Source organism: Ischnura elegans, chromosome X (assembly GCF_921293095.1).
Source record: "Ischnura elegans chromosome X, ioIscEleg1.1, whole genome shotgun sequence".
NCBI classification, from domain to species: Eukaryota; Metazoa; Arthropoda; class Insecta; order Odonata; family Coenagrionidae; genus Ischnura; species Ischnura elegans.
Window position 1 is genome coordinate 80,529,415 of NC_060259.1, and position 120,161 is coordinate 80,649,575.

The 120,161-nt window shown below is 36.7% G+C and overlaps 1 protein-coding gene across 1 annotated transcript; it reads left to right on the forward strand.

Moving 5' to 3' along the window:
• Window positions 1-29,210: 29,210 nt before the first annotated feature.
• On the forward strand, window positions 29,211-114,531 carry LOC124171191. Its single transcript, XM_046550329.1, has 4 exons — window positions 29,211-29,624; window positions 56,190-56,308; window positions 106,490-106,583; window positions 112,441-114,531. Exons 1-4 carry the CDS (start codon window positions 29,211-29,213, stop codon window positions 112,579-112,581), a joined length of 768 nt encoding a protein of 255 aa, XP_046406285.1. The 3' UTR covers window positions 112,582-114,531.
• Window positions 114,532-120,161: the final 5,630 nt, after the last annotated feature.

Here is a 120,161-nt window from a genome sequence, read left to right on the forward strand (position 1 = left end):
GGGCTAGGTGCCTTATATAATAATCTTTAGTAATCCTTAATCCCATTTAGTGCAGCGAGCTGATGTATTGGCTTTTGCCACTCTGGCGAAAAGCGAGGCGGGCTGATATGTCGGCCCTTATGTAGTACATTATTTAATTTTCCATAACTTGTTAAATTGATGTATTTTATTTCACAATCCGTAAAAATATTTTGTCAATATTAATCAGTTTAGCCTCAATAATACCTAGCATTTACAAATGAAATTTGGATAGTAAATGGATGTTTTCCACAGAATTTTTATTAAAACACTTCTATGGTTAGTTCCAACACTTCTAGTTAATGCCTTCTGTGGTAGGTGAGTTAGGACAACTCTACTAGGTTACCTTCTGGGTAAATATTACCCGGAACCACCTGAAGTTGAGGTTAACTGTCAAAACCATGACAGTATTTTAATAAAAATTCTAAGGAAAAACACACTTTAATTTTATTCATCCAAAATGTTCAGAAAATTCCATAAAATATAACCAGAAACCACCAAATTTGTAAATTAGTTGATGGACCCTATTCCGCTAAGCTTAAGAGTCTATCACTCATAGGTTTCCATATTGCCATGAAGAATCTAAAAAAATGAGAAGTAATAAAAAGTAAACAATAAACTGATGTTTTAGGACCTAAGGGATTGAATCGAAGCCAGGTTGTATAAGAGCCCCTAATGGAATTCAAGCATCTACAGTGCAGCCTATGACTATCTATCATTGTCACAATATACCATTATTATAGCTGACTGAATTTATTGAAATGGTTAACTACACAATGTCCTCTTTATGCTCAAATCAGTGGCGGATACAGAAAAAACTCAAGGGGGGGGTGCAACATATCTTGAGTTGTCTTTACTTTTATCGTAATAAAAGATGATCAAGTCAGAGGCAAAGTATATTAAAATTTTATTTAAAGTGATTATAAACATGTAAAAGACAATGCCATCTTATGATATAAAAAAGTTACAATTGTGGTTTTGCAAAGTTCGGTAATACAGGCGGACCCGCAAGGGGGGGGCGTGCGCCCCCTGCGCCCCCCATCTGTATCCGCCACTGGCTCAAATTGCATAAATAATGACAGCTGTTGGATGCACATAAAACGTGTCTTTAAAAGGACATATTCAGGATTGAATGTGAACAACACTAGGAAAGATGGATAAAATTTAGCAGCAGATATAATTTTAAGACTTATGTACATAATGATGGTTTACAGTTTTGTCTAATAATTTTATCTGCGTTTCTTTAACTAATAGGACTGTATTTAAAGGGAAATGGGTGACTTAAGACCATGTCTAATATTACCTAATATGTGCCCCAATCGTGGCCATGGAATTTAAACAATGCCTTGCTGACTAATGATGAACATTACAGCAACACTTCCTTAATGTTCTTTGTGATGACAAGAAAAACAATACGGTGGTTTCCTATTATTTTTTTATTGCCTAAATCAAAAGATTATTACTCCTTGACTACGTATTTCACGCTTTTAGATTTTTAAATTACGATATCTATTTTCCGCAATTAAATGAAAAGTGAAAATTTTCAAGCACATGAAAACACATCGGCTAAGTATGAATGCTGGGAAAAGCCCCTGTGACATCATTCTGGCTCTGGCTGCCAATGTGTGAGGCCACCTTGGTGTGAGGCTATGAGCGCCGCTACCATGCAGGCTGCTAGCAGGTAGCAGAGTACCTACCCTGCTAGCAGGTAGCGCTTGGCTTAAATAAGGATTATTAATACCCTATCAAATCAAGGAAACTTTCTGACCATAGGCAGTTTTAATAGGTGATTATTAAGGGATGTTGCCCTGAGCTCTGTGCCTCATGCACTCAAATCATCTTAGATTGGTAATCTCAGTTGATGTAAAACTCCTGACTACTGGTATAGCATCTAGGTCCCTGTGACATCACCGGGAGCGGTATCACATGGGCACCAATCAGGCCATTTTCAAATGCGGTTAAAATTGACCATTATTATTCGTCTAAACTGGGATTTCTAAAATCAAATAATTTGTATATTATGAATACACTAATGTTGGGTAACGAATCGCAATCAATGCCTTTCGTTTTCTTTGATGAAGGAAACTACCCTATTGCTATGGTGACCATTGTTATCAACATTACTGAGGAGAGCAACCCTCTGAGGCAACAAGAACAACCTTTTGTTGCTATGAAGGCAAATATGCTCAGTGGTGGGACCTACCCCTGCTGGGAATGAGGATTTGGCTGAGCTTCAACTATCCATCGAAAAGGAGAAGAAAGACCAAGAGGATAAAAGATAATTGAAAGGAACAGATATTTCTTCCATAATTTGTATTTTAGATATATTTTCTTTGGTTTTATCCCATTCTTTTGCTATATCTCTAAGTTCACTCTATTGAAAAACTGATTATTTTGACATGGGGATGGGATGAAAAGGGAGGATGGAGGAGGAGATAGGAAAGAAAGACCAAGGAAGTATGGAGGGACAGTCTAAGGAAGTGATCGATGGGTTATGCAACGAAATCTTAACTGAGCAATCAATGATTGAGGCTCCACTGTCTTCTCCGCACTAATGACAGCTGTGGCCCATCATTTGTGATGAGAGAGGTCCTATGGTGAGCAGAGCTCTTCTTTGTGGAATTAAGAGGAACTCTCACGTACTTTAAGATATACACCCTATAATTATCATTTTTGGCTGGCCAGCCTAATGAATTTGCTGCCAGCTCTGGAAATTGTGCATATGTATTTATAATTATAAAGTTCAATCAATTGTTCATAGGATATTATGTTTTGGAAAATTTTTGGAGAGTGATTATGATGCTAAAAATATTTTACATAATGTCCTTACAAACTCTTCAGTGCCTCCGAATTGAATCACCCTAGGGATTTAAATACCTACAATAAAAGCATTATATAAGAATGGGATAGCAAGGATGCATATGCTGCATCGAACACATTCAAGAGATTAAAATGAATTTTTGTTCCACTCCCCTTTATCATCGATAATCTTCCCTTCTCCCAAAAGATCCTGTTCTACATGTTAACAGCCATGTTTTCCTAGCCAGCATTACATTGACACCCTGATCCCAACCCCACATCCTACCTCCATTAAAACTCTGCCCCTAGTCCCAAATTTTGGTATATAAGTGTTTGCCACTTTCTGTTTTGACTCTGAAAATGCCTGTGAAGTAGATGAAACCCAGGCTGGTTGATTTAATTTTACTGTAGTAAACATGAAAAGTATTTTTATTTAATTTTTCATGGTAACTACCCTCTATGGGGATAATGGTTTGCCTCTGTGGTGATGGTAACTATGTGAGGCAAGAAGACCATAGGTTTACAGTGAAGACAGCTATGCTCTGTGATGATGAGAGCTACTCTTACCAAGGGGACAGAAGGAATGGGAGATAACAAATTCAAACCCCCCAAAAAGGTGCTATTTGACTCAAAACTTTTGTTTGCATCGGTGTCAAGTTTCTTCTCCATTTTCTTCACCTACTGATAGCTGATATTTATTTTTCTCAGTTTATATACATTCCTCACTTCATGTCTAGTTTGGTTCCTTGAGGTTTTATATTTATTTTGAATGCCATTCATGGGCATAAAAGTTCCCCTGGCAGTGGCCTACCTAAATTACATAAATAATTCATATGGTTTTTACTTTTCTCTTCATTTGACTAAGATTATCGGATAGGATGAAATATATTTTAATTTCATTTGGCTATTGTATGCGTAGAAATAGCATATACAGTTGAATCCTGATTAAACGTTATTATCAGGGGGGACAAAATTTAAAACACTAAATAGGTTAAAACACCAAATGAGGACCTGCCATTTTTTCAGGTTTTAGGGTCTGTAATGATTGGAATGGGTTTTTACGAATAAAAAATATTGTTTTGAGTGACTAAAAGGTGCTGCATGCAGCAAAAAATTCATTGATTAAATGTTCTCTGCCTAATGAAGGTTGGATAACACTTTTCAGGAATCAGCTAAAAAATGGGTAGCAAAAATAAGTAATGAGAGGATGACAATTGTTTTAATGAAATATTTTAAGAAAATATTAATATACATCAACTTAAAAGTATTCCCTCACGGAATATTATTATGGACATTAGTGATTCCTTTTTTACGCATATTTCAGTAGTCTTGATGAAATTTTAAAATTTTTTCTGTAAAAGTGACATGTAGGTAGGCACAATCGTCATTGCATCAATAAAGATGAGTCTAATGAGGGGACAGCAGAAGATCGCTAATCCCGAATTCTAAACTACCGAATATCTAGTAAAAGGGAGGTTTTCTAGAATTTTGCCAACTTAACGTTTTCTGTTGCCTCGGCGAAACGAGGGATTTATGAGCCTTTAAAAAGCCTCCAGTGCGCACATTTTGGATTTCGAGGTCATCCAAAAAAGGAGAATCTTATTTCTGGTATGCGTACAAGTCGATGGTGATTCAATTCAATGATAACACCAGATTCGTTGTCATATATCCGCGGCCTCATGCAGGTCGAATGGAGCCGGGAGAAGTTGTTTACGCGGAGCGCTGATCACCTTGACTCCGACTCACCTTGTTTCTCGGCAGCTTTTAATAAAATTTGGTTGGAACTTGAATAACGATTAGCCAAACTCTGTTAAGTGAAAAGGTTTAATCTTCAACAGAACTGGATTTCATATGAAAAATTGGCAGTACCTCAGGAGTTTGGCAATTTCGTCCGAGTTATGATGTCGAAGTCAACCACCAAGGGATTCCTGCTGAATTTTCGTAATTTTCCGCGCACATCTATTTTACCGTGATTATGCGGTGATTTTTTTTCCAGCATGAACAATTTATTTAGAGTCATGGATCGTGATAGTTCGTCAAAACTCCGATTGTCATTCTCTTTTGACATAAAATAGCACCACATAAATATCTTTGAATCGACAGCGATATCAACCAGCCGCATGTCGGTAAATGGGCTCCGGGATATCTAAATTTCGATGTAGAATAATGTTGTTCGGTAGGGTAAGAATGCTCTCACTCACGATCATGACAGGGGAAACACTTCCTCGGCTCTTTCGCTGTTCCTCCGTGGAAACTGACCTTGGAATGGATTATAGAAAGAATCTTCTAGTGAACTGTGCAATGATATTGGGCCTCCTCTTTTGAAAAGAGAAAGTAGCCGACTGCAAATATATTGGGCTAACAATGGACTGCTCGTAGAGAGTAGAGTTGAAAGGGGCATAAGCCATCAAGTGAAAACATTACGAGAAAACCGTCATTGTAACGGCCCTCGGAGAATAACTCGTGTCATCAGTCGTCACGTGTCATCGAAGTAAAGTTCAAGAAGTGAAGAATATGGTAGTTAGAGGTTATTGAGGGATGACTTAGCTCCATTAGATCGGGCCTGATACAAAAAGTGCCTGGTGTTTGGATCAGAAGGGGAGCGAAACATTACGAAAAGACAAATCGCCCAGCTTGCGAGTTGAAGGTCCCAGCGCTGCATTCGCGGAAGAAAGCAGTTGAGGAAGTGTTCCTCGGTAGATTCTATCGACTCTTGGTAAACTTTAATGAGACTCTTCTTGTTGATGAGCAGAAATTAGAAGATTTGGATAATCATTTGCTTGAACCGTCCTGAAAAAAACGTTAAATCGGGGAAAAAATCTTGTGCAGGAAAAATTTGTACGACCATAAATGCGGAAAAACGCAAAATGCGGAAACACTAAATACGGATATTGTTTACATTGTCCTAGTAGGGAATGAATCGGGACACCAAAAAATAAACGGTAAATGCGGAAAAACGTGAAATGCGAAGACGTTAAATCCGGATCCGACTGTACGTGAGAGGGGAGGGGTTTGTAGCTTCTGACATCCTGGTGGTAGGATTATGGAAGAAGAGCAAAAAATATATATTAGTGCTCTTTCCCTCTTGAAAACAAGTCCTTATCAACCCTTTCATTACGTAGGCTGGCGTTTGTTGCATTTTTCGCATATCTTGATACATGGCACTAGATCTTAGGAAAGCCAAAAGTGAATGATTTTATTGCTGCAGTTGGGGAAATTTTTCCCCTGGAATGTATTGCAAAGTCCAGGACTTGTTCACAAGGGACTATGTTTGCCTCAACCCAGACTGAGCAGGAGTCTAATCATGATAGTTTAGCCCAGCCCCAACAATTGCATGAAAGAAGGCTGTTGGCACTGCAAGGAAATAAGGAAGTACTGTTAGCTCAGACACATTTAATGTTGCAACTATGCAATAAAGTAATCAGCTTAACTTTTAAATACATAGCCTCTTTCACTTCATCTGTGACAGTCACATACTCTGTTTTACTACTGTCATACTCGTGAAAGATAGGGGAGCACTATCGTGCTCCTCCTGCAATGTCACTCTTAGATGCTGATAGTTCACTAATCATTCAATAGTCAATATTCATTTAATTTTAACATTAAATATTTTCTTTACATTATGAAAATTAACTCATATCACCAAAATTTGTCAAATAATGCATTAAAAAGGTGAAACCACGTATAGTAGAGAATTCTTAAAGTTTTTGAATATATACCTTTAGTTGTTTTTGAGACCTAATTTTTTTCCTAACCTACTGCAAAATCAGTAAAAATGCCACGGCACTTTCAGCATAGTACCTAGAAAATCTGTTGGCACTCAAAGGTTTCAGAGCAGTCTACTGCAGATGCCGGGTTTCTTTCTACCCTTCCTCCCCTACTATTGCCTCATGGGACAAGTGAGCTCACCTGCCCGTGGCCTCCTCCAAATACTGTTACATTACGATAGCTGGGTAACGTACGTGTAGCATAGAAAGCTCGAATACAATTACGCGAGGTAGACGACACTGCAGTACACGTTGAAATTGTGGGTGGCATAATCACTAGGAAGTAACAAATAGAATGGCCAAGTAGTGTATTGGCAACGAAATCTTCGCCCCTTTCCCCGCTCTGTTCGAAGACTGTCTATTGATTTAAGAGGGCACAGTCAATGGAGGCAGTGGTATCGGAGAGGCTGTTCATCATCTTCCTCTCACTTTATAGAACGTCCTCGGGACAAGCCAAAGGGCTCTCGAAGGAAAAGATCGTACCTAAGGGAGATGGGAATTCCCAAGATGAATTTCCAGCAATGCAGTGAAAACCTTCGTATTCACTTGGTTAGGTGTTCTTTTTGTTGGGAATGTACTGCATAATACACCATCCACCTATCCGGGCTGTAATATGATATGTTACCAGATATCAGCATCCTTCAAACCACGGGAGATTTATTCTGTATTTGACACGCACTCCATATTACACGAAGAGTAACTTGCCGACTAAAATTTTAACTTCGAGAAACTTTGATAGGCTTGCTAGTTACGAACACGCATCCCTTCCCCTCTTACGGCCTTTTTCGGTCACGCATCACACGTTGGAATCTTGTTCTATCATCCTGAAATTTTCAAGGTACATAAAGTTTACCCATGTCAACAAAGCCGGTAGCTGGAATTTGAAAATTTCACCGTGGTATTTTCTTTGGTGTTTTTTACAACCAATTTTCTTAACTTGCTTCGTCTGTTTATATATGTCTCATCGATGTAATCATGTAAATGATTTTTAACTCATTTGGCATTGTCACAGTTGGAATTTTCAGTACGCATCGGAATGAGTTGTTAATGTATTCATACACTATTCATAGGTTTCAGAGGTAGTATAATCCACCTTTTTCTATAAATAACATTTTATTAATCGTTCAGCTTCAGGGCAATAGTGATTTATTTCTTCCAGTCTACAATATGAGTCATCTGGCTGAACGATTTGCGCGTTTGCCTAACGGCCAGAAGGTTATATGTTCGTATACTAGAAAAGTCGACTGTTTTCCATATATATATTTAAATTGACAAGTTGACTTTTCGCGTCCTCCAACGATATAGTTATTCTTTGCTATTTTTCACTTTATAAGAGGAAGTTTGTTGTACCCTTATATGCCCCACTTTAATTAAATAAAATTGTATAAATAATTTTTAAATGGATTACAAAATAAATTTGAAATTCAAATTAATATTCTAGCTAAAAAATATAAAAATAAAAAAAAGAATATTTAAAAAGCACTCCTTCTAAAAACAATATAAAATGAACTAAAAAGTAAAAAATAAGCATTTCATCACCCGGAGAATTAAACGTGGGTGCCAATAATTCCTCACCTAACAGGCGCTTCTACACTTATTTCTAAAAAAAACTAATTAGCACCCACGCTTTATATTCTCCAAGGGATAAAAAGCAATTTTTTTAGTAAATTTTATACTGTTTTTTTAGAAAGAGCGTGTTTTTTAACCACTTTTATTTTATTTTTATTTCATAATTCAGCTCTGTATTAGTTACTGTTAAAAGCATGTGTTCTACATACTCAGGAAATTTCAAGTTGATTGCTAAAGTTTTAAGGGAGTAATACGTCACCAAGAACAAATAATACGGCCCATCAAGACGGAGCTATGTGACGGGTCTGTGTGTTCTCCATTGCAACATGCCAACTCGAGTCCTGGTCAAAGAGAATGATTTATTCCTCTGCTGGATTGAGTCCTTCAGTAACTTTGCGGGGGACCTAGTGAAGGCCTGCCGAAGAGTTGTCGTTGGCTGTTTCAAAAATCTATCAAAAAGCGAGCACTTAACTTCGTTAGGTATTCGGTTTAAGTCTTGGCTCTGCAGCCCAAGGCACATAGTCGTATTCGCTTTTGGCATAATATTTACGGCGTTCCTCCATCTGATCATATTGAAGCAATCGGTTATCGCATTTCATCAAGTATCGCCAAAAAAAAGAAGACTCACTGTATAGCTTTAATGTTCGAGAAACGCAGAGAAATGGGCCCACATGAAGGAAAATAATTCTAATAAAATTAATCGTTTCAGAAATAGCTTTGAGGAAATTTTGAACATTCGTGCTGGGATACATTAACTTGCCACAGATTAAATTGACTATGCCATAAAAGGGTGAAACGCTTAGCCGAGTTTAGAATAGAATTTCTGTGAAAATTACAAAGTTTTGATAATTCTACCAAATTTACTTGTACATGTATGTACTTTCCGAGATTACCTCCGGCAACAAAAGTGTCCTGGTCTAAATTTAGATCGCTGAAAAATCAACGACTAGGAGCATCCGACAGCGATAAAAGATAGAAAGAAACTTTCGTTCTGTTATTTGTACGATATTAAATTCAGCCAATTTAAATGTGATATAGTGGAAGTTCGATATAGTGAAATAAGATGTGATTCCACTTTTCCACAAATATTTTTATGCATACGACGCCTTTCAGTTCACGGATCTGATACAAAAACATGATGGATCTGACTGCCAAAACACGTTCTACTCGTTAAAATAGCTATGGAAAAGTGCAATTACCTTTTATTTTAACTTACGACACCATTCCACGAAGGCATGTTAGCTCATCGTCCTTTGAAACTCTTCGGCGTGACGATAGGATGAATGTGAAAATGTGTACTGTGAGCAACCAGCGTAGCAACGCATAATAAAATGCTCGAAGGAACAAAAATATCGTATTTTTTCCTCAAAACCGAAATAGACCAGAGGTATAAAGGCCTGCAGAGAAAATGTACTGTGAAAAAACTGCTGGCCTTGACCTCTAACTAGGATCCCCAAGTTTTATCCCCCTGAGTGAATAAATCGATGAAACTGGAGAGGGTGTCCAGGGATTTCTAACGGACGTGGAGGAATAGATGATGTAGTGCTACTGGGTGTATTACAACACAAGAGAGTGTATTCGTACAAACGGCGCCGCAGTTCCGAGATCGCACTCAATAAGCACATATATCGGAGTATTCAGGCCTGTCCACGACTAAGTGAGTGAGTGGCAGAGTTCCATCTGGGTCTGTGATGTTTCGGTTCATGGCCAATAGCATAGCCCTGTACAGGACTTGTTTTAGAAGCCTTTTATAATCATCTGGCCTACTATTCCTGCGTAAATGACTCCTTAACCCATTTACGGCCAAATTTGCGAGCACGCAACATTATGAAGAAGTACGCGAAGAAATACAAATTAATTGTTTCAAATGAATTTTATTCGTTACTCATTCTCTTTTTTTCGATAAATATAGGTTTAAACTGATTTTTGGTGAGATAATAATGATTTTTTATAAGTATTTCAATATTTAAAAAAATACTCAAAATGTGTAAATTATCAAGTCATCTGATACGCAAGATAAATATGTTTTCATAAGAGTTACCTTTTTATTCCATTTTAATTCACTTTATTAAGTGTTTTATTCGTCCATGCATGCATCACTATTTAATTTAAAAGATATGACAGCTTATATTCCGTCTGGAAGTCAACAATAAGCGAAAATCGGATTGGGAACATTATGTTGCGTTTTCGCAACTTGGCCGAATTCGGTATTCTATGTTAAATAATGCAACCCGCATATATAGTGTCAGATATAATCCTACGCCTTTTTATGCCGCGTATTTATCAGATATCGTCATATTTCATAATAAAAAATCGTAGACGTTAGGTATGTGTCCAGTGTGATGTAGCATTATTTAACCTAAATCCATTATAAAAGAGAAATGCATTACGATTTAAAAGAAATGAGTCAAAGCGAATTTTTTCTCAGAAGAGCATGTATTTAATGGTTTTAAAATGACGTATTTGTCGCTAAAATTGAACTACAACAAATAATGACTACTTATGAAATACATGAAAAAAATTTGGGCGCAATGGAACACAAAACTTTGCACATTCATATTTATTTTGAAAATGAGGTTGTAAACGTAAATATAGATGTCGACATTGATGGAACCTTAATACAGGACAACACATCAGGTGTAGTGAATTATGGTGGTCCTCTTTCAAAACGCCCATGAAAAGATATAAGTGCTTTTTATAAAACTCATCCTTAAAAAGCAGAGTTGTCTTCTAAGAGGAGGAAGGACTTAAATTTTGCATTAACATTTTCCCCTAATTCATTACAGTTGGAATTTCCGGGAAAAAATCAAAAACAAATTCAGTGAATTCTCGCAAATTTAAAAATTTCACACGTATTTTAATGAATATGTGCTAGAAAAATTATTTCTTTCTCAAATAAATATTCTGTTGACCACAATGGGCATAGTTTTCGTCTGTCAATAATAGATGTCAGGAACGTTCTGTTATTTTATTGTATCAGGTTATCACCAACTTCCACAACGAGATATTGGTTGAAAGACGACGATAAAGGTGTGTATTTGGTTCAAAAATCATTAAGGCGAAACAGATTTAGAGCAGTGAAACAAAATCTACACTTTTTATACAATTCCTGTCTGGGCAAAATTGGCAGATTTGTAAATTATGACCTCTTATTGACAAATTGAATAAGAAAATTGTGCAATCCGAATATTGGCCCATAATTTGTCAATTGATAAAAAATGGTACGTTATTTTGGTCGCCACTGTATAAAATTGTTATTTAAACACAAGTATTTTAGACTTGGCTTTAAACTTTGGTGCTTTTTTTCTTCAACTGGGTTTAGGGTTCAACCATGTGGTGGGCGAAAGGAAATGACTTCAATCGACAGTTAGGCTTGGGAGCAAGTGTTATTCCGGAATTGCTCATGGTTAGAGATGCGGGGAAATCGCAAATGCGATAAATGCGATATAGATGCGATGTGCGCAAATAAATGCGAAATAGATGCAATGACTGGACTTTCATGACATTTTTACGAAAATGTGCCTTTTAGACGACCAAATTCGTACATTTTGTGCCGAGCGCAGTTTAAATGCTCCGCCGACACTCACCGCTGAAAGCATGTGAGCGACTGGCCAGCTGCTAGTTGGCTGAGACTACGTGGCCGCGAACAAAGCTAACCAAGTCAAGCGAATAACTTGTACTCGGCTGCTGGTGCACTTTTCAACTCCGCTATTGGTGGCCAAAAGTTGCAAGTAGGCCTCTATTGTAGTTAGAAATACTTATTAAGTTATGCAACATATACTCCTGAATTGTGTGCACTTATATTTCAGGCAGATGAACAAGACGCCTTAGCTTTAGAATCAAAGCTACCAGCCTTCCGAGACGTTGGGCCTGACTGCTACAAAAATGGCTACATATATTTTCATCGGCAGCTAATAGAAAGGTTGAGAGAGAATCCTGGTAGTTTATGCGATGTTAATCAAATATTTTTTGCCATCTGCCAGGAAAAACCTGATTTTGGAAATGCTGCACTCCACACTATCTGGGCACCAGTGTGCAGCGTGGATGCCAAGAGGTTTTTCAGCCACTACAATTTAGTTGTGACTGACAAACTCAACCGGCTGAAAGAAGGAAGTGTTGAAACTTGTTCCATGTTGATGTTCAACTAGTATGAATGATATTCTGGCTCCCAGTCTCATATTTAATTATTTACTGTGCGTCTTATTCCATAATTTATTATTGTTCTACAACATAATTATTTAAAATATTCTGTATTTTGTCATATAACTGTGTTTCGCTACATTTTAACGTCATCTACCTCATTATGAAAATAAAAAATAGACGCTACCAAATGCGATAAACTATTATTGAAAGTGCGATAAAATGAAAATGAAAGTGGGATTTTCACGTATCTCTGCTCATGGTTATCCCTGAACGCTATAAAGATCGTATGTTATTCAATTACTTCTTTTCATCGTGCAGACTATTTTTTGTTGAAATAAAAAGAACTAAGGGGATTAAGATAGTGGCATAAAAAGGCGTAGGATTATATCTGACAGAAAATACGGCACATTCCTGGGAACCAGAAAAATATGGACATGCGGGTTGCATAACAGCAAATAGATACCGAATTCAGCCAAAGCTCTGAAACGCAACATTGATTTTTTAGCATAAACAAATCTTGTTTAAGGCCAATATTTTTAATTTACGTTATTTTCATGTTTTTAGGTAAATTGGCATGAAAACTTTAAAAATGTATTTCTTTACTAGGCCATTAATGGGTAGATTAGGCATTGTGGTGTCGTTATACACAATAGGGAAGTTTCCTACATCAAAGAAAACGAAAGGCATAGATTGCGATTCGTTACCCACCATTAGTGTATTCATAATATATGGCTGGAAAGTTTCCTTCGTTTGATAGGGTACATATTAGTAATCCTTATTTAAGCCAAGCGCTACCTGCTAGCAGGGTACTCTGCTACCTGCTAGCAGCCTGGATCGTAGCGGCGCTCATAGCCTCGCACTAAGGTCATCTCACACCGCGACAGCGGGAACCAATATAACTTAATTCAGTATTAACAAAAATTTACGAAACGTATCATCGAAAAACGCGCGTGTACGTTACGTACCTCAAAAAATCTTTATCAGAAGTTCTATTTGTCGTTCAGCATGGCGTCTGGATTTAGCTAACTTATTAATGGTGGAGAATAAAAATAGCTGTATTTTGCGAACACTATCATAATATCCAATGATAGATGAAATTATATTTGAGCGGTAGTAAATAAATAATATAAAATAAAATGATATGGAATTAATAATTAAATTAATTAAGTTAAATATAAATAATAAAAAAATAATAAGATAAAATTTCGAGGCTCAATATGATTACAATAATCTAATTTTTAATATACCTTTCATCGTCATCAGAGCCAGATATACCAGCACCAGAAAAAATTCGCCCGGGGAACCAATCTATTTTTCATCTGTCGATCAAAATATTTTCATTTTATTATTTTCAAAGGATAAAAATAACAAAACACAAATCGTATTGATCATCTGGTTTCATTAATAAAAATGAGCATTTTTGAAAGGAGAATTTAAGAAATCGCAATGGCAAATATTTTCATACCTTCAAAATCAATTATTGACGACTTAGTATTAAACATATACAGAATTGAAATGAACAAATATTAATTTTTTTATCACGCATTCACATCTGAGAAACAAAATCACCTACCGATGAAACTATTGCCACGTTTTACAGAAATTACTATGTCTTATTCTCCAATTTTTTCGGCGTGGGTACCAGGCTACCCGGGTATTTTAAGATAGGTATATATGTAAGAAAATCCGGGTATACACACACGGCTTAGCAGACCAATACGAATAAATGAAACCACACTCCTTTCGTTGAATGCAACTATGCGCTTATTTATATTTCGCCCTCCATTTTTTTCTTTCAATCTTCACACATTGCTTTCCATGTGTTCTTGTAAGTTCTCATAAGTACTTTCTGTACTGACGGAGTAGCGTAAATCAATAGGATGCATTCCCGTTTCAGTTCTTCCATTTCACCTTCAAGAGTTGTTAGACATTACAGACTGTCATAGATATCTTCATTCGGTAATTTGATTGCTTCTCAAAAGTAGTTATGGGAATGGAATGAATGTACCCACAATCGGTGGAATTATGCATGCTAGTGCATTATACGGCAATATTTTTACTAAGGTGGATTAAGTGCAAGAAAATACTTAAAATACCCCAAGAAAAGCTTTTTCTATTACCTCGTTAGGGTGATGATGAATAAATGCTCTCAAGGTATGCATGCTATTTTCCTTATTATGAGCAAAAAGTATTCGAAAAGGGAATAAAATCGAAATAACTAGATGGCGTAAATACAGCTGCAAAGAAATTCTTACTGCCGAAAAAGATAAGAAAAATTAATAAATATACATATAATACACCCAATTGAAGTATTATCGACAAAGAGATGATATACATTTATTTTGTTAGACGATTTACCATCCAATAACAAGTAGCCGAATGCTGAGAGACATCGAAAAAAACATAACTGCATTCATAAATAATGCTTAATAATATGACACATGACCATTTAGAACAAGTAAAATGAATCATAGAAGAAAAACGTATTAATAAAATGCTTTATGCTCACTAATTTCTTCTTAGCATTTCTCACTTTATTAGCTCCTTAATGAGTAATTTAGTTCACTATTAACAGTTTTCCATCCCTGGTTTCGTTGGAGTAGCGATATCTAAAATAACTTGAGCAGTCTGCGCAACTATTCCGGTCTAAATGACGCCTTAAGTCAGGGACCTCCAAACTACGACCCGCGGGCTGTATCCGGCCCGACACATAACATCATCCGGCCCGCCAAAAAAATCCCTGTGTGGTTACTTACAATTCTGACAATCGACTCATCTAATCTGGAACCTGATTTTAATGACATTTTGAAGTCGAAACGACGGTATCATTCATAGCGCTAATTTGTTTGTAAAAAATTACAGACAGGAATCCTTGATTTTTTCCAACAAGATATTTTTTAATTTTTCTACTTTTATACTCCAATTTTTTGAGGAAATCAAATTAATGGCATTACTTTGTTTTTTTTTATATTTTTTATTCCTTCGGCTCGAATAAATGTGGGAAATACATTAAGTGATTATTACATTAAAAAGGTATGAGACCCCTGGGTTAAGGAGACATTTTTGGTGCCGTTAGTCACAATTTATTATTTCCAATATGTACACAGACTTCATAGGAAGTATAATTCAACAAACATTATTTAATCGTAGCATCAGATGGTGGGGCATAAACCATGATTTTATATTTCTGGCCATGATCGAATCAAAAGAATCCGTTCAACATAATTGAGTTCAATAGTAACAAAAATGTAAGCAACGTCTCGTCGAGAAATGCACGTGTACATTTGTAGTGGGAAATAACTTCTACGCTCTCTCTTCAGTTGCGTTGGAAGCACACCTCAGAATTAAAACATTTTTTGTTGCTAGAAAGTTAAACAAGTGCATTATATAAATATATCATGCAGTAGGTTGCATAAAATTCTTCAATTTCATACAAATTTTCCAGAAGTTGGTTACAGTTAAGATCGCTGAAGGAAAAATCATTTAATTTAAAGAAAATATTGATCAGGAGTCACTTCAAATATTACTACACTCTATATAAAGTACGAATTTCCTTCGAGAGTATTTTATCGCTAATATAAGTCCAAAACATTATGATGCAACCAATTTTTGCTGAATTTCTTAAGAAAGTAACGTAATCAGGTACGTTGTAAGAACGTTTGGTTATTTTTAAGCCTAAGAAACTGAGCAATTAAAGATATCTAAGAGAAATCGCACTCTCGTCTTTAGTGATGTATGCAGGTAAATAAGCCACGTTTGAAGTCTTTAACTTAAAGGTCCCGCTGGCGGTCACTGTACTAGGACACTAGGCCAATTACACTCGGTAATTTTGACTATTTTCATTTGATATTTATGATTTAGACATCAATTTGATTTCATTCATCGGTAGCGGAAACAGACGTCTTTGATTCTAAGAAAACTTACAATGTCTAAAACGGAAAATTTTTAGGAGAATGCATTTAAATAGTCATAATGCTCAAAATGTTATTTTCAATCACATCACCACGTATCTGTTTGTTTCTTGCATTTGAGCGGTGAAAAGTATTCCAAGCTTCATCATGAAAAATAGCGCAAGTGGTATAGGAACAATAAAATTAGAAATGGGAATATGTCGTGTTTCCTAAATATTCAGTACTTCAGTAAACTATATCTCATGCATAGTTATTAACAAGACACCAGAACATTCACCATATTTATGCTATATAATTGCATGCATAAGTAGACTGTACCTTATTTTCTATGTTAGGAAGTTGCGAAGTTAAGTTTGAAGTTTTCGATATTTTGCATTGCCTTGTGATCAATATTTCCCCCTTCGATATGTGTTGCTTAGTAGTATTTGACTCGTTAAAAGTTCGTTTTTGTTCTTGGAAAAGGAAGTTTTATTCAACGATTTATTTTACCGCCTTTATCACAAAATGGATCTTTTTACGGCTATATATACTGCTTAGTGAAGCTTTTATTTACCATAATCTAGGAGCCCTAGTTATAGCTAATATCTACGTTACTATTTAAATGCCTTCAAATCTGAATTGCTCGCGATATCTTAGCTTAACACCCGATGCCTCTAATTAACGAGACACGTAATATTCCATTTCATAATGAATATTAATGCTTCAAAATGGAATATTCTCGGTGTACCGTTACCCACAACTCCATTCCCTCTTGTATCATGATATTTATGTTAGGTAATTGGAACAATAAAATACAGAAAATGGTGGATTAAACCATAATATCTGATAATTTATCGAAGGAAAAGTAATGTTCTGTTCAAAGCTATTAAAACTCAGGACGAAATTCACGTTATAAATCACAGTTCACAGTCTTCAAAGCAGCGTTAATTGGGAAAAGAAGTGGGAGCACGTTAAGTTTAGGTAAATTGTGACAAGACACTATAATCATACATGCATTTTGTCTATGAAAGTGTGGTTTATCAAAAAGTGTATCCCGAAATATGTGCTTAAAATGTTTTTAGGCATAAAATCCAACGGAGTTGGTATCCAGCGACAATAAATGCAGTGAAAAAGGGTCGGGACTCTTGGGAACATTTTCTATGGAGATCGGTAGGATTAAACATAAAATTCTGAAAAAGTAACCCAGAATAAAATGAATTCATAAATTCTGCGGAGGGCTTCTGGGATCCGCAGCGCGAATAATATTCACATAGATCACTAGAGAGATTGATTCGAAAGGAGGAAATGGGAAACGCGAGCTGAACGTTAGGGAGGAAGATGTACAGGTAAATCATCGACCACTTGAGACGTGGAACAAAGAGGGCGAGAGAAAATTACATTAGCGAGCCCCACCGCCGTAGATTGCTCCTCTCCAGCTAACGATCTGTGCGGCGAGGATTTTCTTATGGACGCCCTCGAGTAGAGGTAACTCGGGCAATTAAAGGAAACAGATGGTGCTGCGCCATACCTTTACCGCTTTGATGAACAGCCTGCGTGAAAACAAAGGGAAGATTCAAGTGGGAAAATACTTTCAAGAATTTTACCCTAACGAGAATAATAAATCACAGGGGAATTTTCAAGGGTAAAGAGGATGGGTTTTTATGTCAACTTTAGCCACTATAAATTTTCTTGACCCAGTCTATTTAATGGGTAAATCTAACCAGATATAAATTATATGAGATACAATAATTTTTACTTTTACTGTACCATTTTTTAGCCGATAGTATACTTAGTGTGAGAGTATACTTTCTCATGTATCATTTTTGGACCTGGAATTCTCTGGACTAGATAAAATTAAAACTAGTCCAAAGAACTCCATTTTATTATAATCGGTGCGGGAAGCCAAATTTTGATTTTTTGATTGAAAGCTGGTTTGATCGTTTAAAGTTCAAAAATGAGTGGAAAAGTACCATCATCGGCATCGTAGATTACATAATGTCAATGTCAATTACATATTGAAATTGAGAAAAGGGTGAAAAGACATTGGGAGGCACTATGAAGATGCCCTCAGTGAGGCACCGTAACAGGCCACTATAATGACTAATAATAGGCATTTAATTTTATCAATGGCTATGCCTGATAGAAGAAGGCATTCGAATTTGGAGTGTGAATGACGAACTGCGGATCAACTATTGGTTCACAGTAATCTAATTAAGGAGAGAAATCCTAGGATTAGTAACGGAAGTAAAATTACTTTGTTGTGCCAATTGATTAGTTAGCGAATACAAAGTGATATTCGACTTCCTCTAAGAGGCAGAATACTCACGATGGGTCTAAAAAACTTTTATTTGATTCGCAAATCCGTAATTTCCTTACGAGTTAGACTTTTCTCAAAGGTAGTAAGCATCGAGATAAAGAGAATTGTGATGAAAAGTCGGAGTGCAGTGTTACATAGGATACGTGAATCGTAGGGAAATAATTCAGCCTTCACTTGGTAGAATTTGATGCTGGTTAAATAATCAAGGCAAGTAATGTTTCGGGATCGTCTTCATTTTGAATTCACTGACGGCCAAAACTTCTAAAGATTGCAAAATCATTCCTAGGTAATGAAGCCAGTTGGTGAAAACATGGAAAGAGAATGTGCCGCATCAGAAAGTTTAATCCCTCATCGATGACGAAAGAAGTGAGAGTTACTTAAGATGCTTGTTTTCTCATTTTTCCAGTAAGTTTGATCATTGAAAGTTCAAAAAAGAGTGGAAAAGTACCATCATCGGCTTCGTAGAGTTGTCAATTACATATTGAAATTGAGAAAAGGGTGAAAAGACATTGCGAGGCACTATGAAGGTGCCCTCAGTGAGGCACCGTAACAGGCCATTATTATGACTAATAATAAGCATTTAACTTATTTTATTTTTACTTAATTTATTTATTAACACGGAAACTAAGGTGTATGTTAAATCCCTTTTCCATCGCAAAAACATCCCATTGTCTGACTCCGCTCGAATCTTCCTTTGGTTTTCATCCATGCTGTTCATAAAATAAAATCCTAAGATTCAAGTGTGGTGGAGTGGAATTTTTCTATATCGGAATAAATACTTTCAATTTTCCACAATTGTTAATAATTGAATTGGGTCGAATTAGACAGAATTCTTCATCCACCATGATAAACGGTCTATTTAAGAAACCCCAACTAATATTCGTAAAGTACGGCTGTTAGCATCAATATCTGAGCACTAGCTTTCACTTGAACCTACCTTAGCAAGAGGGCATTGCATTTGAAGATATACAATTCAATGCAATTTTCCCTAATTAAATGGGTAAAAAAAGGTTTACAGAAGAATTTTAAGGGAAAAAGACTCCTACCAGAATTTTTCAGCAAACGTTTTGCAATAATGGCAGGTAAACGAGGAAGAAACAGTGAGCGCTATTCATTGAAAATCTCCAAATTGAACTTTTTAATGAGTGCCAGAGATATTAAAATAAAGCAAGTGTTTATGGTGCCAAACCCAAATCGTACCACAATGGTGAGACGTAATTAAATAAACTTAATATAATAAAAAACGTCTTAATCAAGTAAAGAGCGTTTATAAAAGGTATTCATCCATTTTCCGGGAGAGATTTTCCGAAAAAATTTTCCCGGCAAAAACTCAATGAAGCATATTTAATATTCGATTTTAAATTTATTTCATAATTTTCCCGAAACCCAGCGGAAGCTTTTGAAAATATCACAAACGCTAACCGATCGTAAGAAAACATTTTTCTATTTTTGCGTGGGAAGGACATTGAAAGAAAGAGAAAAATGGGTAGGATAACAGGGGCTGGGAAAGCACATCTCAAGTTTCATTTCGGCTCAAGAGAAGATATAAGATTAAAGCACGCCAAGATCATGTTTCAATGGCTGTGTTTTAAGTTCAAAGAAAGCCGTATGCACGGGGATGGAGCTTAATGAAAGTAACTTCGTCCCATAAAAGATGAAACCCCATAGAATATGAAGTGGGCAAACCGAATAGCAAAAAATATTGCAGCTTTTGCTAAGTGGGTGGAGCCATAAACGCCCTTGAGTCGTGAAAAAAATTCCTGAAAAGTTTTACATCTTACACTAAAATATTTTTTAATTTACGATATAAAAGAAAATGATCTAATGACGAAAGTTTGGCGCCGTAGTTATGACACAGAGTTCATAACATTCGCGCCGTTGATAATGAAGCGTGTATGTTCGCAAACGTAAAATATTAATGCATATTTATGACGTTGTTCTTGTTGAAAATACGTAACTTAGATATATTTAGCCAAAAATACTGTCAGAACTGAGGAAGATAAATAATAATGCAAAATAATTCCATCCTGAAGACTATGAATGAGGATAACATTAATGCAACGTAAATATTATGACGATAAATAATAAAACTAGCAAAGGAAAATAACAGCTTGCTGCTTTTGATTTGAAATAGTTAGAAAAATATACTCATTATCTCTTACAAAAATATTATCAATATTAATTTTCTGTATGAATGCGCGTGAAAAAAAAATTTCCGCTAGGAAAATTGAAATAGGTCTACAAATTAATAGAAATAAAATCATAAGACGGTATAATGCTTGTATCATAAATACTTTTGCTTTTAAAAAAGTTATGCTTCTTTGTAATAAGAGAAAAAAATTGAATTCGGGGCTGAATAATAACTGACTACGGATATTTATGACCTTATAAATGAGAAAAACACCCATGATTCAACTGTTCAAAAGGTGTATAACCTCATTATATCCATGAGAATATGAATATCATGTTGAGTGTTACAGCCCCGACAAAAATTAATAGGCTTCAAGACTTTCCATAAGAAGTAGAAGAGGTTTATTTTAATCTCAATGAAAACCTGAACCTTCGTCATTTTAATCAATATTTACAAATTTATGTGTACATTCGCCTGTCGTCAAAACATAAATTAAAGTTTCGGCGAGTTATTTACATTTGACGGATGGTCTTGCGTATTCCAAGAAGAAAGATCTAAAGAAGACAAGGTTTCAATGTGCCTTACGGGCAGAAAGGAAGGGCTTCAGTCCAAAATTGAATTATAAGTAATAAGTAATGCAAGGTGAAAAGTGAAAACATGCGACATTTCAATAGAATTCGGAGTAAACTTTATTGCGTAATGCATGAGTGACATTTTCTAGTTCCAAATGTAAAAGGCAAGAGTAAACAATTAATTGAAATCATTAAATGCATTTAAATGACCAAACCTCAAAATCTTACCATAGTGATTATTGAGTTTAAGTTCAGGTTTTAAAATTGGTATAAATCTTCATTTCTATTATCCAGAAATTTGTACAGTTGATATTTAATTCTTAGTGGAATTATAATGTAAATTTTAAATAAAAAATTTCAGCGTAATTTGCCCTAAAATGAAATTAATTTTAAAAATTTTAAGATAAAAATTGCGTTTTAGGTTTGAAATCACCTCAGGATTAACTTTATGCAAGAAAGGATTGAAGAATTATCTCGATAAAAATGCATAGAAGTAAAAGAAATTTTAATTTTGAATGCAGTTATCTTTTCATTGCCTGAAGGGCCAAGTGGAAAAGACAGTTGTTTTAAAGAATTAGAAAAGAAAGTTTCAAACTCATCCGTCTGTCCCTCCGATGGCCGCCAGCTGCTGGTTCCAGGAGTACACCGCCTTGACGCAGTACCCCAGAACATCACGAGCCCCGCTGTCAAGGATCTCTACAACTGTGGTCCTCTCCTTGGGATGTAGGTTGGCCAACAGGATGCTGAGGACCCGGAGCAGATCGTCCTTTGTCACCAAGGATTCGGCCGCTTCACCTGGGGATGGACGAACAGGGCAAGATATTAGTTGTGTTGTGTTGGCCAGCCCAGTCGGCTCCGCCGTGCGCATAGTGCACCTCGAACCTCCGGCGTGATGCCCTCCTCCGCAGTTGGCGCATTTGAGAGCATCCGCCGTGCAAGCTGCGGAGCAGTGAGACGCTCCGCATCTCGCACAGCGATGATCTCGCCTTCAGCCTTTTGTCGGGAGATCGAAACCCAAGCACCTGCGGTATTGGGCGGGCTGGGAGCGTGGAGGATGGGAGGGTTCGACAATGTATCGTTTCCCGTATAGGTGTAATCACTCGCTGAGCAGCTGCTGGGGTAGGTCGGCGTCACGGGTGACGAATCGCAACAGGGTTGTCGGCTGGCCGTCTCTCCTTGCAATAGGGTGGTTTCGTATTATTTTTTTATTGCCTCAATCGAAAAATTATTAGTCCTGGAGTACGAATTGCACGCTTTTCGATTTTTTAATGACGATATCTATTTTTCGGGGTTAAATGAAAAGTGAACATTTTCAAGCACGCGAAAACGCGACGGCTAAGTATGAATGCTGGGAAAATACCGTGTGACGTCTGGTTCCCGCTGTCCCCGTGTGAGGTGACCTTGGAGCGAGGCTTTAGGCGCTGATACAATGCAGGCTGCTAGCAGGTAGCAGAGTACCCTGCTAGCAGGTAGCGCTTGGCTTAAATAAGGACTATTAATACCCTTTCAAACGAAGGAAACTTTCTGACCTTAGGCAGTTTTAATAGTAGATTATTAAGACATGTTTCCCTGATCTCTGTGCTCATGCATGCATTGGTAATCTCAGACGATGTAAAACTCCTTACTACTCGTAAAGAAACTAGGTCCCTGTGACATCACGTGGAGTGGCATCGGATGGGCGCCAATCTGGTCTTTTTCAAATGCGGTTAAAATTGACCATTTTCATCTGTCTAAACTGGGATTTCTAAAACCAAATAATGTGTATATTATGAATACACTAATGATGGGTAACGAATCGCAATCAATGCCTTTCGTTTTCTTTGATGAAGGAAACTACCCTATTATCCTCGTCACCTTGCATTTGTCACTCCTTAGCAGTCCCAACCCCTCTTGGATCTCTGTTTCCGTAGTGCCGCGGTCGACGTATCGCACCACAACTGAAAAGGAAGCAGACAGTTTCTTATTAGTGGCCGCCGGCTTGGTGGCCGGGCGCCGCACTACTGCGGTGCACGGCCCGCCAAGTCGGTGGTCAAGCTTCATCTTCTCGTCTGCCCTCTCGAACAGATAGCCAAACGACGCTGGGATGGGGAGCCGGTCCTTCCTATCCGCCGAGAAGACAGACACATCTGCAATGGTCCTGAGGGGAGGTAAAGCAAACATTAGACCCTGAAAAAAAAGATTTCTGCGTCACGTTGGCCGGAAGATTGCCAATTAACACCGAAGTGTCCTTGGCGTAGCTCTTCGGCGCTGCGGTGGACCTAGGAGTAGAGATGTGAGGTTGTGGGGTAAGGGATTGGTCAAAGGATAGGGTGGAAAAGGAGCCCGATTCGCATACAGATCCTGCACGGGAGGAGGCTAGGGAAGAGTGAGGGGATGATGGTGCGGCAATGGCCCCCAATGGGACGGAAACGGGGCTGGTGGCAGCGGTGGTGGTTGGCCTGGTGGTGGCGGCAGGAACGAGGTTGGCGGGCTTCTTGCTGACGACTCCGGTCACCACGACTTTCTTCTTCCGTTGGACTTTCATCCATGACACGCCGTGATAAGGGTCCTTAGGCGCCTTATTCCGGTCGTGCCCGAACTACTCATCGTTGCTGTCCTTGGTGGCGTTGGTGTCCTTCCTTCCTTCCTTCTGCTGCTTGGCTGCTCCTCCATATCTCTTTGCTGGTCCACGATTCAATTCAATTAAAAAAGCGTTTATTTCCAATGCTGCCAGTGTACATGGATATTTACATAGTATTGGTAGTTTTTAGACATATTTACAGCATGAACCCCGTTAAAGGACAATTTTCCTCTTCAGGGCTTGTTATAGGTATTTTAAGTTTACAGGTGTTTGTGAGCTTGTAGCAGCAATTGTAATACATATTTATCTGGAACTCTTTTCCTTCGAGATGGCTATTGGTCTGACGTTCGTCCGAGACGTGAGGGAAACCGGCAAAACCCCACGTAGACCGCAGTGTAAAGGATGCTGATGGATTATGTTTCAGAAGAAGTCAAGTGGTGTCTGAAAGGGCCGGTCCACGATTTTTGTCCTCGTTATATAGGGGCCTAGTCCCGCCAGTTGTGGCGGCTGCTCTCTCATTGGTCCGTTTCATTAGTCTCCTTCAATTGGTATCCAAGTGGTAGCCATCGTCCCTATTAAAAGTGTCCGTCCGAGCTATTTCAATTGCTTCTCGGATAAGACTGGGATAATATCTGTCTTCTTTTAATACTATCCTGGATTCGTCAAATTTAATGTCATGTCCCGGGATCCAGGCATGCTCCGGTATGGCCGACAGCTGGAATTACCTATTCTTCGTGGCCCTTCGGTGCTCTTGCATTCGTGCCTCCAGTGAACGACAAGTCTCACCAATATATGTTTTCCCGCAAGAGCAAGGCACCTTGTACACACCTTCAACCGACGAAACAACTGACGCGGTAGCACCGAAAAAATTGAGATTTTGGAACCTCGACACCGCGGAAACCCACGCAGTCACAATGCCGGTAATCATACAAAACATTTCTCTGCCTTATTATCCTGTTAGTTATACAACCAAAACAACAAGGGAACACAACAGTTGCCTTCTCACAAGGCGTTGGTTCTGGTACCTACCACGATTTTAACACTTTGCGTGCCATGGACGTAATATTACGTCCTGCTAATCCTTCTGTGGATTGCCATGGACGTAATATTACGTCTTTCCATTTAATTGGCTTTGTATGCGTGAAGCCGTAATATTCCGCCCGTGGTACTTTTCCAGTTTACTGCTTAGGGGTTCTGTTTTTTTCAAAAATCAACTGCTCGATGGAAAGAGAGCTCACTTTATGTTTACTTAATGATGAAAAGTCCTCTGTAGCTACCGGTATCCTCATCTTAGTCCACTTGGTGTGAAAATTCTTTGGGCCAATGGACCGTTCGTTGAGGGTGCATTGACCCTTTTTTGTCATCCAGGATTTATAATGCTTTGCTTGGAACAATGCTTTTTTATGATTTCAAAGCTTTGAATAGTTCAAATTGAGTGTATTAAAAAATTATTATGCATGTTATGGCGATACATCATATGTTGCTACTTTTTTATTTTTCAAGAACTGTAGGTTTTCATTGTTAAATTATAAATTTAAAAATTAGCAATAAATTCAACTCATTCATAAAGAAGAGCAAAGTCCATTTTTATTGAAATGCACATCGATATAAATATATTTTTGATGCTAATGATTTAAAAAATGTACGAATATAGTAAAAATGGCTGGATTTTTCAGTAGGGCTTTAAATTTAGCAGCCGGCACTCAAAGTGTTAATCTGAATGCTGGCTAAGGTCGGTTGTACCTCATCTACCATCTCCCAAAGGAAGTAGAAACATGTACTCTGTACGTTTCTGATCAAGAAAATTATTTTTATCTTGTGAGTGCTATTTTATTGTAGTTTTCCAAAAATATTTTGTTTGAATGGAACTTGTAAACATACAGTTACACTTTAATTCAATTTATGCGACCACAATATTTTATAAAAATATACTTATATTAAAAATGTCTGATAGAAATAGCTCTGATAAATTTAATTACCCACCCAATTTATTTGCTGTTAATTTTCATCACAACTAAAAGCTACCTCGCCCGTAATGTCGAGAAATTCCTCGTGCCATTCCCTCATCGTCCAATCCACCTTCTCCGTCCACCACTGCACCCAAACCTGATCGCAGGGAATCCATGCTTCAAGAAAAAGTAGAAATTTACTTCTCACCAGGCTGCTCAAAAAGAATCAGTTAGCAAATCATCGAAATTAGAGCACCATATCCTTTTCATTAAACTCTTTTTATACACAAATGCCTCTAACGGCCTGATCACACTGTACATAAACATGTACAAGTTAATGTCTGTTTACATGAATGATTTTTGGACCGAAGCAGAACATTACGAATTCATGAACCAAATTAAAATGGGTTCCATTTGTGCTCATGCGTTTGCACAAGTTGAGTTGATAAGCGGTGCATTTTCTAGTTCATTCACTCGCTCATACATTTAACTTGTATGTGTTAATGTATCGTGTAAGCACACCTTAAAACTTAGGCTTTGCTTAGTGGAAAATCGTAATACCTATAGTTAAAACGTATGATAATGACATAATTTGTAAATAAAATATTTAATAACCATACTGGGGCTTTAGCACCTACTATAAAACTGTAATGCAAATTTTGCAGTCATAATTCCACACTAGGTGTAGACCTAGGAATGGGTAAGGGAGTATTACTGTCAGATAATAGGGAAGATCTATGATTTTCCCCATTTTCAATTTCTTAAAAATTAGATTAAGTGTTTCATTTTCCGGCTACGTAATGCTAGAAAGATGCTTCCAACGAAAAGCCGTCTTTTAAAACTTGTCCTCCCTTCCATCCAATGATTCCCGGAACATGCCAACTGACCTATATCACGAACGATATTCACCCTGCTCTACCCTTTCCCCACTATCTGACGTAGTATCCCCACCGGATTATTCCTGAGTATAAATTGCGGATTTATATTTGAAGATGTCACATCTCACACTAGCTGCTGAAACTATGGGTTATAATTCAATAAAATATTTCGTATCGATAGTGCCTTTTCGGCATCGTAAACCTCTCCTGAGTAAAGACTGCTCTAATTTATGTTTATTGTTAATTGTTTATTTGGTGCTGCCCTTAGGGCCCAGCTTCATCTAATATCTTACTACTGCACCAATTATCTCCCAATCAATAGCTTAAAGTAAAGTAAACGACCCACCTAAATGAGTTCGTGAATTGGTAAAAAATATCGACAATTAAATCGTGAAAAGCATGAATTTCAAACATTGAATTATTTTTTTAATTCGTTATTGCAGTTCACCTAAATGAGTTCGTTGAGAGCAAAAAAGTCTACTTCTCTGGAAAAATAAAAAGGCTCCCTACAAGAATTACAAAAATTAAAATTATTTTCTATCATACTTCATAGCAGTCTTGTCCGTGCTTACCAGTCACGTGTATTATAATATTTTATAGGTCACGAAACTGGAACTAGATCACAGCCGGACGTTACTGCTCCCTGCCGTGCAGTTTGTACCTCTCGACAAACAAATGTAAAGGGGTCATAGGAGAGGTTGCAGTGATTGCTATCCCCCAACTTGTCGCTATACCCCCTTACTCCCATCATAGCGCGTCCCCCTACACATTGTATCCTTGGCGGAAATCGATATTAATTTGTCGTGGTCGGGTGTTACCTAGAATGGTCCACATGGCTCTCCCAAAGGCACCAAAGATACTTCTCGTGCCAACGAAGTAGAATGCCCTGAAGGCTCAGCTTCATCTAAGCGATACTGAGTGCTGTACGGACCCGGAGCGATAGATTGGAGGGAAATTCCCTATCAACTTGTTTATTTTGGTTACACATCACTGGCGTAAAGCTTCATCATTAGGCAATATCATAAGTCAACAATCCTAAGATTGATTTGACGCAGCTTTCCATTCCACTCTCCTATCCGCTAGCCTTTCATATAGACATATTTCTTCTCCTTTACATCCTTAATAACCCGTCCTATATAACTCACTCGGGGCCGTCCCTTGCTCTTCTCCCCTTCCACCTGTATTTCTACGATTGCTTCCATCAGGCCCTCATAATGTGCGTGCTTATATTAATATCAGATAATAGGGAAGATCTATGATTTTCCCTATTTTCAATTTCTTAAAAATTAGATGAAGTGTCCCATTTTCCGGCCACGTAATGCTAGAAAGATGCTTCCAACTAAAAGCCGCCATTGTTATGATATTTTGATATTCGAAAAGTCGCCATATGACTTTTTAATATTTGTGTTACAGACAAAGTGTCTCTTCTCAGTACATTCTCATTGCTAACTCGATCGATCATTTTATATTCATCACTCTTAAGTTAACAACTATGAAGTTTCTGGGTAAGCAGAAAAGACCTGGTTCAACACTTGACTGTATCTAAAATATTGATAAATTAAAAAAGATTTAAAAAAAAGAAACGCCAAAAGGTAAAATTACCAAATTTAAGATATCTACTGTTAAATTCTAATGACGTTTCAGTTTATCTACCCAGAAATTTTCAAGAAAACAGGATAATTTTAAATCGATTAAGCCGCCTTTAAAATAGGCTGATCAAGCAAGAGGCATGCGTATTCATTATTGAGGCCGTAGAGCTCATCTTACCTGTTCTGAGTCTCGCAATGTTTCGCCAGACATTATTTAATATATCAGTGTTTCGTATGCCTTTGACTATCCATATGCTCATTTAGGTACTCAGACTTATGCATGGGTAAAAGGACAGTATTTCCTGAAAAAAATTATATCGGACTGTCTTTGTTAATGTCTACTATGTAAGTTAACGCATCAGGTCGGTAAATAGCCATTAACACCCCAGTATATAAGTGTATTCCTCTGAACACTCGAATAAAAACCAAAAGCAGGTGATAGAACGTTGGAAATAAAAGTTTGCCAAATATCATCAAATACAGACACTCCAGTACCTACTTAAGATTATCTTGTATGCATGCAGAAACTGGAGAGGCAGGACAAAGTAGAGTACAAAAGTATTTGCAGGATTTTCTATTTAGTACTCGAGTACCCAGAGCAATTCATAAGCAAGCAGCAGTGTCTACGCAGAAAGCAGGGTTATATCGTTATTATACTCCTTATAATCGAGTGGCTTTCGTATCCACATTATTTTGGGGGATTATTGCGTACATGCCTGAATATTCACACCCTCGATTGCTACTGACAGATAAGTGGGTGTTCGAGTACGCATACATGCATCTCAGTACCCGTTCAGATAGTCGAGCAACGCCTGGCTACTCATCCACCCGTACTCGAGCGAATTTGGCACACTCCCACCTCGCATATCGCCGGAGTGTGCGTGAAAAGAGGGGCTCCTCTCGCCGACGTCCCAGAGTGCTCTGAAAGCGGCCCCTTTGAATGGACATAGCGCGTTCCCTCGTGGGGGGTGGGGTGCTTGGAAGGGGTCGCGCAGGCGCCGGGGTTGCATGCCGGGAGTTCTCGCGAAATGGCTGGGTCGAGGCGGGGCCGGGCGAGTTGGCTAGCGTCCGTCGAGCAGAGCGGACGTGTGGGTAGCGCGTCGTGCACTCTGCCGTCCGCCGTGGCGAGCGCGGGGGACGGTGTCCGGGGCGGCGGCGCGGTCGCCCGGGGCGGCGAGGCCAAGCCGTCCAGCGGGCCGCACAAGCTGCTCTCGCTGTTGCGGGAGTCGTCGGGGCCGGGACGCCTCGGCGTCGTGGACGTTGAGGGCGCGGTGTCGGCCGTGGAGGCGCCGGGCCGGTCGCCGCCGCAGCGGGGCTGGGGAGACGTGGTCGGGTGCTGCCTGGCCCCCCGGAGGCGGAGGCCGGAGGACGCGCCGCCTCCCGTCCCCACACAAAGCAAGTGCTGCAAGAAGATGCTGAGGCACGGAGGGTCGCCGAGCAAGGTGGGTGTCGGAGGCAGTGCCGGGCCGCCGGTGGGCTTAACGTGGCTTCCCGTGTCAGAATTTCCCCCGTCCCGCTGGGTATTTTATTCATTAAAGGCTTCTCATAATAGAATGCACACCTTCTGCTCAACCGATCTCTTTTGATGACGGATTACTCATTAAAAATTATGCTATCATCTTGAAACTTTCAGAAAATACAAAATAGACAGTTGTCAACATTTTTCTATATATCAAATTTGCTAAATTTGCCTTTAAAATATCTGTTTTCTCATATATGACTTTTTAATATTTGTGTAACAGACAAATGTAGAAAAAGAGTATGCTATGCTTACCCAAAAATGATAAGATGTTAGTGTAAGTTTTAAACGAATAATCTGTCATCAAATAGAACCAGTCAAGAGGTAGGTTTGTGCCCTTTTAAATGGACCCGTCACCTCCGCGTGTCTACTATTTTTCCGCTAATGGTTACTCGTTTAAAATTTCAGCTATCGCTTTGAATTTTGTTGGACACAAATGTTTTAACCCTTTTCAACACTTACCCAATGCTACAGTAAGAGAAATTTATATAAAAAAATAAAGAGGCTTAAGTTTCATGCTTAAGATACAGTTAGAAGTTGAAAAGTACCTGCTGTACTTGCTCTTGAATCTTTCAGGTGGAACTATGCATTTTAAGCAAGAATATGTCACGAATAATTACCGGCAATGAGGAATATCGACACTCTTTTGACTGACAGTATACTAAAACTTCTTACCAACAGCACTTCTGTTATTTCCTAAAAGGTTCCATAAATAACATCAATCGACTATGAGTATTATAGAAAAATTCCACAAAATTAAAGTCAACTGTCTCGTCTGGAATGAGCAGGATTGGCATCCTGGTCATCTTGGTTGAGGAAAATAATTATTTCACCTCTGGAAGATTTGCAATTACGCTGCATTAGCGGATGATTCCATAAAGTAAGCCGCTGTAGGGGAAGTGCCTATTTTACAATAATGTTATTTCACTTATTAATACGGAAAAGTAATTTGTGAACACAATCCACAATCAAGAATTATTAGGCCTGACCGTGCCATGGCTGGGAAAAATCGAATATTTCAAGTCAATGCTTTTGTGGAAATGACAAAAGCAATGACTGTGTTCATTCAACTGTTTACATACGTCCCACCTCCGCTTTTTTTATCCAGGTGTAGGTCCACTCCTAAGGCTGTACGAAAGACTAATCATTCTCTATAGCTATAACATACGGAATATTTATCAGTACTTAAGAATACCTGACCTCTTACATCAGGAAATTTGTGTCCCCATATCGGTCAATTGTCATTTTACAAAACATGGCAACCTCCCAACAGTTTTAAATTTATTTTTACTTTTTACCATTTCATGTGTTCCATTGCAAATCGCGGCAACAAACCAGAAATAATTTAGCCGCAATCATTGTATTTTAGCGTCGAAACGCTTCGAAAATCTTCAAATATTTCATAATTGAATTCTAAAGCTGAACCTGGAGCTGGAGAGTGAAATCACCACGTAGTCAAAATTAATAAAGGGTCACTCTGTAATAGCTTGCGGCCACTATAAATTCTTAAACAAATTAGTTTTTTTTATAGAAAGTCATGCTTGAATTTTAGTACAAGGAAAACTACACTGAGAAAAATGGCAGATTTTTATGGGCGTACACATGATTGCCTCCATTGCTAAAAGGGAAAAATAACTTCTTGATGCAAAATATATGCGATGGTAAGATATTTAAATGTATTATGCCTTACTCCACTTAGATGCGTATAGTAGTGAGTAGTCCGTATTTTTATACAATCACCTACAATTACACGATGAAAATTTTCTTATGGCTTACAGATGCTCAGAGGAAAACCTCAGCTATTGAAATTCCTCATGAATATGCGACAGTTAAAATCAATTATTTGACACCCTATCGGTATGACAATACTGAAAATAATTAGCCTTTTATTTACCAAACATAATCTGTCTCCATGCTTTCCAAGTTTAGCTCCCTCAGGCAAGTATTATGACAACAATTATCCTACTATACAATACGATTGCATACAAAATTAATATTTCAGTCGCTCGGCTATTATCAAGTTCATTCATGAATAATTCGCTGAAATGTGCTGTATATGAATGAAACTGAAAGATTTGAAATGCTTTGATAACCATTTTGGCAACTTTCCAGTTAAGCACTTTCCACTCAAATACGTGCATCAATATCCCTTGAACCCAAAATGTTAAATAATGGAAACCAATTAAAACCTTATCTCAGACAATTAAAAAGCCTTAAAGACATATATTTTCAGATTTTTTTAGTTGAATCTTGTTTTGTGAGTTCTAAATGTTTGACGATAGAAAAGTAACATACAATCAAATAAGGCTGAAATTTTTATGAATATATTTTTAATTAGTCTGTATAGACTTTTATTACTAAATTATAAGAACACGATACCTTTTAATACGATGAAAAGTTTGAATATTTACTTTTTTCTCAACCTATATTACGAGGTCTGCCAGCTGTTAGGGCTCACTGTTCACACCCTAATAGATTCATCTATTAAGCGTGGCGTAACGGTTTTAGTGACACAAAGAATAAAGCTCTCATGAAGAAAACATGACCTAAAAACTGGAATTATATATTTCTCACTCATTACATTTTGCGTTCAAGTGTTTCAAATATATATTTCAAGTTCAAAAATTCTATCAATTACTATCTTTATTCACACAATAATTTTATCGCTGATAAGTATTGCAGATTGTATTGGATTTTCCATTCAGCTAATTTCCTATTATTGTTGAAAATAACTATTGGTTCAACAATAATATGAATTAACATTACTAAGAATGCTAGAAAATAAATTGTTTTATACAGAAATTAATTACCTTAAAATCAAATAGAGAACTAAAATTATGACAGAAGATTAAATATCAAATTGTTTAAAGCAAAAGTCCTTTCAAAATTCATATTTTTTATTCCAATATTCCCAACCGTTATGACTTTGCAATTCAAATATTATAAGAAGTAATTTATAATTCCCTCTTTCCGAAAAATTTCCATAATAATTTGTAGTCTTAATGCCTTTCTTATACAATAGTTGAAATTTACAATAGAACTCTTAAGTTTAATCACAATTAACAATAATTAGTGAGCCGACCTAATTTGAATTTTACTTGGCTGCATATTAGGGGAATATATTTTTTCCTTGTAGCAAAAATGATGCGTTTCTTAATGGCATTAAAATACACTAACTGTTATTCATTGTAATTGCCAATATTGTTTTTCTTTACCTTTGTGTGGTAATGGTGAAGTGGTTTAATAAGTTTTCAAAAACTTTCCATGAAAGCTATATTAAATTGGGCAACTTAAAGCACGTTCATCTAAAGGTCGCAATTAGATTAAAAACCTTACAGAAGAAAACGTTTTTTTAAGGGTTAAATTTTTGATAAATGTTAATTTCATATTGCAGTCAAATGTTTTCGCGATGGGTGCCATACTGCGCATTAAAAGAGCATATTTCATTTGATTTATAGTATTTTATCAATGGTATATATATTTATCTTTTTTATTATTATTTACATCGTTTGTTATTAGTATAACCTAACAATGAGACCTTAATTCTCTGACTTTTTCAGTTGTAGGACAAGCTCCAAAGTTTTCTAATGCGACTGGGTTGCATTATCACTTTTAGCCGCCAATGTGAAATTTTAAGGACTTGGCGCGGATCCTAGTTAAGGCGAGGCCTCTTCATTACCGCAAATTCATGCATATCTGGTGCGGGATCGCAAAAATGCATTCCGCCAATAACAGAGACTTGATGAAAGACATATGCCGTCCGCCACCATTCTCGCGCCGCTGCAGATGAAATTCAGAGCCCAAAATGTTCTCCGACAAAGTTTTAACCAATGAAGTCTGCCAAAAATGAAACGTAAAAAGTTTTTACTCCATTTTTGCATAAATTGCCATTTCTCACAAAACTTTCTTTGATGTTTTCCCAGCAAGAATGTATTCCAGTTTCAGAATTTCCTCTTTTTATAATACTGCCCCATCCCATAAATTTGCAAATGGGTGACTGTAAATGATTCAAAAATATGCCATAAATATGCCTTTACTTCAAATTCAAAGGAAAAAAGCTGAAAAGAAACGGTTTTTATCGGAGAAAATACACAAGGCAGCGTCCGGATTTTTAACAAATAGATTTGCTGATTATACCTTCTAAAATAAAGTATTTGACCTGGAAATCTTTTAAGGATTCCGGTGAAATAAGACCATGGAATCAGTATGAAAATTAAAGTTTGGCTAAATTATGCAAATTGAATTGCTCTCCCCTGGAACGGAGTTTCATAACAAAAACGCGAGAAGTAAATTTTCAGAAAAATACCTTGAAATACGGAGAACACACTTTTCAAGAGTCAAGCTCTAAAGCTGATACTACCTTCAATATATACTCAAATCACTAAAAATTTTGCGATGCAGTGTTTTCGTTTAAATTTTTTGAGCGTTTTAGACATTCTCGTAATTTCCAATGGTAAAAAAATGTCGGTACAAATTCAAAACCAATGCCAAATTTATATATTTTGCAAAGCACAGCCGAATAATATTAAATACCCAAGAAGAATGAAAAAAGCATTTGGTTTAGCACATGCCATGAAAGAATCATTTGGGTTTGCCGGGATTGGAACCCGTATCACCCAATTGCCTGTCAAATATACTAACAGTTATTTGCTTTCTTGCAAGACGAATCTCAGACCGGGAAACCGAACTGGAAGTTGACGTCTCAAGTCCAAAGAGTGGCACAGGAGACGCAAGTCTTGCTAATGACGCCGCTTTTCCAGGAATAAACCCTACTTAGATACCACACTATCGAACATCTGTTTACGCTAGGACTTTCCATGTCACCTCTTGTAAAGTATGGAATCAGTTGTCAGACGGTGTAAAAAGATCTAAAAATGCAAGTCGATTCAAAATGAAATGCAACGAAATATTGCTACACGTGAATTGAATATTTTAAGTTAACTGAATATTATGCTAAATGTAGCAAAATCAAATGTTTTTATAAGTACTCATGCGTTTATCTTGCTGATAATATATATTTTTGTAATTTTTGTCCTATTTTGTCACATATTCATCCCGAGTTCGGATTCCGGCTAAGCCGAATAATTTGTTTATTGCACCGCTGCGCACAAAGTTAATAGTTTAATGCAGTCCTAAAAACTTCTTTATCTTATCCTACGTTCGTAAATGGAATCCATTTTTGAGTTTCAGGTGGAAAAATTGAGAATAAAACCAAAAATACTCTTTTGTATTTTTATAGTGAATTATTCTTTTGTATACTATAAAGTTTTGAACAATGAAAATGTAAATTCCATAGCTCTCTGCAATCGTGCAGTTTGCCACTATCAAATTCCTAAAAATGTAGTGCTATTAGAACTGTTTCAATTTACATTTTGAAATATTCATACTATAAATAAAGGGGTTAGAAGCCAAGGGGTAAAAGTGACTTTTTTTCTTAAGAGAGTTAGGTACAGAAATTCGGCAAAGAAAACAAACGAGATCATCCAGATATTTAGGAGTGTATTTGATTTTCCATTCGATGTCTGTATTCTCTCGTATCCCTTAGCAACCAAGTTTTTGTATATTTTTCCTAACAAAAGAAAAAGAAGAATCAAATCAAACAGATGAGATTAACTAGGTATTTAAGAGTGCATTTGATTTTCCACTCGATGTCAGCACGGTACACACATTACCTCGAATCACTTGCGCAACCTAGTTTTTGTACTATTTCTCCTATTGATTTCTGTACCTAACTCTGTTTAGAAAAAAAAATCACTTGTTCTCCTTGGCTGCCCCCCCCTCTCGTGTATAGTATAAAAATTTCATGATGTAAATTGAAACAGTTTTAATAGCACAACGAAAACATTCGTAGGAAATTAATTCAGGCAAACTGTACGATTGAGGACAGATATGTTTTATATTTGTATTTTTATAAGCGTGAGGCTATACTGAATTTATTCTTAAGCTAATACCTTTTCTCTCCTGGCACTCAAAAATGGCCCCTATAAACGATCGCAGGTCAGGGTAAAGAAGTTTATAGTACTGCAGGAGACAAGTAATTTTGTCTCTCACCCCCTCATGGGATGAAAAAAGTTACGCCCCGCGGAGTGCCTTGTAGGCAGTCATTGAGAGCAGAAGTGGGAGCGACGCATGGACGGAGTGCGTCTCGGACGGTGGCTGGGAAAAGGGATGTTGCCGCACCCTACACGCCGTCCGCCGAGGCACGCCAGCGGGGAAAATTAAATAAGAATCCCGACTCTGTGGAGTGCCCTCGACGAATTTTTTTGTTTGCGAAAGAGTCACGGGAATTAACTATTCTTCCGCGGAGAACATTCTCCCATTTCCCGTAATGAATTCTCATCGCCCCCTCTACATTATCGCACTCAGTTTGATGTGTTTAAATTATCGATAAAAATGTTGAATAAATAGATAACTTTGTTTGGATAAAAACAGTAAATTATACCAAAATTCTCCAAAATTTTCAAGTCCCAATAAATGGTAAGGGAGACTTTTTGGGGCTTGGGGTTGGTTTAAAATATATTCTGAAAGTCAACTTTTTTGTTAATAGCAGAATTACTTGAAATAGAAAAAATGAATAGGATTGTGTATTTAACAATACCCTCCGGGGTGGTTTAAGAAATTCGTTCAACTGCGGAATATATTGACTCTATTGGCACGATGACACAAAGTAACTTTGCACACCATTAATTTCATGGCATGAAATTCATTTGAAAAGTTTTAAGCATTTTTTACAAATGTTCATCAGAGGGAATTATGTTCTGGAGATTTTATCAATTACACAATAACTTACTTATTAACCTAAACAATCAAATTGATGAGTATGTTACGTATTTTGCAATTGAACAATCCACCAGAATATTACCCCGATTCTTACCTGGTGTTCAATGACAATAGCTTCACAAATATTTACGGTTGAAGCTGTAATAATATTAATATCATTATTTCTGGAATAAATTCTGCAAAATTAATTTATCAAAAGCATGGAATGCCGTCTGTTCAATCTAAATTTCTATTACCTGCAAATCATATGATTTACAACAATACTTGACTATTATGTAAATGGCACGTAAATAATGCAAATCAAAAGTAAAATGTTGTAATTTTCAACCTTATTATCAATTTGATAATTAATATTACTAATTAAATGGCTATTGTACTCATTACTTTCAATTTATGATATCTTTTGTGGCCACAATATATCCGTTTTATGCCTGTGTTACTAATTTTGCTTCATAATCTTTTATTGTTCATGATTGAGCCGACCATCCCTTAATTTCAACTCTCTGTGAGACATATCATGCTCTCTCTTGTGGCAGACAAGCTTCGCTTTTTTTATTAGCCTCAGTGCTCCTCGTCTCTCGGCAGCAAAAATTGTTCAAAGGTGGAAGGCAGCTTCACTTCACTTCATCTAATTTCACCGCTAACATTGCGGCGTCAGCTGTCAGCTCATTTCTTTCAAGCGCTTACATTTAGAATGCCTACTCGTTTAATTTTATACTATATTCTGAAGACAAGGGAACATGACACGTGGAGGCCTCTACATCATGTCAACCCTCCGCCACATTCCGTTCTCATCGGGGGGAAACTGTGAGCTTTTATTCAGTGCACTCATTCAACTTCCTTTCCTTTGCCCCATTTAACAACTAATTACAAATATTTTAAATTGGATGCTTTTGTGATCTTCTTTGTTTTAATCCACTACATTCTTTTGTATGTCGCTACCCGAAATAATGCTCCTTGTTTCGAATTGTACGTAAGTAGTCTGAGTAATTGAAGCAATGTGAGCAATCCGTTATACGACAAATGAACCCACAGACTTTTTTTGTAGCAAAGCTGTCTTGTTTAAATAAGTGTATCTGAAAAATGCAGGTTTTGATCTTAAAGTTTATTACAGATTCATTATGCAATTGCTAAATTACTACTGCAATTACTATGATGTAATTATTTTCGTTTTCCTGCATTACACCCAAATTCCGAGACTTTCGCTCACAAAACCATCTCTGGGAATTTTCAACTTTTAATTTACCTTTTCTGTCATTCTAATGGATAATTAGGTGACTAAATTAGTCTATTAATATTCTCTATTGCCTAAGGCAGACGCTAAAACCGGGCAAGGGTAGAAAGGTAGTGCTCATATACATTTCTCCACAGATAATACATTCCTCGTGTCGATAAAGCATACTGCAGACGAGAGCTTGACAATTCCAGCCCGACCGTGTTCTCACCAACGGAACAGTTTTGAGCGACGGAAGTGTATAATTGAAAAGGGTAGAAGGGGAAGTGGCTGCTACCGAAGTTACTAGGTTAGTAATATAGTGATTAGGATAAGGTTAATCTTTGGCTGCCTAAGGGATATCTAAACTATCCTATGTCTCGATATTTGCTTGCGATACAGCTCAAGCACGATTTTAGCTAATTTTTTGCACTCCAACTCAATATCAGTAACTGAACGGTGTGTAATAAAGATTGCAATTACAATAAATAGAATTTTGTAAAAATGTTCAGCCGCCAATCATTGTTAATGCTTCAGAAAATGTATAAAAACTATTAGTACTCTCTGATTCAATTTTTTATCTGACATCATTGCACATACCCAAAGTCATTATAATATTTGCATTAGAAAGCTATGTAGAAATGCTTGCATCTAGGTTTATGGGAGGAAAATGGCGGAAATTATTCCGTGAATTTGATAATTTTCACTGCCCAATTAGTTTCTGGGCAGTGACGTGTCTAAATTCTGTTCCACGATGTAGAGGGGCATAGGCGATTTTGTAATTACTTAAAAACGTACATTAAATCTTGGTTGCCTATGGAGGTGTTCTAGCTGCCCCATGCATTGTAAAATGATTGGAATTCAGCTCAGTGACGTAAATATGTTATTATTGCCCTAAGAAACTGCTCCCAGGACTTCAAATCGTTTAAAACATTAGATGCATTAAGTCATTTACAAGATGTAGAAATATACTGTTTGGAATTGTTGGGATAAATTATCCCACTTAGTGTACTACGTACGGTACGACATTTAGACTAATTTTTCTCTAATTTTTTTCGTCTTAGTCTTCTTTTTATTGAATTAGAGAGCAGTGAAGCCCATACAGCTTTTCTAATGAAGATGGAGCCACAAGGAAATCAAATTCACCTTCCTCATATATGATGACGATATACGTACCCACGGCATATAAAAAATTAGGAAAATAAAACACTATATAGTGTGTTATCCGGCTCTGGCATTCTTTAATACTCAGTGACAAATCACATACCGCAAAAGACTTGAACAGGTAAGCAATCTGACGGTTCTACCAATGAGAACACAGTATAAAATTAATTTAAATATGCAGCACATTATAAATTACAAGATGTGAGAAAATTGGAACTCTTAGGTGCATCTGAAATCCATAGATAAATTATTTTATAATGCGATAGAATGGAAACCTTAACATACTCCAGAAGAAGGGTAGGATTTTGCAGTATTTCGTAGCCTTGAATGTATCTAACCCTTCCGTGACTGTGCGGGGTAACTCAGTCACCCCAAATTATCTTAATGTTGTATAATAATTTATTTTGTCACTTTGATATTTTTGTATTTGAGCTCAACCACTTTGTGATTATTTAGGCAACGAATGATTTTTTTTGCATTTAAACTGTTTTTGAAAACTTCAATTTTTATTTTAACGTAATAACGCCAATAGTCTGCATGATGGCAACTTTTGTACCTAATTGTTTTTTCATAGCATGTTAGTCAATGTACAGTTAATTTAGCAAATATGGAAGATTCCTGCCATTTCACACCAAATCAAAGTAAAAACCTAAATAGAGTTAGATAAAAAGGTGAGCTCTACGGCCTCAAGGTCAACTGGGAAAAGAAAAACTCCACTGGCCGTAAAAGGGCAATATATAAATTATACAAAGCAACATGTTATGTCATAAAAAGAATCGTGGTGTGGAATTACGGGGGAGACTAAAATACAACATATTGTAATGCTTATGGGGTACTTGAGATACCCCTCCCAGTCACTCGCGTAAGTTTTCTAGGCACAGTCACGGAAGGGTTGATGTAATCATCAGATTCTCTTTGCAAGCGTATAGTTGAAGACACCGGACCTTCGTACTTAACCAGAAAATGAAAAAGTGAAAGAAAATTTATACTTTTAACGTTTTTCATGGTAACCTCATTGCTGGTGAGACATTTGATAAAAACATCAACATAGTAAGCAATATGTCTCAAGGTATGAATGCCGCATTTTCCGGGTTTTACCGCGTCGTCGTTTTGATGGAGACAGGTTTCTCCTGCATTCCAGGAAGCGTCTTCAGGTCGAAGTGGTCGAAATCTTCGACCTGAATACGCCTGCTAGGATGCAGGAGAAACTGTTATCTGTATCACAAAGACGACGCGGTGAAACTCGGAAAATGCAGCCTTCATTACCATCGTAACGCAGAAGCCATCTCAAAAATATCAAAGCGTTTTTGGAATTATTTAAGCGGTACTTTCAATTAAGAATTTTTCAATGTTTCCCTACAAATGACATTTTATCTCAAAGTCATTGAGTTTTTAAAAATATCGTTTAAAATGGTGTCATTCGTAATGATTCTCTTAAAATATATAAAAACTCGGTTGTATAAATACAAAAACTGCATGACCTTCATAATATCGCTGTAAAAAAGTGAAATTCGAATGTAATGTGTCAAGTATCGGTATATATGAAAATACACTAAAATTAATCGCTTCCATTTAGCTTGAATTGTTTATACGGATTTAACGTGGCATGATTTACCTCGCTTAAAATATTCCGCTCTAATTACCATCTCTGAATATTAAGTAAATATTTATCGACGATTCAGAGTGCCGTTGAACTTACGTTTTTTCACATCTCCATATATAAATATTGCATCTAGCTCAATCCTTCAAATTTATGTTTATTATTTCTGGAGTAAGCATTCAGAACACGAGGGTTTACTTGGGTTTACAGGTACATCCGAGTAAAACTGTTTCTCTACACCCGAAGATGAATTAAAATGGATAAAAATCGGTCTAACTTGTTATTATCATAGAAATTCGCGTTTTAATCATGATTCAGCTATTCCTTGGTGTTATATATGCACCACAATCTGATAACCAGTGTTGTTCAAATCAAGTGAATGCAATATAAAATTACCTTGTTAATTGATCTCGGTTCAGAGGCTATGATGCGATCGTAGTTCAATAATAAAACATTTTGTATATAAAATATTCCACTGATCATACCAATCAGTTGTTAAGATGAGTACTACGATTAGCATATGCTTCACGATATTGCTTATAAGTTCCTCTAGCTCAATTTGTACGTACACCACGGCGTGCGTGGGTGTAATTACCTATTTTAATGAGAAGCTGATAGCTTCCGATGGTAAATTTATTTCTTATCTATTCGTACTCATTAAATAATCTTTAAAACTCTCATATTACACAGACTCACACGTAATTTAAGTTAAATTTCAGCGCTTTTTAATATTCTGAGATTTTTGAGTCATTATAGGTTGTGTTGTCTCAATTAAAGCATAAAATGGTAACATAATGTAAGACTATTAATTAGCTAAGCTCTCAGTATAGTGTTTCAGTAGTAATTAAAAAAATTGCAGTCTAATTGGTAAACTGGTCTCAAATAGTAGCCTAAAAGATTAAAGAAGATAAACTTAGTAAAATAGTGATAAAGTTCATCTATAATATTGTAAAAATATTGTCCTAGTAGATCATAACAGAGATTGGTTGGCATCTTTATCTAGCAGGTTTATACACCTGATCTATGCGCGATGCCTGCAAATCAACTGCCTATCACTGGCATCAATTAGAGCTGAGAAAATAAAGGTAGCAAATTAATGCGTTCCGAAAGCACGAAATGTAGAATTACATGAAATATTCCGAAAAAAGAGTTCAGGATTATTGAATAATTCCACGGTGTTAGAAGAAAATCTCAATAAAAAACCTTGCTCATAAAATTAAAGGCAAAACTGTATCAACGGTAACCAAGTGTCCTGGTTTCTCCGAAAAAAACTCGCTCGACATATATGCGAGGCAACAGCTTTTCCGCGGAAGAATTTTTTTATTATTTTTTTACCGAATTTGGAAATCCTGTACCCCTAAAATATTTGGCGCGAACTCATTCTCATCAAATTTTACCTGTGCATGAAATAATTTCAGTCTTAAATTTATTGAAATTCCGAATATCCATATTAAAATGAGAAATGGAATTTTACCGGCATTCTCATTTCAAAATGGAAGCTATAATTGCAGATTTCAAAAAACGATGGCTTAATTAAACATTTATTTGACTCCGAATTCATCCTTATGAAATTAAATTAAAAGTCAAATGGCCCCATGACTATTTTATAAGGCATAAGAAAATTTTTAAATAATATTCAGCCCATCAATTTATTTTCACAATGCTATTAGCTAAATGTAATTAAAAATACGTATTGATTTATTTGTGATTCGGAGCAAGTTCCAGTGAAAAAAAACTGTAAATTCTACGTGCCTTGAAAAATAAGGTTTATTTGACAGCCCTTCACTGATGATGGAAACGAAGCACCTAACCTCTAAACATGATCCGAAAGCCACGTTTGTTATTGTGATTTCACACTTAACCTAAATGAAAAATTGTGCGTAGGAGAAACATGCCCAGGAATGGCTACGAGGATCAAGGACCATGCAAGAGCCTCAAAATAGAAACAATTTAACTTGTCAGCCATAGCAGAATGCGTAAGGAGTGAGGTAGGTCATCCGATTGACTTTGAAAGGGCAAAGATATTTTTAAAGGAGAGCCGTTTCTATCCAACGCAGATTAGAGAAGCCTTAGAAATCCACATTATAGAAAACTTGAACGGAAACCACGGCTAAACAATTTGTAACACGTAGAAGAGAGTGCTAGCCAATCAGCTTTCAGTGGAACTACGGAAAGCACTATATACAGCGGCGAAATAAAAAAATGGTCAAAATGGACAAAAAAGTTACCTGTTTGGTAAATAAAAAAGGAATAATAATACCAAAATTTTCCAAAATAAAAAATGTTAACGATTGATAGATTGACTGTTTGCTATTCGTTAACATTATTCGAGTATTTTCTGATTGCTCTAAATCTTGCATTTTCATTTTTTTCCTCACACAAGTACCATTCCACATTGCAAACATTACACATGCGCCATTTTATTAAAATTTCCTTTGCAAACTGGCTGGTTGGGGTGAGTTTGACTCACCGCTACAGCTTAAGAAACGCGTCATCCTGTGAGATTCGAGCTTCTCACCTCCGACCTGAAGATGGAAGCAGGATGGCTTTCGAAACTGTCGTCACTCGCAAGAGACGATCACGGCTGAAGTCAAGGGGACCGCATAGAGGAGGCCCAATTTCATCCCTTAGAAGGCTGATTTCTGTTGTCACTTCGGTCGCATTTTAATCGCCTTTCAAAAATGTACGCGGTGCGGTGATGAGTGCAATGCGATACACTTCTATCCATTATTTCTCACTATAATGTATGCAGTTGCGAGGAATAGCATGGAAAAGTAATGGATTTAATAATTAACATCTACATGAATGTAAATCTTGGTTGACACTCCTAATATTACCAGAATGAACTCGGTATTTCTTGTATGCCAACGACACAAGTGGCTACTTTTGTAAACCCATTTAAATGCGCGGTGCGGTGGTTTAAAACACATTTATTGACCGACTTAGGCATCTTCTTTTGTATTATTCGTGGCTAGAGTACTCGAAAAACTGCACTCATCACGAACATTGCCGCGGAAAACGTCGCAGGAATTTAACCTTTAACCCCTTGCGCAGTAATGACGAGTCTAGCTCGTCATGAACTTTCAACGCCAAACCGCGCCATGACGACTATGTCTCGTCATCCGATTTTCAGAATTTTAGCACTGTTTAGAGGAACAATAATTATTTGAAAGCTTAAAAATGTTAAAATATACATACGTCACACATAAATACAGTAAATTCCGGTTAATTGGGACATATCGGGACTTCTGCACTTTGCCCCAATTAAGCGGCTGCCCCAATTAGGCGAACTATCCTGCATATGGGCATAAACAAACGTTGAAATGATACAAAGAAGACAAAAGAATGTTAATAATGCAATAGGTCATTAAGCTATTTATTTGATTAATAAATCAGCGAGTTTAGTTAATTTATTATTATTTTTAAAAATTAAAACAATTTAGTTAAAAATATTTATCACCGCCTCGGGCGACGCTGAATGAATGTCTTTTACCAAGTCCTTTTAAAGAAAAGTCCTATCCTCTTGCGGATAGCATAACAACAAGAGCTTTCAAAAAAGGGCAAGAATAGGATTATTTGTGAAAAATAAGAGTAAATCAAAGGAGGAAAATTAAAAAAATAGTACTCTGAAATTAAACAATTTTAATTTAGTCGCGAGTATAGAGTCTATGTCGCCGACTTATGGCCCAATAAAGCGGCATGCTGTCCCGGAGATTAAGCGGAGAATACTCTGGGATATTCCTCTATTGGGTTCTGTTCTTCAAGATCTGCCCCAATTAAGCGGCTGCCCCAAGTAACCGGTGGACCCATTAAACGGAATATACTGTAATTCATATTCCATGAAACATGATGCATTGGAAGGATGAAAATGATTTGATGAATGCTGTGTTGTCCATATTTAATAATGACATCTTATTTCACGGTTCTACGTTTATTAGAAATTACAAAATATCATTTCATTACCTAGAATTTAAAAGAGAACCACAGAAGATATAAATAGAGAATAGGAGCACGATATTCGGAAAAATTAGTCGAATTTGAAGAAGTTAATATTGATGGACAAAAGGTATTTATGGAAAAACAGTAACGGTCACATGAATGTAATGAATTAAATCACTAATTAATGTAACCAATATGCGCCGATCCACCGCGATCCGCGATAACTCAACTAAGGAATGTCAACTCCTAGGATCGTGAGTGCCTCGCCGCCAGCTCTAAAGTTTGCGTTCCGGGGCTGGTGAGGTGCGCGTATCAATATGAGCACACCTCGTCGACAATCAATGAATAACTGAACGCCCACTCTGCTCCTACGGGTTGGAGGAGGAAAATAAACGTCATCAAGAATTCATGTGACAGCATTAGCACTTTCAAATTCAAAGGAGTTCGAGCATAATGCAACAAGTGCCCTACCGATTCCGACCCGACCCCGACAATGGTAAACTAGGTGAGTGATTTAAAATTTCAAGAGAAAAGTTTCCAGATTTTTTGGGTGAAAATAGTTCCCGGAAGAGAATGTCATAAAACTTCGGAAATTTGAGGATCTGTGAAATTTTTTCTCAACGAAGATGCTTTTTTTTCGAACGCCGTCGTTTGAAGCTAGGCGGAACCCTTCAACGGACGCCAGTGGCCTAGGTCAGAATATTATACTGAAATTCTTAGATTTTTTTACCCTCTTCTGTGAAAAACGGTAGCATATCTGTTGTTTCCTGGCTAGAAATAATTTCGTTTGAAGACCTACTATGAAGAAATTTATTCGTAATTTTTTTCATAAATTCTTGATGTAAATTCTAGGAAATAGCTGTTAGAAACCAAGAATGTATGAAACAATTAATAGCCCTGTTACATGCCTGCATAATTATAGCATAGCAAATATTTCTTTGAATTATTTAGCAAGACAATTATAAATTGTAATTTCAAACAAGAAGAGATGAATGACTTTGTAAATAGTGTAATGGTATGGTGAACCTATAGCCTGAATTTTACTGTATTATTGTGCAAGAAAATAATTAATTATAATTTCAAACTAGGAGAATGATGAATGACTTTGTAAAAAGTGTAATGGTGTGGTGACCCTATAGCCTATATTAAAAGTAGAACAGTTTTAAATGTAATTTTACTCCGAAATGGAAATATTCTAATCTTAAATTCACACTTACTATTTGCCTCTTGAAGCCTATATTAGGCAGTAGAATAATTTTAAATATAATTTTCACTTCGTAACGGACATTGGACATATCCATTAAATATGAGGGAAGAGAAATTACGGATAGTTTACTTCTATCGGCTAAGAAAGCTTTAATTTATTTTGTACAGATCCATTTAATTTATAAAGTTGGACTGTTAAAAAACTGAGTAAATTAGTTGCTCATATACGGTTAATTACAATATAAAGCATTTTTTTAAGATGTAGGGCCACCGACTAAATTTTTCCTTTAGGGCAAGATCGCATTTTATCTTCCGGACATGTAGGCATACGAAACCATATTCCTCTCATATTTTTCAAACACAGTTGACTGATAAAATACGTTTAACACTGATTTCCACTTCTTGTTGCACTGAGTGGGTTCACTCTACCTGTGTATCTTTATGTACTAAGCTTTTGAAAATTATTTTGTTGTGGGTCTCCCACAAAGAGTCAGCGTGAAAGTTTGCCAACTATATTCTGCTTTCATTCCCACTCTTATTTGATTTAGCAGAAGAACCAAGGAAATAAGTAAAATAGGGATTAAAAAGCAGAACGTATGATAACAAATAATATCAAGTATGAAAAGGACAAATGGACGGAATCAATTGCAGAGCTATACGAGACAAATGCTTATAATGTAAGTGCTCTAGGTCTGGAAGATGTTAGCGAATGTGATGAGGATAACAGAGGACCGAGAATAGGGAAGTGCACTAGTGTTTCAAATGCACCAAACACATTCTTTAAATTAGAGTTCAGAATAACATAATGTCGTAAAACCACAGTTTAAATCCTAATAGTGAATACTTGATTCGAGATGACCGTCCGAAATATGTAAAAATTCAAAGGCCGCTAAAACGGGTGTCCATGTTGAATATTGGCCGTGACGTCACAAGGCAGTAGCAGAAGGCAGCTTCAACGCCGTTTAGTTCTACCACTATTATTGCATAGACAAATTACAGAATTTGAGGGTATCCGTTTTTTGCTGTCATAAAATATCTTCAGAATATATATGTGGCTGCTTCTCTTTTGAGTAAATGACTTCATCATCACGTAATATATTAATATTCATTTACGTGTCAACTTCAAGTTTGGAAAGAGTAGTACGAATGGCACATTGAATCTTTAATAAATAGGTAATGGTATTTATTTTTCGCAGGGTATATTTTGGCACAATGCCGTTTATCATGCCAAAACTTTTTTTGTAAGAACCGAGTCAAACTAATAAACCTATTTAAGACGCTTGCTGCAAGACTAATTCGTTGCGTATGTATTCACGCCGGCCGGGACGTTCGCCCTTCACAACTAGAATTATGGGATGTTAGCCTTATTTCCGTGCTGGCTGGTTGTTGCAATGGTTCGTTGTCCAGGATGGGTTCAAGAAAGATAATCTTGGTTGGGAGAAGGAAAATTCCAACGATTTATAAATGGTATACCAAACTTTGATGTATTTATGGTCACTGAATTTTTGAAAAAGGAAGACAGGTTCAACGCTCCATAGAAAGGCGAGATGTTAAGGCTAACAAGGGGAGACCTCGTACCTTGCTACATCTTTTTCAATTAGGGCCTTAGTTAGGCTGTAATTAATTAATTTCCATGCGTTACTTTTTACAAGTCATATATATACATTTAAAATATCCTGCGATTAATATTGGGTCGGTTGGGGTAGCGGTAGCGTGAACGATTTCCCACCCTCAACCAAATGGGATCATGGTTCAAGATTATGTCATGGCATTATTTTTTGTTGTCTCCATTGTGATCATACGGCGTCAAGTTTATCATTAACTATAATTGCAGCAATCATTGACATAAGACAATTTTTTTATCATCATAATGGCGTTTAGGTATTTTAACAGTGTCATTACAAACGCAGAGCTACAAGGATTGGTGTGCGCTAAAATGCTAATTTTTTCTTTGCTTATACTGACCAACTTCCACATTAAAAATGAAAACCACTCTTTCAAGAGCACATACCATTAAAGGCTCGCGGCAAGCAACAATATGCGTACAGACATAATTAATAAGAACACAAAGCGAATATAAAATGCCATATATCTCGAACACTTGTAATTCACATTACTCCAAAGGGAGTTTACTTACTCAGTACCAACCAGTTTACCTAGGTAGCAGTGCTAAAAGAACCATTCCGAAATATAATTTCAATTAACAAATAGGATGAAATAAAAGTTGATAACCCTGGACCGGGCGCGCTGGCGTATAAAATACGTCAATCTTTGAAAACCAAGGATTTCAACATTGTACGTACATTCTGGGCTTGAATGGTCTCGTGTATTCCTACAATGTACTTAGACTGCCTATATTGCGAGTTTTCAAAGTTCGAGGTATTGTAGCTAATTTTTTAGATCAGCAAGATGAACCCGTCACCAGTGGAGTACAAATTACGCCGCGCGACCTGCTGTGTACCTTTATATCTGTATCACCTATAAATGTACTAATTTCAACAAATAAAGATTAACTTTAACAAAAATCGTTTGTTATCATATATGCACATATCATGGGCAAAGTACGCATTTTGCCCGGTCGTGTAAAATAACAGTCGCGCCATTATTCTTTAACCAAACTACTTTAAGTTTATAAATTACGTAGGTCTACGCGGAAGATGCTATATTTTGACTTAAAACACTTTCTGATGTGACTAAGGTACCTACTAAGTAAATTATTATAATATAAATATCAATTTGATCTTACAATACCTTCAAATGAACTTCAAAACAGAATATCATCGATAGGTAAGAGTCAGGAGCAGCCTTGAACCATTTATTCCGTATAGCTTGTGCTTAAGGCACGGGAATGAATATCTTCTCCAGGCTTTTGTTTCGACGTCGAGATGAAATTTGGAACAAAAAATCATTTGTAATTCTATTTTGAATTCATGTTTTCGGTACTAGACGACATTTTTAGGAAGCAAACTCCACCGATTCCCGGAAACTATCGCCGCGCTAAAGAAGGCGACGGAATACAGCGATACTCCACTGGTGACTACTGCCTTGTGACGTCACATCTCAATCAAGATGGAGGCACTGTGTTTCAGCGCAACATGAAATTTTCCGACTTTCAAAACGTTTTAAAGTGCATACCCCAGATGCAGGAAATAAAAGTGACTATACTAATGTTTCTTTTTTAGGCTAAACTTTCAAATTCAGCAATAAAAAAAAATTAGTGCACTTCCCTATTGAGGAATGTTAAGTTGAGAGAGTATTCTAAGATGTGAAAAGTGATAAAGCCCTTGGCCACTGGCCACTTGGATTCCATAAGAAGTACGAAAAAAATTAGGAGGCGAGGTGATTGATATCGTTACAGGCATAATATCATATAAAAATCATACATTGAGCAGGGAATTGACTTAAAGACCTGCTACTAGCAGTAAAAATCCCAGCGTTAAAGAAAAATAATGTCAAAGTATGTAAAGACTCCATAACTATCAGTTAATATTCCATATTCCCAAAAAATCTTAGAAATAGTGTTAAGAACGATATCCCTTACATCCCATGTATATGTCTTGAAATGTTATCAGGAAGATTAATGAAAATGAGCAGATCATTGTAAATTTGTTTTATAAATTGAGGAAAAGGTTTTTACAATTTGAAATGGAGCCGATGAAAATATTGAAAAATATTAAAATTGGAAAGATATTCGTGTTAAAAAGGAGCTCTACATTGAGCTGATAGTTAAAATTAAATAATATGATGAGGAGAAATAAGAATTGAGAATGGAGTTAACCAATGCTGCTGCTTGCTACTCATATCTTTCAACCTTTATGCAGAAAAGCTAAAAGAAACGGAAGAAGGCAAGAAGCTCTAAAGAAGGCAAGGGTTTATGATGGAGTACTAAAAATAAGAAGAACTAAATGTGCTGACGATTAAGTAATTAATTAAGATTAAGTAATGCGGCTGAGGCAGAAGGAGAGTTACAAAACATAGAGAGCATGCCCATGGTTGAAGAATTGCATGGAAAAAAATAAATGTTAATGAGACGATATAAACATTATAGTGAATAGCCAGAGAAAAGAACGAGTAGAATGTTTTAGATACCTTGTTGGCCTGATACATATTTGTGGACACTCTGTTCAGGAAGCTAAGCGTAGAACATTCATGGGAAAGTAAGCCATGGAAAAAAATTAAAACTCTCCCAACTGCCAATAAAATACCTATCCCCCGAGAAAGAGATTTCTACGTGAGGAGCGTGGCCCTTAATCGATCGGAAACTTGTAAGAAAAAGAAAGTGAATTATCTGGAAACTTTTTCAATGTTGGGGAAGGATAATGTGAGCGAGGTGGACAGACAAGGTGACGAATGAACAAGTTCTGGAAGGGATTGACAGGAAAAGAACAATTATGCTTTACGGTAGAATGAGAAAAGCCCACTGAATGGCGCATGTCATGAGATATGACTGACTTCTGAGTACCATAATGGATGAAAAAGTTGAAGAAAAACGCAAGAAAGCTGACGAATTTTCAAGGAAATCAGAGGTTGATAAAAGATGAAAATGTGGGTACGAAATGGAGAATTTAGGAGGAATTCAGCTTGAATCTGTCTTGGGACGGGTCAAAATTGATGACAATGACACAAATATTCCTCAATGATGTCTTCAATGTTGTAGCTTCAGTAATGTGTCATAGAATTATTTAATTATTGGCAGCCCAAATTCTTTTATGTGCATATTCATCCGCTAAGATACTTCTCATTGAATGGTATAGAAGACCGAAAATTCAGAAAAATTACTACACTGGCTTTCTTTAATTTTTTTATTGAGCCTCAGGTGTATAACCTAAGATTTCACATATAATTTTTAAGCAAGTTCTATAGTAATTATTATTATTATAATTGACTATCGATCATTAATGATACATCACTGACAATGAGAAGAACATCTCCTACTATTATAATGGTGGATTTCCTTCAATGCAATGATTTCTTTCTTGTGGTAAATATTGCATTCAGTACGAGTTTGGACAACTACTTCGCAATGAAGATTTGAGATTTTTAAATGATCATTCATTGATTGATTTATTGATTTCATTGGTTTATTGAATGATTTAACCCTGAGGACGGCATGGATAGGCAAAGAGCTCGCCCCTGAGTCAGCTACGGGCATGAAAATCTTACCCATTCTGGTAATGGAGAATAGTACCGAACTTGGCATAGGTTTAAAATACTGAAAACTGAAATGAATTTGATATTTTTATAAGAGGATGTTTTGTGACATTTCGGGACCTTTCTGAAATTTAGATGACACCATGAAATCAAATCACTTATACTTTTCCAATCTCTTACATGTGACTGATTTTTTTTCATTTATTTGTTGGTGTACGAAAAATACAATTCTTTGATGATTAATTTAGTAGAATACCACAAAAATCGAGCAGATATAATTGCAAAGTACCTATTAATTAATGATAATACATAAAGGTATTGTTCCGCAGTGAAACCAGATTTGGAAAAATCTATATTTTCATCTATAATCACAAACTTTGATGCCTGAGGAATGGCAAAATATTTTCGTTGAAATCAAATGTATGAATGATCGCGAAGAGATAAATTGGCACATCTCCATGATGGCGATGCAAAATGTATTAACGAATATTTTGAAACCATAACGAAACAATAAGTTTCAGTAACTTCTCACACCAATATAACTTTTTAAACAGATTAATTTCCCTCCAGGATCTTCATAATTGCATTGGGGTTGATTAATTAACAGCAATAACATGATTCCGCTTTGAAACAAGATTCCTGGACAGCTAAATTTTCATATCAATTCACAAATTGTAATGCCTTGATTATGGTCAGAAAGTGCTCTGCTAAGAAAAAAAAAATTTACGTGCGTAGTTTATGTAGCTTGCTATTTAAATGTAGATGAGAAACATTTTTACAAATGAAGCCCGCTAAATTTACGTATATTTTAAATTGGCTTCAAGACTATGCAGTGACAAAATTAATAGTTTGAATTTGGCATTAAATTCACCGGAGAAAAGAGAATCAGAGTTGACGGCTTATAATTTTCCTTCAGTACATACAGTGTTAATCAGGCTGATTGTAAAACGAAAGCCTTTGGGAGTAACAGAGAAGATCGGTCGACGTGGGTTAAGGGGCGTTTGCTCGGATAACACGGACATGAATGAGTAAGTAGGTCAGCCGCGGCACAAAAGCCTTTATCTGTATTAATTGGAAGACTCGTTTCGAGCCCTTGAAGGCCCTTTTGTGAGCCATTGGAGCACCTTAAGGTACCCTACAGCCCGATATTATTTCGTTAGCGACATGCGGAGAGGAAACCCTTAAGCTTAACGAACCTGAATTCTGCCACATCCCTCCCGCTATTTGGAAAAGAACTCCCTAGAGCGCTCTCTTGCTAAAAAGCCATCTCAATTTTCATTGTTGAATTGAATCATAGCTTGTCTTTCTTTTAAAAGAAATATCGGAAAGAAATTTATAAATGTGTTCTCACATGACTAAAGGGAGGGAAAAAGCTTAAGGATAAGAGAAGCTGTTTCCTTCGGATCAAATGTGCAGTTAAGTTCATTGATTTGAGCCATGGATGATAAAATAGGTCGTTACCGATTAAATATTTCTTAACTAAACCACTCACATGTGAATTGAAAAGACACTGCGAAATTTACTGCCCTCTTGATTGCAATGTGAAGAATTTTCTTGATATTGAAATTTCATAAATAGAGCGCCCTAGGGTGCTTTTTTTGAGAACTAAAAAGCCATTCTCATTTTAATTGTTAAATAAAATGCCAGCATATTTTTAATGAAAAAGAAATTTTGGAAAGAAAATTATGAATATGTTCGCACATGACTTAAGGAAGGAGAAAAAACTGAAGGGTAAGTGAAGCCATTTCCTTCAGATTAAATAATCAGTTTAGTTCATTGATTCCAAGCATGAGTGATAAAATAGGTTGTTGCCGATTCAACATTTCTCAACTGAGCCACTCACGTGCAAATTAAAAAGAAACTGCGAAATTTATGGCCCTCTTGATGAGTTCTTTACATTGAATTTTCATAGAGAGAGCGCCCTAGAGCGGTCTTTTGCGAGCTGAAACGCTATCCCCATTTTTATTGTTGAATGGAATCGCAGCATGTCTTAATTGAAAATAAAATTTTGGAAAGAAAATGATGAATATGTTCACACATGACTTGAGGGAGGAAAGAAAAAACTGGAGGTTAAGTGAAGTCGTTTCCTTCGGTTCAATAGAGCAATTTATTTCATCGAATCGGGGTATGGATGAGAAAATAAGTCGTTATCGATTTAAATTTTCTAGACAAAGCCACTCCCTTGTGAATTAAAAAGAAATACTGCTCTCTTGATAAGTTCTTGACATAGCGCAGCATTCTAGGCCAGTGTACTCGGAGCGCCAGTGACGTTGATGACTTTCCAAGCTCTTTTACGTGAAATGATGTCAAAAATTGAGAGTCCGTTGCTGGTAACTTGAAAATTAAGAAATTAACAAAATAATTCAACCAATCGTATGAGTAATTGAACTCAGATGGGAGAAGAACGATCGACAAGAGAAGTGAGACTAATTTATGCTGTTGGTGCTGATTTCCATTGGATTTTCTTAAAGAAAACGATCAATAAAATATAAAAGACACGCAAGGAATGATTGTGCGCGAATCGCCAGAGTAAGAACAGAAAAGTCGCGAGGGAGGAGTCAATCACTGACCTGTATCATAAGAGTAATACCCAGCACTAAATTACAAAAGAAAACTAAATAAGCGGAGACTTTTGGATTGTGCGTAATTTTAGAACAGCATTGTAAGTATTGTACGTAGCTTGATTAATTATGCGGATTGGTTAAGAGATAATCGCGACCCATGATCTCATTTCCCCAATATTCTCAAATTTAGTTTTCCTCTGCTTTTTCCTAGATTGCGAAAAAAAAATCCTAGTGGAGACTTAATATAAAATGCCCCTATCTATAGGCATTTAGGTGATACTCTGAGCTGGACGAACTAAAGCTCAATACAAGATATCGTAGGAATATTTTGTTATTGTATGCAAGATCTCATTTACTGCGATTTTACTTAATCAAGGTTAAAAATTTATTACGATACAAGGTTCATCATTATACGCATAGAAGTGAGAATTGGCCATAAGCCCTACCTTAAGGCCATTTTACAAGGCCTACCTTAAGGCCGGGGCACGGAATTGCGCAGGTTAGAGTTGCATTTATTTTTTAAAATGGCGTGGAATTGCGCGAATGCATGAACGAGATTAGAACAGGGGCTATTTTGCCGTCTCGCATCCACGCATTCTCGCATGTGTTATAACAATTCACCGCTTTACACAACGTAATTTTGATTGCGCCTTCGCACGTACGTCAGATTGCGCATTTCCGTGTACCAAGTAAAACGGCCTTAATGGATTCTGTCTTTGTAGTCAAACTGAAATGGTCTTGTGTGTGGTTAGTATGGTGGATAGAGTGTTGGCTGATCGTCCTGAGAGCTCGGGCTCAAATCCAGGCGTTGGCGGACCATTAAAAGATACAGTTCGATCCCTTCAAGTTTGAGGACCCTTTGTGGAGGGCACCACAAGTACAGCGATCAAACCGTCGGATGTGACGTTACACCGCGGTCTCTTTGGCGTTTAGTTAAGAGCAGTTTAAAACCGATGCTGGGATTCTCTTCATCGTACCTTTCCTACCCTGTCCCATCGGCGGATACCTCAGCTGTCGGTCTCTCTCATCTAGCGATTCAATCGATGGATTTTTCTTCCTCATAGGAAAATCCACTAGGATCGCTAGAACATTAATTGCTTATGCTTGGTTTCGCTAATAGTTGGGACCTCTTCGCTCCTATAGCGTTGGGGTGTTTTTCCCTCGTCCCGTCCCTTCCGTACCTATCCCTTCCCAGAGGCATCGACGGGCTCCTATCGCGGCGGCGCCTCTTTCCTTTTTCCTTCCTTTCCAGCCCCTCCCCGGGTGATCAGGCGTATAAGCCACTGGCTTGGTTCCCGGCCCCGGTGCGTTGTATCCTCCGAAGGGTTCGCCCAGAACCCTCATACTCTCTGTCGGTCTCTCTCCTAAAATGCCACTGCTTAAAATAAAATCAAACGACCAGCATAAAGGCTGTTTATCTATGTTGAAGCGAGGTAAGGGACGAGGTACCCCATTTCCAGATAATTCAAACCCTTTGTCGTGCTAACATTGGAGAAATAGTCTTTCCTCTATAGATCATAGCCCTTTGAGCCAGAGAGTCTTTCTATTTTTACCCGTTATTTCATTCCAAGGTTCCTGGTAAAATACTTCCTTTAAGAGTGTATAGCTGACCTTTTTTAAAATTGCAAATACTTTACCTGGTCTGAAGAGATCCTCACCTTACTATTTAGTCATTCTTTAATACGTGATCTTAATATGATATACAAAGACATCGTGATGACCACATTTTATTTTAACAGCTTACAACACGTGTTACGATTTCTGCACAATCATCATCACGTACTAACTACAATGCGGGTCAGAACCTGATAATGATTGTGTAGCGATCGAAACAGATGTTTTACATTATGAAAACAAAATTAGTGGACAGTGCGATATATTTGTTTATCATTCCATATGATGTTCTACGATATGTCTCCGCTAAAAGTTGACTTAAATAATGAAAACGTTCATTAGTTGATAAATGACGAACATTTATCAGTGATGATAAATTGAATCATGGGGACTGCATAGAGAAGGCACTGCTCCACCCCATGAAAGGCTGATTTCTGTTGCCATTTCGGTCGCATTTTAACCGGCTTTCAAAATTGTCCGTGACGTGGTATGAGTGCAATGCGATCCACTTTTTTCCAATATTTTGAACTATAATGTTTGTAATTGCAAGGATTAGAATTGAAAGGTAATGAATTCAATAAGTAAAATTATCATGAATGTAAATTTTGGTTGACACTTGATACCTTATTTTCCCGTGAAACTTGGATTAACTTGTCCGTCAGCGACGCGAGTGGCGACTTTTATAAACCCTTGTGTAGACTTTCGCGGTGTGGTGACTATTGAGCGTGGAGATTTTCGGCATTACTACCGCGTAAATTCATCTCTGCAGACGAAAGTTTCTTCAGGTCAATAGCAAATGAAGACCAATGTATATGAAGACCTTTCGTCAATGAAGACTTGAAGAAGCCTGCATTGCCGTCGAAACTATCGTCTGCAGAGAGGAATCCACGCGGTAGTAACCCCGAAAACCGAAAACCTCCGCGCTCAATACTTAAACCCTCTATAACCCAATGTTGCTTCTAAGCGTCATCAAAAATGTTTAAACCTTCAGCTCTATTTAGGAGATATCTAAAATAAATATTATTTTGTAGTGTGAACTGTAATGACTTAATATTTGTCTGCCAGGATAATTATCGTTGAGTGTAAAATGTTCAAGTTTTCAAAATGAAAAATCTTGAAGTTTGATTTCTCCCAGAAACAGCGCTCGGTTAGAAAGGGTTAAATAACCCATTTAAATGGGAGGTGGTTGACAACACATTTGAGGGTAGACTTGAATATCCTGTTTTTTAATAATCGTGAATGAAATCCTCGTTACAGGTGCTACTGTTTCCCGAGGAAGGCTGGGCTCGCAGCGCCTCCTCGTCCTATTGGACGCTTTCCCCCGCATGGTGGAGCCACAGTCGGTGTAAAGTGGTCGAGGTCGCGGGGACAAGAAGGTAAGGCTGTTAGTCGCTTCTATTCCATCCCAGTCGCCATATTGTACCCGCTAATGGGTCGCGCACGGGCTCAAACGCTCCTGTCATCCGCGACTAATCCCATTTACTCCGCCGGGCCTGGAAGGTATTGAAAAGACGTGAAAATTCCATCAAAAAAAGGAGGAAAAAGGGTAAATTGGCTACAATTCATTTTTAGATCAAAAAGTCCCATAATTTAATTCCCAACATGGAACAAACGCAAATGCATAAAAGTAGGAGCTAAAATACATTTTGGAAAATATTTTCAAAGAATCGATCGCTCGATTTGAAGAAATGGATTTTATATTAAAACAGGGAAATTTAGAATAGTTGAAATTCTATGTGTAATAAATTATTACACTGAAAAATCAAAGCGTTTAGTTTTAATAAAGTACACCATTTTTTCATGTTGCTAGGACTAAGAAGCTACTGTGAATTATCTCTTAATCAAATGGAGGGAGTGTTTTTATCTTCGTTTTAGTTTTCGAAATAATGAAGTAATAATGAGTTGTTCCTGGATATACACAATTACTTATACCAATTATTTTTTATCAGAGCGCGACCCGGGCTTTAATGAAATATCATCATCTTCAGGCGCTAAAAGAAGCAGTGGTGCACAGTGACGTACTTCTATGCATTTTCTCTGAAAAAAAATTCATTGGAACCCGGGTCGCGCTCTGATTTTAAAAAATAGGTGGCATAAGTAATTGTGTGTATCCAGGAAAAACTTTTGGTGGAATATTACAAAGTAAACCAAGAGTTATTGAATTTTGAAGTAATAATGGGCTCGTTCACAATTTTTTATTGTGTTTGAAAAATAAAGGAACCCGTGTTTTTACATTTTCCGATCTGTCTACTACTTCTCGAGCAATTCAGGAGGAAGTATAGACGGGAGATAAGTTGATGACGCCACTGACTCATACATAATGGCTAACCGCTTCTTCGCCGCTCCTTGCTCTCGCGAATCCGTCTCTTGCGGTTCGTCTTCTACTTCTCTAGTGAGCTATTCTTTCTATCAGGGTCGCGTCTCTCTGAGTGAGTTAATGAGACTGGAGTGCAGTAAGGTCACTTACTCTGGAAAAGTAAGAGGCAACTTTCGCAATTTTTCATTTCAAGTTATGAGAAAATGTCTGAGCAAAAAGGCTTTTCTTTTCCGCCATTTATCTATCCCTTCGATTTACTGAATTCTTATCATGATTGCGCATTCTGGTCCGCGTGAACGACTTAATTGAATATGACGAGTGAAATAATCCATAATTTTAAAATCATTCAAACGGATTTTCGTGAACAGCTGTGTAAATTTGACAAGGGGATAGATTGCCTTCACATGAAACTGAAGTGTGGAGGAAGCAGTAAGAGGAAAATGAAATAAATTTATTAAAATATTGCATAGAGATCACAAAAAAGATCAGCCATGCACGTTTAGAGGAATTATTTTACCAGGAACTTTTGAATGAAATAACTGGAGAAACTAGAAAAATATCTCTTGCTCAAAGGGTGAGGATCCATAGAGGAAAGATTCTTCTCCAATGATAGCACGAAAAAGGGTTTGAATTACCTGGAAATGTAGTACCTCGGCCTTACCTCGCTACAGCATAGATGAACAGGCTTCATGCTTGCCTTTTGAACTCCACGGATACTTATTCCTCATACATACACGATACCTGCTATATAACATGATTGAAATCCTGTTAAAAGCATTGGAACTCGAGCTAAGGTAATATAAAATACGCAGAATGAATAGTTTTTTTGGTAACTATGATCAAATCTCACCTGGCATGTAGCCGGCGGCGACCAGTGGATGAAGAGCATCTTCTCTTCTCTGACGCTTCATTTTTCGATATAGTTAGATTTCATAACGCCTGCCAATAACCAACGATAAATTCAACTAACAGCATCATGCAAACGAAATGCAAAGCTGATCAAGTGAAATGCATGGTTCTCAGATACGTATTAATGGACAAAAAATATTATCACATATGCACACGACAGTGTTGGGACACCAACTATTAAAAAATAAAAATAAAATTCTCAAAGGAAATTCCACCAAGCGTTTATCAAGGTCCTTTATTGTTCGGTGGAAAAACGAATTCCCGTTCCTATCCGTTTGGCAAAATATCTGTCTTAATTTATCGTTTCTGTTGAACCTGGATATTTTTGATTGTGTTCCATTATGATGTTCTCTGTGTCTCCAGTGAGTCCCAACCTAATTTGTTTGACATCGGTGTAACGCTCTCTGTTAGCCCGCAGCTGTTTTTGCCGAATTGCGCAGCTGTCCTTTGTATTTTATCGAGTCCATCTGCGATGGCATCATATACTCGCTGCAATTTCAAGGCGAGCGAGGCGCGTGCAAAATAGCACCTCTCATTTACCTTTTCATCAGAAACTTCCCACAACACGCTTGACGAATCCTAGGAAATAGGTAATCCTCATACCATCTAAGGTAATCCAAAACAAATTTCTGGTGACATTCCTGGTTCTAAAGGCCTGGTTACACGGTAAATTAGCACGTACAAGTTAATGTGCGTTTGCGTGAATGATATTGGTGGACCGGAACGGCCTAGTGTTTTAAGTACCACTCGGGACTAAATTGTGAGTGATATATTTTCGCCAGAAAATCGTAGCCGTAGGGAAAGAAATAGGAAATGACCTTAATTTGTCTTCATGGCTAAATTTGAATTTCGTGAATTAAGGAAAGCAAATCGAAATTTGGATTGTTCCGTATATATTCATATTAAAGCGTAGAAAAGCAATAAATCGGGAATTAATTCGTTTATTCAAAAAACCTTCTTTCTCTAAAGGCCTGGTTACTTGGTACATTAACACGCACAAGTTAATGTGTGTTTGCGTGAATGATTTTGGTGGACGGGAACGGAACATGTACGAATGCATGAACCAAATTAGAACAGGTTCTATTTTCTGTGCATGCATTCGCACAAGTTGGGTTACACGGTGCATTTTGGCGTTCATTCTCGCGTTCAAACAGTTGGACATTAACACATACGTGTTAATGTATCGTGTAACCAGGCCTTTACGGAAATATTTTAACCAAGGGTTACCTAGCATTCTCTTCTTCTTAAAACAATGTCATAATAAACTCTCCCTCTTACACCTTGCAATGTACAATAAATATGTGCAATTCGTATTACTTTCATTTTTTGTGGTCAATTTCCGCTGAACCCGTTGATTGTTTCCCGTGCAATTCTTGAATACTTTCAACTTGATATTTTTATTTATTCACGATACACATTATCTTTTAGGGTTCTTACACACGATGTCTCTAATAGTGAACGTTTAACATTCTTCATACTTCTGAGATTGAAAAAATATTCTTTCCTTCTTATGTTACGCTTATTTGGTTTAGTTATGGATTTAACGGTTTTTTAAACCTTTTCTTGATGCTAAGAATAAAAAAAGGTGGGGAGTCGATATACCTCAAGAGAATAATTGACATGGAGAAATTGAAACTTTTGAGTCAAAGCAATGGGTAAATCGTGAAATTTGAGATAGAGATATTACTATTCATAGAAAGCCAGTGATTCAAATTTTAAAATGATACCTCATTTATTTCTGCAGGTGCAATATTAACGGAGAATATACGGAATGACAGAAAAGAATCTCTGTAATAATATATGTGACAGTTAAAGCTAAAGCGACCTAAATTATGCAGCTAGTAATGGAGTTACATAACATAAGTAGTGAGTTAAACGGTTAGTTTTAATTTTTTTGACCCCGTTTGTTTAGGCGTGTGATATCTTAGTAGGTTGACTCTTTGGAGAAGGAGGGGCCCAGGTTCGAAAACTACAGTAAAAACTCTGCATTTGGAAATCCTCTATGTGAGGTTTTACTAGGAAAGGAACTGGCTTGTCTGAACTAAACCTACCACATTGACACGTCTATGGTTAAGTCTGGTGCGAGACCTACCCTAACCTATCCACAACAACCCTCCGGATGAATCACAGATTGAATCCGATTGTGACCAAAAATAGCAGATGATGATGATTTTATTCTAGGATTATTCAAGAAATGAGCCGAGGTCTTGAAATCACAAAAAACAAAAATTTATCGGCGAAGGAAACTGTACCTACAAAAAATATTTTTTATTTACAATCAACTGGTACCATTGTCATATAAATAGCACCGATTTGAAAAGGCACAGGTTTAGTACGGCCATTCATTTCCGCGGGGACAGGATTTATTTCTTGCCGAGAAATGAAATATGTTGATAGGATGATTTCTTGGTCGGAAGAAATCCACTTCGATTTTTCCAAAACAAGATCAGGCCATTGAAAATTTCAATTTATATTCTTTGTAAGGAATCAACAGGACAGATTTCGGATTATTAGAACAAAACTAGCACTAGCCCAAAACCTATCTAAGTTCGATACTGCTTCTGTTTATAATAAACGTAACTTTTCCTCCCAATTATTATGCATTTTATTTCCTAATAAAATTTAAATGATGATCAATAAGAGAGGTTCTGTTTCGCACTCGTCCGCCCAAACCTTGAATATGCAGCGAGCACATGGAATCCTGTGCAGGAAGACTATCCCTGAACTTAATAAAAATACAAAGGAAAGCTGCGCGATTCGTCAAAAACTGCTCTGGGGGTGTAGAAAGCATTGCTCATACGTTAAAGGAATTATGCTGGGAGCCGCTAGAGACTCAGCAGCTGCACGCTAGGCTCTAAGAGGTATCTATCCCCAACCTTTATAGCAACTGAGAGTAGATACATCTCAGCGCGACACGGAAAACCTCATATTAACCTCAATATATTTGCTGGGGTAACAGACACGATAAATTAATTATGAGAGATATTTTGCCGATATTATATACCATGATTGAAATCCTGTTGATAGTCGTGGAGCACGATCTGAGGGGATTTGAATGCAACGAATAGCGTGATCATCCCATCGTGAGCTATGAATACTGTCCATAAACGTCTAGATATTTGCTACCTACTTATCAACTATACATCGGCTGAAATTTCTTAAGATAAAAAAGTAGATAGTAGGTAATCATTACGGTTAGAAAAACGGCCTTTCAACATTTCTAAGTCCCTTAGAATAGATTAATTTACATTGTTATTTTATCTAAAAAGAATGCACAATGAAGATAAAAATTCAATCCCATTTTAGGAGTCCAATTTGCAATAGAAATAGATTTTCTTTGTTACTGGCCGTCGTAATTTTCTTATAGTGACCAGTTGCTGGATCCAAATCATATTTGTAAACTGTAAAAAAATGAATTATTACGTTTTAGCTACAATTTCTCACTAATACACAAATATTTTTAAACAACAGGCATATAAGGAAATCAATAGTATTATGAAGCGTCATAAACTGTAAAATTTTAAAAAAGCAATACTAAGGTTGTATAGTTTCCTGAAATAATGAAAATACGAAATACCTCTCTAGTTCTATTTGATGAAAAATAAGCAAAGAACTTACAGTTTTTCCGAGTGACGGCATGTTACAATGTCCTACCAAATACAAGAAAATATTTTTGTAAAGCATGCATGGTATAAAATAAGCGCACCTGTATATAGACCACTGGCAAAATTTAGTAGCAGCACCATATCTTGGTAGATAGAAACATTTTTGTGGATGAATAATAAAAAATAAAAGTTTTCAAGGGGAACTCAGGAATTTACCTCATTTTTCTAAGCCACTTGTCGAAATAAGAGCGGAATTTTTATCTACATTGATCATTAAAGGGATCGCTAGAAAGATTTTCATCATAAAATTTTGAAATGATTTTATTTTTTATATAAATTTAATTTTATAACATTTCACCCCTTGCGAAGGTTGAAAAGCTCAATTTTCCACAACGAAGCATTATATTCTAGAGAATAAAACGAAGAATCGTGACCCTTGCATTTTTGCATTGCGAATGGATACGAAGCAAACCTCTTGACACATTGTGCAGAAGTTTGACTCGAAAAGTGGGTCATCTGACCAGACCTTTACCTACAATGGCATTGCGGAACCTCACTCAGATAAAATCTCCTTATTCGACTAGTTGAATATGCCAGGATCAGATGGTGAGTTAAAGCGATAGCGACTCATACAATTGATCCTCCTGGTTAAACGAGGAATATGGTTTATTTCGTAAGCCTTGGTACTCGATAAAATAAGAGATGAATTTTTAGCTACATTTGATCAGGGATCGTTAGAAAATTTTTAATCATAAAATTTTGACGTGATTTTATTTTTTTACGTAAATTTAGTTCTTTAAATTTCACCCCATGCGAAAGTTGAAAAGCTCAATTTTAAAAAATGAAGTATCATATTCTAGAGAATTAAACGAAGAATCGTGAACCTTGAATTTTTGAATTGCGCATTGGTTACTAAGCTAACTTCTTGACACATTGTGCAGAATTTTGACTCGAAAAGTGGGTCATTTGACCAGACCTTTACCTACAATGGCATTGCGGAATTTTACTCAGATAAAATCTCCTTATTCGACTAGTTGAATATGCCAGGATCAGATGGTGAGTTAAAGCGATAGCGACTCATACAATTGATCCTCCTGGTTAAACGAGGAATATGGTTTATTTCGTAAGCCTTGGTACTCGATAAAATAAGAGATGAATTTTTAGCTACGTTTGATCAGGGATCGTTAGAAAATTTTTAATCATAAAATTTTGACGTGATTTTATTTTTTTACGTAAATTTAGTTCTTTAAATTTCACCCCATGCGAAAGTTGAAAAGCTCAATTTTAAAAAATGAAGTATCATATTCTAGAGAATTAAACGAAGAATCGTGAATCTTGAATTTTTGAATTGCGCATTGGTTACTAAGCTAACTTCTTGACACATTGTGCAGAATTTTGACTCGAAAAGTGGGTCATTTGACCAGACCTTTACCTACAATGGCATTGCGGAATTTTACTCAGATAAAATCTCCTTATTCGACTAGTTGAATATGCCAGGATCAGATGGTGAGTTAAAGCGATAGCGACTCATACAATTGATCCTCCTGGTTAAACGAGGAGTATGGTCTATCTCGTCTATTTGGTTCATTAAACGCCAGTGTTCATGTTCATTCCGTAATGCTCCACTGTCGGATCTGCTAAAATCGCTCGTAAAACTGAATGCAGTGTCTGTAGATAGATGGATGCCAGCGTAATAAATGAAATAGGTCGAATTTTATCTTTAAAACCGTCCAATGCAGCGTTAAAATATTTTTTAATAATTTACTATTGACAGAAGAATAAAAACGTTAAACGATAAAAAAATATAAAAGCATGATTGCAGAAAATGGTGTATTAGTTTCCTTCAATTTATTTTATCCTTTCATCTCTCCAAAGGGATAAAGACAATTATTTTGAATGTCTTAAAACTCTGGAAAATAACAAATTGCAGACCTAGTGAACGAATTTCTAATGTTTGATTCCTATAAACGTATGTTAACGGTTTGGAGACCTTTGGTCAATGCCACCGCGGCAAAAATTTGCAACTACAGTACATTACCCATGCGAGGATATAACCGATTATGTTGTTGGTAAGAAATGATTCTTTGCGATGCGAAAATTAAATTTCTTGCACGATTTATGTAAATAGCGCATCATTTTCGGACGATTTTTTCTTACTGATGATTTATTTACTAATGAAATTCCTGAAAAAATCTATTTCGTTATTTGAAAAAAAAATCGTTGTGATCGTATGACATGTGAAGGATAAATCTTATGAAAATAGGAATTTCATGAAAACTTCGTATGGGGTTTTAAATTTTCACTTAGATTCCGGCCCTAGAATCTAACTCTAAGAATAAAAATGATCAGTGAGGCAGATAAGCTTCTTTTACTTAGTAATCATTCATCGCAAACGCGCCTTAATACTTCACTGCCTTTAAAATTTCTTTCGACACTTATGGTGCTGTGTTATGTTGATGTTTAAGTTTATGCTTGTCCAATACACCTGGGTAAAGAAATTCAATATATTGTTCAGTTGAACGAGTTTATACGGAGAATCAGCAAAATAATTTATTAGTATGAATTTACGCGGAAAAATTATAACGATTGTCTTCCAATGCAATATAATTTTAGTTGTCTCATTCATCCTACAATAAGTCCATTAGGGAATTTTCTCTTCCAAAGGAATATGTAACTTGATTTGAGTCTCTAATAATTTTGGCAAAATTCCTGATTTATTTTGAAATTCTATAAAGGGACAAATTTACTTCAATTTGTGGTTCTCTCTCAAATTTCCCCTTGTTTATATAAAGATGATGAGAAAGAAATGACGACCACGAAATGGTCATCACTTTACGTGATTTGATGATTATATTTAGTGAAAAACGGAATTTTTCACTTTTCAAATATAATACTCATTTAAATATATGCGTACTGCAACCATATATTTTCTCATATTCTGAACAAATGGGCAGAAAATTTCAGATTAGCTGACTACTTCACCAATTAACTCTTGTGTCCATTATAAATCAATGTTTAATTTCTATGGTATATTCGTTACGCATAAATTCACAAGTGAAACATTTTTTTAAAATTTCAATCATACGCAAAACGAATTATTGCCTAAATTAGGTTCCATCCATGATCAAAACTATCCCCAAAACCAATACTCCACTTAAAATTTCTTTCGGAGAAATTTTTCATCCTACAAAAGAATTGAGCGTGATTTGATAAGATATGGAGATTATGAAGCTTGTTAGGATATATATTAAATTGTCATGAAATGCGTAGCGCTAATGTGAATTGAAATTTATACTTTACCCTCTGAGAGCTGAGGAGCGCTGTCGCGCTCATCCTATCTCCCGCGAAAAGTGCAAGGAGCTCCTCCTACGCATAAAAAAGATTTCCTAAAGTTTTTAAATACGTTATCTCTAGTTGTTCTTGAGACCTTATTTTTTCCTAACCTACTGCAAAATCAGCAAAAAAAAACCTCAGAAGTTTTAGCATATTACCTAGAAAATCGGTTTGCACTCGAAGGGATAGTTAATTTATTTTTTATTCAAGATTAAAGATTGATTGGAACTTTCAGAATGGAATCAACCCCAGCAATGATTATAGACTCTTGGCCATTTGCCTCTTAATCTCTCTCCCAAAGCTAGCGGGGTGCACTTGAAGTTTTTGGTGAATGGACTTTCAAGAAATGAAGAAGCCCTAGGATAGGGAATTTAGGATACATGTCAGTCGTAATACTCTGTATCTTTTTGTCTCTCATCATGCTTCAAAATCTAGGTTGACAAGTTATTTCAATTTAGGTAAGTGCATTGTAACATGTACAATTGGAGTAGCGAAATTAAAATAAACTCGTTGGCGGAAATATTTAATAGGTTGCCCGCCACGCTCCACCGGCCATAGTGACCGATGATGAATATTCCTTCCACGCCATGTGATGCCATAGTAGTTGCCTCACACAGACCGGGACGCTAACTCCCTCACTTTTATTTTGATGGCCAACAGAAAGCGCGGGAATTGCACTAGTAAATAATATTATTATTGCACATTTCAATAAATTTTCACGATTATATCTTGTAGTATGCTTCATTTTTGTGTGCTAATTCAATTTAATTCATAATAGTTCTGCACTAGAGAAAGCATTTGTATTATTTAGACTGAGTTTTAGAAATTTGTTACCAGAAAACGATAGAAAGTAGCATCCTACAGTATTCCTGCATGATAGTTCGAGAAGCATGAACAATTATATATTTTCGCACGAGCTATTTTTTGAGAAAAATTTATTTCTTTTAAAGCTTCAATGGATTGTTATACCCAAGGGGAAAAGTGACTAGTCATATTTTTAATAAAAACAGACATATCGACGTGTTTCTTTGCTAAAATATTGGAAAAAATTGTGTAAAACGTTTCATTAGCATCAGTAGCGATTGCTTGACGACAATATTACCTAATAACTAAATAGAAATTTATGGTACTAGCCAAAAATTTCTTTCCCTAATAAGGTTGAATAACATTTTTTTTCATAGTTTTCTCTTAGGAGATACAAAAAACAGGCCTCCTTATCTCAAACAGTTGACAATCGAAATTCATATGTTTTTGCTTGTAAATATCGGAGGCAACGCCATGCCGATCGGCTGCGGGACAAAATCTCAGTAGATTTCAGACAACACGGTTGAACAGGATTGTTTGTGTAGATAGTAATTGTGCCCGAAGTGGTCATCATAACCGCAGTATCAAAAGTCAACTTCATTTATATTCAAATAAAATGTTATTTTAACGAGTTATGAACCAAAGGTATCTTTATAAATAATATTTGGTTTCAAGATACTTTTTGCAATAAAACTTTTTAACAGAGTTAAATCAAAATGCTTTGGTTTAGGCCAGTGTTCTCCAGAAATAAATTTACTCAGCATTATTTTCATCACCATGGACTGCCACTGATTCCCCCGTAATCCCTAGTTACTGATTTGTATTTTGGTACCTGTCACAGTGTTACCTCACCTGTATTACGCTGGGATATTCTGCATGCTCAGAGCACACACAGCCATAACGTCGAGGTGAAATTGTATTTTCCACAACCGAGTGAGTCAAATGACTGTCACGACTGGGTGACAACGGTTCCCTTCCGGCGGTACATTTGGACAGATGTAGGCCACACGGAAGTTTCCAAGCTATAATTGCGGAGTTCGCTCATTCCTATGGTTTTCCACGACTTACTACGCAGCTGTAGGACAGTATTCCTCAATGCAGCTCACGAACCGTACCAGCATAGAAGATGGCCTGCATCGTGATTTCCTTGAGCTCAGCTGATTGGTTGTCGTTTCCATTTCGGCCAATCACACATCATTAGCAGCAGCATAGCTTCGGAAACACGATCTATTTATAGTTATTTTCAAGACTAGTGGCAATTAAGAACTCTGGCATTCGATCAGTGAGCCATTGTAAATAATATCTTAAGATCTTCAAAAATATTCTACATAATATTACTTATTTAATGGAAAAAGGCAGTGATACAAAAAATAACTTCAAAATTAGATTAACCCTCGAGCGGGCGCGCTGGCGTATAAAGTGCGCCAATCTTCGAAAACCAAGGATTTTAACGTTGTTCGTACGTTCTGGTGTAGAATGGACTCGTTTATTCTAACATTGAACTTTGAATGCCGATAGTGCGAATTTTCAAAGCTCGAATATTGTAGCTAATTTATTTTTAGATCGGCAAGAAGAACCGACACCCGTGGCGTACAAAGTACGCCGCGCGACCGGCCCTGTACATCGTGCTTTGCTTTTCTCGAATGGCCTCGTGTATCCTCGCAATGTTATTTTGACTGCCTATCGCGTGAGTTTTGTAGGCACGGAGTATTGTAGCATATTTTTTTAGATCGCCAAGAGGAACCCGAGACCCGTGGCGTACGCCGCGCGACCGGCCGTGTACCACCTGTGTACCTTTATATCTGTATCGCCTTTTAACGTACAAACCTGAACTAATTTTTACAAATAGAGATAAATTTTAACAAAAATCGAGTGCTATCATATAAATGCATATATATCATAAATGCATATCGTGGACAAAGTACGCCACGCTCCCGGTCGTGTAAAAATATCAGGCGCGCCCGCTCGAGGGTTGAAATGATAAAAAAATTCAGGAATGAACCACGAGCGTTACTGAATGGAATGAATTACGAAGGCATCATTTCTTACCACCGTTCGAGTTATAATTGAGGAAATAGGGATGCCGACTTATGAAAAATATTGGGGGGGCCCAAACCGGGGATCTTGATCCGGAACATTTTATAAGTAGTGAGTTTTAAGATTTTTAAGCATTATAGAAGAGTCATATGATCAACATTAGAACCTTCTCTATATCTGGACACTAGAGGAAAATCGGCCAGCCCGACACCTTTTTTTCCTCACACCCATAACGAATGTTTGAGGGGGCTCGGGCCCCCACAGGCCCCATGGAGTCGGCGCCACTGTGCGGAAAACTGTAGGAACTTCGTGTGCCGCAGCATTTTCTCTCTTTTTTGAGGAATACCAGGATAGCTAGAGGGCTAGATGCCCATCCGGAGGATCCAAGTTTTAATTCTTGGACACGTGACAATTTATTACCAGTACATTACATGGTACTGTGAGAAAGATCCTTCAAATGAACTACTCCGACCCTCCGACAGGACGTTAAGTCGTTTCTTCTAGGCACCGTTTTGCTAAGATCTGGAGATTAGTAAGGTTAACTTTTGCTAAAAAAAATTTGCATTAGAATTTTAGTACGAGAGGAATGGAGCCAAGATATTTCATAAGGCTCACAGTAAACCTGTGTTGGCAAAAATTGCATAGCTTTAATAGCATATTAACTGAATATCGCATCCATACAATCTTCATTGTGCCGAACGGTGTACTGTTCTTGAGATGCAATCTCCTTTGTACTCGAGTAAAGATTACAATGATGTTATCTTTTCATTCCTTTCTAAAAGCTCTCGAGCTACAATAGCTTCATATAAGAATACTCGGTTGCTAAGTATCACTAATGAATAGAAATCTTACGAAAATCTGCACCCTCTAGTTAGTCCATCGAGGGTACGTTGCTGAGAAGATAGGCCTCAGCTCGCGATTATCTCATTGATCGGACGGAATAGACTTCTATTGTTCCCTTCGATCAAAATCTCAATGGAAACCCTCGCGCAACAAACAATGAGCTCGAATGAGGTAAGCTCTCTGAAACTACTCCTAAGCAGGATGCAGGGGAGATGAGTCCACAGTGGGAGCGGTGTCGAGAGAACCGGCCGCTATTCAGAGCACCTAGGCTGGAATTCGGGTCTAGACGAGGATTTCACGCTGCAATTCCATTCACTAACTTAAACCTACGGTGGATGCTAATCGATCATCCGTAATAGGTACCATTTCCATGAAGGAGAGACCTTGCGTGCCTTAACACAACATAGCATGTTTTTATCCTGTCCAAAATTTCCTTATATCCTTATCATCATATTGCAAAACTAATAACGTGACTCAAATAGTATGTAATTTATTCATTGCCTACTTTATGTCACATTAGGTCTAATTAAAATTACGTTAATGTAATTGCTATTTCTCCTATTGTCACAATTTAATGGATCCGCTCATCCGTAGATGTAGATGTAGATTAACTTTAAAAAATTAAATAGAAAATTGAAAATAAATCAAGTTATCATATTTCCGTTTCCTTTTCGATCCGCCTCCTTAGAATGCTATTGCATAACTATTAACGTGAATAAATGAATACGTAAATAATTCAATGATTTACGTCAAATCACGTTTTACTAACTACCTTTTCTCTTTTTATCTTAACTTATGGGGTCGTTCATTAATTTTATTTTTTTTTAAAAGAGTAAAATAGTTAAGAGATATTTTAACGCTAATTGATCGGTCGCCTATTTCTTGAACCATTTGAACGGAAAATTGAAGGCCTTCACCCTTTCGTAGATAAGTTTTTGACGTCACTATCTCTTGCATTGACCTCATGTTTTTCGTTGTTGTTTACTCCTTTTAGAGCGATTCTTTCCCTCGATGAAAGGTTCTCTCTGACGAAGCTCATGTGACAAAATTCAATTCACGTCACTAACTTGTGAAAAGTGAGCGGCAACAAATTTCACCACCTCCTAATTTAAACTAGCAAATGAATCGAGATGATTTTTTCGTCATAATTTCTCTTTACCATTGTTATAACGTATTATTTCTATGAATTGCGATTTTGGGCCACAGTGGAAGACCCCAATCTCGCGGAATAGATGCTTCCCGAGAAGATTTAGGTGTGAAAAGAGCGCAAGGAAAGTTTTCCCATTGAATTGGTAGATTGAAGGTAGCACTATTTTTTTAAAGCACAAATTTCAAGTTTTATATCTTAATTTCCTCAAATTTAGTGTCACAATCCCGATGAATGTTTCCTTTTAGCTTTCCATATTTTTTAGTTTTCACCGCGTGAGTAAGTTGAGCAGATATATTTATCATGACATTACATTCAAAAGCACAAGTTTGGGGTTTTAAAAATTCATGTTAGGTTATTCGAGATTTCCAACGGGTCAGATTATCCATTACGGCCGACGTTTCAATAAACAAGTCGTCCATTGTCATCATGGCATGTCAAGTCTCGCATGTCGTCTACCTTGTATATCGATGGGCGGGCGCGTCAACTAGGGCAGAAGTCACGTGATTGGTCCAGGTGTTCCCGCCTTTTTTCCCGTGCTTCGCGTAAGCTCTCTAGCACCGGGTTCCTCGAGGTACTACCACTTAACTGCTGACACTGCTTAAATACCTAAAAGCCATTATGATGATAAAAATAGTCTCATGTCTATGCTTGTCGAAATTAAAATTAATGAAAAAGTTGACGCCGTATGATCACAATGAAGACAGAAAAATATACATCTATTACGAAGCCCCGATCCCTGGTCCCCTGGATGGTAGCCTTATAAGCTACCACTACCCCACCTGACCCGTCTACTGACTAGTGCGATATTATGGAAGTATACGTGGCTTGTGAAAAGTACCGCATGAAAATTAATTAATTACAGCCAAACTAAGGCCCATTCAACGGAATCACTACTAGTTCAGGGATGTGTTCACCATTCCGAAGGCCATAAAAAATACGGCATTGAAAAAGGCGGAGCATGGTTCGTGGTCTCTTCTTGTCAGTGAGTATCCTGCGTCTCGAGTCATGGTGGTCTTCACGCTAATATCAATCGCCTCCCTTGTCAGCCTTTCCCAATTTTTTCCATTTGGCTTTGAACCTTTAGGTTCTCGCAGAATATGGGATGGTCGATGGAAATGCAGTGGTTGGCCACTGCCGATTTTTCAAGCATTTGTAAACATTTCCATTCCGTTGGATATAACCTATATATATCGTTCCATCGAAGAAGGACGTAGTGGGAAGGCCATACCTGGAGACACGATGATTGCGTTAGAAGTATGATGAAGGGTAAAGAAAAACAGGATGTGCCCAGAGGAGAGCCAAGAGATAATTACTTGGGCAGATTTAAAAGGATACAAGGGAAAAGAAAGTCAGAGAAGTTAAAGAAGTGGCTTGGAAAAGGAGGGAATGGAAGAAAACAAAGAGAGTGCAGTTGTAAATCTTATGAACACACAAACACTCACGTGGTTTGCACTGATGTCGCAGATATATTTCTCAGCCAATATTATATTGAAGTTATTTGAATTAATCAATTGCTAATTTAAATTAAAAGAAATAAGCAAAAGGATAGTCAAGGGTCAAGAGTTGTTAATTAGAAACAGGATAAGATCAATCAGTCAAAGAGACAACAACGACGTGTAGAATTTGAGATCAATAAGATCATAATTTACATTACTACAGTGTCTAATAGTTATTTAGGGAGCAAAATAAGAACTAATTCCAATATATAACCCTGTAATGATCCCAGGGCTGCCCTGAGCAGTCCGGAAAACGGAAGTTGACCGGCTTTAAAGTGTGATCAACAACATGGTCGTTTTCAAACAAAAAATTAAGTAATGAAATACACAACTACCCCTGTTTGCTGTAGGATAAATATAAGGGGACCCTAAATAGACAATGGTCCTTCCTTGTTTGACTTATTTTTGTAATATATGGCGCAATTTATTCATGTTTTCAAAAATGACCGTAGCGTAGCGATTCATAAATTTCCAAACGAGTAATCGTGATCGCGAGGAATACCACGGAAAATTGATGGAATTGATAGCTCATTTCATCAAGAATATTAATTTCAATCATCATCTTTAAGTATCGGTTATTTCCCCGTGATATTGCTGCGCCCTTTTTGACATTAGCGGTGAACTTTTTAAGCCCATTTTCATCTACATTTACGAGGTACCGGCGCCACCAGGGTGTGCGTTATGGTGTGATTTCCCAAATAGCATGCAGCACTCATCTTACCATAATCTGATGCGCACTCGCTTGCCAAACACAGGCCAAGCATACATGACAGCGAGATGCGGTCAGACCTGAAACTAGGAGAGTGCTAAGGACACAAGCACTCTACTATGCAAAGAAAGCTATTAGTTTGTAAAAGAAAACGAAAAGTCAGCGCAGTAAGTGATTCATATATGAGTTCTAACACGCCAAGAAATGCATAAAGATAGCTCACTATAATTGTAAATACTATTAAAAACCATTGCAAGTTATTATCTCTACATGCAAAACCTATTTTACCTTGTCCAAATCAAGCTATCCTAGAGCAAAACTATCGCAGGTATTATGGCCCCATGTTGTATGCGGTAAAAACGACGTCTTTCATCTATCGATTATGCAATCTATTTCCCAAATCCTATCCTCGCGATCATTTCTACCATGAGAAATGTAACGTTGATCAGTTCCTTGGAGTGCAGGTCTTGAAGAATGTAAATGTAAATTTTTTGCAAACGTTTCTGTATATGTATATACCTTTGTAAGGGCTGCAATGAATTTGATTTTTTGACGCGAATATGCTACCAAACAAATAAAACCTCTGATTAGGACAATGCAAAATAGGCTAGGGAGGCATAGTTAATAGCTAACTATAATTTTCAATACTAACAATCTGCATGCATTTCTTGACATGTTATTACTCATGCATGCACTTACTATGCTAACTTTACTTTACTATTACTAACTAATATTTCTGTATGTGATGGTGAGATGAAGGTATATAAAAGTACCGAAAAGTCGGCTAAAATATTTCATTTAAATTCTGCAAGAACAACACCCAATGTCACTAATCAGCTTTAAAAATAAAGGTAAAGATATAGGAAAAAACTCGATAAAACTTTTAATACGCGGTGGGTGGTAACACATTCAGTAGCCAACTGGACCATCCCCTATTACAATATTCATGGTACCAACCTCTAAATTTTTGTACTATGAATGTATTCCCCCGTTCTTTCATTCTATTCTTTGCTCCTCTCACGGGTGGCGACTGCTTTCGGCGGTTTTCAGGCCAGCGCACTCACGCACACGCCTCTGGCAGCCAAACGTCGAGAGCCCGAGGGTTTGCGCCTCGCCGAGAGGACGGCCATTAATGTTTCACGAACTCCTCAGCGAGCTCACGAGTCACCGCCGGCACGCCAAGAGAGGCTAGGACGGCAGCAAAAGTGCACGCGGCTCTCCTGTTTGCGCCAACGGCAAAATGAACCTATTGACGCAAATAGTGAGTTCTCTTGAGAGACTAGAGACCCGATGGGAATCGGCCATCAATTTAAAAGCAGTACAAGACAGGAGTTTTCCAAGTGTTCTTTTACACAGGTTTACGGGTACCCAGTTGGTACTATAGTACCACGGTTCCTTTTCGTAGTGCCATATGCCAGAGAAGGGGAGAATACAAGGGGGGGCAGGAAGATCGATTCCCCCAAAAATTGGGGAAATAAAATACAATTATCTGTAATAAGATAAGAACAGTAATAGTAATTTTCCACACTAACATGTTCGTTCAACCGGTCTCAGCGTTTACTTACGTTCACTTCTCGTGACAGCTATTTATAATGACGAGTAAACTTTTAAACCGGATAAAATAGGCTGGAAAATTACTACAGCTGTTTTTAATCTCATTACAATGGATTTGCATTAGTGAACAAGTCCACAATTGATCTGATCCAATTATCGGAATAATTTAAGAGAGTTATGCGTAAGGGTGACTACCGCATGCATTGGTAGCCGTAGCTATGGCGGAAAGAATCATTTATTTATGCATCAAAATATCATGTGTTGTCTAGGCTAAAAACCCAATTCTTGGACGATTTAATAGGTACTCCAGCACCTGTATTGGTATCCTGGAAAGAATATATTGAGAACTTAGTACAACAAATCAGGTGAAAAATTTCATTTAGATAGTCACTCTCTACAAAACAGAAGCACAAAAATACGAATACTGATCAAGGTTCTAAAGTGAATATGCATTCATCCAGGTTTTGAGAAATATGACGAACCGACAAATGCCTCCGCTGAGGCGGATACATGATTTCAATCACTCGTGAGCACTTTTTTACAAGGGTGTTTGTGTGTGTACAGACACCCAGGTATTCGTTTGGGTGGTCAAGCAACTATTTGGGTGAACTGGTAACTAAGTTTATTTTCAAGAGATTAGGCGATTGCATGGATACTCAAGGACCTATCATGGTAATCAAGTACCTTCACTTGGATAAATTGGGCACCCTCCTACTACATCTGGTGAAAAAATTCAAAGAAAAGACAATTCACAAAGCAGAGGCATGGGATACTGGACAGAACTGATCTTAGCATAATGGAGACCAAAAAGGCCTCCTACCATAAGGTAAAGGCTACTGAAGATAAAATGGACACATAGCGTACGAGGCAATAAGAAATACCGAATAATAGGAAGAGAAGGGGGCTGTGATTAACTTACTCCATGGAAAAACCTAGTTGATTGTTATACTATTTAAGGCCGTGGCAAGATAATAATTTCAGGGGGCGATTTCAAAAACAGAGGGGTACATTTCGGGTGAGTTCATTTAGACGGAATACCCTGTCTGCACAGTCCCTACCAATCATTTTTTGGGGGTTATATATATCCCTTGCAACGGTCTTGCAATCAATTCTCGACCAGCAATGTATACAGTACGCTGCAATTGATTTGGGCCCATTGGGATCTGCACACTTTGATTAAATCCAAGGGCTGCATCTTTTATCTGAAACATTCCGCAAACGTTTGGACGCTGAAATGTGACAAAGAATACTATTTGAGGATTGACACTAATATTATTGTGCTAACTACCCGATAAGCTATAGTTGGGAAGTTTACTTTAAATATAATATTTATCTGATTTTGTGTTTATTCAAAATTTTACATAATTATCTCAGGTACCACTCATGAAACCGTGTGTTTACAACGTAAGCATCGGTGAAATGGAGTATGAAATGAGAGACTCGTTCTAAGGGTCCAAAAGAGAGGGAAAAATAGAATCGGTTGATAGGATTTAAATAAGGTATGTAATAACGTAAATGAGGTTAAAAAAATCACAGAATAGAGACTCGTTTTCGCGATTTTTTTGTTTTAATTAATCAGAAAAAAAATTAAGGCATTTACTTAACTGGATCCTGTTTTAGGAGTTTATCACCAAAAAAGCGGCTGTCCCTAGCATTTGAGGGTCTAATTAACCGGAATCTACTCTGCAAGGGTACTTCATGCAGGAAGTCTTCGTCCATTCCAAAGACACATGATTTATGTTCAGTTAACGCAAGGGGATCCAATTCCTTTCATTATAAGCAGTGCAGCTTTTGAACTCTCGTAGAATAGCCCAGAAAAATTATCAAATATTGATGATATCATCAGGAGTATAAATTCCACTTCTAAGGCCCAATTAGATTTTCTTTCCCGTAAAATTTGGATCGCTCTACCACCGGCGTCACGGGTGGCAACTTATCCATTTCAATGTCTAGTGGATAGCAGCATATTTATTGGCCGACTCCTCTGTTGCAGTATTTGTGATATGTACCTATGCCAATAATTACCGGAAATAAAAAAAGATCCTTATTAAAAATCATGAAAACCAATGCCCAAATCCGCATATCTACAGAAACTTTTAATTTCATCCTCTGCCTTTCCTCATCAGGGAAGATCACTATTCACGCAGGAAACTCAACTGGCACTCTTCATGCTATTTGCTGGGCTATTCCACGCGAGTTCAAATGCTATACTGCTTATATTGAAAGCAATTGAATCCTACTGCGTTAATTGACGCGCAGCGGATATTTTCTAAAACCAATCAAAAAGAGCGTATGGCAGCATAAATCATGCGTCTTTGGAATGGACTAAGACTTCCTGCATGAAGTACCCTTGCAGAGTAGATTCCGGTTAATTGGACCCCCAGATGTTAGGTACAGCCGGTTATTTAGTGCTAAACTCCAAAAACAGGACCCTTTTCAAAACATCCCTCCAAATGGCTAATGAATGATAAGCCATCGCGTGGAGTAAATATTTGGTCCAACGGTTAAAATAGCTGTTACTCTGCGATAAGATTCAATAATATTCTCATCCTAATTATGCATTAAATTTATCTCGCATCGTTGTTAATTGGCTTAAAAGTTTATTTTTCAGTGAAAATTTTGATAGTGGATGGAATGGCAAGGAACTCCAGAGGTCAACATGCGAGGGCTCCGTGGGATTTCTGGGGGACTGAGACCGTAAATCATTAAAAACTGGGTACAGGCATAATCAAGACGAACAATTTCTTCTAAATAGTACGATAAATGTGTTAATTCATATGAACACATATTCAAGTACCACAAGTTGCACAGCTTGACCCTAAAAAAATATTAATTTATAAAATACTCTAATTTAGTGGAGAAATACGAATTTTACATCATCAAATTTTACTTTGATTAATGCATTTATAAAATTTTAATAAATTTTATTGCTTATTATCGATAAAGAAAATCTAGATTTCATTACTTATTTAAAGCCATTTGCCCGTTTCGGCCCAATTATTATCAATTATTATGAGGGCAGTAAGCAAAAATAATTTCATAAATACCCTGTACCTCATTAACTACGTTGTACTTTACGAAACATGACATTAGCTTTCATTCACAATCAGTAGGTTTTCGCAGGTTTTTCACGCCCCCTTCTTATGTGGGCGTTTTCCTGCGGTGGGTTTTTTCGCTGAAGGATACTACACCCTTATCCTCATGTTTTTCCCACGCACAGAAATCTCTTTCACAAAAAATTTTCACATATACTTTTTTATATTTTTGAAATTTCACAAATAGTGTATAGTGTACATATTTTGTATTGTAAACGTTTATCTACCATTTTTTAACATGTTTACATTGACGCTATCGAGGGGTTAGGTGGAAGAGGGGACTTCTTAGTCTCAACCTCGCCCTAATTAAGACATCTTATTATTATTATCATTCTGCCTTAAATAAACTACCCGACACCATGAATTGAAGCTTTAAAATTTGTTGGTATGACGTTAATAGCACTATTTACATTCGCTAGACTGCTTTGGTATTCATATTAAGTCGTAACCTGTTTTGCTTTAGAACACGTACGTATTTTTAAAAAATCCCCGTGCCTCATTTTGATGTTATGCTATGATGTGGAAGATAGAGTTGATAGCATTTATTTTTGCTTGATACCTGCTCGCTCCTAGAAAAAACTGAGGTAATGTTTAATTCAGGAGCACCTATATCCCAATTTTGTCAATATACGTTTTTGAAAGTGGAATATAATAATTCTAACTATTTTATGTGATATCGCATCATATCTGCTGTTTTATTCATAACTTATCTGAATACAAAGGGAGTCTATGGTCGAAGGGAATATTTCACTGTATTATTCACTAATTCGAAACTCGGCTGCGTTAATGGAGACCTGCGTAAAATGAAATTATTTTTCCGGAGTGCAATTTAGGAGGAAGGTAATGCAATCAATCAGAGTGGCGTATAGTGAATTTAAAACAATATTCTTCTCCACCTGTAGTGATTGATAAGGAACCTTTTACAAAGCAGTGAGATTTCTGATGCATACACTCCCGATTTCATGCCGGCATATAATTTTGCGGGAGCAAAATATTCTGCTATATCCATTTCAATATCATCCATCGTAAGTTAAAATTCGTATACGCCATTTGACAAATTGCAGCTTCATAAAAGCTCTAAGTTTTCCTTTTTAGATAGTTAAGCGAATTCATTGTCCCAACTCGCCCTTATGAATGCATTCATTACTTCATATAGAGGCATTTATTTTTAGTTTGTCCTTTTACGATACTCATGAAATTCACAGAAAATTTTAATCCTAAATCTATTGGTTTTTAAAATGTCACCTTTATTCATGGGTATAATAATTTATTTAGAATATTTTCTACATATCTATAAAAAGTTAGTAAAATGCAAATATTGAAAAATATTGCTTTATTGCTCAAAATCAAATCCACTTCAATCCGATTACGTATATTATCTGATTTATAGAGTCAAATAACAAAGCATTCCGTGCGCCTCAATCATGATGTTTGAAACGTTCATTAAAATTTATGGCATACCTTGAGAATTTTATAGTATTAAGCAATTATAACCGCTTTTAAGTGCATTATTATTAATGGGTGCTTCATTAAACGTTCAAATATATTAAACTATAATAATTTACTGGCAGCTCTGATATTTTGTTGTTTAGAGAAATAGACGAACGATCATCATTGATTGTGCTCCAGTTTTTAAAAGTATACATCCCCATCACTGAAGCTATAACTATTGCATTAAAATCATCATAGTCAACGTTAGGATCATAGTATCAATATGAATTACTACCTCTCGTCATATTTATCTTGCACAAAAATGTTACTTCACCAAACCTCGTTAGTAGTCAGTTATAATGTCATATTTCCCAATCAGTGGCTGGATGCAAAATTATTGTTCGTAGCCAGTAGAGGTTTATGTTCTGCAAAAACAAGTGCACACTTCATATTTATTCATATAATGATTAATTTAATAAGTGCCCGTGAAATTTTTCTGTGCGTCAAGGCCGTTTTACACGGTACACGGAATTGTGCAATCTGACGTACGTGCGAAGGCGCAATCAAAATTTCGTCGTGTAAAGCGGTGAATTGCTAGAACACATGCGAGAATGCGTGGATTCGAGACGGAAAAATATCCCCTCTTCTAATTTCGTTCATACATTCGCGCAATTCCGCGCCACTTTTTAAATTAATGCAGCTCTAACCTGCGCAATTCCGTGCCCCGTATAAAACGGCCTTTACACAAGAATCCTTTGGGCAATGAAATCGTCCTCTCGAACACTAAAATCTGGATCCATGATAATTGATAGCTAAATATGACAGAAAACACAATAATAAGCGTTTCAATACAATGGAAAAATTTGTCGAGTTAATTTGATTATCACCTGAAGACGCTAGGAGTATCACTGCAAATCTGGACGCGGTGGGACCACAAGAAATGGAGAATCTCCAGTCACTCCGCGGAAATCTGAGAGGCAACTTGGAGGGAATTGATAGTTATAAACAACAGGAATAGGAAGGAGCAAAAAAGATAAACAGGCTAATAAAATAGAGAGATATAGGTGGAAGAATTCCAAGTCAATGCTCCGAAGCACATGAGATTTGTGACAAAAATATTGAACATACATTTAAAAGAATTTTTAAATATATATTTGGCTACTATTTGTGAATTCAATTATCACCTTACATGTTTTTCCTAATACAATTTGCATAACCAATGAAAAGTATGAAATTGGCAATGTATATATACCCGAACCTAAAAATAATCATAGCAGTGAAGTTACAAGAATGCCTTAAAGGCAACAGATACAAACCAACATCGAAATCCTCTTCAGCGGCATGGTAAATTATCGTGAAGCATCCCAAGGAAACTTCACACTTCTCATGTAAGCTTCTTTGCTCCTGCAGTAGCTCCTTTTTCTTAGTGATATCATTTGCTGTGATAGAAATTACTCTTTAGCGGTTTCTTATTTACTAAAGACATAATCACATCGTTATAAGCCGTTAGAAAAGCTATTCACTTCATTATGTGCATACACTTTCCTCCTGGTGATCATTATTAATAATACTCGTCAAAGTTTTGTAGTAGGAAGTTCTTGAAGTGATTTCTGGGCTTAACACTCCACAAAAACAGCATTTCTTTGGTTTATTTTTAAAATAATATTTCCCATTTTGTCAATAATTATTAAGACACCATTACTGTATAAAAGTTCAAGCAAAATACACTATAGCCTTTGTTCAAACAGTTTTTTGGGAATCTAAGAATGTTTTAAAACTCAGCAAATATTTTTATGCCAGCCGAAGAATTGTTTATGCCACAAAAAATCTCTTGCAATCGATTATGACGGTTGATACTCGTATCATCAATTTTTAACCGCCAACAATTTTGTTTCTTTACATTGAAATTTTGTCAGCCCCTTTAGTTAAGCCCAATAATATATACTGCTTGCGTTTATCACCGAAAATTCAGTATAATACCAATTCAAAAAATGCACTTGACTTTAAATACCATTTTCAAATATTTCAGAAACAAAAAAAAATTGAAATGGATACAGTAACCTAATAAATAAACTCATGGCGGAGGATACTATAATTTTACAGAATCCAATATAATCAGTAAGTGGGCTCAATGGATAGATAATTGTGATATAAATGAATATTATAATTAATACATCATAAGAGGAATTTTCCTAAGGAGCATATATCATTTTATTCGGGTATACTTTGCAGTGAAACGGAAATACGAACTTGCCAAACTATAGGAACTACAGTAGCTAAAATGAACTACGTTAAATTGAATACCTCTAGTTAGGAAAGAGAAAAATACATTTACACTTAAAAATTTAGACTTTAAACAAATTAAATAGATGTATCATAAATCAGGAACGTGGACGGATAATGAGGTTTAATAAAATAAGCCAATGAAGCAACAAAAGAATTTTATGTAATAAATGACTATCTGGTATTAAAGATACAGCTAATTATTTTGAAATCAATTGAATGAGGAGGCTAATCTATATTAAAGTGATAATTTTACAGTTTCCATCGAAATGACGTGCTTGAGATGAAACTCATGCAGAAATTACTCCTCATGGTTAGTTCCGATGCACAAATATTCAATCGAAAACGAAAGAACTCTCGTACTGCTTCCCAAATTCCTTTTCTGACGGCTCGTAAAAGTCTCAGGTATGGGATATGTTCCTTCATTTGACTCGCATCAAAGATGTGCACGAACGACATGATTGCAGAGGGGCTTTTGCTGGCGCATGAAACGAGAGAGTTTACGAGACGATATATGCCGAGATGTGGGAGGGGGCGGCTGGAATCGGCGCCTAAATTTCTCGAGTGCCCTCCTCCAGAGTTCCGGACTTTAATGAGTCATTGGTGCCCTTTTGAGAACCTTTCGCCCCGCGCACGAGCTGCCGGGTGAAACGCTAAGAGAACGTTGAATTTAATGAGAGCCGTGTTCCGCTTCTATTTCTCTCTCTCTTCTCAAACACAGCCTCGATCAAATAGAGATCTAAAACCTCATCTCCTCAATGAATGAAACATTTTGCGGTAGCGAAGGCATCACGGTCGGGTATTCCTAAAAAAAAAGAACCTAAAAAATAAAAAGCATTCAATTTGCACATGGGCTCGCGGAATTCGCTAAGAGAGAGAGAGAAAAATACCGTTGCCCTGAACTACGTTATCCACCCTTGAGTGTTCCCGCAGTGCTTTCATCAACTGAGCTATACTGATCTACTCTTTCAGTGAGAATTTACAAGGAGGCTTTACCTTGATATTCTTGGGAGCTTCCGTACGTTAAATAGCTGGAAGTACTCGCATTTGAATGAGCGCATTGCGCCAGAGTCCATGATTTCTTTCAGGGAGAATTTTACAAATCCATAGTGCTGAGCAGTATGAGACACCATATCGGTGTAGGTAGATTTTAAGTCAACCTCCCATGAATTTTAATCATTCAATATGTGGCGGAAGTTTTTGAAGTTGTTCAAACTATTACAAAATATTAATTTCGTATTTTGTTTCAAGGGACTTCAAAAACCATAGCCACTCGTAATCATATGAGTTTTTTAATACTTTCATTCGTTATTCAGAGTGATAAGCATATGGCCAATGACATTTCGGTCGTTCTTTATTAATTAAGCATCCTAACATGCTACATAAACAGATCAAATCAGTTTCCATTCGAATTGGGAGTTAGCGACCCGTGAAAGTATTGAGAAATAGCAATGTTTAGAGTTTTAAAATAATGAGTAAGATAACAGCCGGAAAAAAAATTGATAAATATGGAATCTAGGCGTTTATATCTTTAAATGACTACGACTGATTTTGGAAAATAATCTGCATTTTGATCTCAGTTTTTGAAAAGGGAGTCAATAGATATTAAGACGCTAATCACATACGGTACATTGTATATGTTTCTAATCGAATGATGGAACTTAAAGCTATTCAGTATTATTTGAACCAAATCACTTGGTTTTGAAAATTCATAAAAACTGCCGCTTGGAAGAAAATTTTAAATCTCTATTCATTCCTTTTGCAAAAATGAATTTTTCAATGGTGAATTTGTACTACAAGTAGAGTATTAGTCGTTTACATATAGGTAGAATTGCTCGATTTTCACGTAAATTCCCAGAGGATTGAGCTGAAAACGTTTCTCTTCCGCGTTGATTTAAAATGATCCTTCTTTCATGTATACAATTAACTTTTACTAATAATATTCCTAGATAATAATGACTAAAGAACCATAATGAAACACTGACTTGCAATTTTCCACAAAAATATTTTTGTGGAAAATTGCAAGCCAGTGTTTCATTATGAATCAATTCCACTCCATCTCGCTTGATTCTTCGAATTTTAGACTAAAGAACCAACTGGTATCCATCAAAATAGTTTCGTTGTAGTCCGCTACTGCTGACTTGGGCTATTAAATCATATCACCATTCTCTCTCAAGGAATATAGGTCCTCAATTCAAAGCTGAATAGGTATCTTAATCATTCATTGAAGATCATTATTATCCAAAAAATGACCACTCAATTTAGCTTTAATGAATTCACTCTGGACTAAAATGTGAAGAATGATGTAGTTAATAAGATGATTATAAATATATATTAACAACTCATGTAAGATTGTTACGAATGTTGATGATGCAGGTTTTCTACATTGCTTTCAAATTAATCAGCTGTAGGTGGACGCAGATTTTACACTGACATAAAAATCTAACCATATTGCGATGATTTTTGTGAGAGCTGAAATGCAATAAATAGCACTTTAAGAGAAAAAAAGCTGAAAGAAAGAATTTATTTGTAATTAATTTTTATGATCGATTGACGATGCGTTAATTATTTTTATCATTATTCAATTGAAGCAACTTCAATAAAGCGAAATCCTCTACAATATTGCATGCATGCGCCTGAAATAGCGCACATAACATTAATGAAAATTCATATTATCCGAGGGGAACTTTCTAATTCGTAGGAACACCTAATTTCGGAAACCACGCGTATGTCAATATATTTAAACAACTTTTATCCCTGAAATGTCAATCAGAGTAAAGACTATACGTAGAGGATATGTTAAACCCTTTAATGCAGTCGAAATAAAAAATTATGGCACTAAGCATCGCTGAAATGGTCCATGTGAACCACGATTTGCAAAAACTAGGTGGGTCTACTTATTTGCTATCTCCGTTATTGCCTTCTATTACTTTTCATCCGATATCATCACTGCTAACTTCATTTTCCTCACTCGTTCTATCCAAGAACACAAATTAGGTACCCTTTTAAGAGGCAAGGTGAAAGGGCTTCTCTTTAAGCCTCGGGTTTGAGGAAAAAAATCAGGTCTTTTCTAAATTCCAATACGAGATACCCGGGATGTTAAATATGTGCTTTTTGCTATCTCCAGGCGCATTAAGAAGCGAACATGGGTTATAGGCACTCAAAAATTCTTACGAGCTTCCTGGGAAAAAAGGTGAACCTCTCGCATGAGATTATATAGCTTTCTGTCCGATCAATTTTCCACCCTCGCGTGGGAGACTCATGTTCGCATCCTGGTTGAGATAAATACCGTTTTTCTCTGGGCAAGTCCATATCAGAGCTTAAAAAAGTCAATAACACGGAATTAAACAACACGATTTAAATTGAAGTGGTTTCCTTTAAAGTAATAAAAGAGGGGGGACAAATTTAGGGTGCTGCCAGAATTCTTGCAGACTCATGAAACTAGCTTATCAAGACTTAAATCTATTTCCCAAAAATCGAAGAATTATAAAAGTAGAGATATAATTATTTTCATATCTATTGTATTACTGAAACGATTCAGCTAGATTTTACTTAGAATTTAGGATTTTTTGCACAATTTGAGCTAGTTACTTTAAAATTTAATATTACTTACTATAAATCACTCAATATGGAAATTATAGAGACATATAAAAAATATATTCCGTCATTTTAATCTGTGCCAAGCGATTATTCATTGGCTCGGACATTTTCTGCACATATCTTCCTTGCATATACAACTTAGCCCGCAACAAGGAGTTGCTGAAGAAGTGTGACATAAAACTAATGCCTTGGAGTAAATACTAGGAGTAACTTATCTTCAAACTAATGAAGACTTAACTCAAGAACCCTATGAAATTTTATAAACTTTTCATGTAAGGATATGTTTATTTTGTTCATCTTACTTAAAATATACCAAAAAAACGAAAATTGCCCCGCGGAGATGCACGCCATCAAAATGGCGATTTTCGTCTTTGTGGGTTATTTTAAGGATATTTACTACCAACATTTTCAAAGACGAAAGATTGGAAATATTTTTTTTCATAATTCAAACGTAACTTCGATATTAATGCACTCTTCTTAACCTCGGAAATTGAAATCTACCTTTCTGCCATTTTAAAAACCAAAGAAAAGGGTAAAATTTGATTATAAAAAGCCCTTTATTATGCGAAGATGTTTTTATCTCTACACAAAATAAAATAAAATGCACCCATCAAATATTTTGCCCGTGAAAAGATGAAGAAGACGACCTTTTCGCTGTTCTCATAGTTTTTCGCGTGTTCACCTTCACCATTTCGAGCGTAGAAGCTAAACGTTTACGTTTAAACAATGTCTAATAATTCATTGATTTAGTCGAATAAACAATGAGTAAAACGATATATGACACGACCTTATGGAGATTTGGCAAAATTTCATACAAGCGGTTTGAGTCCAGCGTTCTACCTTTTTTGAGCCGATAGTAGTATTCACAGAAAGTTATTAGTGTAGTAAATTTTTTCTTTTAGTTGAAAATGGAACTTCTATGTCTCTTTATGTAATTTCTTCATGCAATTTTCCGTAAATTTCTTCTCTGCATGTAATTTCATGAGCAACTTCATTATGTATTTAAATGCATATATTTCATGTTTGACGAGGGGTTTGATGGATGATGGGACTTTCTAGTCCCAATCTCGCCCAATGAAGACGTTTTATTATTATTGCTATTATTAGTCATAAAATCAGAAGGCTATAAAGGCTGAAAATAAATAAATCAATAAATAAAATCAACACATTTAATGGAACTCAGAGATGAAAAATTGTACCCAGCACTTACAAAAATTGGTTTTTGTTGATAATGAGATGATCGTGAACTTTTAAATGAGAAAGAAAAATTATTACATTCTAGATACGAAGCAAAATGAATCGCTAAATAAACAAAATGAATATCACACTGATGAAAGGGGTTCTCCAAAAACGTCTTCTAATATATCAACTGACATTCCACTTTTTTGAATTCTTTACCTCTTCAATAATCAAAAGATATGGTAGCATTTTTAATAGAACCTGGGATTAAATATCGCTGATGATAAAAAAATTCCAAAAAATGTGTCCAAGAGGGTGTAAAATTGTTTAAAAAATAGTGTATCGAAGTATGTTGGCAGCAGAGGTAGGAATAAATAGGCATTTTATCCGTTGCCGTTAACGTTAGGTCGCTTGAGAAACTTCAAATTCTTGGAGCATAGGATTTTTAAAGAATGGCTTCAGAACCAAAAAGGAAAGGTTTTAATCCTACAAATATAAAATATTATTGAGTATAGAAGGCATTTTAATATGAAAACTACTATAATGCTATTTGGTTCATTCGAAACCGTGTTCAACTTGAAATCTTAATAATATAGTTTGCTCGAGGAGATGTATTCATCTTCCCACATACCTCTTCCTTCTGCCACAAAACTATTAAAATCATTGCTCTTCAAGCACGTACTATATGCAGTGCCAAAGACTTATAGTTTATTACATATTCCTATGCAATAATTACTAAAAGTTTAATAGGCATGGATAATGTGGACGATTCTGAAGCAACTGAAAGTCATTTTTCAACCAAGCGTCACAAGGCCTCCATGCTTCCGGTGCTACCGTGTCGGTTGTTGGTTTAAGACAACAGTGTCGCTGGCACTGCAAACAGAGTCTTGATGTCGAAGAAACTGGAACGAAGACATTGGAACCTCGACACCATGGAAACCTACGAAGTCACGGGCGTCACAAGGCTCGATACATATTGTCGGTAAACTCTTCTCGGGATTCTCACCGGGTTAATTTTATCCATAATGCCAATTTTCAAGCTCTGGCTCGGGGCTTATCCCCTTGGCCTCATTAAGCCCTGAGGATGAGCCCCGAGTCGGATCTTGAAACGTTGGCCTTTATGAATAAATTAACCTGGTGCAAATCCCGAGCAGAGTTTATCAACATCTTTCGCCGGGAAAGCATCAAGTCATATTTCTCGGTGCATTTTATTTGGTACATTTTATTTGCATCTATACAGCTTGTTGAATTGCAATCTGCATGCAACTGTAGAAATTTTCTTGTTATCACATTAGCTATTGGTAGTTGTACCCATAGTCCAAACACATGTGATATATCCAAAATAATGATTTTGTGACCATAGAAACCATTAAGATGAACATATCTATTTCACCCCAAACTCAAGAGTCCGTTAGTAGTTACTTAAAAAGTATGAAAATTTATTTATCGTTTCATTGAAATGTACTTAAGAATGTTACTATTGGTTCTAATTTTGCTAAAATTTTACCTCTTTTCATTATAACTTAGCTCAGTCCAATTCAGGCCAAAATCAATCTTTTGCAAATCAGTGTCAAAAGAGGTTTTCATCACAGTCTGCCTCTTCGAGCTCGGTCTCCTAGCCGAGTGGTGCGTCTCTAGCATAACAAGCTCAGAGGAGAGTATTTTCAACAAACGAGAAAAGAAAGAGCGTGTTATGAGGCGGGAAGTGAGTGAAAGGGAAAATGGGACTCGAAAGAACTACTTGTGGAATCAAGGGCGACGAAAAAAAAATATCTGCGCTCCATTCCCGTGATTACATGGTGAAGGGAGCTCCACAATCCTCTCCAGACTTCTTAAACATGACTCGCTGGCTCCCAAAAAAGTCATTTTGATTATAATAAAAAAAGAATATATACGTAAAATAAGGAAAGGAAACCTCTTTTAGGAATCCAGAAGCTGTCTCCAGCTGACATTAGGAATACGTTTTGTATTATATTGACTATCATGAGTGAGACATAGTACTGAGCCAACCCTCATCGTATATTGCTTATCGTATCGTATATCGTATACTGCTCAGTCTGTAATGGTAATAATGATAATATATACCCCTAAATACGACCATTACATTATTTTTGAACATAAAAACATCCATGCCATAGATAAGTGGATTTCACCCACACGGGACTCGAATCAGCGACCATCGGTGTGGCAAGGGAAGACTTAACCCCACCGACACCTAGGCCAAGATAATCTTTAAAATTTACAAAACATTACAAATGCATGTAAGTGTCGAATGATGTAAACGTAATATTAAAAAAAAATAATATACGTATAAAAATGTAGCAATTTCGAGTGCAAGTAAAGTCATCAAAATATCCTCTGTCGTGTTGGCTACACATTATGAAGAACTCTGCTTTTATATCGAACTTGATAAGAGCTTTCACAATATTCTGTTGGACCGTTGAGATATTACGAGCCCATGACGATTAATTTACTGTTTCATAGGTTTATTAGCTAGCATAAAAGATATTTTATAGAATTTCACAATCCACAGACATTGCCAAATAACAACAGTAAAAACATATTCATTTTTCAAAATTATGTTGCACTCTATAAATCATTTGTTGCATGAAAGACAGAACGCATGCTGGAGTAGGGTTTGAGAATTACTATGCGTAAGAGGAGGTATTTGCAGAGGATTGAGAAGGGAGCAATAGTAATGATTAAAATGGAAATTCAAGAAAGTTGGGACCATTGAATGCGAGTAAAACATCTGCGAGAAAATACACGGCAAAATATTCAATAATTTTGATGATTTTACTTGGTAAAGTAGAGGTGAAAAATGATCAGTGAGATGAGGGGAGCAATATAAATCCATTATTTTCTCGAGTAAGATTAAACTGTGTAAAGGGGCCTTCATTGATCTCTTAAAATCAAATAGCACGCACTTAATTTATTAACTACAATTCTAAATAACTCCTATGGTGTCCGTGGAAAATTGAAAAGTTTTGTCATGGAAAAACGACATGATATTACTGTCATCGCACAAGAAATGAACGAAGTGCTTCCATACTCAAAAACTATAAATCCAAGAAAACAACAAAATATCAGACAGAGAGGACAATATTTTATATTTTATACCTTCTATCAGCAAGCGTGGACGACATATGGCTTCTCAGTAGATTGATCCAGTAAAAAAGGAAAAACTGCTACAAAGTCACAGCTTCTTTCACAAAACACCCAATTAGGCCCGAGAACTTTCTCGGGATTGCGTCTGCGTTGCCACTGAGTAAAAAACTGGGGCCCTCGTTCACCCAACCAGTGCGTCGTTAGGCAGAAGAAAGGCGAGCCTCAGAAAATGTCGATCGGGTGTACTCTTTTGTTGAAATCGCCATTCAGAAGTTATCGATTGTCCTCAGCTCTGGTGAAGCGGGGAGTTTATAGCACGACTATCTAGTGGTCCAAAGAAATGCCTAAAAACTAAATTGAAGTGACCTACTCTCTCAGTGAACACTGATACTGCCTACAGTATTGTTCTTGCGAAGGCTTCTGCGGTGAGTAGCAGATGCAATCATGGTTTTTGGGCTTCAACCATGTTGCCTGATGAGTTCAATTTTACTGGCATATCTGGCAGTAAATTCTGGTCAGTCTTCTGACCTATGAAATCTTATGAAGTAAGTTTCGTTGGTAATCCCGCCAGTATCTTCGGGTAAGAGGAAGAAACTTCTAAGGTGAAAATGCAGCCGGGTTCACCAGCAAAACTGTCGTCATAAGACATCAAATGACGCGGTGGAGGCCTGGAAACCCTGATCATAACGAAAGTCTTCTTCTACGTAGAACTAAACTAAGACATTGGGTCTTCAAGCTTCACCTGCATATTCTTTTTTGTATGCTTATAGCCTCTTTCTTCCATCTCATCAGATGTGACACCATTCTTTTTCGTTTCACGCTTTTTCTTATCTCGCTTCGCCATTTTGTCTGCTTCATCGATAGAATATTGTAATTGATTTTTATCGAACTTCCCAGTTTCGGATCGACTTGAAATCTTGCACACATGCTTCTTTCTGGTGACAATAAATTATTCAAGAACCATACACATTGAATATATCTTCCATTGAGCTCCAATTAATTTACTATATTTGTAAACGAAAAAATTCTTGAAAATTTTCTAAATAGATGGCGTTGGTTATAACTTATTAGTCACAAATCTCTTAAAGAGTTCTGATTTCATCAATTACATGATTCACCACTAAAGCACTCAAAATAACAATCACTGACTTTTTATCACGCATAGAAGCATGATAAAAGTTGGTGATAAAGCGTGGGTTCCGATTAGGATTAAAAAGATATATGAAAAAGATCGCAATATATACGTGTATATATTACTCACCTATTAGACTTTTCTGTACCCATTTATAATAACCTGATCATCATCCACGCTTCATGCTCTGATTGATGAGAAGCATATTTTTTTACTTTCTAGCGCAATTCACCAATTTTTGGGTGAAGAAATTTTTTAGTCTTCTTTATTTAATTTTAGCATTAAATTTCTCGTATTTCAATTGATTTTCCCTCTTGAAAACAATTCACCCTCAATATTTAATCTATGCATGCATAATTTAGCAATTTCTTTCAATAAGCATTCTTATTCTATCATTTTTAGTAGATTACGAACAAATTCTACCTTTTGTAGTCGTTGAAATGGGCCGAATTTAATTTTATACGTATCATATATCAATTTTATCTCAACCTTGTATCAATATTTGAGAACACCGCCAAGATAATTACTCTAATTTTTCATGTGTGGGCTCACTCAATAAATCAGAAGTAGCAAAATCTCGGTCAAGATTGCATTGAGCAAAGTCTGATGAAAGCAATGAGTAAAGTTTTTCTCAGTTTATTGCTTGATGAATTTATTAACCTAAGTAATATGTCTAATTCTTTTCCATGAACCTTTTATCTTAATAAATCTCCTTTAACCTACACGAAAAAATCTCTCATCTTTAATAGTATTCCCTTAGTTCGGTTTTAACCCTAATAGTTCTAGGGGCTGATCCATTGGCCGTTTTTTTATTTCGCGCCTTTAATTTTTTGTGCTACATGTACTTTTTTTTAACTTTTCTTTAATATCTGTAATGTAACATGCCCATAATAACCCAATTTATTAGCACATAAAAATATTAGCTTTATAAAATGCATATTAAGCTTTACATATATTTTTAAAGCAAACCTACAAATTACAATAAATAGCTCTGGAATTTTTCAGTATACAAGGAAAAATGAGCTGGCACTGAAAAAGTTAATATCTCGCAGATATGGCAGCCTTTAGTTGCTGAAAACGCAGAAAAAAAAGCAGTAACTTAACGCTTTTACATCACAGAGCTAAAATAATATGCCTATTCATCAGATGATTGTTTTAATAAAAAATATTATCAGAGAAATTGATCGATTTCATTATGATTGCCTAATTATTCTCAATGTTTGTGCTGCAAAAACTACCATACCGAGATGGTTATTTTTTAAACATTTCCTTGTTTACAAATGACAACCCATTTTATTTCTCCCAATCCTCTTCATATGCAAAATGCAAAACTGTTTAAATCTATTTTCTTTCTACACTATGGTCGATGCTTAGGTCCTATATAAAACCAGGGTGCAGAGGTACATTGAAAAATTTTAGAGGTATCTGTTTGGCCGACTGTATGACTTTGTTACATGGACCTCAAGTGGGTAATTTGCCTTCACACTGACTCTTTTAGCCACTTTCATCTCGGATCGGACTGCAAGGAAAACCGAAGTTGCATGCCTCTACCGGATTCTTAATTTTCATCCCGTCAAGCATAAGAAATATGCGGCATTTTGTGCAAAAGTATAGTAAACGACGAAATTTGTGGCGAACCCATTTCAAGATGACCTCGCCTGACACAAAAAGGCCATTTATGTATATATAAATAGAACACTGAAAGCAAAATCTCAATATTCGTCATTTATGCAACCACATTACCGAAAAGTTTCGTCAATCCTAGTTAAAATAGAATTGTACATTTTTTAATTACACTCAAACTGCAAATTTTTAGTAAATATTATTGCAAAGGGTATAAAAGTAGTTAACAAAAACTACAGCTGGATGATTCATACTGGCAGGAAACATTACGATCGGATTCATGGTACATTTGTTCAAAAAATAATTGGAAAAACGAGGCATCCTGTTACCAATCTCCGATATGAGACATCTAGTATCCCAAGGTTATCGTGTTCATCAATTCTCGAAAATAATGGACATAATTGTTTTTTGATAATACTGTTTATTAATGTGAAGCCTCGAATAAAGCAATAATGTTTGGAATCAAATTGCCTTTTTTTTAAATTTCAAACAAAATATGCCATAATTTATAAACTCGTAATTTTCATTTCCCCTCCTGAATATTACAACTTACGTGACTATTTATTTAACCTATTCTCCTTGCATTATAGGCTATGGTTATTAAATTTGCTATAAATACTCCAGCATGTGTTTATCCAAGTATCTTACGCCAAGTAAGTAATGCTCGGTTAGTTTTTACTACAATTGCTGCACGCCACTTGTAATGCATACTGGCAATTACTGTTTGCTTTATTGTGTATGCATGGTTTTTAGATATCAGTGATGACGCTGAAACGTCGAAAAATGGATAGGTCTTGCCATTTGAATTTTGGACAGTATGAAAGAGGGCCCTGGAAGTCAAGGTGGGTTAAGTGTAATTTCTTATTTTTGGAGATGAGCGCAGGTAATGGTGGGTGGGGTTGTTGCACCGTTGTGGCAAAAGGATACTAGTAAATCATTGATAATCATATACATATAGATTCAGTGATTTACATCTATCTCTTTGTTACAACAACATTGTGTACCCCAACAACCGTTATCTGTAATTTTCTCCAAAAAATTGCTATTATCCCCATTCTCTTCTACGGTCCTCAATTGAAAACCTTATTTTTATAACTAAAAGATCTTATGAGTGACCACACCTGACTCCTTTGCGTTAGTGGAAGTCTTAAGAAAGAAAATTTGCTAATGACGTTAGTATTTCATACACGTGAAAAATGCGTACTTCAAAGCCTAGCGAGGAAAATATTTATCACGGAAACTCTCTGTGTTTGAGAGCCATATTTCTCTCTGCTGGTTAAGCATCCGTTGAAGTTATACGCATTCTGACGGCTAAGATTACGTAGCACTTCACAGCCTGCCAACTGCAGGAAGGACAAAGGCATCACTTAGACGAATAGGATGATTACTCCTCCGAACTCAAAGTCAAGCGCAAAGTTCCTCCACTCATGGAACTCGCAGGGGGCCCGCGTGTACTTTCATTTTATGAAGTCGTTGACACTGTATCTATCAGGCGCAGATATTACATACATTTCGTGAACATACTTCTTACGTATCAAAATGGCCACGTTTCTATTGATCTATCATAAAATAATTCGCCTTGCACAGCATTAATATTTTAAAGGAAACAGTTGTGTCAGCTATATAACTCCATCATAGTTTAAAGATTTTAATTTGAATTCTCTATAAATAATAGGAAAACATGCTGATTCCCTTTCTTTTATAACAATATTTAAGAACATGTACTTAATTCATAAACTGACGAATAAAAGCACATCGCTATATGTTAATACATTACAAAAGATATCATACCATTATTTTATATGCTGAACGACTTGTTATATTGATCATACCTGAGCTACCTACTCATGAAGAATTGTGCGATGCATTAGCGAGTTATTCGTTACTCTCTTAAAATATTTATTTTTATCATTTTAAGCACCATTCGAAACACCACATTGACACACAGGAAACTACGTTTTTTTCTTTTGATGCCATTATATTTAGGTGCAAGTAAAAGAATCTAGCATAAAGTGATATTGAAAAATAATGACTACAGCTCTATGCTGTTTTAAATATCTTAAACTTCAATGGCCTCCTGCAGGTCGTAATAACGCTTTCCGCTCCTCACTTGTCCTACCTCGTTTCTTGACCTGCTCCGTTTGAGCTTATTCTCCCAGTAATTTATCCTGCGTGAAGGTTTTTGCGTGTATGCTTGAGTGTGAGTGACAAAGCTTACCGGTTGAGAGGCTGCGTTTGATCTATGCGGTCACTTGCGTCACCCCCGCAAACCAAGACAGTAAACCTTGGTCAGTGCAAAATGGACGAGTTTAATACATTACGACATTTGGAGATTTTCATGGTCTATTTCCTTAGATTTTTTTGGCCGTTTTTCCTTAGATTAAAACTTAATTGATTGGACTTTAAACACAAGAGCTAATTATGAGGACTCGAATAACCACGATAGCAATTCATAACACTCCATACAACATATTCCTGAAAATTTACGAAAGATCATCTTGGGCGATATCTGAAAAAAACAAAGAAAGTTTTTCTTCTAATTATACTATTGAAAAAAAGCCATCCCTAGCAAAAATTGAAAGGTGTATATGTGATCAAACGCTGCACATTTAAGGATACAACTCTCTTGTTTTTCATCATTATTCGTTTTACAAAAAATTAAGAGCCTGTTTAGTACCCACGATCCGTATTCTTTCCTGTTTTCTTCTGGTATAAAAATTTGTTTTCCCATACCTAGCAAACATTCAAAGGTTTAAATGTGACCGAATGGAAAATATCTGAAATGCTTCATCAATATTCGTTCTACATAAAATTTTAGAGCCCTTTTAGTACCCGCTATTCCGTACTTTCCCATGATTTTATCATTCTAGCAGCAAATATATGTTTTCCCCTTCATATCTCCATAGTAATCCCGTAAAAGTTCCCGATTAACTCCCCAATCGAGAAAAACTTTCCCACTCGTCATGCAATGCTCACCCATTACCTTTTTCAAACCCTGAAACGGCTTATCCAGAAGGAATTTTGATAAATTGAAAATGAAAACTGACGATACCAAAAGATGATGGGATAGCTTAAGAGTTAAGTTAGAGAAATCTGAGATTAGGTGAACATAATGGAAACATCAGATGCCACTCCAAGGAGCAGGGGTGCAATATCAGTGGATATGTACCCTCCTTATTCTAGTGTGCGGGGCAACTCCTCCATTAAATTTAATTTTACTGGCGTTGAGTTGAAATAGAAGCACCGACATATGCATTTGAGCAAATACGCATGCCCTCAAGCATCTAAATTAATGAGTAATTGTCAGTTGCATGGTAAATAATGAAGAAGCTAGTCTTTTCCCGAGATAAAGTGAATAATAACGTACGATGAAGAGGAAAAAGTGCATTCAACATTTTCGATATCCCACCTGGAAATTCATATTCGTGGATGATTATAAAGCCCCGGATATCATCAAGTTATCTCTCATCACTAAATAGACTTTGATCAGTAGATAATGAGTGTTCATAGTCGCTATCATAACTTAAACAGTGGAAAGGTACGCATTATTAATCACAAACTAATTTTCGGCGCGTAACACGGATCGGATGAGAAAGTAAAGGAAGGTGCTATTTCACACTCGTCCGACCCCCCCTTGAATATGCAGCGAGCGTATCGGATCCGGTGCAGAAAGACTTAATCCGCGAACTGAACAAAATACAAAGGAAGGCTACGCGGTTCGTCAAAAATCGCTACGGGCATACAGACAGCGTTACTCGGACGTTAAGCGAATTAGACTGCGAGCCATTTGAGACTCGGAGGCTGCGCTCTAGGCTTATATTGCTTGAACAGTTGAGGACGGATATCTTTAAGAACATAATATTAGAGCTACACTATATTTCCAGGTCCGATAGAAGCGATAAATTAAGAGAGATATTTTGCCTAGCGGATATATATTAGAATTCATTTATCCCCCGAACCATAAAGGACTTTAATAAACGCTATTCCCAACCTTGTTAGAGCACTTCATTTTTTATGTGTATACGGCTGGTTGCCTAACACCCCCTGCCACACGCCTTTTAGGCGGCTTGCGGAGTATTATGTAGATGTAGATGAAAGTAGAAACGGGTAATTTAGAGATAGGGCTGATAGGTCACCGAAGTTGACTCTAATGTTTTTTTTCCACAAGGGATTGAAATGATTTTCCCTTAATTTAGCCCACGCGTCCTATCCTGCCCGTTACGTTCCTCGCATCGGATAATCCCGTCAACAGTCATACGACGCTCGCACCTTTGAATGGATACCAGAGCGATCCCGGAAGTTGCAGTGAGGGCAAGGGATGGACGATCTCTGTTTGGTTGGTTGGCTATTTGGGATCCCGGCAACTGACATCATTACCAGTATTGAGGACGTTTAAGTTGGTTGAAAAAGGATATTGAAAACATTTAAAGAACGGAAAATAACGACCAGCTTTTTTTTCAACAAACCGTAATGACAATCTGTATTATACTCTGGTATTAAGTTGGAAAAGTTGGAAGTTAGGAATAATTAAGGTGATTTGGAACTGTATATTTTTGAATAATTAGTTGAAACTGCCCTACTGCCCTAATTATTTCGATTTTGACTGATGCTCGTATTTGTACTACTTACTTGAAGAGGGTTTAAAAGGAGGCAGTGGAAAAATGATAGAAATAAACAACGGATGGAATCCATTCTCGAAATTAATCTCTTTTTCGCGAAAGATATGCCCAATTTTGCCTCAGGATTACATGTTGGCCGTAGAGGTGTATCTAAAAGCATCCTTCAAGATACGTCGAAAGATCCAAAGTTGTAAAATCCTTTCCACTAATGAATGGATTCTGACTACAGCGCCCACAGCACAGTGCCAAATATACGGGCTGGAAGACAGACTGAATAAGTAGAAGCTTTTCAAAGAATTATGAGTTTTCATTGGAGAGAATTTAAAATAATGGCTCGAAAAATAGTGAAGGATCCCTTCACTGATATTAACGACTACTTTACACGAGAGATGAGGAGTACAATGGGACCAAGTGATTATGGACAAGTGGATGTAAAGGCATTCTTAAAACAGATGCGAATGCTTCCGCAGTTGAGTTGATCCGCAGATCCGTTTCGTCCCACGTAAATTTTATTTCTATCAAGCCCTCAACATGACGCAAAAGATGGAGGCGCCACATGAGGCCTAAGTCGCCACCGATGTTTATAGCCCTCATTCCAATCCCAAGTTTTCCTGAGACAGCAGTAAACATACAGGGAAGAAACCTGCGATTGACATTAACTTATTTACACCCGAGATGAAATCTATCTACTACTGCCACGTGAAATGGAACCACGTGCTTCCACCGAATGTACATCTTAAGGCATCCTTCGAGAGATGCCAAGGGATCCACAATGTAGCTTCCCATCAAACGGGTGGTCTATTTCTGAAGTGTCCTCCACATGACACCCTAGATGGACCCCTCCAAAAGACTCTGCCGAGATTACTACCTTGCATCCCCTGGAGGTGACGAGGCAGGCATCGGGCGAGGGACGGGCGGCGAGTCCTTGAAGGGCTTTCGTCGAGGATAGTGGAGGATAGGGCTCCCCCTCGTCCAAATCACCCCGCCCCCGCTCCGCCCCCGGCTCCTTTGTTCCGCCCGCCCCTCCCGCTCCCGTGCTGATCAATAACGGCGACAAGTAGCTCCATCGCTTGCCGCCCCTCGTCTCCGAACATTGCCCCCACCTCTCTTCCGTCCCCGCGGGGAGAGGGGGCGACTTCCCGGCCCAGCGAGGTCCCGCTCCCCCTTCGCAAGCCTCCCAACTCCCCGACACTTTCCCGCAGTGCCTACCCCGACCGCCGCCCCCGACGGCCCTTTGGGGGCAGCGGGTGAAAGGGCGGGTTGTGTAGGGGAACTGACTCCCGCCATTTCCGAGTTTCGCGGGTGTCCCTCCTAGCGGCCGCAAAGGGAAACTTTGAAAGCGCGGGAAAGTCACCTCGCTCGAGTCTTGGATTGTTTTGCGGTTCTCTCCCGGGGTTGTGAGTAGTTGATACCCGCTCACGGCTAATGTTTACATGGTTCTCGAGATACAGGGATTATCATGCTAGGATTTTGTGTAGGCTAGAACTTCTTCCCGCCCCCGTGCGGTTACTCCTACCAGTTTGCTACCTCGAGTATCGAACAAAGGACGATATAAACAACTCGCTGACACTTTCATGCAGTGTCTGACTCGAATGCCGCCTCCAACGGCCCTTAGGGGCAGCAGTAGACGTCGGAGTTGTGAAAGAGTAGTATACGTCCCACCAGCCCACTTCCGCCATTTCGAGTTTCGCTGGTGTCCCTAGAGCGGTCGTGGGCGAAAACTTAGAATACGCGGAAAACTCACTCTCACTCGGGTCTTGAATCGTTTTGCGGTCCTTCCCCATGGGATCGAGCGGCTTATACCTGCGTATCCTTATTTGCTAGGCCTTGTAACAACATGGAAGGTCATGCTAAGCTTTGTTTATCTTAGAACTCCACGTTTTAATCATCTCCGCAGAATTAACCAACCACGTTTTATTCACTATATTATAAAAATAGAGAGAATTTTCAAAATATCACATAAAGGCATCACTTATTGGATATTTATTTCAGAATATAAAGGAAGCAACGAAGTCCATCATGGCATCCGAGAAAAGTTAAGAGAATTCTCTTACGATTGCGTTTGTTATATACGAGAATAAGAATGTGAAACTTTTATATCGTGTAACTGCGCCCCAATTCACTCTACCCCATTTATCCAGCCGTGCTAGTAATAATAATAATATTCACTATAGTGTGATGAGTCCGTTGACGGCGACACGTTTGTAACCAATCAAAGAAGGGCTAAAATATGAAAATACAGATGCTTTATGGAGGAAATACAATAAATATCGCACAAATATAGTAACAACCTCGATGTTAAAAAAAAACTCTGAAGGAAGAAAAAAGTTTTAATATCAAGGCCAAGGAATATCTGAGTGCAATGTTAATAGTGAATTAGTTGGTATGTTGTACGACAATAAACTGGAGACATTAACGAAACTTGGTTAGCATGGTAAAAAGATTACCTATGGAAAATACCCAGGTTCAAAAAGCTGGTGGTTACATTTCCAGCGCATACCTGATACCGGAACGGGAACCGCACCTTTTAAGTGATACACCTCGCACTGAATGGAATGTAATACTATGGTCCTCTGGGTAGAGTTTGAATCGTAAATATTCGAGCATGGGAACTAAATATATTTGTGAATTTATATGGAAATAATTATTTACTCAAGATGTATCCAGTTTGAATGCCAAATGCCAATGCCAAAACCCAAATCCAAAAATAAATTTGAAGTAAAAGTTTATTTAAAAAAATATTATTGCGGAAAAACAGAACGGAGTCGACGTTCCCTTGTGTTCCCAGTCATATAGACTACCAGAATTTTGTGTATTCTGCCGAGAAAGGATAAGGCCGACACTGTTGAAAATAAAGATCTTATTCACTAGTATTTAAGAGGGCGTGAAAATTACGACCAACAAATTAGTTTCCCAGGTGACTTTATGATTAAATCCTACACTATTATCTTTAAGTTTTCAGTACAGAGAGAGTGGTCCGTTGTTAAATCTTGTCTTTGTAACAGGTATTGACAACATTTACCCCAGTATTTTCATAAATAAGCCATTCATTTTAGAGAGACCTGAATGAAGAAAAAGGTCTAATTTGTGGTTGTGAAACTTAAAAAACCGTACAGTGATTTTAAACGTCTGAAAGAAGACATCATCTGACCAGTAGAGTGGAAGTAATAAGTCCTTATTAGGATGAAATTAAAGAAAAGACTGGTCATGAATCAAATTTGAGACGTGAACTTATGCAACCAGCGTAGGAGGAGCGTAAAGAAAGAGCAAACCGAGGTATAGGGAAGAGGGTTAAGTGGGCAGGGTAAAAGACAGAGGACGAGTACTTGATGATTTCGAACAAAAAGGGGATGCTTCTGGGTGAAATATGGTATAAAGAAAGGAAAATGATATCAAAGCCTAAATCTCCTTCGTGGTGAAAGGATTCCATACTAATAATGGAAACGTTCAGTTGCTTCCACAGTTTTATTACACACGACCGGTTTTGTGAAGGCAGGTAAGGTTTAGAGTGAGGACTGAACCTTTCCCAACCCATCCGCCTTGTTACTCATCACCCCAACCTGAGCTCAACCCAACTGAATAATCTTCGGGCCAACCTACATTCCTCCGAAATTACAACGCATGCCTTGCTTCTTCTCCCCCTTCACGTCTCCCTTCAACCGACCTTTACTCAACCATTGCATACCTAAGTCTTACTATCTGAGAGTCATATACCTCAAAATCGTCTCACAGCCGAAATGATCGTATCTATTAAATCTGTGGGTGTGACTAAACTTTCCCATTATTATTAACAAGAAAAACATAAGACGCACTTAACGGACAAGGGGACTCTGAAATCCGAGAAACAGGGTTAGAACAGACGGTTTCCTGATATGGCAAAAAAAGTGAGTGAGAAATAAAATGAAAGAATTACGGCTATCCACTTTGAACACTCATGTTCGACGTGAGAAATGTATTTACCTCGCAGTTTCCATGTAAACCTACCTTAAAAGACAGTCTAATCCTTAGCGATAATTGATAAAAAGCCATACATCTAACCTTTTTCACTATAAAAATAAGGCATTTAAAAATGTCAGTAAAATTGAGGCGAATGAATTGTATGTACGGGCAAAAATTTCACTTTTATTTTTCCTTCAATAAACATTGCGGGATATGCTATTGGAGAACCAATTCTTAATATTTATCTAAAAACGGTAAAAATGAGAAGAGGGTTTAGTGTTAACGTTATCTCGCTGGGAATTTAACATAAAAATCTCATAAAATTGCATTTTTAAGAGCTTGGTCACCATGGATAGTCATTTTAAGACGTTTTTCAAATCCATTTTGCAAACTGGTCGTTTCTTTTACAGATTTCTTTTCCTGGGTACCAAACGTGGCAGCGTCATTTTCAGCAGGTTAAAATGCTCCTAGAAAGGCTAATTTTATAAAAATGTTGAAGGTTTTTGCTAATAATTGTTTGGAGCTTGCCGAATACAATTTTTTTCAATCCACAATTTTCAATTTGTTAACGTATGGAAAAATTAATTTGCACCCTTATTTGCATGAATTTATGAAATGGTATCTACTAAGTTTGTAATTATTTTTATCATTAATAGATTTTACCCAAATATTCCTCAGAATTATGTTTTCCCATCAATCATCCTAACCTCATTTCCTTCCAGTGATATTAGAAGTCAGAAAAAGTTACCGCCCGCGAAGGAGGGGCGTCAAATTTTGGGCATTACCCAAATAGCAATCATCGCCAGCCCTCCATTACAATTAGAGCGACATTATGCATGGTCTGGCATCATTTGGATGCATTCCATATTTTAACGTACGGCCGCAGAGGGATGTAAAGAACGAGCATGGTTAAGGCCACTAATGTAGTTCCGCCGTGATTGAATGTTGAACCTCGCCAATTTCATTAGTTTCATTGCAGCCGACCTTGGATCATTGAATACCTCCACCAAGTTCCTTATGAATCTCAAAAAGATCTAATAAAACTTGATGTAATATGTCCAACTAAGTGCACCTACCAATTTTAGTTTTATTGCCAAATATAAGGCAAATATTCATAACATAGATAGTGGCCTTAGGAATCAACCGTCGTAATTTTCCACAGTTACTGATTAATATAACCGGTTTAAAACTTTACACGTCATTTTCAAGAGCTGTCCTGTTGAAATCCGTTGAGTTAATGAAAACGGGTGAAAAATTATTATTTATATCTTAATACAACGAATTTCCACGGAGTAAATTCATCGAAAATCGGCCTGATTCGAAATAAAAGTGTTTATTGCAATTCATATACCATTAAATGCCGGTGCTTCGAATTTAACATCATGAGATTGGCTCTGAAACGTTTTACAATCTAGAAGAAGTGTATGCTAGCTAGCCGAGCTATTTATTATGTCTTTAATTAACCAGATGCAATTTGCCAGATGTAATTGCCAGATGGCAATTTACCAAACTTGCTGATGACATAATTTTTCATCGAAGTTTTAACTTAATATATATTTTCCATTCTTTTCATTTCAATTCTACTCCACTATTTACGTAGAATATAATGTTTATTTTTTGAGACGTTTTGTATCCTATCGTAAGCAACTTCATAAGAATTCCATTCAGCGTAGCAATCGCTATATATATGTGGTTTGGAACGGTTGTTAGAGGTCATGGTATTTGAAAATTTTAGCTACTGGGGAATTCAGGAACTTGGATAGCGCGGTGGTCTGCGCATTGGCCCGGAACGCTACATGTCCGCGATTCGATTCCCGGCCCAGGGGAATTTTTTCTCATTGAAATTCATGTAAATGTCACCGCCATTCATATGACAGGTTTCCAAATATTACTGTTACCACTATGCGCGAAATTAGCGCAGGTTTGAGACTCTGGACCAGTTCCGGCTTCATTCAAGGTCTTTTCTCCCGAGTTACCATTCCTGATTTTCCACGAGGGCCGAACATCAAATACCATGACAATTTACCACTACGACAATTTACTAAGATACAATTGCCATGAAAATACAGGAAAATAGATAGCGTAATAGTCTGCGGAGAGGCCCAGCAATCCAAAGGTCCGTGATTCGATTCCCGATCCAGAGGAATTTTTCTCTCATGGCAATTTATGTATACTCGGAAATTAAGAAATCGCCGAGGAAAGAGATAAAGTTGAAGGAATAATGATTTCACAAACAGGGTGTAAATGAATGGTTAAATTACGCTTTGGATGCCAAATTAATCAATAGAGAGCTGTAAATAGACAACCTTCACATGGATTTTTTAAAAGAGGAAACACAAAACTAACCCTCACGGCTCAGTAAATTCTCCTCTCAATATTTATGACTGAAAATTGCCACCAATATTGCCGTCTGCGTAACCCACTGTTTCAAGGCATTAGTTTATTGCGAGAATTGAATATTCCATTATGGAAAAAAGTATCTGCTGGACCAATGTGTCACTGGATCCCGTAAACCAATAGTAGATGATTCGAACGATAGAAGCTAGTTAAGAGGTAGCCGGATCAATAGTGTTATTTTACAAAATGAAATCCCTTTCGATCGACCTTGGTTTCTGCACATAATGCCATTTTCAAGGCGAGCCATACCAATGTCAATGCCATTTTCAGTTCATGTGGGCATTATGCGCTGAAACTTAGGTTGATCGAAATAACAGCGTGTGGAAATAAGTCTTGAGATATTACAGTGTCATTAACCTAAATATTAACGATATTCACAGAATTAAGTCTGAAAGTGTATCTTTTATAAATAGCGTTGCATCAAAATTAGAACTGACTCGAAGTCGGGAAGGTTAATGTTTTCGCGGTAGTTGCATGGAGACATTCTTTTTCAAAGGATGGCTAAAGCAGAAAAATAAGTATTAAATGCAGTAAAAAAACAGAAATATGAGTATTAAATGGAGTAATAAAACGGAAAAGCGAGTGAAAAATTGAGTGCTGAAAAAGAAAATCATAATAGTAAATTAGGAAAGAGCTTTGAAAAAAATAGGGCGATAAATTTAACAGGCTTAAAGAAATAAACAATTCAACAAATTGTGAGCATGCTACTTATCATTGAGGTCACACGGAAGTAGAGCAAATAAAATCGATTGATAGACCAATGTTTGGAGGGTGAGAGTGTCTTTGATTACTTTGATTGATTTACGCATTGTCTACAAAAGTGGAAAGAGGGAATAAGAGGGAGAAAGAGGGAGGATAAGAGCTAGTATCGGATTATGAAAAAAATTCAAGGGAGGAGGGGCGCAAAAAATATCTTAAGCTGCCTTTACTTTTATAGTAATGAAAAATAATCAAGTCAGATGCAAAGTTTAAGAACTTTTCAACGAAACTGATTATTCTCATACGCTTGACAATACCATCTAATGATATGAAAGAGTTACTATTGTGGATCTGCAATGTGGGCGGCCCCGCAAGGGGGGGCGCGTACCCTAGCGCCCCCCTATTTGCATCCACCACTGTTAAGAGCTTGTTAGTGATACGATTTTTTTTGTTGATATATTGCTACCTTGGTACAAAGAAAAGATTTTTTTACTCGCTCAGGTGAACTTGTGGCAAGGCAACCGAAAGGACAACGGGCAACTACATAAAACTGTCAGAAGAATTCTCACACACTACTGATGAGAGGAATAAATGGAAAGGGTACTTATATGTATAGTAATGATTAAAGAGCATAAATTTGGTAAATTTAAATGTGGCCTCGGAAGCGATGATAAATGTAGCGGAGAGGGAAAATATCAGCAGATTCAAAATATGAAGCAGAGGGAATAACAATGCGTAATAATTAAGCAGTGGTGAAAGTGAAAGAACAATTCACAAAAACTTATCTCAAGTAGATATGTGGAACTCAAATGAATTCTGTAGATGAATCACCGAGACATAAGAGCAAGGATTGAGAAAAAATAATTAAATATGGAAAATTAACGGTGATCAGGGAAAGTAAATATGCTACATATGAGTAATCTTGCTGACTGATAGAGATTTTAACATATAACATTAATAATAATAATAGAAGAAATGAAAATTGAGAAATAAAATGTGACAGAAAATACACTGAATAATAGTAAGACATGAGAAATAAGTCCTAAAATGAAGACAGAAATAAGTAACAACTTTTCTTATAAACATAGAAATCGGGTATAGAAGAATAATGCTTGATAATTGCTTAAAGTAAGGTATAAATAAAGTCATTTCAGCCTAAAAAGTGATTATTTAGGTTTGCTTGATGAATGATTATTTTCGAAATTTTTAAAAGATCAAATTCGGCGACACTAGATTAAGAAACAATGTTAATCCTCCTATCAGCCGGGTAAGGAAAGCAAGTATTATAATATATCAATGGCGGATTTCTTTATTAAATAGGTATATCTGAGAATAAAGGACTCATATGCGTTTCAAAGCAAGCGGTCAATTTGGTGAATTTTAGCTCAACTTTAAGAAGACTAAGGTTTCACATGATACTACCACTTGTGTTTGCTATCTAACGTATTTAGTTATTCAACCTAAAATGAGGTGGGTATGGTGGCTCCATATTGGTGGCTGTGACTAGTTTGCACCGATGCTAAAAGCAGTACATTTTGCAGTCATCGTCATTTTTTTATAATGACTGTAGTTTGAATATGATGATGGACGTTTAAAAAAACATATGGTTGCAATCAAAGTGTTGATTATAAAGCCTCTAAGATCCGCGATCGCCTAGATCTAGCTGGGCTTAATCCACATCCTAAGAGAGTAAACCGGCGGCTTAGGATAGCTCTTTGAACCCTGTAACGCACTGATAGGAGGATTTCATATAGGAAACATACTGCATGAGCCATACTTGAACAATGCCTCTTGCAAAAAAGTGTAAGCAATATGACGACAGCTGGAAAGTGATACTGAAAACCAGACCCCGATCATTCTGTTAGATTGTTGAAGGCTTGGAAAAATCGAGGTGGTTTATCCTTTACATACAGGCAATCCGTACATATTTTACGCGTTGATGGTTGATGTACATCAGGGCGTGCTTGCAGAGAAGCGTTTCGTCGGTGTGTTCATCCACCAATTAGTCATTATTTTCGATTACGATAGTTTTTATAATTTTAAGATATTTTTTCCAGTTTCCGATCCTTTGCCAACAGACTGACTAATTCGCGACGAAAAATCGACTGCCAAATAACGTCATGAGCTCATGCCGAGTGAACCACCGCTTGTTAGCTTCTACTGGGCATTGGGTAAATGGGTCTCACGTGGTTTTCTATTGTTAACTCTCTTGTAAGCGATTCCTTCCCTTTCTTAACGAGCAAATGAACAAGAACTCTAATGGCGTCATTAACTCGTGGGTGGCAACTTTCGTATTTTTGTGTCAAACTTAAGAGATAATGGTTAAATGGGGAAGGCTTGCTTGTCTTCGTGTCATATCTTTTCCTTCCCTCCATCATGTTCTTTTTCAGGCCAGAGGGATCGACCCCATTTTTTTCCTACATGGAAATCGGACCGAGAATAAATTCAAAAGAAAGTTTTTCAAAAGGCCCCTGCATTCGAAATTACCTAATTTACCTTTGATGCTTTTAGTCAGTATCGTAAAAATTATAGCTCTTTTGATATACGAAATAGACGAATAAAGTGAAAAAGAGCATTTTTGCATTTAAAAGCAAAGCTGACTTTAGCAAGAAGAGCTGTGGGGTCTGCATAAACATATTCACATTTGCCACGCCAACCAAACAACAGCTAATAAAAAAATAATTTATTTATGAAAACATATTTTAATGCCCCTTCATTTTAAGAACGTCTTCAGAATATGGACTCGAAGTGATATCCTAAGGCAATTTATATATGTTTAAGTGGGGTTAAATTCCACAGGAATTGCGGTCTGGCGAATGAAAATATCCAAATTGTTCTATCGGCAGACAATATACCATATTTTTCATTTGACATTGAAGAACGAAAATATATAGGTATTGATGGTACTTTTTGATAAATGATAACACTTTTGAGAATTGGAAATGAAAAAACACCCATGAGATTGGAGTTATGAAGAAGAAATTTTCCTTGATAATTATATTTTTATTTTAAAATGAAACCTGCTGAAACCAAAAACCCCTCAACTTCATACTTGAACAATGCCTCTAGCAAAAAAGTGTAAGCAAGCAAATGCTAGCTATGAAGCGGTGGTTCACTCGGCATGAGCTCGTGACATTATCCACTCATCTACGTATTTCTACTTGAAAAATATATTAAGCCAAGGAAAGCAAGATAGTTTCCCTTTGGATGTATGACCAATTGCTAAAATTATTTCCGATAGCCGATAAACTGTATATTAAAAAGTGGGTGATGAGTTATTTCAAGATTATCAAGGGATAAACAAAAACTGCATGCACAGCAACAGCTTGAGCTAACAGATCCGGTGATGGTTTCAAAATATGATTTTAAATATATGCCAAAAATGCAAAACAAACGAAAATATGGTCCATCAAAAAGGGCACACGCACAAGTAACATAGAAGATCAACATCTACACTAGCATATTTGAGTAAAAAGTTTTACAACAAAAATATTTTTGATTAAAATATGTGTGTTTCAGGAGTTGATAAATACAGTTATAAAACTAAAGTTAATCTTGAATGGCTAACTTAATTTTGCGCTCCTTGGATTGAGTATTGGGTCGATCAAATATGTAATGGCCTGAAACAAAATTAAAATTATTTACCTACAAAAGACCATACAATTTGTTGACTAGCGTTCGCTTTCTCTTTTCAGGCACAGCACCCAGGCAAAAATGGTGGACAACGGAACTGGGACTCTTTTCATCGTAGGATCTTTCAAACGAATGGTCACCGATCCAGATTTCAAGGTATAGCCATACATTTAGAGAGCAAAATTAAATTTTATTTTGCGCATTAATTTTTATGCATCCTATTCGAAACTCGTTTGAATTGAATTTCTGTGACTTAATTATAAAAAATTTCTGCTTTATTGTGTCACGTGAGTTCAAATTTTTAAATCCCGTATGCTTCAATTTTATTATAAGATGCTTGAATTGTTTATATCAAGCCTGCAATGGATAGTTTTTTTCGATTAAATGTGATACGAGTTAAAATTAAAACATTTTCTGCCATGTTGCTCTGCAAATCATAAAACGCGAATTGTGTTTATAAATCAGGACTAGAGAAGCCCTAGTTAACTGTTTTGATTAATTTTATTTAACTAAAATTAAACTTATGCACAATAATTTTCGAATATATTTTAACATTTTTAGAAACTCGATGCTTCCTCATTTACCTATTAACTATGATTTTAATGTATTCACACATCATTGTCGGGCAGAACTGCGTCCATTTTTAATTATAACCGAAAAATTTCCTATTAGATTTTATCACCTCGGAACATAAACTTCAAATTAATTTGACGCAGCCTTCCACCTTATTCTTGCATAGCGAAACAAGTGTGACAATAATCACTACAGTTCACCTGACTCAACGTGTTTACATGAACTAGTATTTGTGACATTTTTAGATACCCTCCCAACTACTTTTTTCTCTGTTGTTATCAATAATTACAGAACTTAAATAGTTATCAGTAAATAAACTGAATTAATGCATTAAAAATTGATTCACTAACGTAACTCTCCCGCCATATCTATATATCTCATTCTAGTGATAATTGAAACAGCGGTAGTATTTTCCACACTTTTTATTCTTTCACTTTTTATTCTCTTCTTTTGGGAGAAAATTTTATGTAAGAATTGATTAACATAAAAAGTCTTTTTGAAAAATGTGACGAAAAATCTATGTGTGCATAATATAAATACCAGGCTTGCTGCTCCTGAGGTTAGACAGCTCTTGATAATGATTCGTAAGCATTGAAACCGGCCAATAGAAAGAACAGAAAAGTGCGGAAAAATACTAGTGCTATTTCAGTTATCACTATCCATGGACTCGTCAGCAATCTGTTTGATTATATCTCATACATTTGAGTGGGATGAGAAATAAATCTTATTTGAATATCAGCTACAGTACATTTCCGCAGAATTATTTATGAGTCAGAAGTATGCTTCAGAAAAATTGTTTCACTTAGACATCACCAGGTCTTTAAATTCATTTTTTAAATGATGATGCGTTATTAACCCTCCGTCAGTCGCGACAAATTTTGGAACACTATACGTCGCGCGGCTCCTCACAGACACCATTTGGAAATGGTTAAACAAAATGCATTAATGTAGAAATAGCTGTTTTAACTACAATAAATCATTCAATTAATACTTAATTTTATGAATAGACAACATATTTGTGCATAATGATGATTGAGATATTTGTATTAATAAAAAACTGAATTCTACTTATTTTGAACTTTCTGGCAGTTTTTCTTTCATCGCCATTATATTAACATGTTCAATTTTGACAGTAAATACAAACATATTTTTCACAGTTTCACAGCACAAATGCTAATAACTGAACACATAATTTTGACTACGCGGGGAATTAATAATTTTAGAGAAATGTTTATATTGATAGCGCGTTCAGTTGAACTTGAACCAAAATATCTCCTATCAGATTGGAAATTTTATTCTTCGATGAAACCACAAATTTGTTATGTGTATGTTTACCGTTAATGTCATTAACATTACTGTGATAAGCCACCGTAAACAATGTAGCAAAGGGGAATACATTATATCATACGCCAAAGTTCACTGAAATTATGTGAGAGCCATAGTACATTCTTTGCTGTTATAGTTTTATTCAGATGTTAAATTGGTAGTAATAAGATGCATATCCAAAATTTAATGCTAAAAATAGTCGTTAGTTTATATTATTAACGCATTTAAAAACTTTACGATGAATATCACGAAGCTATAAGCATTTAATGAATCGTAATTCATGTTTTCGCGTGCCGTCTACCAGACTCCAAAAACAACAGAATATCAAAATCAATTCAATAAATGTGACAAAACATAAAGTCACAAGGACGGCTGAACCAGAATCATTAAATAATAAGATACAAGGAATATGACTTTCATAACCATGAAAATACGATGTGGGCAAAGAAACAAAAATAGCGTGGTGTCTGTCAGACGCCACGCGGACAGCGGAGGGTTAAGCTAAGTATTTTGTCGTTAAAATAAATACTAAACAAAAATAAAAGTAGAATATCTTAATCGTTTTACATAGGACCATGTAATATAGTGTAAAATTCATAGAAAACTTTCATAATACGCTAAATAATTGGTGTAATTAATATCTTTATAAGTATTAAACCTAAATTTACACTAAGTACGGGGATATACTATGTCATGCACGGTCTAAACAGTATTATCAGCGGAAATTACGCAAATCAGTTTCAGCAAAATATCTCATTTACTTCATAGATAGAGAATTTAAAAGTTGTGTGCTTTTAATGTGAAGTGTGTTTGACGAAAGTCACATCGCGAACCAAGTATGTTAACGAGAAAAATTTAGTTATCTCTCAGTTATCGAAATAAATTGGCCTAAGTACAATAGGGTAAAATAAATCATGATATGATATGTTTCGTACAAGCATTCCTCATTTTTTGCATTTTTTTCTCAATTGTGCCTCATTATTCAAAGTTTAAAAGATTGAATTTTTATGGAAAGAGAAAATTTATTAAAAAGGTATAATTCTCTCAGAATTTTAGATGGTGTGAAAACCCTGGAAGATTATTTGTAGGATTCCTTTTCTGTAGCTGAATTGTGATTATTGATTCATTGTGCTATACTACTGGGGGAAAATGAACTACTCCCCCAATCATGCGTTCAAACTAAAGAAAAAATAGTCTACAGACCAGGATTAAGTTATTGGCAATGCTTTCCCATACTAGGCGGGTACAACAGCGACAAGCTTTACGGGAGCAAGATTTCTCAGAGTATCATGGGAGCTAGGCCATGTTTAACGTTAGAGACGCAATGGGATGTGGTGTGCACATCGTGACATGCCATTAATATCCTTCCTGAGGTATGCGAGTGAATACCCAATACCCAGTGTGCATCCTTTATCCCGGTTTGGCATACATGTTCATCGATTTATGGCCACCAGATAGCAATTTGCTTGGATATGGTGCTCAAAGGCAGCAGTGGCGGACGGAATTTGATTTCTTTGTGCTCACCTTGTGTTTTTTTCATGATACTACTACCTTCAGCGATAAAATTCATCCTAGTATGCATGAAGGCCAGTTTTCAACACTTATAACCGTGTATTCAATAAATATTTGTCATTGAAATTTAGAATTCTATAGCCGTCAGAATATTACTTTATATGAGGATAAAAGAAATCTAAATTACTCGGTAAAAGATCTCATTGAGTCAACAAAATGAGCTCTGATGCATCTAAATTTAAATTTTGGTAATTATATTTGTTATATAGAAAAATTGTCTTGGCTTTCTTCCACATAGGCCGGAGTACAAGAAATATTCACATGTTAAGATTTCACGCCCTTGAGTAATCATCTCACTTTCAAATCACAACTCAAATGCATGGAGTTTTCTTGCAAATGAATCTGTCCCCTGGGAAATATTTGAAAAAAAAACTGTCAACGTATATAGTGTGGAGTAATCAAATTAATAATAACGCGAAAAAGAACATGCCCTGATGAATTAAATTTTTGCAGACGCGTGAATTCGGAGTAAGACCTATAACTTCGGGAATAGTTAACTCAACAATTGATTTTTATACCCTACCTAATTTCCAATGTTTGATATTCCCTGCTAATTGCAAAGCTATACATTTTTCCTTGAGGGATGAGTAATCGGATGCAATTTTAAATGCAATATTTAAGCGATTTTTCTAAATGTCTCTGATGAAATAGCTTATATTTCAAAATTGTTTGTTCAATACGTACATCTCTTCCTGTAAGAAATGACAGGATAAAAAAAAAGGATTTGATCAAACAAAAAGAAAAATTTTTCAATGGAGTATAATCTTCAATACCAATCCAGAGACTAGTGATGACGCATTCTTTCATCGGCATTTTTGTGGAATGCTGCCCAGTAGTATTTCAAGATCCACTATCCATTCCATATTAAACTTCTATCGACAGCTGGGAAATTAACGTTCTTTTTCCGATAGATATGTGAAAGATGGAATTTTCAAAAAAACCTATACGATTGCACGCTTTTGGTAAATATCGGGTTCATTAATCGGAATCTTTCTGCTACTGAACAGTCTGACTTCCCCGTATGGCTACATTCCACTCAAAAGCGAACGAATTCCAAGGATTTTTGTAGCGGCAGCTGGAGTCATTTTTAATATCCCGGAGGAGAGGTTACAATGCATGCTAATAAATTTCTTTCGTATTTTATTCTTTAATTTGGTCCGTATAAGAAAGATTTCAAAATAGAGAACATTGGCGCGTTCTTTAATAATCTCACGGTGGACGACGAATTTCTATACATAGTTTCACTTCGAATATGAGATATGAAAAATTCTTTTTACTGGTTATTGGAGTCAATTACCTGTTTATTCCCTGTTGCGCTGCAAGCAAGTCTCTATACAGTATGTGTTTCTTAATTATGAGGATCAAGAAACCAATTTTACAATGGTTATTGTCACCTATAATGCAACCATAGGTTGTAATAATAAAGTCGTAATTTCTAAAATAATTTTTACTAACGTAGAAAAACTTTAAATAATACCCCATCAAAGCAACTTCATTTATCTGAGTCCCACAGTAGCATTTCAATAATTGAACACCTATTTTTGAAACCCTACCTTTTTATAATATAATTGTGCGCACGCATGCTATTTTTGTTGCTGAAAAACATTTACCATGTGTTTTGACTTCCAAATTCGTGCCGTCAAATTTATACTCGGAGAGCCTACTGCTACATAAAATTTTTCCTTTGATCTCAAAATCCTGTAATTTGAATATTTCGCTGCTAGCTGCATCGAGTTCCGCGGTAAGTTAAACTGTTTTGGACGATATATGATTAAAAAACATGCTAATTTTAAATAAATAAAACTTATTTTATTGTTCAACTTGTTTGGTGGCGAAAATTTGTTAGCTCCAACGGGTTACGATGCGTAGTAATATCATCAGGCCAAATTAATACATTGGCAATAATGTATTAGTATAAAAGTTTTAATATAGCACGACGATGACGCAACGCGTCGAAACGCTCTGTAGTGAAGTGATTAATTTTTGATTCCAAACAGAGTGGACTGAGCGAAAAGATTCATTGACTCCAAGTCATCCGGAAATACACCTATCATTTTTCTTAATTTATCTTTAAAAATGGCTTATACTTTAAAATCGTTTGCTCAATTCTCACAATTTTGCCCCATGGGAAATATTGTGACAAAAACAATTTGAAAGTCCTCAGCAATTTTTCTTTCCGCAATTTTTTCGTAACAACTGTCAAAATGGCTTGTATTGCAATTTTTATTGACATTTCTGTTTAAACGGATTCCATCGCAATTTCTATTAGCATGTCTGTTAAAATAAAAAACCACTTTGACTGCGAAAACAGCAATTATTTTCTACTCGTGCCCTCTTTTTACTTCGCCTATCAGGCAGTTATGCCGTCGTCTCTCCATTAAATCCGCAACCCGTGAGAATATTCCATTAAAAAAGTAACTTAATTACTGTGACGCACCCGACGGGTGCCTCTCAATATCCTGGATCGCTAAAACCTCATCACAAACGTGTACTTTTTTTCTCTCTCCTCTCTTTGCATGGCAAACGCCCACCTTCACGGCAGCTTTACCTGACGTCAAACGTGACCAACTCCGACTTCAACATGGGCTACAGCATGACGGGGACCCTGGAACGCGGCAGCAAGGAGGCTAACTCGTTCCAAATGACCCACTTCGCCGTCATCCGGCGCGGAGACAAGCCCTGAGGCGCGGCAGTGGTGTGGGTGCGGCGGTGTGCAGCGACGCTTGGCGGCGGGAGGGGCCGGGTGCAGCCGGGGGAGCGGCCAGGAAGGATTGCCGTGGGGTCATCGGGAAAAAAAGAACTGGCGGAGGACGTGTTGTGCTTGGCCGAGTGGCAGGAGTATATTACGGGACCTCTGGCCACGGGGAACCTCCCACGCCCAAGGTTATTCAGTTCTACGCCTTTCTACGGAATCGACAGAAACTAGCCTGGTGCGGAGAACGCAAGAGTTGAGCTAATTTTTGTGCTGGGGGGAAACTATTTTTTTGCTCTAGGATGAGGTGGGAGGAATAGAGCCGCACGAAAGAAGCATAGTTTAGTGGTAAAAAAATGAGGTTGGCATTGAAGTTTTCTTTTTGGCTTCAAGAGTTATACTTATTGAACTTGCCTTAATCTTTGCCACGAGTACGCCCTCCATTGGTTTACGGCTTGAGATGCGTTAATGTGCCAAAAAGGAATTAGAGTGAGGTTTCATCTGATCGTGAGATCTCAGAATCCAGGTTAGTTTTAGGCACGGTAGATGCCATTCATAGCGAATTTTGGACGAAAAGCATTGAGGTGAAACCGAAACATAGAAATGTGCGCTCAGATAAAAAATTATGAATGAAGTTTACAGACGTTTTAGTGCGGGATTAACTACATACAGTATTTATTTACTACCTTAGAGGTCAGTAATTTTTTCCTTGGATTATAGCTTTGCTAATGATGTTAAATGTTTTGTGTTCTATGTTCGCTCAAATGTAACACGCACTTCTCAATATTTGCGTGATTTGTTTTTTGAATGGGAAATGGAATATTCACCTTTCCATTTATATATACATATATGTGCGTGTTCTCCTTCCACGAAATGTATCCTCTAACTGCCCATTCTGTAGCGAATTGAATCGATACTCGCGAGCATGTACGGATTTTGAAGACAAAGGGTTTGCTCGCACTACTAACCGTCCCTCTTTATATTGGTAACAACCTTTAGTCAATCACAGCCATGAACGGAACCATTCGTCTGTTGAGGAGAAACGTCTCGTGCACGAGATGTTGATGATGTGACTTACATTTCCATTAGGCTGAGGCATTCCTGCCGCTACCTAGCTTAAGGTTGTGAAGGTGCGAATTTCTTTACGTAACTCGCACCTTAATCTTTTGATAAAAATAATTAAGGAAAAAAATCTTCCACCCTCCAGCCTGGTGCTGAAATATAACACAGCAATGCAGTGACATTGTGTACCTCGTTCGTACGAGAAAACTGCCTTTTGGTAGTAATCGTAGCTGTATCACTCAAAAGGCAAAAAGAAAGTCTTTAGATCCATACGCGCTCTACCGGCCATTATCCTAGCACACCCATGCTTGTGACATTATTTTACTACATTTTACCAGTAGTCTTAGATCATGCAGACAGTATTTAAGAAGATAAGGTAAAGGGTATTAGCTAATTCTTCAATGGAATTTTAATCAATTATCTTGAGAGGAAAATTACATATTTTTAAATACGTATACATTGTACTATTTGAACGTTTATTGTCATTAATGCGCATATTTGCCAAGCTCGTTTACAAATTTACTTCGACAGCTCTTAAATGTTTTGCACACGCGAAGTATCTGATGTAATGATTGTCACCACTGAAATCCCCCTCCCTGGACTTCAAACTTTAGCTCTTTGTTTGGAAACCAGATATTCAGAATAAAAAAAGAAAATATTTTATTGTTCTCCCCGCATATATTGCTGGCCATTAAGTACCACACGCAGGGCGGACAGTGCGGCATTTTAAGCCTTTTGGTGGGCCTTTTTTGCAGCTTTCTCTGCTATTGTATCCATATCATCAGAAATTTTGATAACAAAACGGTTTGAACATGTTTTAGATATTTATAAAGCATTATTCGGAGATATTTTAATTTTCAATGGAAAAATAGCAGTAAAATAAAATTTCTCATCGTTTGTATCAATGATTTCATTATTAAATTATATATTTTTTCAGATAAAAAACTTAAATTTCACTACTAGTTCATTTAATGAGCACATATTGAAGGTAAATACCATATCTCCTCTTCTGCTTAGCGGAAGACTTCAATTTGGTTGATCAATTGCGAATGTGCGGTATTTAGATATTCTTACAATTATGAACTGGAAGCACACTATATTTCTGCGACACGTTAATTGTTTACAACCATCATATTTTTTACCTGAAAACTGCAAAGTAGCCCCTCAAAAGGCAAATGTCATATTCAGTGTATTTACTGTCCTGAAATGCAATGCTATTTCCTTATTACAATTGCTGTCGATGAAATCGGTGCGAAACTTATGTAGCCGAGAAGGAAAAATCTGATAGGGGATGAAAAATTATCATTGTAGCTTGGAAGTATTGAAAAAGTAGGTCTTCTGATAGAAACGATGTGAATAACACGAGCTTTATTTACTTAGAGTGCTAAAACTCCGGCCATTGAAATACGTCCGTGGTAAAATCGTCCATCTCTAAGAAATAGATGTTAGGCATGCCAAACAATGGCACATAAGTGTACACACGCCCCTGTAACTTTTAATTCTCATTCCTTGGTGGGAGTGCGGAACTGACGTTATTTTATGCTCGAGGCTGCGTGAATAGTAGGGCTGCTGCCCTCTAAGTGGGAAGATATTCTCTCTCGGCGGCGTTTGCAACCAATCGCGATCATTAACAGTCCAACTGATCCAAGAAAAGATAGTTAAGCACATTCAAAGCATACAGGCTGTGATATGACAATTAACGATCTAGTCCAGGAATTTGTGGTTACATTCAATCATTAATTCATTAAATTACCTATAAATACTCAAAATATGATAGGAGACGAACACTGTGAGAAGGAAATTAATTTCAAAGGGTCATAATCATTATAACACGACTTTATGTCTCCATGCTTCTGGGCTTCACCGCGTGGATTTCCTTTGCGACGACAGTTTCTCCGGTATTCCGACCGGCGTCTTCAGGTCTGAAGCCGACCGACCTGAAGACGCCGGTTGGAATAACGGAGAAACTGTTGTCGCATAGAAAATCCAAGCGGTGAAACCCAGAAGCATGGAGACATCATCTAGACAACGCCGCGGAAAACTTCGCATCAACTACACGACTTTATGCTGAATTGGAAACTCCCACTTTAGACTTATCATCTCTGTGGTTGGTGGTTTTCGTCGATTCTTTCTGAAATTTTCCGAAAATTATGGATGAATGACTTAAATTTCGTTTTCATACCGATTTTATTATTAAAAACGATCATGGTTTCGACGGCTGATATCATCTTCTGGTGGCCAGAAGATGAGGTTAACCGTCAAAACCACGGTCGTGTTTTAATAAAAACTTTTGTTGAAAAACTAAATTTAAGTAATTCAGCCATAATGATATCATATCTGCATTCTTTTAAAGTACCTGAGTTTTTTTTTTCTCCTTCATCGAAAATTAAGGTAACTACACGAGGCCATTTGATTTTCGTACTGGAATGTCGTATCCGTGCTATCAAGGTAAGAATGTAAATACGGCCACCCTATAACAGACATTACCACAGCCTACACAGCTCAAAGCAATGGTTGCCGAATATACCATATATACGCCTCGAATTACGAGCTTACGAAGTTGCAGCGAAGGTAAAATACATGAAACCTGGTAGGTGATACGCAATAGAAACCACGAAAATATTTTACTCGATTCAGAAAAACTTTAAATTGGAATGTATATATCGCAAATTTCTGGACTAGACGTTGCGTTGCATGGATCCATAGTTATCAATGTTCATGCAACCTTTATCTACATGTTTCCGTTATCATCAAAATTAACAATGAACGCCGAGGATAAGGCCAACGTATAAATAAACGTCTCAGCACTCGAGGAATTTTTTCCTATGTCCAAAGGACATTGTCCATAACTTAAGTTTGCAGCTCTCGCTCACTATTCATTCATGTGCTAGAAAAGTAGATTAGACCCTCTGTGAGCTGTGGGAAGCATCGCTCAAAACATACGTCCAAACCTTAAATATTTATTGTGGTTGTGTGTGCAGGAAAGGCTGCGTTTAATTATGTCTCTATCATCTAATTTTAATATGAAAATATAAGCAACTTTTTATCTTAGCCATTACTGTAACCCAACTACTCCCTCTATCCGTAAACGTGGAAAAATGAAAGGGTAATATTTTCCTAAATTCATTCCAGGAGGGATTTGCAGCGCAGCAATGTCTCGTTCATGAGGAACTCATTTGATGGCGCATTTAATTAGATGGAAAAATGCCCATGAAAGTTTTAAGCGTTAACGAGGGAGGAGATTGCAATTATTATCACCCATATTTTCAAATATTCATTTAAAGCCAACCTTATCATATGTGCAAATGAAATGTCCCTATATTATTCTTGTAATGGAATAGGGATTTTATTTTGACCAGTGATATAAAATATATATTTCCTGCTTCAAATTTTCTATAAACGTTGAATTGTGTCCTCGTTAATGTAATGTTTGCAGCATTATAGCTCATAGGCACTTCACGTACTGATATTGAAACAGTTGTGACCATTGGTAGTTTTCAAAATACACAGTTATTTTATTTCACATGTGCAAGAACAAAAACTAATTCGCCAAAGAATACATTAATGAAACATAAAATGATAGCATAAAAGTTGATAGAATGGTAATATTATGATAATTGGCATATATTTTACAAAATTTCCATGAAAAATCTCTTTTTTGTCAAGTATTTACATACGTACTATCACCTTTCAAAATCATTCATTTATTTTTATTTTTACCATTAATGACATATCAATAACGATATAAACTACGATTAAATTTAAAAAGACATTTTTCTCATGATGACTCATTGTTTCATTTCATACGGTAAGCTTGTTTATGATTCTCCAATTAATTATTATGCTGAGCAATATTGCTCTTAATTAAGGGTAGCGTTTGCTCATTGGTTATGTAATAGAGCAGGAAATTCATATATTCATTACTTACAAGCCTTCATTTCTTTCGAAAAAATGTTTTATGAAGTCATTCATTACCACCCAATCCCCTTAAACGTATTTTACATGGAGTAAAAAGAAGTTGAAAAAATTATGGATATTAAAATTTTTGTTTTATTCGTAATTAACGCGACTTTTTATATCCTAATGAAAGTCATCAGTAATGCTTTCTTTTAATTTTATTTTCATTTATGAAATGCAGCATAAAGTAACCAGGGATGAATAATCGCCAACATATTCATTGGAAGAGTTGAATATTGAGCTTCATTAGACGCGAGTATAGAGAATACTGCTAATCTTGAATGGCTAATTGGTCCACTCATACCTAGAACCAACTAGTCAAGTTCATCAAACCGGTGTAAAGCACACGAGCTTTTGTAACGATTTAGAAGTATTTTAATTCATTCATAAAGCTATAAATGAATGATAGAAATACCTTGATATTTTCCTAAACGATTTTTGCTAAGTTATTAACAGGTAGAATAAAATTGGCAGAAAATGTTTCAAGTTTTTGTTTTACAGAGCATTTTTGCAAGGAATTTGGAATGACCTTATTTTCTTGGGCAAAAGACGCAGAAAGAGGATTAATATGGGGTGCCAACGAATAATCATAAGTACGTTCCATTTGGTTAAGACCAAAATGTATACATAGCTATAGAAAGGCCTTTTGAGTACCATGTCGATCTCATCATGAAAAACAGAAAGAGATCTCTATTTCAGAGAGTTGCTTATGCCTAAATTTAGTTAAGATCTTGCAAACATGTCTCAGTTTTGATCCCGTTCTTTTCATGATCTACAGTTGCTTCGGTGAAAATGAATGATAGATTCTGCTTCATGACCGTGCATTGATAGTGTTGATCTTACGCCAAGGTTATTTTCACTCGATAAATACTCGACAACCATGATAACGTGAGGAAATAAAAAAGCTGGTATGAAGATGTGGTTTGACCAAATATGATTAATTTTGAGAATATCATCATAATATGTGTACCCTACCCTCAGTGGTACGAAGGTAACATGGTATTAAAACATAATCCTGTATCATATCCAAAGTATCTTTCCAACGAGTTATTTTTACCCATGACAGTTTTGCATATCTAAATTCAAAAGTTTAAGCTGAAACGTTTGAAATCTTGGAAGCGTAAATATATAGAGATACACTTAAAAGGCGTGCTCACATATTTTCCATAGCATATCTGCTGCAGCAATGGTTCAAAACCATAGAATGCTCTTCTCTCTTTATACCTGGGTAAGAAAACCACCGGAGGGCCCTTGAAAAATACGAGCTTACAAGATGAATTCACATCCACACAGAAGGGATATAAAATTCCTTGAGAACACTATGCATTGCACCCAAGTTAGCTGAGTCATTTCTCAGCTGACTGAAAAAAAAAACTTCAGATTTGCAGTAGCATCCATCCATGTTTCTTAAAGTACCCCTATTCAAAATACCTGTTTCGATATTTAATATTTTTCATTAACGCTGAATGGAATTACGACATAAAAATAAATTTAACATATTGGTGGCATCAATATTTGTCTACAATTGTCGTTAGCTGTTTAATTAATGGTAGGTATTCGGGAAAATTTTTGAAGTTAAAAGGTTCCATTTGAGAAAAAGGTCCGGGAAAAATTTAATGATGAGTGATTGGCAAATTTCATTTTCAAGTGTATTGAATATGAGGAATAGAAAAATGCAATTATTGTATATTTTTATTGTACAGTACAACAAAATAAGCGAAGCTGGAGTATACTCAAATTGTTACATAATGCAAGCAAAAAGTAAACAAAAATCCTACATTACGATTTGTTTTTAGAGTACAAAAGACAATGGATTTTTATTTATTTATTCGTATCTCCAAGCTTTAGTACGAATACACATAGAATAAACAACTATTCTGAGCGTCGGAGATCCCGCCTTGTTAACAATTCCCTGTCATATTGAACTAATCTCTGGCATTATACTTCACCGCGGTCGCCTCTTTCCAGGCAATCTGTCGGTTGTGCAATTCAAGTCCTGCAGAAAGCAATAATTGGTAGAATCGTACTGTTGAGTACTCTTACCCATTCCGTCTTTCACACTTTAGCTTCTTATAGCCTTGGACTTCGGTTAACGGAGGCAAGAGTATACGTAGAAATATTTACCGTAGCAGCCATTTTTCAGTTATCCCCTATGAGCTCCAAAAATTCCAGGCTTATGAGCCATCCACATGTTTTAGAAAATTATGTTTCACTATAATCATATAAGGTATTTCATTTTTTGAAACCAACCATATAATACTTCTCAAGAACAAAGGTGTTGGGTAGTGGGCATCATTAATGAATGTCGAGTATGCTCCAACTCTGCTGAAGTACACACGAAATCATGAAATTTGCTCATTGTAATTATTGAATGGTATCCTGAAATGTTTAAATATACATTTATTCAACAGCGGCCCGTGAAAGTTTCAATTAAATTAACTAACCATTATGGGTGTTGTCAAAACTTTATTGATCAATGTTTAATGTAAATTCAATATGTGTTCAATTGATTGATCCTATTCTCTGAATCAATTTCTTAAGTTAGACCACCA

Bases quoted from the DNA above. Each gene is read 5' to 3' on its own strand.
- LOC124171191 (XM_046550329.1), top strand. From the start codon at position 29,211: ATGGCTGGGTCGAGGCGGGGCCGGGCGAGTTGGCTAGCGTCCGTCGAG. The intron at 29,625-56,189 runs GTGGGTGTCGGA...TCCTCGTTACAG, and splicing joins ACGGAGGGTCGCCGAGCAAG to GTGCTACTGTTTCCCGAGGA. The intron at 56,309-106,489 runs GTAAGGCTGTTA...TTCTCTTTTCAG, and splicing joins GAGGTCGCGGGGACAAGAAG to GCACAGCACCCAGGCAAAAA.